This window comes from Haliotis rufescens, unplaced genomic scaffold, assembly GCF_023055435.1.
Source record: "Haliotis rufescens isolate VD_foot unplaced genomic scaffold, xgHalRufe1.0.p SCAF_13, whole genome shotgun sequence".
NCBI lineage: Eukaryota > Metazoa > Mollusca > Gastropoda > Lepetellida > Haliotidae > Haliotis > Haliotis rufescens.
In genome coordinates this window covers 14,539,434-14,683,612 of record NW_025963813.1, presented here as the reverse complement: position 1 = coordinate 14,683,612, position 144,179 = coordinate 14,539,434, and the positions used below count along the sequence as shown (strand labels likewise).

At 41.2% G+C, this 144,179-nt stretch overlaps 2 protein-coding genes across 3 annotated transcripts; both read right to left on the bottom strand.

Moving 5' to 3' along the window:
- Positions 1-16,814: 16,814 nt before the first annotated feature.
- On the bottom strand, positions 16,815-18,077 carry LOC124111179 (carbohydrate sulfotransferase 4-like). The gene has a single exon (XM_046470794.2). The coding sequence runs from the start codon at positions 18,011-18,013 to the stop codon at positions 17,267-17,269; it is 747 nt and encodes a 248-aa protein (XP_046326750.2). The 5' UTR covers positions 18,014-18,077; the 3' UTR covers positions 16,815-17,266.
- A 17,619-nt stretch (positions 18,078-35,696) lies between these two features.
- LOC124111212 (neuroglobin-like) lies at positions 35,697-139,211 on the bottom strand. 2 transcript variants are annotated; one of them, XM_048394221.1, is made up of 5 exons: positions 138,858-139,211; positions 138,063-138,298; positions 42,811-43,036; positions 37,305-39,098; positions 35,697-36,179 (listed from the first exon to the last, which is right to left on the bottom strand). In XM_048394221.1, the coding sequence occupies exons 2-4, from the start codon at positions 138,200-138,202 to the stop codon at positions 38,958-38,960; spliced, it is 507 nt and encodes a 168-aa protein (XP_048250178.1). In that variant the 5' UTR covers positions 138,203-138,298; positions 138,858-139,211; the 3' UTR covers positions 35,697-36,179; positions 37,305-38,957. The 2 variants fall into 2 exon arrangements, with proteins under 2 accessions (XP_048250178.1, XP_046326807.2); XM_046470851.2 differs by lacking the exons at positions 138,063-138,298; positions 138,858-139,211 and adding an exon at positions 75,232-76,858.
- Positions 139,212-144,179: the final 4,968 nt, after the last annotated feature.

Here is a 144,179-nt window from a genome sequence, read left to right as displayed (position 1 = left end):
GAAGACCCGGGTTCGATTCCCGACATGGGTTCAATGTGTGAAGCCCATTTCAGGTGTCCCCCGCCGTGATATTGCTTGAATATTGCTGAAAGCGGCGTAAAACCACACCCACTCACTCACTCTTCAGGTAAACAATTGACTTACCTTTGCATGTGTTTGCGACGGTGCAACCGGTTTTCGCGAACACCTGGTATCATCACTATATGATAGTGATTTATAAGCACATGCTCTGATAAAGTCGAAATCGCACACAGGGATCTGCTTTTGGCAAAAATTTCTTATAAATATGGAAAGGTTTTTGTCGCTTTTATTCCAAGCTCCTTATCGCAGTGCCGCAGAGAAATGCATTTTGTCACTGGAATATGATGAATTTGATATAGATTGAGAGGTTTCCTAGTATAGTTATTATTCGTAATACACTTTGACAGATAGTCTATTTGCTGCGTGCATATCCCGCTAAGCCCCAATATTACAGCTTGAAGTCAACGATCGCGAGCCCTCCCTGATAAGCCGTTATAAGTCGGAGTTCAAAGTAAGTAATGTGCTGACATGATGCATTGGGCTGTGGGACGATAACTTATTGTTTTATTGATTATATGTCCTCTGGAATTATCTTCCGTTAGAATTACAGGACCAGTCTGACATTGTCATCATATTTTCTATAAAGAAATATCACGATGCGGAAGAGAAGAAGAAGCAATATTCGGTTCATTGCAGTTCATTCATAACTTCACTAAATAGTTCAGCGGCGAATGCGCTGCTATAACGACGCCCTAAAACCACTTGCAGCCATTATATCGATTTCTGAAAGGAAAAAAAAGTTATACAATCACAAACACTCAGGGAAGAAAATTCCAGTTAACATCCCTACAGCTGAAGGATTTCATGACAATAGCGTTGGGCCGTTGCCTTGTAATTGCACCCAGTTGGTTCTACGAGTGTGAGAGGTTTCACGGTTACCGCCCACATACTTACACTGTCACTTAAACACGTGCGTCAAAATTAACGCAAAACTGTAGACCTCGGTCTGAGATGAACCAGTGTTGGATGCCCTGATGACTATGGAATATATAATCGAATTATCCATAACTGAACACATGCGAAGTTATACGGATTCCGGCGCGACCTTAAAGACTATTCTTAAAATATTTTATCCCATGTCCCTGTCGCTTAGAAAAAGGACAAAGGAGGGCGCTTATTAAAAATATACGTAACGAGTTAAATTTGTTTCAGCTATCGAGCAAATGTGAATAAACTCAATTCAAATGTCGATGGAACTAAATCGTTTTTGGTAATAGTTACCACGAGGGTGGATCCAGCATTTTTGCAAAGGTGGTGTGGGGTGTGGGGGTGTGGGAATATCCAAATCCTGTCTGCCAACAACATACTACATTTAGTTTACAAAAGGGGACCCTCCCCCAACCCCCCCCCCCCCCCCATCCCCCCCCCATCCCCCCCCCCCCACCCCCACCCCCACCCCCACCCCCACCCCACCCTCTCTGTATCCGCCTTCTGCTTTTTGTCAAAACAAATCTGTAATATATGCAAGATAACTATGAATTGCCATGTAAATTTTCAGTATTGATAGAGGGCGTTGATAAAGATTACTTATATTATTGGTCTTGAAGTTGGTCAGGAACCATGTAATACAATTTCACCGCGATACTTTATCTTAAGTTTCAGTGAAACCCCTTTAATAAGGGCGGTAGGGTTCTACGTCTTGATGTCAGCTATTCTGATTAACGAAATAGTGTATTGTAATACCCCTTTGTATTACAGATGCTGTTGATGTTTCCAACATCAGTTGTCCGGAAAACAGGGTTATGCGAAATGAAAGGGTTTCACTGTAGCTGTGTTTCAGTTGAACCTTTTGTTGTCCTTAATTACGACCTTGACCGTGGTGTTATAGCGTCTAGGAGTAGCGGTTGATATCATTGCACAACAGCAGAACTATAATTATTTTATATTATCGGATTTTTTCTGACATGATACCCAGCGATTTGATCACCTCAAAACTGTGTCAGAATAACTTTTGACGTCATCTGAAGCTGTGTAATTGTATTTCAAACGCACATAACGACGTCGACCCTCTTCCTTTCAAAGTCGACGTTAAATGCAGATTACACATTTGCAGGTTTTGTGAACTTGTGAGCTTCTGTAAAAAGGTTGTCTGGCACATTTACCGTTAACGATAAAGAACATAACAGTATCCTCTCTTTGATCCAATCTATTTCAGACACCGACGATATATGTTGACGTAAACCTTCTGACACTGTAAAAATAATACATTCAAACGAGCTATTTTACTTACATAACCACTTAGCTTCCGAAACCATCTTAAAGTCTGCCAACAACCTTAAAGATTTTCTCTGAGCCTTGTCAAAGATTTCTTGGCCCTCCACGTCAAACACACCCATGAGAGAAACGAGATAACCAAATAATTAAACTCGTATATATTTTCTTCTCCCATTTCCGTCGACGTTTTCGTATATGATTCTCCAGTAACGAGCAATTTAGGATGGTTCCTTAGTGATGCCAGGCCAACGGTCACCGTCGACGATGTTGCAACCACGGCTAGCCCTACAGCGACCACCACTGGGAGTTCAGTACCGTGATCTATTGCATGGGCCTATCACCAGTAGGATCTCTAGGATGCCATTATGGGGTCGGACATTGTTCTTGCTTTAGCGTCTATTGCTTGATGTCTGGTGCGGGGGAACTATTTCAAGTGCTGATGTAAAGTTTCTGTGGAAAGTACTTACATGAACGGACCAATAGACTAGGTTTTGCTAAGATGTTTCCGTGTCCGTGACCCTTGAATACACCAAGTAGACCACGTGCACACTCTGTCTTGACATGATCGAGGATGTCTAGACACCTTGTATACACTCTGTAGATATCCTCATATACATCATCTAGACACATTGTATACACGCAGTAGATATCACATTGTATATACTATCTAGATATCGATATATACATCATATAGACACCGTGTATACACTCTGTAGATATCCTCATATACATCATCTAGACACATTGTATACACGCAGTAGATATCACATTGTATATACTATCTAGATATCGATATATACATCATATAGACACCGTGTATACACTCTGTAGATATCCTCATATACATCATCTAGACACATTGTATACACGCAGTAGATATCACATTGTATATACTATCTAGATATCGATATATACATCATATAGACACCGTGTATACACTCTGTAGATATCCTCATATACATCATCTAGACACATTGTATACACGCAGTAGATATCACATTGTATATACTATCTAGATATCGATATATACATCATATAGACACCGTGTATACACTCTGTAGATCTCCTCATATACATCGTCTAGACACATTGTATACACGCAGTAGATATCACATTGTATATACTATCTAGATATCGATATATACATCACATAGACACCGTGTATACACTCTGTAGATATCCTCATATACATCATCTAGACACATTGTATACACGCAGTAGATATCACATTGTATATACTATCTAGATATCGATATATACATCATATAGACACCGTGTATACACTCTGTAGATATCCTCATATACATCATCTAGACACATTGTATACACGCAGTAGATATCACATTGTATATACTATCTAGATATCGATATATACATCATATAGACACCGTGTATACACTCTGTAGATATCCTCATATACATCATCTAGACACATTGTATACACGCAGTAGATATCACATTGTATATACTATCTAGATATCGATATATACATCATATAGACACCGTGTATACACTCTGTAGATATCCTCATATACATCATCTAGACACATTGTATACACGCAGTAGATATCACATTGTATATACTATCTAGATATCGATATATACATCATATAGACACCGTGTATACACTCTGTAGATATCCTCATATACATCATCTAGACACATTGTATACACGCAGTAGATATCACATTGTATATACTATCTAGATATCGATATATACATCATATAGACACCGTGTATACACTCTGTAGATATCCTCATATACATCGTCTAGACACATTGTATACACGCAGTAGATATCACATTGTATATACTATCTAGATATCGATATATACATCACATAGACACCGTGTATACACTCTGTAGATATCCTCATATACATCATCTAGACACATTGTATACACGCAGTAGATATCACATTGTATATACTATCTAGATATCGATATATACATCATATAGACACCGTGTATACACTCTGTAGATATCCTCATATACATCATCTAGACACATTGTATACACGCAGTAGATATCACATTGTATATACTATCTAGATATCGATATATACATCATATAGACACCGTGTATACACTCTGTAGATATCCTCATATACATCATCTAGACACATTGTATACACGCAGTAGATATCACATTGTATATACTATCTAGATATCGATATATACATCATATAGACACCGTGTATACACTCTGTAGATATCCTCATATACATCATCTAGACACATTGTATACACGCAGTAGATATCACATTGTATATACTATCTAGATATCGATATATACATCATATAGACACCGTGTATACACTCTGTAGATATCCTCATATACATCATCTAGACACATTGTATACACGCAGTAGATATCACATTGTATATACTATCTAGATATCGATATATACATCATATAGACACCGTGTATACACTCTGTAGATATCCTCATATACATCGTCTAGACACATTGTATACACGCAGTAGATATCACATTGTATATACTATCTAGATATCGATATATACATCACATAGACACCGTGTATACACTCTGTAGATATCCTCATATACATCATCTAGACACATTGTATACACGCAGTAGATATCACATTGTATATACTATCTAGATATCGATATATACATCATATAGACACCGTGTATACACTCTGTAGATATCCTCATATACATCATCTAGACACATTGTATACACGCAGTAGATATCACATTGTATATACTATCTAGATATCGATATATACATCATATAGACACCGTGTATACACTCTGTAGATATCCTCATATACATCATCTAGACACATTGTATACACGCAGTAGATATCACATTGTATATACTATCTAGATATCGATATATACATCATATAGACACCGTGTATACACTCTGTAGATATCCTCATATACATCATCTAGACACATTGTATACACGCAGTAGATATCACATTGTATATACTATCTAGATATCGATATATACATCACATAGACACCGTGTATACACTCTGTAGATATCCTCATATACATCATCTAGACACATTGTATACACGCAGTAGATATCACATTGTATATACTATCTAGATATCGATATATACATCATATAGACACCGTGTATACACTCTGTAGATATCCTCATATACATCGTCTAGACACATTGTATACACGCAGTAGATATCACATTGTATATACTATCTAGATATCGATATATACATCACATAGACACCGTGTATACACTCTGTAGATATCCTCATATACATCGTCTAGACACTTTGTATATACTATCTAGATATCGATATATACATCATATAGACACCGTGAATATACTCTGTAGATATCCTCATATACATCATCTAGACACATTGTATACACGCAGTAGATATCACATTGTATATACTATCTAGATATCGATATATACATCATATAGACACCGTGTATACACTCTGTAGATATCCTCATATACATCGTCTAGACACATTGTATACACGCAGTAGATATCACATTGTATATACTATCTAGATATCGATATATACATCATATAGACACCGTGAATATACTCTGTAGATATCCTCATATACATCATCTAGACACATTGTATACACGCAGTAGATATCACATTGTATATACTATCTAGATATCGATATATACATCATATAGACACCGTGAATATACTCTGTAGATATCCTCATATACATCATCTAGACACATTGTATACACGCAGTAGATATCACATTGTATATACTATCTAGATATCGATATATACATCATATAGACACCGTGAATATACTCTGTAGATATCCTCATATACATCATCTAGACACATTGTATACACGCAGTAGATATCACATTGTATATACTATCTAGATATCGATATATACATCATATAGACACCGTGAATATACTCTGTAGATATCCTCATATACATCATCTAGACACATTGTATACACGCAGTAGATATCACATTGTATATACTATCTAGATATCGATATATACATCATATAGACACCGTGTATACACGCAGTAGTTATCCTCATATACATCGTCTAGACACATTGTATATACTATCTAGATATCCTAATATACTCCATCTAGACACCATGTATACACTCTGTAGATATCCTCATATACATCATCTAGACACATTGTATACACGCAGTAGATATCACATTGTATATACTATCTAGATATCGATATATACATCATCTAGACACCGTGTATACACTCTGTAGATATCCTCATATACATCGTCTAGACAGATTGTATATACTCTGTAGATATCGATATATACATCATCTAGACACACTGTATACACGCAGTAGATATCACATTGTATATACTATCTAGATATCGATATATACATCATATAGACACCGTGTATACACTCTGTCGATATCCTCATATACATCATCTAGACACATTGTATACACGCAGTAGATATCACATTGTATATACTATCTAGATATCGATATATACATCATATAGACACCGTGTATACACTCTGTCGATATCCTCATATACATCATCTAGACACATTGTATACACGCAGTAGATATCACATTGTATATACTATCTAGATATCGATATATACATCATATAGACACCGTGTATACACTCTGTAGATATCCTCATATACATCATCTAGACACATTGTATACACGCAGTAGATATCACATTGTATATACTATCTAGATATCGATATATACATCATATAGACACCGTGTATACACTCTGTAGATATCCTCATATACATCATCTAGACACATTGTATACACGCAGTAGATATCACATTGTATATACTATCTAGATATCGATATATACATCATATAGACACCGTGTATACACTCTGTAGATATCCTCATATACATCATCTAGACACATTGTATACACGCAGTAGATATCACATTGTATATACTATCTAGATATCGATATATACATCATATAGACACCGTGTATACACTCTGTAGATATCCTCATATACATCATCTAGACACATTGTATACACGCAGTAGATATCACATTGTATATACTATCTAGATATCGATATATACATCATATAGACACCGTGTATACACTCTGTAGATATCCTCATATACATCGTCTAGACACATTGTATACACGCAGTAGATATCACATTGTATATACTATCTAGATATCGATATATACATCACATAGACACCGTGTATACACTCTGTAGATATCCTCATATACATCATCTAGACACATTGTATACACGCAGTAGATATCACATTGTATATACTATCTAGATATCGATATATACATCATATAGACACCGTGTATACACTCTGTAGATATCCTCATATACATCATCTAGACACATTGTATACACGCAGTAGATATCACATTGTATATACTATCTAGATATCGATATATACATCATATAGACACCGTGTATACACTCTGTAGATATCCTCATATACATCATCTAGACACATTGTATACACGCAGTAGATATCACATTGTATATACTATCTAGATATCGATATATACATCATATAGACACCGTGTATACACTCTGTAGATATCCTCATATACATCATCTAGACACATTGTATACACGCAGTAGATATCACATTGTATATACTATCTAGATATCGATATATACATCACATAGACACCGTGTATACACTCTGTAGATATCCTCATATACATCATCTAGACACATTGTATACACGCAGTAGATATCACATTGTATATACTATCTAGATATCGATATATACATCATATAGACACCGTGTATACACTCTGTAGATATCCTCATATACATCGTCTAGACACATTGTATACACGCAGTAGATATCACATTGTATATACTATCTAGATATCGATATATACATCACATAGACACCGTGTATACACTCTGTAGATATCCTCATATACATCGTCTAGACACTTTGTATATACTATCTAGATATCGATATATACATCATATAGACACCGTGAATATACTCTGTAGATATCCTCATATACATCATCTAGACACATTGTATACACGCAGTAGATATCACATTGTATATACTATCTAGATATCGATATATACATCATATAGACACCGTGTATACACTCTGTCGATATCCTCATATACATCATCTAGACACATTGTATACACGCAGTAGATATCACATTGTATATACTATCTAGATATCGATATATACATCATATAGACACCGTGTATACACTCTGTCGATATCCTCATATACATCATCTAGACACATTGTATACACGCAGTAGATATCACATTGTATATACTATCTAGATATCGATATATACATCATCTAGACACCGTGTATACACTCTGTAGATATCCTCATATACATCATCTAGACACATTGTATACACGCAGTAGATATCACATTGTATATACTATCTAGATATCGATATATACATCATCTAGACACCGTGTATACACTCTGTCGATATCCTCATATACATCATTTGGACACATTGTATACACGCAGTAGATATCACATTGTATATACTATCTAGATATCGATATATACATCATCTAGACACCGTGTATACACTCTGTAGATATCCTCATATACATCGTCTAGACACATTGTATACACGCAGTAGATATCACATTGTATATACTATCTAGATATCGATATATACATCATCTAGACACACTGTATACACGCAGTAGATATCACATTGTATATACTATCTAGATATCGATATATACATCATATAGACACCGTGTATACACTCTGTCGATATCCTCATATACATCATCTAGACACATTGTATACACGCAGTAGATATCACATTGTATATACTATCTAGATATCGATATATACATCATATAGACACCGTGTATACACTCTGTCGATATCCTCATATACATCATCTAGACACATTGTATACACGCAGTAGATATCACATTGTATATACTATCTAGATATCGATATATACATCATATAGACACCTTGTATACACTCTGTCGATATCCTCATATACATCATCTAGACACATTGTATACACGCAGTAGATATCACATTGTATATACTATCTAGATATCGATATATACATCATATAGACACCGTGTATACACTCTGTCGATATCCTCATATACATCATCTAGACACATTGTATACACGCAGTAGATATCACATTGTATATACTATCTAGATATCGATATATACATCATATAGACACCGTGTATACACTCTGTCGATATCCTCATATACATCATCTAGACACATTGTATACACGCAGTAGATATCACATTGTATATACTATCTAGATATCGATATATACATCATATAGACAACGTGTATACACTCTGTCGATATCCTCATATACATCATCTAGACACATTGTATACACGCAGTAGATATCACATTGTATATACTATCTAGATATCGATATATACATCATCTAGACACCGTGTATACACTCTGTAGATATCCTCATATACATCGTCTAGACACATTGTATATACTCTGTAGATATCGATATATACATCATCTAGACACACTGTATACACGCAGTAGATATCACATTGTATATACTATCTAGATATCGATATATACATCATATAGACACCGTGTATACACTCTGTCGATATCCTCATATACATCATCTAGACACATTGTATACACGCAGTAGATATCACATTGTATATACTATCTAGATATCGATATATACATCATATAGACACCGTGTATACACTCTGTAGATATCCTCATATACATCGTCTAGACACATTGTATACACGCAGTAGATATCACATTGTATATACTATCTAGATATCGATATATACATCATATAGACACCGTGTATACACTCTGTAGATATCCTCATATACATCATCTAGAAACATTGTATACACGCAGTAGATATCACATTGTATATACTATCTAGATATCGATATATACATCATATAGACACCGTGTATACACTCTGTAGATATCCTCATATACATCGTCTAGACACATTGTATACACTCTGTAGATATCCTCATATACATCGTCTAGACACATTGTATATACTATCTAGATATCGATATATACATCATATAGACACCTTGTATACACTCTGTCGATATCCTCATATACATCATCTAGACACATTGTATACACGCAGTAGATATCACATTGTATATACTATCTAGATATCGATATATACATCATATAGACACCGTGTATACACTCTGTCGATATCCTCATATACATCATCTAGACACATTGTATACACGCAGTAGATATCACATTGTATATACTATCTAGATATCGATATATACATCATATAGACACCGTGTATACACTCTGTCGATATCCTCATATACATCATCTAGACACATTGTATACACGCAGTAGATATCACATTGTATATACTATCTAGATATCGATATATACATCATATAGACAACGTGTATACACTCTGTCGATATCCTCATATACATCATCTAGACACATTGTATACACGCAGTAGATATCACATTGTATATACTATCTAGATATCGATATATACATCATCTAGACACCGTGTATACACTCTGTAGATATCCTCATATACATCGTCTAGACACATTGTATATACTCTGTAGATATCGATATATACATCATCTAGACACACTGTATACACGCAGTAGATATCACATTGTATATACTATCTAGATATCGATATATACATCATATAGACACCGTGTATACACTCTGTCGATATCCTCATATACATCATCTAGACACATTGTATACACGCAGTAGATATCACATTGTATATACTATCTAGATATCGATATATACATCATATAGACACCGTGTATACACTCTGTAGATATCCTCATATACATCGTCTAGACACATTGTATACACGCAGTAGATATCACATTGTATATACTATCTAGATATCGATATATACATCATATAGACACCGTGTATACACTCTGTAGATATCCTCATATACATCATCTAGAAACATTGTATACACGCAGTAGATATCACATTGTATATACTATCTAGATATCGATATATACATCATATAGACACCGTGTATACACTCTGTAGATATCCTCATATACATCGTCTAGACACATTGTATACACTCTGTAGATATCCTCATATACATCGTCTAGACACATTGTATATACTATCTAGATATCGATATATACATCATATAGACACCGTGTATACACTCTGTAGATATCCTCATATACATCGTCTAGACACATTGTATACACGCAGTAGATATCCTTTTATACATCGTCTAGACACATTGTATATACTTTTTAGATACCAAAATATACATCATGTAGACACATTGTATACACGCAGTAGATATCCTTTTATACATCGCCTAGACACATTGTATATACTATCTAGATATCGATATATACATCATCTAGACACCATGTATACACACTGTAGATATCCTCATATACATCATCTAGACACATTGTATACACGCAGTAGATATCACATTGTATATACTATCTAGATATCGATATATACATCATCTAGACACCGTGTATACACTCTGTAGATATCCTCATATACATCGTCTAGACACATTGTATATACTATCTAGATATCGATATATACATCATATAGACACCGTGTATACACTCTGTAGATATCCTCATATACATCGTCTAGACACATTGTATACACGCAGTAGATATCACATTGTATATACTATCTAGATATCGATATATACATCATCTAGACACCGTGTATACACTCTGTAGATATCCTCATATACATCGTCTAGACACATTGTATATACTATCTAGATATCGATATATACATCATATAGACACCGTGTATACACTCTGTAGATATCCTCATATACATCGTCTAGACACATTGTATACACGCAGTAGATATCACATTGTATATACTATCTAGATATCGATATATACATCATATAGACACCGTGTATACACTCTGTAGATATCCTCATATACATCATCTAGACACATTGTATACACGCAGTAGATATCACATTGTATATACTATCTAGATATCGATATATACATCATCTAGACACCATGTATACACACTGTAGATATCCTCATATACATCATCTAGACACATTGTATACACGCAGTAGATATCACATTGTATATACTATCTAGATATCGATATATACATCATCTAGACACCGTGTATACACTCTGTAGATATCCTCATATACATCGTCTAGACACATTGTATATACTATCTAGATATCGATATATACATCATATAGACACCGTGTATACACTCTGTAGATATCCTCATATACATCGTCTAGACACATTGTATACACGCAGTAGATATCACATTGTATATACTATCTAGATATCGATATATACATCATCTAGACACCGTGTATACACTCTGTAGATATCCTCATATACATCGTCTAGACACATTGTATATACTATCTAGATATCGATATATACATCATATAGACACCGTGTATACACTCTGTAGATATCCTCATATACATCGTCTAGACACATTGTATACACGCAGTAGATATCCTTTTATACATCGTCTAGACACATTGTATATACTTTTTAGATACCAAAATATACATCATGTAGACACATTGTATACACGCAGTAGATATCCTTTTATACATCGCCTAGACACATTGTATATACTATCTAGATATCGATATATACATCATCTAGACACCATGTATACACACTGTAGATATCCTCATATACATCGTCTAGACACATTGTATATACTACCTAGATATCGATATATACATCATCTAGACACCATGTATACACACTGTAGATATCCTCATGTACATCGTCTAGACACATTGTATATACTTTTTAGATACCAAAATATACATCATGTAGACACATTGTATACACGCAGTAGATATCCTTTTATACATCGTCTAGACACATTGTATATACTATCTAGATATCGATATATACATCATCTAGACACCATGTATACACTCTGTAGATATCCTAATATGCATCGTCTAGACACATTGTATATACTATCTGGATATCGATATATACATCATCGAGACACCGCGTATACACTCTGAAGATATCCTCATACACATCGTCTAAACACCCCTGTACACACCGTCAACACATGAAGATGATCACCGATGTACTATTCTATATAGAATCTTGTATATACTACAAAGGCACAGTTGATGACACCCAAGATAATACCGCTACAATACAACGTAAAGCCAGCGTACTACAGGCTGTTCTGTGAGGAAAGGTTTACGATGCATCGAAAACAAAACAAATTTCCCCACCATACAGCATATAGATACGTGCTTGAACTTGACGCTACACACAAATATAGTGTCAGTCATCGGATAAGACCACAAGGGAAGATTAAAAGCCCACAGGTGATGTAGCCTGTTGGTATATCTCTTTCGTCAGATGAGCCCGCTAGATGGCGCGGTGTCACGTTACTGCCACCGTGACCGTGACCCTCGTTCTGGTGACCTTGGAAAGGGAAGTGTGACATATCAGTTCGTGAGTACTAACGGCAAGCCGTGTGAGTGTGTGCATACCAGCCTTTTGTTTGTTTGTTTGTTTGTTGTTTAACGCCGCACTCATAAATATTCCAGCTGTATGGCGGCGGTCTGTAAACAATCGAGTCTGGACCAGACAATCCAGTGATTGACATCATGAACACCAATTCATGCAATTGGGATACGATGACATGCATCAACCAAGTCAGCGAGCCTGACCACCCAATCCCGTTAGTCGACTCTTACGACAAGCATAGTCGCCTTTTATGGCAAGCATGGGTTGCTGAAGACCTATTCTACCCCGGATCTTCACGGGTCGCACACCAACCTAACTTGGTGTACATGGTTAATAGAATAGAGCCGGTCAATACAATACACGATGTAGATGGAACTGTCAAAATCGTGGTATCCAAAGATCGTTAGCCACTGAAATGGACATTTATTATAGTTCCTTTAGGGGAGAATTAGGTTCGCGACCTTTGCCTGACTGCGTTGTAAGAGTAGATATATAGCTTTGTGAAGATATTATTTGCAGATAAACCTTCCCGCCTTCATATGGGTTCAAAGAACTCATTTATAGACCTTAACAATGAGATCGTTATGTCTGATGCTTGGTTTTTAAGCCACTTTGAACATTAGTTGATCAGGGCCATCTACCCCAAGGCAAGGGAGTTATCTGACTTTAAAAGTCGAGTTTCCACCCTTGCCAAACTAGGCTCGAATTATGGAGTTACATTTTGGCTGGACTAACGAGTCTATGCATAGTCCAATCAAAATTGCGTAACCAAATCGACATCCGGTTCGTAAACTGTCGTGTCGATTTCGGTCGACTGCAGGATTTCCGAAAAATGTGCTCCACAACTTCGGCGTCAACAGATATTTTCCAAAACTTTTCATGTTCTTAATAACGGTCCTCACGTGATTTGATGCCCTTCGACCCGTTTTATTACAATATAGATCATGAATATCGATCAGACCGTCTTGACTCGGCGCATACGTTTCGTTTGAAGCGTATCCGATTGATCAATAGGAGGGGCATAGAAGGGACATAACTCGTGATAGCCACTGGTGGCGCTACGATCGAGCCCAGAAATTCCAGCGTAGTTCGGCAAGGGTGTAAACTTGACTTTTATAGTTATGAAAGACCCGTGAAGATTCGGGGTAGAATAGGTCTTCAGCAACCCATGCTTGCCGTAAAAGGCGACTATGCTTGTCGTAAGAGGCCTAGGCGATTAACGGGATCGGGTGGTCAGGCTCGCTTACTTGGTTGATGCATGATATCGTATCCCAAATGCGTGGATCGATGCTCATGACATCAATCACTGGTTTATCTGATCCAGACTCGCTTATTTACAAACCGCCATCACGTGGTTGGAATATTGCTGAGTGCGGCGCTAAACAACAACAACAACAACAACAAAAGGCTTGTATGCATAAAAGCATGATAAAATATATTTGGATGTTTATATGGGAGGGTGCAACCCCAACATCCTACCATACAAATACAAAAAGCACGTGTAGTTTATGATGATTTTAATAAACGCATCACGGTGACCTTTTTTGTTAACCCGATTTAAATGTTTGGAGCAGGGATCAACTTTTTTGTGATCACTTCCACAAATACAGTTAATTCCAGATCCTGGGGACAATAAAATTGTGTCGACATATCCATAATTCGAGACAAGCGGTGTGACGGTAATGAACCATTGTACCGAAAAAGATTCTGACTGAACAGAGATAACATTCGTCATTGTTATTGCAGTAACCCCGGCGATAACTCTCGCTACTGCCTTATTGAATGTCCATATGTCAACATTCACATGCATCGTCACGCCAATGTTCAGGTGGAAAAACACGCCAGAAACCTATGATTGTGGGTTCGAATCCCAGTTCCCGGTTATGTTTCTAGGTTTGTCAGCACCATACCAGTGCTCGTGGGTTTCACCGAAGCGGTAAGTATCTGAGACTGCATCACTTCGGGCTTTCCTCTCACATTAAACTGACACGCCGCGATATGACTGGAATACTTTAAAAGCGGCGTTAAACCCAACTCACTCACTCACTGAGTTAAAAAAACATCGAGCGATACCCAAAGGTTGGAAGACTTACAGCAACACGTGACAGAATTCCGTCAGAATGAAATTCCTTTTTGTTTTACGTGGCTGTTATAACTTACGTTAACAACTTTGTGTCTGAGGTTACCACAAACATATTTCTTCTTCTTCTTTTTCTTTTCTTTTCTTTTTAGTGTTCATGAGGCAATACTGTGTAGTGTTCATGAGGCAAAACTGTGTAGTGTTCATGAGGCAAAACTGTGTAGTGTTCATGAGGCAATACTGTATAGTGTTCATGAGGCAAAACTGTGTAGTGTTCATGAGGCAATACTGTGTAGTGTTCATGAGGCAAAAACTGTGTAGTGTTCATGGGGCAAAACTATGTAGTGTTCATGAGGCAATAATGTGTAGTGTTCATGGGGCAAAACTGTGTAGAGTTCATGGGGCAAAACTGTGTAGAGTTCATGGGGCAATACTGTGTCGTGTTCATGGGGCAATACTGTGTGGTGTTCATGAGGCAAAACTATGTAGTGTTCATGGGGCAAAGCTGTGTAGAGTTCATGGGGCAAAACTGTGTAGAGTTCATGGGGCAATACTGTGTTGTGTTCATGGGGCAATACTGTGTAGTGTTCATGGGGCAATACTGTGTTGTGTTCATGGGGCAAAACTGTAGCGTTCATGGGGCAATACTGTGTTGTGTTCATGGGGCAAAACTGTAGCGTTCATGAGGCAATACTGTGTTGTGTTCATGGGGCAAAACTGTAGCGTTCATGAGGCAATACTGTGTTGTGTTCATGAGGCAAAACTATGTAGTGTTCATGGGGCAATACTGTGTCGTGTTCATTAGGAAATACTGTGTTGTGTTCATGGGGCAATACTGTGTAGTGTTCATGGGGCAATACTGTGTTGTGTTCATGGGGCAAAACTGTAGCGTTCATGAGGCAATACTGTGTTGTGTTCATGAGGCAATACTGGTTTGTGTTCATGAGGCAATACTGTGTAGTGTTCATGGGGCAATACTGTGTTGTGTTCATGGGGCAAAACTGTAGCGTTCATGAGGCAATACTGTGTTGTGTTCATGGGGCAAAACTGTAGCGTTCATGAGGCAATACTGTGTAGTCATCGGTATTGAAGTTCAGGCGTATCTCACAACATAACCGTTGATGGATAATGGGAGTATCGATTCACAGGTATCTATCATTCCTCTCTGAATCAGCCAGGTGAGTGACCTTCCAATCTGTGTTATTATGTCTTATCAACATTCACATTAAGTGAGTAAGTACATTTAATGCCGCATCGGTATTCTTTACAAAGGCGACATGTTCTGGCGTTGACGTTATAGATTATATTGATAATTGTTATAGCGCTGTTGCATCTTGAAGAATTAATCTTTCTTTAAATCAAACAATTCTCAGAAGCGGAAGATATAATACATGATCCATAGATTCATTTTTTGGACAATACTGGAATTCTACTGTGATGTGTAGCTTTCCTTAACGACTGGTTTGTATCCCTGAGTTGTTTTTCGGTCTTGAGAGGCAGATATCCCAATTTTTCGTACACCTCACCACACAAACTGTCTATCAGAATTGCTGTATAATAGTCTATACCCTTCCGCCATTTTTGCGATTCATACACCGAGTCAGACTTATAAATACACAGCAGGCACGACGTATTTATCTCCCCGGAAGTAATACTTTTCACGTACTTTTCCACCTCCGCTGTAAAACGTAGTCCTGCAAATGCATACATCTCCTTGGTAACGCGGAGCGGTTCCTTTGCCAGGTCTTCATAAAAAATAACCTTTATCCTCCCCGGATACTTTTTTTCTAGCTGTTCTCGAATTTTTATATCCTTCAAAACATCTTTACACGTCTTTTTGGCGTAAGGATACACTATAGGTGTTGGACTATTGCCGTACATCATTTGTGAGCGAATGGCGGCTCGAGGGTCGCGGAGCAGATGTATCATCTTCGCTGATTGGCTAGCTCGGAGGATTGTATCCATGGCTTCCATTGGTAGGCGGATTTCCTTGACAACGCGCACTTTTGAAGCTGAGCATGGTTTTTGGACAAGGTGTAGGCATCGGTATATGTCCACCTTTGTAACGTTGGTTCGGTGGGGTTTGATGCAATCGAAATAAGGCTTTGTATCTCGACTTCGTTTCAAATGATACTGTGTTAAGGATTCCATATCAAGGTCCGTTAATCGACATTCGAGTTTTGAACTTATGATGTTCGACACTTCGCTTATATAATTTCGTTTCAACCTGAAATAAAAAGAAGAATTTCATAAGATTTGATAATATCAACCACAAGCATTTAGTTCATGTAAAAACTTATAACTGAATACTGGTTAAAGCGATGTTAGGGGTGCACGGGTGGCCCAGTCGTCTAAGGCGCCGCGATTCGCTGTGCAGAGTTGCGTCCCTTGGGCACGCCAGGAATCTATGATTGTGGGTTCGAATCCCGGTTCGCCCCGATTATGTATCTAGGTTTGTCAGCACCATACCCATGCTCGTGGGTTTCACCGAAGTGGTAAACGTCTGTGACCTGCATCACTTCGGGCTTTCCTCCCACATTAAGCTGACACGCCGTGATATAACTGGAATACTGTTAAAAGCGGCGTTAAACCCAACTCACTCACTCACTCACTAAAGCGATGTTGAACCTTCCTCACTGGAATATATTGCTTTAATATTGGTAGGAGAGGCCCAAGCCCCTTCTCACTAACATTTATATAACGAACCCAGCAATTAAAGTGTTGCTGCGTCAAACCAGGCTCTTTAAACATTGCCTGGATCCTACTGTTTGTGTTCCACTGCGGTGGAGTGGGGTGGAGTGGTTAAATCGTTCGCTCGTCACACCGAAGGCCCGGGTTCGATTCCTCACATGTGGGGAGCCCATTTCTGGTGTCCCCTGGTGTGATATTGCTGGAATAGTGCAAAAAGCGACGTAAACACACACTCACTCACTCACTCACTCACTCACTCACTCACTCACTCACTCACTCACTCACTCACACACGTTGATGCCATAATGGTTGGAATATTTCCGAAAACGGCGTAAAACAGCATAAACACAGATACACACAAGTTCAATTAACAGGTTTGTCGACATTTATATTGACTTTCTTATACTTGCCGTGTTGGTTTTTCGAGAAAATTCATTTCTTGGCTCTCCGAGTCATAGATGCCTTTAAGTGACTCAAACTCATAGAATACATCCGGGCTAGTCTCAAACAAACTTCCGGCAAACGTAGACCCACTGCGCATGTACGTAAGGATGACGACACCGGAGGCTGCTTGATGGTTTAGGATGCTGTAGACTTTGTTTCCTGCAACACAGAGCTGGGTTACATCGCATGTCTCTTTTTCTTTACTTAGCTGAGGATTATATGAATGTAAGATGAAAACAAATTTCGCATCTTTCGTTTTTTCCATGCTCTGTTAAAGCGCAAAATTCGAGACATTGCTAGTGATCTAGTACAGGAAAGGACAATATACTCTGGGTTTAGTTTCTGAGACCATTACATTTGTGACCAGATCCCCGTGGTTATTAATTCAGTTTTGTTAATGTTCCCCGAATAGACATTTACGAACGCGCTTTATCATTTCTACATGTTGACAATAGGTTACACCAACATTAAGTCTAGAATTTTAATAATAGATTTTGTTAAAAAAGAATTTTTCAGATTTAAAAAAGGAGTTCATGATCATTTGAAACTGAAGAAACTTAGCCAAATATATATATTTATATATATATATATATATATATATATATATATATATATATATGTGTGTGTGTGTGTGTGTGTGTGTGTGTGTGTGTGTGTGTGTGTGTGTGTGTGTGTGTGTGTGTGTGTATGTGTGTGTGTGTTCAACTAAGGATGTGTAAGTCTTCTCTTCGTTACATACCGCAAAACCACAGCAACCCGAAAAGGGACAGGCCTACCATCAGGGGCAGGGGCCTACGGTAGTGCAACATCCTGCAAACAGTTCACGAGTGCGTTTGAACAAGAGTGAGTGAGTAAATGAGTATGGTTTTACGCCGCCTTTAGCGCTATTCCAGCAATATCACGGCGGGGGACACCAGAAATGGGCTTCACACATTGTACCCGGGAATCGAACCCGGGTCAGCGGCGTGACGAGCGAACGCTTTAACCACTAGGCTACCCGACCGCCCCTACCAAGATTAAGAGGTGGACGGAGGGCGGGCGAATGGGTGTAATTACCTTCTCACTCACATGCTGATCACATAAGGATAACTATAAAATACGAAGCTTTTAGCAACAGTCCAGTTATACCCACATGCATATAATAAGGGGCGGTCGGGTAGCCTAGTGGTCAAAGCGTTCGCTCGTCACGCCGAAGACCCGGGTTTGATTCCCGACATGGGTACAATGTGTGAAGCCCATTTCTGGTGTCCCCCGCCGTGATATTGCTGGAATATTGCTAAAAGCGGCGTAAAACCATACTCACTCACTCACACACATGCATATAATGTTCCCAATGTGGGATTCGAACCAGTGTGTATACGCTTTGATCGGAAAACAACGCTAGGGTGGAGTCATGTTGAATGAATACGAAAACAAAGACCGGAGTAAGAAAAACAGAAAACAAACTTGCAGAAAGTGCAGACATAAATGAAAACCTAAATTGTACCATAACTTCTGCACAACATGCAACTTTTAACAGATGCAAACAGGGCCTACCTGAAAGATCCTCTCGCCCAATGATCCAGTCACACAATGCCCGCACCGAGGGTGAAAGCACACAAGAGACCAGATCCGATAAGTTTTAATAATGTAGAACGAAACAACGTCACGACTGCTCCTGTTTACTCACTATGAAAAAAGGCGTACTGTTGTAAGTGGATTACACGTCGTACCAAAACACGTTACAAGATGACGGACTTGTCGGCTCGGTGTCAGTAAATATTGTTTTGTGTTTCTCATCTCCAGCCTCAACCACCAAGAGAGCGGACGGGTGAAATAAATAACCCCAAAAATATGCTTTCACGAATTGTGTACCTTATTTTATATCCTAAAACTTAAAACCAGTCTTTAAATTAATTAATGACGTACATCGACTCGCTTTGCTTCGGATACGAATTAATAATAAATTAGATATTATTATAATTAAAAGCAATAAATATATATCTGAAGAAATATCAAGCTGACCTGCGTATTATATGAGTGTGCAAGTATTTGTTATCACATCGGGGCATTATTGTCCACGGCGGCGGGGAAAATTGAGATACGAAAACGTCTTATTATTTCACAGGGGCGGTCGGGTAGCCTAGTGGTTAAAGCGTTCGCTCGTCACGCCGAAGATCCGGGTTCGATTCCCGACATGGGTACAATGTGTGAAGCCCATTTCTGGTGTCCCCCGCTGTGAAATTGCTGGAATATTGCTAAACGCGGCGTAAAACCGAACTCACCCACTCACTCACGTAGGAATGAAAATTCAGGGCGGTCGGGAGTTGGAAAACACCGAACAAAAATCGGACAGCCTAATGTGTCTGTGTTTATCCATCTTAAAACTGCGGCATGGTATCTCAGTGGACCACCACCGGTTTAAGTCAGGAACTGTACAAGCAGCCACACACACATGCATGTTCACAAGGGAGGTACATTTGTACATGTAAAGCGACAAAAAATGTCCATAATCATAAGAAGCCGCTGCTAAATGACGAGTTTACTGTCCGACTCTGACGGTATCATACCCGTGAAGATCCGGGGTAGAATAGGTCTTCATTAACCCATGTTTGCCGTAAAAGGTGACTATACTTGTCGTAAGAGGCGACTAACGGGATCGGGTGGTCAGGCTCGCTGACTTGGTTGATGCATGTCATCGTATCCCAATTGGGTAGATCGATGCTCTTGATGTCCATCACTGGATTGTCTGGTCCAGAGTCGACAATTTACAGACCGCCGTCATATAGCTGGAATATTGCTGAGTGCGGCGTTAAACAACAATCAATCAATCAATCAATCAATATCATAAGCATGTGTTTATGAAGTTTAAGTTTAAGTTATTCGGTGCCAACAATTATGCAACATAAAACTTTCGATGAAAATCTAGTATCTAAACTTTCTCGATCAAGTCGCCACTGGGGGAATAACTTCAGTTTTAAGAGTCCGTAAATCGTCAGTTGATGTTAATACCCGAATCTCATTGCTAGATCTTGAGGTTAAATGCATAAGACTCCACTGGGACCGTTAGGAGAGTTAAAAGGATTGTTGGAGCAATATTTATCACTTATCACTCCTGTGATCACGGTAAACACGAGGCTCGGGTGTTTCTGCTCTTTATTTAATGCACTGGGCTGAATATGATTTTCAGGAATTATTTATATCTATCAGCTGATTATTCCTATCAGCATTGCAGTTCTAGTGAAAAGCAAATATCCCCTAAGCTTTGTAAATGCCCACCAATCATGTGAATTGCTTTTATCTTTTCAGCGCATTCCTTTGTGTGCATTCTTTTTTGGCATTTAATGCGTTCCTTTGAGTGAATCCCTTTATGGCATCTCGTGCATTCCTTTGTATGAATCCCTTTATGGCATCTCGTACATTCCTTTATGTGAATCCCTTTATGGCATCTCGTTCATTCCCATATGTGAATCCCTTTATGGCAACTCGTACATTCCTTTATGTGAATCCCTTTATGGCATCTCGTGCATTCCTTTGTGTGAATCCCTTTATGGCATCTCGTACATTCCTTTATGTGAATCCCTTTATGGCATCTCGTACATTCCTTTATGTGAATCCCTTTATGGCATCTCGTGCATTCCTATATGTGAATCCCTTTATGGCATCTCGTACATTCCTTTATGTGAATCCCTTTATGACATCTCGTGCATTCCTTTGTGTGAATCCCTTTATGGCATCTCGTACATTCCTTTATGTGAATCCCTTTATGGCATCTCGTACATTCCTTTGTGTGAATCCCTTTATGGCATCTCGTACATTCCTTTATGTGAATCCCTTTATGGCATCTCGTACATTCCTTTATGTGAATCCCTTTATGGCATCTCGTACATTCCTTTATGTGAATCCCTTTATGACATCTCGTACATTCCTTTATGTGAATCCCTTTATGGCATCTCGTGCATTCCTCTATGTGAATCCCTTTATGACATCTCGTGCATTCCTTTATGTGAATCCCTTTATGGCATCTCGTACATTCCTGTATGTGAATCCCTTTATGGCATCTCGTACATTCCTTTGTGTGAATCCCTTTATGGCATCTCGTGCATTCCTTTATGTGAATCCCTTTATGGCATCTCGTACATTCCTTTATGTGAATCCCTTTATGGCATCTCGTACATTCCTTGGTGTGAATACCTTTATGGCATCTCGAAATTTTCTGTTTAAGTGAATAGACGTTGTTGTAGCAGAAAACAGTATCTGTCTGACACCCCTCCAAGATTCTAGCCCTAAAACAAGAAGTGGGAATACACGTGTTTCTCAGTGAAAAACATAGCTTCGCGACACTCGAACTGTATACACTACATAAAAGGTTCACCAACATCAAAGAATGCTTCATCGTCGTGTGATGTACCAAAGCAGACACAAACATAAGTCAGGTTCAAACGGCTCATGGTGAAGCGTAATTATATCTAAGAAGGGTGGCTGAAAAGTTCTTAGCCGAACTACGATATATGCTTACAGACTACATTTGAGTGAGTGAGTGAGTGAGTGAGTTTGGTTTAACGCCGCTTTTAACAGTTTTCCAGTTATATCACGGCGTGTCAGCTTAATGTGGGAGGAAAGCCCGAAGTGTTGCAGGTCACAGACGTTTACCACTTCGGTGAAACCCACGAGCACGGGTATGGTGCTGACAAACCTAGAAACAAAATCGGGGCGAACCGGTATTCGAGCCCACAATCATAGGTTTCTGGCGTGCCCAAGGGACGCAACTCTGCACCGCGATTCGCGCCGTCTTAGACCACTGGGCCATCCGTGCCCTTCCAAGGCTTGTGAGTCCTGATGAGAAGCGCTCCAGGTTCATCTCTCGTGAGACTGTAAGTCGTTTTGAAGTAGACCCATCTGAGCCAGATACAAAACAACAGTCAATTCAGTTGAAACACCTAACATCGCCTCAGGGGCGGTCGGGTAGCCTAGTGGTTTAAGCGTTCGCTCGTCACGCCGAAGACCCGGGTTCGATTCCCGACATGGGTACAATGCGTGAAGCCCATTTCTGGTGTCCCCCGCCGTGATATTGCTGGAATATTGCTAAAAGCGGCGTAAAACAATACTCACTCACTCACTTACATCGCCTCATCATAAGAAGGCAAAGTCTGATTCGTCAGGTGGCAAGAAAAGGTCTGGGCTCATTGCTGGCCATGGCATTCTACGGACGTCGTGCTGCCGATTCGCGCACGGTGAGCACGGGCGTTGTCGTCCTCAAAGACAAAACGTCGACCCACACGCCTTGCAAACGGGACACCAAAGGGTGTCAATAGCGTGTCCCGATAGTACTGTCCCGTACCCTTCCTTGCACAATCTGGAGTGGGGTTCACTCGGTCATAGTGATGCCACCCACACCAAAACCGATCCACCGCCACATGTGTCATGAGGTCACAGAATGACATTGGCTTGACGTTCATTTCGACGTCGCCAGACACGAGCAGGCTTATCAAGGAAGAGCAAAGCGTATCGGGACTCATTTGTACACATGGCCTGGGACCGGCTAAGATTACCCCAGCTTTGATGTGTACACCATTGGCGTCTGTTGGCAATATGACGACTTGTACAACACGTGGTCGTCGAGCCTGGAGATGAGCTGCAAGTAGACGATTTCTAATCGCCTGACTCGTAACTCGTACTCCAATAGCTGATGAAAGTTTGCAGCAGTTTGATTCGCCGTTTGAGTTCAATTTCGTTGAGCCTGGTTTAGGATCAATCGATCCTGCACTCTTGTCGTTGACCTGGGACGCCCTGAACGAGATCGATTGTTAACATTTTGGGTAGTCACTGACCGTGAAACATTGAACGTATTGGCCACTGCAGCTGTAAGTCTCCAGCATCCTAATAGCCCGTAGACGCTCCGCGCGATGCAGACGCCGCACCGCTAGTTCATGCACAAACAATGAATAAAATCAAGTAAATCACAACTGTATGATACGCAGAATCAATAAGATTGATAGAAATAATGGTCCAAGGAGATTAATCGACCTTCATGGAAGTTTCAAAACAAGGAATGACACCCGACGCACGTGCGTGGCTACTGCGTGAGGAACGTGCAAAGTGTCGGATGTGTTTGGTGTCATGTTTTACAGTCGAAACGTTCTTGCAGGGGATATTTGTGGTCAACACTTATTTTTGTTCCAATAATGGTATTGACATATATATTTCATGATCCCCTTCCTTTTATCATGAAGGGTGGCACAGTCGTCTAAGGCTCTGCGATTCGCTGTGCAGAGTTACATCCCTTGAGCACGCCAGAAACCTATGGTTGTGGGTTCGAATCCCGGTTCGCCCCGATTATGTTTCTAGGTTTGTCAGCACCATACCCGTGCTCGTGGGTTTCATCGAAGTGGTAAACGTCTGAGACCTGCATCACTTCGGGCTTTCCTCCCACATCAAGCTGACACGCCGCGATATGACTGGAATACTGTTAAAAGCGGCGTTAAACCAAACTCACTCACACTCACTTTTTGAAAAGTGTATTTTCAGATGGCCTAAGACTGCAGAACATATTCTGCAACGGTTAGCAATAATATTCCAACAAATATAAATTCCAAATATTGCGTGTATTCATTTCATTTCGGGAGAAACACGTAGAAGTAGAATATGATCATCGGGCCATTTAGATATCCGATATTATGCATCATTTTGAAAACGATTGCCGCAGTTGAATAGAATCACGAGATGAATTCACTCTTTCAATGTATCTCAATTAAGCAAGGAAATACACAGTGCAATTACATTTGTCATTGCTGGATATCTGCACAAATCAATATTGATGAGACTTTTTCTGTGCTGATTCATACAAATAATACATCTGAATATTGGGAATCGGCGTGGTAGAGTAGAGGTTAAAACATTCGAGGACACTGGGTTCGATTCCCAGTTGGGTTTCGGCGGATAATCTGAGCTGGTTATTCTCTTGCATCGACAATTTATATTTATATTTAATAAGTGCAGCACATTCTTTGTGACATTGCTGATATTGACAAAACAATACTCCACAATAATACCGTATTCTGCATCAACTCAGATATACAGTAAAGTACGGTTATAACGAACTACGGTTATAACGAACTCAAGGGGACTACTAATTTTAGTTCGTTATAACCGTAGTTCGTTATAAGCATGTATACAGCATAACTACAGCAAATAGTCGGGACCAAAAAGTAAGTTCGTTATATCCGTCAGTTCGTTATAAGCGTGTTCGTTATAACCGTAGTTTACTGTAATCATATCCCCGTGTTAATGTACTCACTCACTAGTGTACACACGTTTCAGTAACCGCTGACCTACTTTCCGTATCCGGCAATGACAGATACAGAACGGTGAGTGAGTGAGTTGGGTTTAACGCCGCTTTTAACGGTATTCCGGTTATATCACGGCGTGTCAGCTTAATGTGGGAGGAAAGCCCGAAGTGATGCAGGTCTCAGACGTTTACCACTTCGGTGAAACCCACGAGCACGGGTGTGGTGCTGACAAACCTAGAAACCTTATCGGGGCGAACCGGGATTCGAACCCACAATCATAGGTTTCTGGCGTGCCCAAGGAACGCAACTCTGCACAGCGAATCGCGGCGCCTTAGACGACTGGGCCACCCGGTGTATCAGAGAACAACGATCATGTACAGTTTAACCCCGTTTATTGGTGTGCCTCATAATGGCGCGCATTTTGATTGGTTTTAGACAGCGTTAATGCAGAGTTGCTTCTCAAAATATTTGAGTCTCGTTTGTTTGTTGTTGTTGTTTAACGCAGCACTCAGCAATATTCCAGCTTTATGACATCGGTTTGTAGCAATCGAATCTGGACCAGACAATCCAGTGATTGACATCATGAGCATCGATCTACGCAATTGGGATACGATGACATGCATCAACCAAGTCAGCGAGCCTGACCACCTGATCCCGTTAGTCGACTCTTACGACAAGCATAGTCGCTTCTGACGGGCTCTAAGACCTGTATCCCTTCAGATTTCCCTCATCATACATTAAGTTGACCTGCTGAAAATTGAACGGAATGTTTTAAATTTAAAGTGGCGTTTAAACACAACTCCCTAATATACGTATTTTTAAACGAAACTATTTTGTTAGTTTTAGTGACAGTACCTCATGTCATACCTCATTCATTTGATAAGATTGGAAATATGAAATAAAAGTGAATGACTTGTGTTATCCACCGCTTCAGCAAGTCGCCAGCAATTTCACAGCAGAGGACAGCAAGGCACGGGCTTCAAGCATTGAACCAGGCCTTCGGCGTGAAGAACGAACTCTTTAACGTTCAGTAAAGACGCTGAAGAAATTTTCATACATGTTCATGTTATCTGTACAGTTATGAAGCGTGCTGTAAACCTCTCCCCGTGGATACTCATCATTACTTAGTCAGTATAACGGTATAACCAGTACGTTTCCTGTTTACACTGAGTCGACATCCAACTCGAACCTGACACCTGTTTACACTGAGTCGACATGCAAGTCGTACCTGACACCTGTTTACACTGAGTCGACATGGAACTCGTACCTGACACCTGTTTACACTGAGTCGACATGCAACTCGTACCTGACACCTGTTTACTCTGAGTCGACATGCAAGTCGTACCTGACACGTGTTTACACTGAGTCGACATGCAAGTCGTACCTGACACCTGTTTACTCTGAGTCGACATGCGAGTCGTACCTGACACCTGTTTACACTGAGTCGACATGCAACTCAAGAAAGAAACGTGTTCACAGTGAGTCGACATGCGACACGCTCCTAACACTAGTTTTCACCGTGTCGATAACTGGCACCTGGTACTTATGACATCCATAACCGTAAATTGATTATTGCGGACGATTTCTATCAGAAAATGGTGACCGTAGCGAGTTCGGCCTCTGTGATCATGATTTCAGTTATACTGCTGCGTACAAGCTCTATGTGGGGAAAACTAAAATTGGTCATAGGCCTTTGACATTTTGGTGAAATCCTGGTGGAATCCTGGAAGGAACACTGACACGTTGTCGCATTGTCGCCGTCACAAAAACAAGCAAAAAGTGTCAAAATTAACCAAAGCGCGACCACGCGACAATGCGACATTTTGCCTATTTGACGTATTTTTGCGTTGCCGCGCTTTAAATCGTCTTTTTTATTTTACCAAAGGGCGACGAAGGGACATTTTTCAAGGTCAAAATATATTGCATTGTCGCCCCATAAAAGAATGTGTATTATAAAGGAGTTACAATGCCCGAAACGCGACAAGGTCCCTTCTAGGAATCTAGAAACAAATGAGCACGGGCGAGGTGCTGACAAGAAATGTGTCCTAACCCGATTGAATTCAAGATCACCGGATTCTGACACGAATAAGGGATGCAACTCTGCACAGGAAATTGCCGAGCCTTCGACCACTGGGCAAACCGTGTCCTCGAATGCACAATAGTAACATAATCATTTATATATCAGTCTTTTCGGACAATTGTGATACACGACTCAACAACTAAATTATATTAACGTCCGATAACTCAACCTGGCATAAATAAAAGAAATTGAAATTGTCATTGTAGTTGTTTTAATAATGATGGTACAAACATGAGGTGTTACATAGGTAATATAGTTCTGTCTAACATAACCCTAAGATTTGTTAATGAGTAGTAGGGGCAGTCGGATAGCCTAGTGGTTAAAGCGTTCGCTCGTCACGCCGAAGATCCGGGTTCGATTCCCGACATGGGTACAATGTGTTAAGCCCATTTCTGGTGTCCCCCGCTGTGATATTGCTGGAATATTGCTAAAAGCGGCGTAAATCAAACTCACTCACTCACTAATGAGTGATAGTTGTTTTAATCCGGCTTGTTTCTTGCTTCAGGTCATTATTTCCTTGATCATTAACGAGAGACCCACAGACTTGATCCGATCAACGCTCCCCGTCCACGTTAACATACAGACACCACCAGGAAGTCGGTGAAGCTACGTGCGTAGCAAGAGCAAGACAATTTAAGGCTGGATTTTACGATATTTCATTGGATATTTTGGGGGAAAATAGTGGAATAACATTTTTGTTTACTGGGTACCCTGAAATATTTTTGTTTGACTTCTCCTCAGAGTAATGTTTATGCCTTTAAGAAGTGTTAGGAAAATATATAAAAATAACCGGTATCAAAGTGATATGTACTTAGCTATGGAATCCTAGAGGGGACATTGTCGCATTGTCGCCCTCACAAAAACAAGCCAAAAGTAACCAAAATAACCAAAGCGCGACAATGCGACAACGCGACATTTTGGCCATTTGTTGCATTGTAGCCCTTAAGTGAAATGAAAAAGATTAATCAAAGCGCGGCAATGCGACAACGCGACAATGACCCTTCTAGGATCCAATACGCAGCCAACACCCATCGGAAAACCACACATGATGAAGAAATTCACAACCAGTTTGACATGTTTGTCAGGCAATGGATAATTGCATCTGTTGTTTTTTCCAACACAGGAAATACACTTCTGAGTGTTGCCAACCCTTGAACATTGGACGGCAGCTGGGGCACATGAGCGTCAGGGCTGTTGAGCTGACCCGATCAAATCTCTGGAGGATGGAGTGAGTGAGTTGGGTTTAACGCGGCTTTTAACATTATTCCAGTTATATCGCGGCGTGTCAGCTTAATGTGGGAGGAAAGCCCGAAGTGATGCAGGTCTCAGATGTTTATCACTTCGGTGAAACCAACGAGCACAGGTATGGTGCTGACAAACCTAGAAACATAATCGGGGCGAACCGGGATTCGAACCCACAGTCATAGGTTTCTGGCGTGCCCAAGGGACGCAACTCTGCATAGCGAATCGCGGCGCCTAGACGACTGGACCACCTTTCACCTCACTTCACCTTGTCTTATGCTTCTCCTGTACTATGTTGCATTTATGTTCATTTGTGTTGACATGTCTGACGCTGAGGTCGTATTCTTGTTACAAGTACCCCTGACCTATCGTAGGTTGTTTACGGTAACAGTCTTTGTAACATATCGGTCGTAGGCTTTCCTGAAACGGGAGCCAGGAACCCCGAAATATATAATGATATGTCCCTGAAAGAAAAATAAGAACACCATCACCATACAGAGTTGCGTCCCTTACTCGCGCCAGGATGCGATGGTTGTTGGGTCGAAATACAAGGTTCACCCCGATTATGATACTCGGTCAATCAGTACCACACCCGTGATCGTCAGTTTCACCAAAGTGCTACACGTTTAACACCTGCGTCATTTCGAGCTTTTCATCAACGGCACGTGACCACAGCGATGTACACATGTGACTGAAATATCGTTCAAAGCCCAACTCACTAACTGAATAGAAATGTTCACTACCACCGCTATCAACAGAACATTTAGGCTGTGTATGCTTTCAAAATAAAATATCTAAAAAGACAAATACGTCCTCAATGAGAGACCATACGCACTCGTGGTGATGCCGGAACAGAATTTGTCTCCTTATTGAACAAATTTGTATTGCATGGTCAGAAAGGTTGTCTTGTACTGCCTGTATGGATTGTTTGAGGTCCCAGTAACATGGCCTTGTGTACTTCCACCGAAACGATTGATGTTCAGCTCATCGACCACTAGTTAGCCTTGCTTTATGACTTAAATCTAACCCGGATTTCAACTGGGCTTTTATGACATATATATCTGCATTTATGAAGCTTATGTACGACGGAAGCGAAATGGTGTCTCTCCTTATATAATGTCCTAGTGGTTAAAGTGTTCGCTCGTCACGCCGAAGACCCGGGTTCGAATCCCGACATGGGTACAATGTGTGAAGCCCATTTCTGGTGTCCCCCGCCGTGATATTGCTGGAATATTGCTAAAAGCGGCGTAAAACCAAACTCACTCACTCACTCATTATATCATGTCAAATCGAAACGATCTGGAATATATCGTTGTTCACGTATTGAACTCACTGTTATTCTCGGCACGATATTATAACGGTAATGACTATGTCTTATAACACCAAGCACTTTCCTCACTGTCAAATTCATTTTTGTATATTGACGAAGTGAATGGATGTTGTTTAGCGCCGCAGTCAGTTATGTTCCAAGCTAAGGGATTGACTAGAAACTCTATATCGATGAAGACAGGATACACGTGGAAACTGTTTATCAATGATGACGGGATTGACAGCGAAGCTGCAGCATCCATGGAGGCGGAATTGGCGTCGAAGTTGTATAGTTGTGATGTCCTTTTAACTACATGTGCGAATCTCTGTGATACTTTTCAAGTTTTATCTGATGTTGATAAGTTCTCTTTTATTATGTTCAATGATGATTTGTTGTTTCTAACGGCCAAAACCTGCAAACTTTTACTTGAAAAACGCAAGAATATTTTATATAATGCTTAGATTTTCCTTCGTGATATATTTTACCACTTATATATTCTACTTGTATTTATTTTTATGTGACCTCGTCTCTCATAACTCATATTGAGTGGTTCGGTACTTTTATCTATGTTCTATGTATATATGTATGTAGTATGTTGTACAGAAGTGAGACGTTAATAAACAATTGTCTGTCTGTCTGTGATATCATTTACCGTTAATGTTTCACTGGGGTGTTCCGGTGCAGTTAGAATAGTACCGTTAGTAAGCATGTGACGGGATGTTAATTGTATGTCAGTCATGTCTTGACTGATACAAGTTTCTAAGTATAACTGATCTAAAGACCTTTGTGCACGTTTGAGGGAAAAGAAATGACAAAATAGAAGCAATATACATTAGGTTTAATCATGATTGAGGCACAGTGACTGATAATGATTGACAATGATTGATCACGCATCGATGAGTCCTTAACTAGATAGATTCTGTTCATGGCAATCTTTACCAACAGCAAATGAGAGGGTTTCAAAAACGGAAACCAAATCTCACACAGAGCTCTATTACCTCTTGCTCCGTAGACAGAATTAATCCATTCGTCTATTTTGAAAAATGAAAACAATAATAATAATTATAACATTCTTCACATATCGTTAACATTGTTCACATACACACAGACAATAAAGACAAGTCAATTATATACACTTTATATACGAAATGCATATGCTTGAGAATACAGACATGCATTTGATGTGTCTACATTGCATTTCAGATACATATAAACGTCGATCTGTTCTCTAGATTTAATACATGTAATAGAACGAGGTTTTCTAGATTCTAAATGCTGCCACTGCTGCCGTATTTCATTGCAATGACCTAACTTCCAGCGAAAGTGATCAGTCTGGCACTTTCGGTAACTACTTCTCAAAACTAAACACACGAAAGCACATCCTAGTTCAAATATAAAATAATATTTAAAATCTCCCGGGGGCACGGGTGGCCCAGTCGTCTAAGGCGCCGCGATTCGCTGTGCAGAGTTGCGTCCCTTGAGCACGCCAGAAACCTATGATTGTGGGTTCGAATCCCGGTTCGCCCCGATTATGTTTCTAGGTTTGTCAGCACGATACCCGTGCTCGTGGGTTTCACCGAAGTGGTAAACGTCTGAGACCTGCACCACTTTTGGCTTTCCCCCCACATTAAGCTGACACGCCGCGATATAACTGGAATACTGTTAAAAGCGGCGTTAAACCCAACTCACTAACTCCTACTTGTCTCTCATAATCTACGGAGGGAAAAGAGGTTCTACATGGGAAATAAGACATAAGATAAGATAAGGGCTTTTCAGTTAGTACAGTTTTCCCAATTTATAATGTCACAACTGGTTCCCTTTGTGGTCAGACAAGGTTGGTATTGAAATGAGGTTCACGGTTAAACTTTAGTCAGGGTCCCACCATTCGATAGATATTCTTGGCGGGGTTGGGGATGGGGTTGGGGATGGGGGTGGTGTGGTGGCTGGGATTTATCGAAAACATTAAAGTGTCCCCGAAAATTCTTGAAACACATTATTTTGTTTCAGTATGTCGACAAAAACAAAATGCCTGCCACAAAAATTAATTGTTTTCTTAAAATTAAATCAGACTCGTAGTTCTAAATATAATAACATCTGGTTTTGTAGCTGTAGTTGATAATATATTTAATCTCGATACAAAGTCCCACCCCAACCCCACCCCACCCCCCACGAATATCATATGGTTGGAACCTAAGGTACCCCCACCCCATTCTGGAGACATTGGTGTTGCCATTTTGGCATTATGAACAGGGTATACAGTAAAATATAGTATGCAGGTTGTAGCTCTCAGAACAAAACAGCAACGATAAATAAAACACATATTAAAAAACAATTATATACTAAGAGTGTGTCTCAATATTCATCATGTTTATATTCCTGATTCCACCACCCAGTAATACGTGTACGCTCTTGACACACATGCTTTACTTTACTATAATATCCAACGCACTTCACTATGTAAACTTGTACCATTCTTGCTTTTCAGGTGAACACTTGACTTGCCTTTGCATGTGTTTGTGACGTTTGCAATGCCTCCGGTGGGACAGGATCTGCTTACTTTTTCGCAAGCACCTGGTGTGACTCAGAGATATCGTATGATAGTGGAAATGGTTTGGCTGTTTTCATTCCATTTTGACGGTGCTGCCAACTATTCAAAAGCAAATTAAAACCAATTACACTCGGACGTGCAATTTTCGCTTCTTTGACAGAATTCGGTCCACAGCGTGACTCCCAGTCAGCATAAACGTACTACATTGTTACACATTCGCCACGCGGAGGGAAGCTGGGGAAATCAGCGTGCTCTCAAAATTATATCGCTATCAGTGGTGCTCGTCAACGAATGAGTCTCTCTTCATGGGATCACCCATTGAAATACTTCTCAAAGGAAGTCAAAGGCATGACGGATTAACTGTAGCAATCTGACAAATCGGTCTTCTTTGATTTCCTTTGAGTAACATATAAAAAGCACTCGCACAAAATGAAATGCATTAATATGGATTTTATGTAATACAATATGGCAATAATCTCGATAACTGCTAACCTTTGAGCACACCCCAGTGTGTATCAAATGACGTTTTAGAGCGCGTTGTTATGGACAGGGTAAAATATACAGTTTCATGAGATGCCAGGACGTCGCAATTTGCTATGCAGAGTTGCGCCCCTTAGAAGTGCCAGGATCCACTGGACCAGATTCTCCCTGATTAGAATCCCTGGTTAGCATCATACCACTCGTGGTAAACATCTTAGACCTGCATCACTTCAGCATTTTTCCGACATCAAGTTGACACGTCATGATATAATTGAAATACTGAGACAGTAATAAGCAGATCAAAGCAACGTTAAACAAAACTCACTCACTCACTCAAGCAGTAAATTCAACATTCATTCAGGTTACGTATTATTTCAGAAGCATAATAAGTAATACAACATTTCAGTTAGAATAATAATGTCAATGAGGATATTGCCCAGTTTGCAAGGATACCTTATCAAAGTAACACTCTGTCTAATGAACAAACAAATCGTTTCAAAGTTTAGCTCCGAGTGGCGACGAATACCGTGTGTATGAGTTAAGATAACCATGCGACAACTATTTGATGTATCAAACGGTTATACAGTAAACTACGGTTATAACGAACTCAAAGGGGCTACTAATTTTAGTTCGTTATAACCGTAATTCGTTATAAGCATATATACAGTATAACTACACCAAATAGTCGGGACTAAAAAGTTAGTTCGTTATATCCGTTAGTTCGTTATAAGCGTGTTCGTTATAACCGTAGTTTACTGTACTTCTCCAAGAGCCAGTTTGTGGTATCCGCTGACCTGTCATGTGACCTGTCAAGTTGATTATCACGCCCACTGGACTGAGAATGGTTCGTTATACCAGACTTCGTAATATCAGTAGTAATGATGTTGGTAACTTCCCTCACACCATACAACCAGTCGTGCCAGCTGACAATGTTCCTGTAGCATGGAAAAATACAAAAGAGAGCACACCAGTCCGCAATCAAACTCATCCCCAACTTTCGGTCTCGTTGTCATTGTTTCTCTGGTTAAACGGTGTAAACATCAGGGATCACCGATTAACATGCTTTATCTTGAGAAAAAACACACAGAAACAACAATACCTTTATTTGGTACAGAAAGATTATGGGGTACTTCAATCGGACTTAGTATGCGGTTCTGTGCAGGTTTGTGATTACGTCATGGTATGTGGTTACGTCATGGTATGTGGTTACGTCCTAGTGTGTGGTTACGTCCTGGTATGTGGTTACGTCCTGGTATGTGGTTACGTCATGATATGTGGTTACGTCATGGTATGTGGTTACGTCCTTGTATGTGGTTACGTCCTGGTATGGGGTTACGTCCTGGTATTTTGTTACGTCATGATATGTGGTTACGTCCTGGTATGTGGTTACGTCCTGGTATGTGGTTATGTCATGGTATGTGGTTTCGTCATGGTATGTGGTTACGTCATGGTATGTGGTTACGTCATGGTATGTGGTTACGTCATGGTATGTGGTTACGCCATGGTATGTGGTTACGTCATGGTATGTGGTTTCGTCATGGTATGTGGTTACGTCATGGTATGTGGTTACGTCATGGTATGTGGTTACGTCCTGGTATTGGGTTACGTCCTGGTATTTTGTTACGTAATGATGTGTGGTTACGTCCTGGTATGTGGTTACGTCATGGAATGTGGTTACGTCCTGGTATGTGGTAACGTCCTGGTATGTGGTTACGTCCTGGCATGTGGTTACGTCATGGTATGTGGTTACGTCCTGGTATTATGTTACGTCATGATATGTGGTTACGTCCTGGTATGTGGTTACGTCCTGGTATGTGGTTACGTCCTGGTATGTGGTTACGTCCTGGCATGTGGTTACGTCCTGGTATGTGGTTACGTCATGGTATTATGTTACGTCATGATATGTGGTTACGTCATGGTATGTGGTTACGTCATGGTATGTGGTTACGTCATGGTATGTGGTTACGTCCTGGTATGTGGTTACGTCATGGTATGTGGTTACGTCCTGGTATGTGGTCACGTCACGGATATAGACTACCTCCTCGGTTGTAACGAAGTCAATAGTTTGCTCGCTCATAGTACTGACAGTAAAGCTGTCTCCAATTCGAGGCTGTGGAGGACGAATCAAGTTAAAACTTTCTGGAGCTGTACATATGGCAGGCAGTACATCCCAACTAGTTTGCTCTGATCCTCCGTACACATCACAACAAGATGACGGTCAGCCTTATTGTTGCTGTTGCTGTTGCTGTTGCCACCTGCAACGTTCAGATAGCCAAGGAATAGAAATCTAAACTGATGAGACAGCACAATACATAGTCAATAAGGCATGAAATGCGTATTTTGCTTCATACTCCACATCTATATCAACGTGCATACGGGTTTAACACATATAAAACTAATCTGAGCAAACAGACATACTTACATGTACGGAAGCCTTTTAGGGCCATTTGGTTTTTTGTGTGTTTTTCTTGAACTTTCAAGATACTTAGTTGAAATTTCAAGATACTGGCTTGAAATTCCAAGATAAATAAATTGAAACTTCAAGATTTCAAGATGTTATGTTGAAATTTCAAGATACATACTAAGTTGAAATTACAAGATATTAATAAGTTGAAATTTCAAGTTATTTTCTTAACTCAGTATGTAACTTTAATTTTCAACTTAGTTTCTTGAAGTTTCCATATAACATCTTGAAATTTGAAATTTGAAAATTGAAAGTGAGTTTCTTGAAATTTCAAGAAAAAAATATTAAAACAAATGGCCCTAAAAGGCTTCCGTACGTACTAATATTGACGCACTTTTCAACTAATGGCTTACCTACTGCTCTGAGAACACCCATGATCGACCGTTACGGTATGATCAGCTGTAACTTGTTTGTGTTTTGTTTAACACCGCATGACAATATTCTAGCCATATGACGGCGGTCTGTAAACATCGAGTCTGGACCAGACAGTCCAGTGATTGACATCATGAGCATCGATCTACGCAAATGGGATACGATGACATGCATCAACCAAGTCAGGGAGTCTGACCATCCGATCCCGTCAGTCGCCGAACATGGGTTGCTGAAGACCAGTTGTAACCCAATCTTCACGGCTAACAGTGAGTGAGTGAGTGAGTGAATATGGTTTTACGCCGCTTTTAGCAATATTCCAGCAATAGCACGGCGGGGGACACCGGAAATGGGCTTCACACATTGTACCCATGTCGGGAATTTGAACCCGGGTCTTCGGCGTGACGAGCGAACGCTTTAACCACTAGCTGGCTACCTGACCGCCCCTACCAAGAGTAAGAGGTTTGTCGCTTAACCTAACGGCTAACAGATGACAAAAAAGGGGATGCGTTTTGCTGTCTCGTTCGCCTTGCTGTCTCATACTTACATGTGCATTCCTGACGCAGACCCAACTGTCGTACATGTTGACACATCAACGGGGTCCTTTCCAAGTATTCACTGGGAATCTGCTGTGTCCTCTATTTCTTGGAATCCTTTGTTTTTATTGTTCTTTCGATAGATTCTGTGTCATCAACGTCTACGAATTGGGTAAAAACGTCCTCACATCAGTCCCCAAACTAAATCCTGCTTCATGGACATCCTCTCCGAAAATGACAGAAAAGGTGATGCCCATTGTCAATTTAAACATCCTTAATAGGGCTTAGCGAATAACATATTGAGCCCTTTACGCGCATATTTACATATTTACTTATAAGTGCTCGGCTTGACACGAGAGAAATAGTTTTGAGGGTCTTAACTAGTGGGTGTAATTATCAAATCATAAAGGAGGACGATGACGTCGAAACACGACTAATCTCTGTGTAAAGGAATAAAACAGACATGAGTAAAACCCACACTTCCTCCGTGTATTGGTCTATACCGTGAAGCCACACCCCACGTCCATGAGTGGAGGTGTATTGGCCGTGAAATCCCACGTCACATCCATGAGTGGAGGTGTATTGGCCGTGAAATCCCACGTCACGTCAAGAGTGGAGGTGTATAGACCGTGAAATCCCACGTCACGTCCAAGAGTGGAGGTGTATTGGCCGTGAAATCCCACGTAACGTCAAGAGTGGAGGTGTATTGACCGTGAAATCCCACGTCACGTCCAAGAGTGGAGGTGTATTGACCGTGAAATCCCACGTCACGTCCAAGAGTGGAGGTGTATTGACCGTGAAATCCCACGTCACGTCCAAAAGTGGAGGTGTATTGGCCGTGAAATCCCACGTCACGTCCAAGAGTGGAGGTGTATTGGCCGTGAAATCCCATGTCAAGTCCAAGCCTGGAGGTGTATTGACCGTGAAATCCCACGTCACGTCCAAGAGTGGGGGTGTATAGACCGTGAAATCCCACGTCACGTCCAAGAGTGGAGGTGTATTGACCGTGAAATCCCACGTCACGTCCAGGACTGGAGGGGTTTTGACCGATACACCGAGGAAGGGGAGGGTACGACTCTTACAAGTCACATTTATTTAGCATTTAATTTACAACGATTTACCTATGTGTAGTCATGACAACGGGGTACAAGAATTAGGTATTTATTAATGACCGACGAGCATCCGGCATCCATTGTGTCGTGAAAAGTAGAAACTGAATTTTTCCTAATGTCTTTCGAACTACAACGCAAATATAACAATATATATATACTGTATATGTACACACACGCTGAAAGTGTTTCTGGCTAAAAAGACGCATTAAGAAAGCTGCATATTTTTAGCTTTTCTCTCCCCAAACACACGAATTATCACAGGGCATAGCAGTTTTCGAGGTAGCTTTGAATGCACAAAAAACTGTTGTTATCCGCCACTGATTCACATCAACAATCTGCTACATACACCAGTGTTGGTGATATCCATCACATCAAACATGTTCCGTCACAGCTTGCGCTTTCCGTACATGCGTACAAGGCAAAACGACGCTTTCACAGAATGTCACAGCTCAGCTCATTCTCAAAACCTTTTCACATATATTGTTACATGATCCACGCAAGTAATTACACTGAAAGGTCCCCCGCTTCTGTTCGGCCTACATGTATGCGCCTTCACTTTTGTTTCTCTGTCAGACCTCGTCTCATGTAAAACTTCATCATGTTGAACAACGCAATCCACGCCTTCTCCAGCTCGGGGCTCCAGCGGTCATCCAGGTTGGATCTCAGTGCATATATAAACTGTTCGCCCATCATCTGAAATGTACAACGCCAACATATACACGTCGAAGAACACAATACAACCATATTAAAGAACAAGCTCTATATCCCATGAAAACATTCAAAAGTAAGAACATATTACAACTTATATCAAATGTAAGAAATGCGACGACCACCTCTCACTACCAGTACACAACTACTACTGCTTCTGCTGTTGCAACCACTGCTACTACAACGTTTACTTCTACTACGACTACAACGTTTACTTCTACTACTACTACTACTACTACAACGTTTACTTCTACTACTACTACTACTACTACCACTTCTACAACTACTACAACGTTTACTTCTACTACTACCACGACTTCGACTTCTACTACTGCTAATACTATTACAACTACTACTACTATTACAACTGCTACCACTACCACGACTTCGACTACTACTACTACTACTACTACTACTACTACTACAACCACGACTTCGACGCGACCACAACTTCTGCTGCTAGTACTACTACGGACACTACTGCTTCTCTCATTAGGTTTATCAATTTGAAATTTCATGTTTTAACAACTTTTTTTTTTTAAAATATCCCAAAACCTAGAAACATTAACGTCACGTTAGACGAAACACCACTCCGTCCTGAAAGGTTAAATCATAAATACTTTTACGACCGGTGATCGTTGATACATAATGATGAATGTTTGTATGTATCAGTTTACAGCAAGCCGCATGACCTCTGAGTCTCCGGGATGCCCATTAATGTAACTAACTCCGATGGAAGCAGGCTGATAGGGTACATGCGTAATCGACTGGTATATGTATTTTGTAACCTCTATGGATTTAGAGCGACGGTGTGGCTGGAATCGTCGACCAGCTGAGACCGCGTCTGTTATTTAACACGGAACTCTGACACGTGTTTATGGTTTGGAACAGCATAGTGAATTATTCACTAAATCAATACTCTATGGCTTCACGCAACATTATAACGTAGAAGCAGGTCTAACTGTTCGTGTCCCCGATGATCATCTAGCCGATCGCGTTGTGTTATGAATACATATACACATAGATACTAATGCACGTGAAACAAAGGATACAAAACCATCGGTAATTACGGAGTAAAACGGGATCCTCGTGGGAAATAGTACATGCATCCCCGGTATGTCGTTAGTAGCGATCAAACAGGTCCGCACAGGGTTTAGTAGTCTCACAGACGGCTAACATGGTGAGGTGAGGTGAAATTGGGTTTAACGTCGCGTCCAAGATTATTGCACTTATATAGCGACGTGCATGCACGTGTATGTGTGTGTGTGGCTGCTTGTACCAGTCCGGACTGATGCCGATTTATAGTGCTACCTCACTGAGATACCATGCCGCAGTTTAACATGAATACCCCACTCAGACACAGTATACTGACTCCGAGCCGACCAGTCCTTGTTTTAGCCCCTTAATGCCGAGCGCCATACAGGGTAACAACAAGTACAATCTTTTAACGTCTTTTTGTATGACGCGGCCCGGGATCGAACCCTGAACCTTCCGCTCTCCGGGCGGACGCTCTACCACAAGACCACGGAGGCGGTCCGGCTAACATGGGATTTGTGTGGTTTCCGTACGGTATGGAGTAAGTAAAAATCTGAAAACCGAGGTATCAAATACCTGGCCGAACAAAGTCATCTTGGTACCGAAACGATATATTTTCTGCGACAGTGCTTTTAAATGCATTACATCTAGTTAGACCGTTTTCACAAGCCAGTGTTAATAGCAGATGAGTGAGTAGGGTTTTACGCCGCTTTTAGTAATATTCCGGCAATATCACGGCGGGGAACACCAGAAATGGGCTTCACACATTGTAGCCATGTCGGGAATCGAACCTGGGTTTTCGGCGTGACGAGCGAACGCTTTAACCACTAGGCTAACCCACAGGCCCCAGTGTTAATTTATAACCACACTAAGCCTATGATAATGCGAGCATACTACTCAAAAGAACTTAAAGAACACTCGATTTTGTTCATATGAATTTTGTTGACGTCATGCCATGAGAGATTAACTATACTATTAGTCATATGAAAAAATCGGGTGTTCTTTAACTTCTTTTGAGTAGTATATATAATCTTGATCAGGCCGATGAAAACAATTGGTCAAGTAACATAAACAAGTAACTTAATCTGACAGAACCTTTCATTGGTCCTATAATCTTTTAGCTTGACTCTGAAGCATGCATGCATGTCCTTTCCTCTTTATACTGGAGCTCCTTAAAATCTACAAGCTCCATCCCTTCTTGCTGGTCTGTTTCCTAACGGGTCGTGAATTTTTTCTCTGAACGGCAAGGTCAGAACAAGGACATGTAGCCAAGAAGCTTAACGTAAGCTTCAGGGCCATCGATGATCTGATATGGCCCAATTATGGTCTGTTTTCCAATTCCCTTCCACTTATATACCGACCCGTGAAGATTCGGGGTAGAATAGGTCTTCAGCAACCCACGCTTGCCGTATGAGACGACTAACGGGATCGGGTGGTCAGGCTCGCTGACTTAAAAGCTTGGTAGCTGCTTGTCATCGATCCCAATTGCGTGGATCGATGCTCATGATATTAATCACTGGACTGTCTGGTCCAGACTCGATTATTTACAGACCGCCGTCATATAACTGGAATATTGCTAAGTGCGGCGTAAAACAACAAACCAAATCTACCACTTATTTACCTACCCGAACAAGTAATAAATAAGACCAACGAAACCGACTCATCTGTTTCATATTTAGATATTTGCAAAAATATGCAAAAGTAGCAAAAACTATCCACAGACTGTATGACAAGGGGGATGTCCAGTAGTCAACTATCCCTTTTTTTTAAGCAATAAATACAATCGAGCGCCACACGACCCTTGCTCAAACGTTCTTTGATCAGGGTTACTGGATTCAAGGTTAATTGTTCAAACGTTTTTATGGTTCTACTACTACTACTACTACTACTACTACTACTACTACTACTACTGGGGCGGTCGGGTAGCCTAGTGGTTAAAGCGTTCGCTCGTTACGCCGAAGACCCGGGTTCGATTCTCGACATGGGTACAATGTGTGAAGCCCATTTCTGGTGTCCCCCGCCGTGATATTGCTGGAATATTGCTAAAAGCGGCGTAAAACCATACTCACTCACTCACTCACTACTACTACTACCACTATTAGGGGCGTGGGGTAGCCTAGTAGTTTCAGCGTTCGCCCGTCACGCCTAAGACCCGGGTTCGATTCCCCACGGGGGCACGGGTGGCCCAGTCGTCTGAGGTGCCGCGATTCGCTGTGCAGAGTTGCGTCCCTTGGGCACGCCAGAAACCTATGATTGTGGGTTCGAATCCCGGTTCACCCCGATTATGTTTCTAGGTTTGTCAGCACCATACCCGTGCTCGTGGGTTTCACCGAAGTGGTAAACGTCTGAGACCTGCATCACTTTGGGCTTTCCTCCCACATTAAGCTGACACGCCGTGATATAACTGGAATACTGTTAAAAGCGACGTTAAACCCAACTCACTCACTCACTCGATTCCCCACATTGCTATAATGTGTGAAGCCCATTATTGGTGTCCTCCGCGATACATTGCTGGAATATTGCTAAACGCGACGCAAAACCATACTTACAATTACCCATTACAACCATTATCATTCCACACCCTCATCAAAGTATTTGTGTAGGTGGTGAATTTATTTATTATTTTTTATGAGTAGTTATTGTAGTATAGCGTTGGACTCACGTCTATATACTCTGGCTTGATATTGTAGTTTAAATGTCTCCGGCCGAGTTCCCCCATAAGTCCCTCCACCTTGGAAGGACTGTCAATCCTGTTCAGACACTTGTCTACCGTCATCATCACTCGCAGCGCATGCGCACGCAAGATGGCACTTTGTTCCATGTCTGTCGTGGATAGACCGCGGAATGGAAGGAAAGCATCTTGAACATCCGGGTGTGTCTCGAATAACCTGAAAAAAAACCAGGAAGAGCTATGAGGGTATCTCTATCATACTTACTAAGGTTGCCAATTGACCCGAGTGATTAAATGCAAATTGTATCAGAGGCGGTGCTATCGATGGGTCAAGACATGCTTACCCTAGTGTCATCACTGATTTTCAGTGATCCATTCATTGTAATTATCGCCGCCATTTTGCTCTTTACGCCCAGTGGGTGAGGTGAGGTGAAATAGGGTTTAACGTCGCGTCCAAGATTATTGCACTTATATAGCGACGTGCATGCACGTGTGTGTGTGTGTGGCTGCTTGTACTTGTCCGGACTGATGCCGATTTATAGTGCTAGCACACTGAGATACCATGCCGCAGTTTAACATGAATACCCAACTCAGACACAGTATACTGACTCCGAGCCGACCAGTCCTTGTTTTAGCCCCTTAATGCCGAGCGTAAAGCCAGGGTAACAATTAGTACCATCTTTTAACGTCTTTTGGTATGACGCGGTCGGGGATCTAACCCCGGACCTTCCGCTCTCCGGGCGGACGCTCTACCACTAGACCACGGAGGCGGTCTTACGCCCAATGGAATTTGTCTCGGTGAATAATCGAGACTGGGCGACATTTTATAGAGGGGCGGTCGGGTAGCCTAGTGGTTAAAGCTTTCGCTCGTCACGCCGGAGACCCGGGTTCGATTCCCGACATGGGTACTAAGTTTGAAGCCCATTTCTGGTGTCCCCTGTCGTGATATTGCTGGAATATTGCTGAAAGCGGCGTAAAACCAAACTCACTCACTCGACGCTTCAAGAGACGCTAGGTACCAAATCAAACTGACCTTCTAGCGTTGATGCGCACAAAGATAGATCCGGTTTGTGTAAAGATAAGAATCTTTCCCCAGATGATGCACATTAAGTACTCAACGTGCATCGATCAATTTCAGTTATGATACCAACTGCAGGCAAGTGCCTTTCAGAACACTTTTGGAATTCATTGGTATTGATTATTGTCGTCATCGTGTGGAAATTATGGTATTCATGGAATTATTTAACTGTAATTGTTCATATCAATAAAATGTAGAAACTGTTAATTGCCATCATTTAATCCGATTTTCATAAATATTGAGTCACTGTGGTATTTGTGCGATGTTGCACACCGTAATCACCAGGTCACACACCGATCTCATTTCCTGGTGACGGCTTTATGAGGTTAGGCTAATACTATCACCTAAACGTAAAATTGCTTTACGACATATAATTCTCCAAAAGGAAATCTGTAGCAGATATTTTCTTTTGTGAGTATCACGAAGTGATTGAAGGATATGTGTATGATGAATATATTGATCAATAAAAACCCTCGCTTTGAGCAATATTCCAGCAACATCACGGCAGGGGACACCAGAAATGAGCTTCACACATTGTATTGTACCCATATGGGGAACAGAACCCGGGCCTTCGGCGTGACGAGCAAACGCTTTACCCACTGGCCCCGCAGAAACAGATTTCATCGGGTATAAAAGACAAAATTGAGGGGAACATGATATGAACGGATCATTGAAAATAGTGACGAAACCAGGTGTTCGCGAAAGGGCAAACATGTCCTGCTCCACCTGAAGCGACCGCCTCCGTGGTCTAGTGGTAGTGCGTCCTCCCGGAGAGCGGAAGATCCGGGGTTCAATCCCCGGCCGCGTCATACCAAAAGACGTTAAAAGATGGTACTTGTTGTTACCCTGTCTGGCGCTCGGCATTATGGGGCTAAAACAAGGACTGCTCGGCTCGGAGTTAGTATACTGTGTCTGAGTGGGGTTTCCATCTTAAACTGCGGCATGGTATCTCAGTGGGCTAGCACTCTAAATCGGCATCTGTCCGGAGTAGTACAAGCAGCCACACAAACACACACACACGTGCATGCACGTCGCTATATAAGTGCAATAATCTTGGACGCAACGTTAAACCCCACCTCACCTCACCTCACCTCACCTCACCTCACCTCACCTCCATCTGAAGCCATCAACCCCGACATAATTTACGTAAACAGATATGCAGTATTTCCGTGTGCAATTCATTTAGAGTTTAGGTCTTTGACCAAATAGTTTGGATTTCAAAATCACCATAAAACCAAGTTGCATCAATAAGCGGCATGGATGTCATCTGACACAGAATATATTCGTTCAGGAATAAAACCCCTGCGGTCTGTTTTAGCTTCAACAATAATTATATAAGAAGCATAGATGAATTTGAAGTTATGCCTACACTAAATGTGGTTCAGCAAAATAATGCAGTTGGGTATTTAAAGAGTGGTGAGTCACTGTCGACGTTTCAACGTGCCTGATGGCTGATTATCATTGCTTATGCTGCTAACCACGGGTTTCTCTTTCCGAGACCCAATTATTTACAGGCTGCTGTTACATCGAATATATCAACGTATAACGACAAAATAGCTTTACAACATTGTATAAATCGACGTAAAGCAACACCCGCTCTAATTATTATTAATGTTGTTGTTGTTGTTATTATTATTATTATTATTATTATTATTATTATTATTATTATTGTTGTTATTATTATTATTATGATGATGATGATGATGATGATGATGATGATGATGATGATGATGATTACATACAGATTTTTTAAAAATGCAGCAAAGAGGGTTTGGATGACCCTGGCACAGTCAGGCTGGTTAGTCTCATCATCAGCTCAGGGCCCTTGCTCCCTCTACAGGCAGCCCAGACAGCGCTGCCTAGTCGAACCCACCCGGAACTTTCCGGAGAATGTGAAGACTCCCCAACACTGCCGCCTTCTGCATTACCAAAACTGCCAGAAGGGCTGTTTTCCTGGCAGCAAACCCGGGTACTCTCCCAAAGGCAGTCAACAGATTGGGAGGTACCAAACCTAAGGCACCGAGAACAATGGAGAGTCGGACAACTTGGTTCTTGGGATGCAAGCGTGATATTTTGAAAGCGAGGTCCGCATATTTACAATGTTTTTGTTTTTTTCTATTAGTGTCAAAAGGGACAGAAAATTCAATGATATAAATGATTTCATTGGCTTTATAAAAAAATAAGATCAGGTTTGTTGGCCTGGATAGGTCTGAGGCTGTCTAAGGGCCTATTCCAAAGAATTTTGTATTTGTCATTTTCCATGACGCCCCCTGCATATTCTTGGTTGTGCCAGGGATGAACCTCTTGAGTCAAAACCACAGTAATAAAGAGATGGAAGGTACCAAACAGCAATGGAGTATCGAATAACTTTGTACTTGGGAGGCAAGCGTAACATTTCGAAAGCGAGGGCTGTATATTTGGCATGTTTTCCGTGAATCCTGTCAAGAGGGACAGAGAACTCGATGACATAAATGATTTCATTGGATTTATCAAAAAGGACAAGATTAGGTTTGTTGGCTTGGATACGTCCGAGGCTGTCTACGGGCCGATTCCAAAGAATTTTGTATTTGTCATTTTCCATGACGCCCCCTACATATTCTGGTCTGTGTCAGGGATGAACCTCTTGAGTCAAACCCACAAGCATGGCGAAGACGATAAAAAAAGAATGATATTATAATAATAATTATTTTTATGTGATCAGGAGCCGCTGTCGGAACCCCTTGTGTTTCACATCAACCAACATAATGTACTTGCTGCTACCAAGGTCACAGACACACAATATATTCGACCCGTGAAGATTCCGGGGTAGAATAGGTCTTCAGCAACCCATGCTGGCCGTAAAAGGTGACTATTCTTGTCGTAAAAGGCGACAAACGGGATCGGGTGGTCAGGCTCGCTGACTTGGTTGGTGCATGTCATCGTATCCCAATTGCGTGGATCGATGCTCATGATATCAATCACTGGATTGTCTCGTCCAAACTCGATTATTTACAGACCGCCGTCATATAGCTGGAATATTGCTGAGTGCGGCGTTAAACAACAAACCAACCAAGCAACCACAATATCTTCACTTACACCATCAGTAACACCATTTTGGGATTTGCAAGCACCTGTGTGTCTTTGGGCCAACAGCCGGAGCAGAACGTACCAAAATCTGACATGAATTTATCGAATGGAACATCTGTTGCTTCTCCACGTTGTAGTGGGCCTTATGTGTATATTCCACACAACATAGGAAGCCATTTCTCAGAACCAAATCGATAAATAAATCTGAAATATGTCGACATCGAGAAAGATTTCACTATTTTCCAGTGTTTTTTGTAGCTAAAGTATACATTATTGTCCCCCTAAACCCGTTGAATATACGTATCGGTATCTCATTTTGTGCATTTAATGTTGGTACGTATATTGAGCACTTTCCGCATTTGAATAATTATAGAAAACAAACATGACATTTTAGGTTGTCTTTCGTGATCGATACCTATTTACAGTACCGTGAAGATCCGGGGTAGAATAGGTCTTCAGCAACCAATATGCTTGCTGGAAAAGGTGACTATGCTTGTCGTGAGTGGCGACTAACGGGATCGAGTGGTCAGACTCGCTGACTTGGTTGATGTGTGTTTTCTTAATCCGGAAAATCCGGAAATGGTTTCAATTAGATTTATTAATCCTCCTTCCCTTTCACTGCTCATTTCTTAACTGCTTTTCTGCAAGTGATTTAGTGCGTAACTAGGTATGTGTGGTGGGTGGTTGGTTGATGGTTGGTTGGTTACAGAGTGAGTGAGTGAGTCGCCGTTGGGACACGAGCAACACATATATTATATTGAATTCATTTAAGAATCAATATGTGGTCTTCGTCGTGAAGAGCGAACACTAGCAGCTGGGCCGTTGAACCTGCAGCTAGCAGCAATCAACGTTCGATGTTCCCAACGCAGCCTATTCCAGTCAACAACTGCCACGTCTCTCATTTGAACGCCTAAGAAAAGGTGACGTTTGTCACGAAAATCACAATTGAAAATTAGTCACGGATGCTTTTGAACAATTTTGTTCACCACTTTGATGAAATGTCGGCTTTGATCATGATCAGCTTTTAGCTCTGATGTGAAAGACATTTTGATCATATTAGGATGAGAGGTTTAACAACTAAACAATTCCTTTTTCAGTGTAATCGTTTGTTCATTTTGACACACGATCTGCAATACAGATAAATAAATCTGGTTACTTCAAAGGTTTTTTCCTTTCATCAAAGTCGAAGTGGGTTGGTTTAAAAGATAGCTAATTCTTAAATATGTTTTATACATTTTGTGTGTCACTTTGATCGTGTCAACTTATCTAAAACACGAATAAAACGTTCTACTTAGGCGTCCAAGGGAATTGTAATGCTGTTGCACATACTTACACTCAATCGCGCTGTTTGACTAGTAACATTTAGAAATATCAGTTTACAATAATATCATCAACAACAACAATACTACTAACAATATCAATATTTGTTGTTTAACGCAGAACTCAGGAATAGCCTATTTTAATGACGGCGGTTTGCACATAAACAAGTCTGGACGAGACAATCCAGTGATTGACATCATGAGCATCGACTTCGCAATTGGGATACGATCACATGCATCAACCAAGTCAGCGAGCCTGACCACCCGATCCCGTTAGTCGCCTTTTACGACAAGAACGACTATACCTTTTACGGCCAGCATGGGTTGCTGAAGACCTATTCTACCCCGGAATCTTCAAGGGTCCGTTAACCTAAGTAACACTCTAAGACGAAAACCAATTTCCCTCGTACCATTGGAGAAGCTCATGGTCTCAATTCCACTACTTGCGGATGCCAATACTCACCATACGGCTACAAATTGAGATTACAATTTTAAAATCATCATGGATGCTGTCGAAGCATATGCCCGAAAATAGACCAGTAACAAAGATGAATCCTGGTAATGTTTTTCTCTTTAGACCCGTGAAGATCCGGGGAGGAATTGGTCTTCAGCAACCCATGCTTGCTGTAAAAGGTGACTATGCATGTCGTAAAAGGCGACTAACGGGATCGGGTGGTCAGGCTCGCTGACTTGGTTGATGTATGTCATCAGTCCCAACTGAGTTGATCGATGCTCATGATGTCAATCACTGGATTGTCTGGTCCAGACTCGATTATTTACAGACCGCCGTCATGTAGCTGGAATATTGCTGAGTGCGGCGTTAAACAACCAACCAACCAACCAACCAACCAACAGACGTACAGTATATTTCCTGTACTACAGCGGATTTCTTGTTCGCTTCAATGAAACCCCTTCTCACACACAGGCTATAAGCAACAAATAGACTGTGACACTTGTGACAACGTAGACACCTTATCTCAGTATAAGTACGCTTGAAAAATATCAAAGAGAACTAGGATAAAATAATAAAAAGGGTTTGAATAGACGTCTTTCAAAAGATACAAGGCTTCATACATTGTTCGAATTAATATATTCTTCAACAGAAATATCCTTACAAGAAGAGAGATTTCGATATTTTCGGTTTCGAAACTGTAATGTCAGTTCGTTTTTATATTAAGCGAAAAAATAATTGTTGGAAAAGGTCACCATCGTACTTAAGCTTCCAAACTGACAATTCCTTTAGTTCTGTAGTCAATGTCTGCGGCAATGTGACAGTAAACGACTTAAAGGAGTTATGGGAAGTATTGTAGATCTCATGACTTCTAGAATTCCAAATTATGGGTATTTGAGACAAGTCGGTTTGATGGTAACAAGATCGGTACAAAGAAACGGACAAGGAACGGTCAAGTCAAGCCAATTAAGTTTTCACAAGATAACATAGATTTGGTGGGTCTGGTCAATGACTTCAATGACACGCAGACAGATCAACGTCTGTATTGATTCGTGCCTTCAAGATCGGAAGGATGGTGGTAAATACGGGAGATTCAGAAAATGACTCATAACTTGTGTGTTTTACAATGGCAATGCAATAACCATGATGTGTTTTCGAACTTTTCGGGCTTTATTGAGTATCCGATGCTCGGAATTACATTTAGAATCGACGGCTTTACCCAATAAAACTCGATAACCTCACCAACGTGAATGAATGCCGTGGCTCCTCTCCAAGAATAACAAACCGTGCGCTTAATTAAGCTACGTGTCTTATGTAAAATGTTGGTTCAGTCTAGCAATATACCAATCACATGAAACTGAATTAACTGATATTTGTTGGGTTCGAGAGTTCACGATATGATGTTTGTGCCTCCGACAGTTTGTTTTCCTGTTAACGGTAAATGTATGGATGGGCGCTAAACATGTTTCTAACTGTAATGGTTTGAGCTGGGAGGTCATTACTACTTCCCGGAAGCACCTTGATCAAAGGGACATGGATAGCATTTACCTCTAGTCCAACAGTTTACTGGATCACCGCATGGTGTATGTGTGCTTGATGAAGTTTGTTTTGTTTGTTCTTTCACTCAGCACTATTCCAGCTATAAGACGACGGTCTGTAAATAATCAAGTCTGGACCAGGCGATCCAGAGATTGAAATCATGAGCATCGATCCACGCAATTGGGGTGCGATTACATGCATCAACCAAGGAAGCTAGTCTGACAACCCGATCCCGTTTGTCGCCTCTTACGACAACCATAGTCGCCTTTTACGACAAGCATGGGTTGCTGAAGACCTATTCTACCCCGGATCTTCACGGGTAATTAAGAGGACAAGAATCAGGCTAACTGGCACATCAAGGCTGATTCTGAAATTCAAAACAAAGTATTCTGCTTACAAATTCAAATGTTAAGATGTTCATCAATTCAGCAATAACAATGTTTCAGTTGGAGTGAGTTCGGTTTCACGCCAGTTTTACCATTATTCCATATCACGACGAGGGCCGCAAAAAAGGGCTTCACACATTGAACCCTTTAAGGGAATCGAACCTGGGATTCCGGCGTGACGAATGAACGTTTGAGCCTCTAGGCTAACATCCGGCCTTTCTCAGTTGGATATAGCTGACAAATGTCAATGTCAGGACCGTCATGGAGAATAGCACTTTGAACCAAGGGCTGTAGCAATCAGCGACACGACGTTAAACCCCATTTCACCTCATCTCACCTGCTAAAAGCGGCGTAAACCCAATTAGATAATATCGATTTAGTCTAAATATATCACCTTTTTATCTCAAAATTGCATGAAATGGTACATTTTTCATAATTATTTATTTCTATTTTATGATCTTATTAATGTCCAGGGTTATCTGTCCTACTCAAACCCTACAAACAGTTTTTATTTGTTTTCTGTGCCGCATAAATGCATTGTGAAGGAAAGTCTGGTACATTCATAACATTTCCGTGGAGATTCCGGGTTAGAATAGGTCTTCAGCAACCCATGTTTGTCGTAAGAGGCGAGTAACGGGATCGGGTGTTGAGGCTAGCTGACTTGCTTGATGCATGTCATCGTATCCACATTGCGTAGATCGATGCTCAGGATGACCACCTTATACCCTTTGGGATCCACAGGGTAGAGTACATGTTGGTATACTCGATTAAGGGAATATCGTGTTAAGTTATTGACAGCAATTATCACTGGTACTGTGGAGTTGACCCGTGAAATCCGGGGTAGAATAGGTCTTCAGCAACCCACGCTTGCCATAAAAGGCGACTATGCTTGTCGGAAGAGGCGACTAACGGGATCGGGTGGTCAGGCTCGCTGACTTGGTTGATGCATGTCATCGTATCCCAATTGCGTGGATCGATGCTCATGATGTCAATCGCTGGATTGTTTGGTCCAGATTCGATTATTTACGGACCGTCGTAATTTAACGTGAATATTCCTCAGTGCGGCGTTAAAGAACAAACAAACAAACAAACATGCCAGCTGTAAAGGATAATATATTGAATTATTTATCCATTCTGAAACAGCAGGCGATCAATGTATTGGGCACGTAAATAACGTGCTAAAAGTTGCAGCAGGTGTGGATCAACACATTGTCCGTGACGCGGATGGAGTGGTATCCGTTCATGGCAAGGCTCTTGTCTCAATACGATGACAAATCACTGGTCAATTTCCGATACTTGAACGGTCAACAAACCCGACATGACATTTGCGACGTGGACAGATTGGCTACATAATCTGGACAATCGCCTCAGTCGGCCCCTGAAAATGGTCAAGTTATATTTGAGAAGGCAGATGTTCACATCAATTAATTTTATTAATTGATCTAAATGGACTGTTTCAATTTATCAGCGTGATTTTGTTCAGTGAGTTGGTCATGTGAGCGACATGAATTGGTTAACTTTGAAATTCAATAATTCGGATATATCACGGTGTGTCAACTTGTGGGTGGAAATCCCAAGCGAATGAAGCGGTTAGCAGCAACCTCTTTGGTGAAACCCAAGAACACCAAGATCAATATCGTAGAGATTCTCGAATTCAAACCCGCGACCAACGGATCCTGGTATGATTAAGGGCAGCAACAAAGCCCATGTGACCATTAAGAAACCATTACTGTAACCTAGTCCACAACATTCAGCAATGAAACGGGAATTGGGCTGCACACTAAAGTGGCAATCACTAGATTACATTCAGAACTTAAGTGAGTGGGTGAGTGAGTTGGGGTTTACACCGCTTTTAACAGTATTCCAGTTATATCGCGGCGAGTCAGCTTCATGTGGGAGGAAAGCCCGAAGTGATGCAGGTCTAATACGTTTACCACATAGGTGAAACCCACGAGCACGGGTATGGTGCTGACAAACCTAGAAACATAATCGGGGCGAACCGGGATTCGAACCAACAGTCATAGTTTTCTGGCGTGCCCAAGGGACGCAACTCTGCACAGTGAATCGCGGCGCCTTAGACGACTAGCAGTTTAGATACGTCACAATGTTCTCGTCTGGAACAGTTATTATATAGGACATGAAGTAACGGTCAGAGGGGCCAGAGGGGCTGAACGTCCGTTGAGGAAAACTTCGGACCACAATGTCAAAATAGCGCCAGTGCTACGTGTAATTGTTAACTTCACTGCCTACAATTAGTTTTCTTTCCCAAAATGTAAGTCTAGCTTATCTCTGTCACATTACGTGACTCTTTACCGGTGGTTTTCACCATCACAGTGCAATATTAGCTTTCTTTCACTTCCTTTTCGGAATCAAGTGATCTCACATCTGCCCATGTTCTTCGTGGACGACAGATTTACTTGAGGAAGAAATAACGCTTCCGCCCCGAGGATAGCCTTTCAAAGCAATGTAAAAAAGACATCCATCATAGGCGTTGGCAAACAGAAACATCTCTTATATGACAACGTGCACAGTTTCTAAAAAGTGAATACAGTAAACTACGGTTATAACGAACACGCCTATAACGAACTAACGGATATAACGAACTAACTTTTAAGTCCCGACTTTATGCTGTAGTTATGCTGTATATATGCTTATAACGAATTACGGTTATAACGAACTAAAATTAGTAGTCCCTTTGAGTTCGTTATAACCGTAGTTTATTGTAGAAACTTTGCAGAAACTTTGCAGAACGTTGCAGAAACTACGCAGAACTTTGAAGAAACTCTGCAGAACTTTGCAGAACTGCGTTTGTGGGTTCCAACCCCCTACTCATCCCCAACTGTATCCATGGTTTGTCAGCATCAAATCCAAACTCGTGGGTTTTGCCAAAATGCTAAACATATCCGACCTGCGTCACTTCAAATCAAACGCATAACCATGCAATAACCATTTATTGTTCGTTTTATATTTATCAAGCATTAAACATGGGTGTATACTTGTTTTTGCACGGCTGTTTATCAAGACTTTTCAGTTTAATATGGGAGGAAGCTCAAAGCGATGCAGCTTGGCAACGGTTGTGGTTCAAAACAGTGATCAGGGTGAATCTGAGAATCGAATTTATGACCATCCGGTTTTTTACAGGAAAAGAGACGCAGCTAGACGGATGTATACTGTAACTTAATAACTCTTGAAGAAATGGACAACCGATTGTTTTAAGAAAATGTAATGTTTTTATTCTCAAGGATGTTTGGTGCAAACAGGTAAGTTTAAACAAGATACTTCACTGACCTTTCTAAGGCTGATGTTTATGAAATGACCATGACACAAATACATTTAATCTACCCTTGTAAGTTACATCAATTTTAATTTTCAAGGTTTTGAGACGACCCCTGGTAACCTAACACGACCGGTTCATATAAACAGAGAAGTCTAACATAGGGAAAGGTCAAGTCAAGCAATTAATTGTTCACAAGATAACACAGAATTGATGTGGATGGACAATGGCTTGTAATGACAACACACGCAGACGGCCTAACAGGTGTATCGATTTGTGCGTTTGCGATCAAAAGGATTGGAGGTAAATGCGATATTGATATTAACGTTTGTCCAAGGTAATGGTCCTGCAAAAAGATATAACTATTTACTGCATTTTCGCGGACAAATGGACGGATACATTTATGATGTTGACAGTTCATGGTCACATCTATCTCTCTTTGAATAAACGTTTTACACACGTTTTAATCTATAACATAATAGAACAATTGAAACCTATTGGTAAATTTTTCATACGTTTTGACACTGACTCAACCCACTCAAAGACATTCAAAATACCAACAATGACTTATTATTGTGTCGTTAAATCAAGGTCTAAAGCATTATATTTAAGCAGCGTCAACTACGACACAGATAATCATCAAATTGACAGGATCCTAAACAGCAAATAGCAGATGGTTTGGTTCATTGAGTTATGGTTTCAAACTGATCTATCAGGCAAGTCACAGGGTGCGATCTAGCGATTGACATTTTAGTCCCCTATTAAGAAAAGCATGACGTACTGGGAACCTATTTATCCCTGCCGCAAAGTCCACAGGAATTCTCCATCACTTCCGGTACCCAGATTCACATAAAGCTATTTGCATATGTCGATTACAAAGCGTAGTTTCTGGAAAATGTCACTGTACACCTGTATGTGTGGATATACATGCGATAAAAGCCCACCCAGAGAGTGTGTTTTCAGGACACTCGGGAGCTGGACGTTAGGCGGTACCCAATGTCTATGTTCAAATGTTGTGTTGTCTCTGGTGGCGTAACGACCGCCTCCATTGTCTAGTGGAGAGACCCGTGAAGATTCCGGGGTAGAATAGGTCTTCAGCAACCCATGCTTGCCGGAAAAGGTGACTATGCTTGTCGTAAAAGGCGACTAACGGGATCGGGTGGTCAGGTTCGCTGACTTGGTTGATGCATGTCATCGATCCCAATTGCGTGGGTCGATGCTCATGATATTAATCACTGGATTGTCTGGTCCAGACTCGATTATTTACAGACCGCCGTCATATAGCTGGAATATTGCCGAGTGCGGCGTTAAACAACAACAACAACAAAATAAATACAAATGAATGTCTAGTGGAGAGCAGAAGGTTCGGGGTTCGATCCCCGGCCGCGTCTTATCAAAAGACGTTAAAAGATGGTACTTGTTCTTACCCTGCCTGGTGCTCGGCATTTAGGGGCTAAAACAAGGACTGGTCGGCTCGGAGTTAGTATACTGTGTCTGAGTGGGGTATTCATGTTAAACTGCGGCATGGTATCTCAGTGGGCTTGCACTATAAAATTGGCATCAGTCCGGACCAGTACAAGCAGCTACACGCACACGTGCATGCACGTCGCTATATAAGTGCAATAATCTTGGACGCGACGTTAAACTCCATTTCACCTCACCTCGCCATGTGGCGTCATAACGACTGTAAAACTTTGCCTCGCTCATTTCGTGTGCGTTTTTTGCTTCCACTTCACTTGATCTCCATCAAAAAGTATATTGCAGGCAATTTATCTCCTTTATTTGTGATATTATCTCCTAATTTCATTTCGTGGGTCTCACTGATCAATTTATGCATGCGCATCTGTTCATCATTTATGTAATAAAGCAGAGGATGTTACCATCAGTGCTGTTGATGAATCACACTAATGCACAGTTACCGTTTATAAATATCGATTACCTTTCCATGCGATACCGATATCACAATACGTAAAGAGATCATCAAAGCTCGTATCCTAACTATCATATTTCCAAAGCATGACTGTGTAATCAAATATGGATGAGAAATACCATGGCTGTCCCAGCTCTTGTTTGATTTGATTTTTTTTGGACAGGACGTTCAATTGTTACATTGATGTTATTGCATTATGATTTATTAACAGATAGATGACAATAAGAGAACTTGGGATCGAGAGGGTAAAGACACTGAACGAGTTGCGTCCCTTAGCTACCAGGATCCGCTGATCGTATTATTTTCCAAGCAGTAATTTCATGTAAAACATCACATCCGAGAATAACCAGTCTCGGTTATCCGCCGAAATCGACTTCATTGGGCGTAAAAGGTGAAAGGAGAGGTTCAAATTATAAACATGGATCACAGAAAAATCAGTGTTGACACCAGGTGTTCGCTAAAAATGGTAAGTATGCCCTGTCTACCGGTAGCACCTGCCACAATTTGCATAAAAATGTAAGTTTGTTTTTTTAACCCGCATCACACTGGGTTTTCATTTCGTAATAAGCTGACACGCCAAGCAGCTGAGAATCTGCTATCAGACCCGTGAAGATCCGGGGTAGAAGAGGTCTTCAGCAACCAATTCTTGCCGTAAAAGGTGACTACGCTTGTCGTAAGAGGCGACTAACGGGATCGGGTGGTCAGGCTCGCTGACTTGGTTGATGCATGTCATCGATCCCAATTGCGTGGATCGATGCTCATGATATAAATCACTGGATTGTCCTGTCCAGACTCAATTATTTACAGACCGCCGTCATATCGCTGGAATATTGCTGAGTGCGGCGTTAAACAACAAACCAAGCTAAACATCATCAAAGATTTCTTAAAGACTTACAATGTCCACTGACGTATTGGTACATACAAATATTGAAATATACTAATACATGCTGAATGGATGCTTGACCACGGCAATGTACCATTGATGCCTGTGAGGTAATTTGTCCGACCTGCAGATACATTGTACTCGGGCGTTGGGATTATTTTGAAACCTGGAGACTCTATCGATTCAGTTTTTCTCCTGCAAACTGCGTTGACGTTGTGTAGCGTTCCATGTGTTCAACATCATCAACACGTCTAACGCCCCATTACCCAATCATCCTATCCCCTATCACAATCAACCAATAAACGTCTGAAAAAAATTACGTTTACTTTTAATCTGTAAGATCTTTTAAAACTGAGTTGCTATTCTTGCATGGAGGTTTTTGTGAAACAAGTCATGTCGGTGCATTCTCGGGCGAAATAACCCATTAGCCAAGCTCTAGCAAGCCACCATACAACGAAGATCGTCGAAATAACGAGAAGACCTACCCATCTGATAATATTGATGAAAATCGATGTCACTTTATCAACTATCTTTCGCGAATGATCAGTCAGCTTTGCCTTGGCATCCCCAGGGGAGAGGGAGTGAAAAGGGTGGGGATCGGTGGGTGCAGGCGGAATGTATATAAGAGAGTGAGTGAGTATGGTTTTACGCCGCTTTCAGCAATATCCCAGCAATATCACGGCGGGGGGACACCAGAAATGGACTTCACTCAACGTACCCATGTCGGGAATGGAACCAGGGTCTTCGGTGTGATGAGCGAACGCTTTAACCACGAGGCTACCCGAACGCCCTGGGATGTATATGAAATATAAACGCCATATCCACTCTTGGTCAAGTGGTTTAAGGTTTAAAGTTGTTGAATAGCTGACTCGGGCCAACGAAATCCTATCTGAAGACGTAATTCGCCATACTGAGTTACGTCCCTTAGCGGTACCAGGATCCGATGACAGATGAGTTAAATCCCAGATTCTCTGGATTATCCAGCTTGGTCTGTAATCACCATAGCCATGATCATTCAATCATCATCATGACCATCTACGACCTGAGTTTTTTATTCTGGAGATCCATTTTAATATGACACGTCGTGATGCAAAAAATATTTCGTCCTACGCATCGTAACCTAACCTGACTGACATTCACCTCGCCTACCTATGTCAATACGACTTCATCGAGTACAATTTAAAAGCCCTACTTTGTCACTTGGGCGTTATGGCTTCCAGCTCCGGTAATACTGGCATTCCTACTTGACATTTCAAGGGGCACTTGGCTTCAGGAGACGTCCAGGCCCAGTGGTTGTAACAATAGGAAGATGTTAGTGAGAACTACTATACCACATCTGGAAATGTGTTTTTACGTTTCCCCGCTACAAGGGTTGTGCTTTGGGAAATGAGTCAAGGGCGTTGCTTCGGGACCTGTTGAGATATTTAATTATCTAAAATATATTTCACATTGAAATAAAAGTGGATTTAATTGAATTAACGGTATTATGTTGAATTACCAGTTTAAGTTTAGGTCGGCGGCCCCTTAAGCCAAGAATTGAAATCCCCGCTTTACAAAACTAAAGATCAGGTTTAGTTTTTTAGCGTTCTGTTTTCTCAATGATTCAATTATCGACATCAAAGATAGTTATCTTAAAATGCGTTCATCTCGGAGAAGAGGGATGCGATCAAACGTAATGGAAATATCTTATGGATGTACTCCACATACTTAACGACGCTCAGAATAATTCAGCCTCCAAATCAGATTTTGAGAGTGTCCGTGTTTTTATTTTCTAACATTTTATATTGTGAATGAGAATCAAAAGAGTTAGCATAACATCAAATACTACAAGTAACAGCTGAATTGTGATCAAAATCATAATTGATTGAGTGGTGAATACTCTTAATGATATGATACGTTATACGAACGGAAAAAAGTAACTGTTCTTCATAAATATTAAGTTCAATTAAAAAAAAATTATTCTGAAATTTAAAAATATATTTTTCAATACAAAATCATGAAGACATCTCCCCGACTTTCGGTCGCGATTCACATTTTGCACGTGCATGTCAACGCATTGCGCACAATTTTGATATTTGCGTGTTTGTTAGAAGCATTATTCTCAATGTAGTGGTTATTAGATGGGAACATCAAGCAATGATTGATTAGCTATCAGGTGCTCACACAAACACGTTTGTTTAACTATAAATAAAGCTAAATGCTACGGCTTGAAGAAAATCAACGTCTGCAATGTACGCACCGCGCGTATACTGCAAACAGGAATACGAAAGAACATGTATGGAAGGAGATGGATCGACGCCTACGACAGGACCAGAATCAGTCGTCAATCATTTGGTGTCTTCAATGCGCCACCGCTGCGTCGCCTGCATCAACGCAAATGGTGGTCACACCCGATATTGACATGGTTAATTGACGTGTTATCCACCCCTCGTTTAGGCTCTGTCTCCTGATACCAGGTATATAGTTAGTCAATGAATTTTTTATGATAAAACATTGACCAGACGAATGACCAAATGTTATGTTGTTATACTTAATAACATAGCATTTATGCCACTTTATATGAAGCACAGTTACATTCCTCCCGCTAGTATATTTATATAAATGTATGCGATAATACTGAGAGAATGCTTCCTGTCAGTCAGTTTATAATGTACATGAACAGGGCCTTTGGAGGTACGTTCATTTAGGAATTTCTTATTCCGGACGATTATGCCGAGAACGGTTAGGAATTCGGAATGAAACTTTGTTACCGGACGGTACAAGAGCGAATGGATGTCCATATTAACGATATCCGGATAAAATAAGGCCTGATCTGGACGTCCGATTGCTTGATTGGAACAACTTTCGATTGGACACGTGGCATTGTGGCAGGACTTCGTTTTTTACCCTTTAGTTATGCCAATCCTTTGGACACCCAAGAAGCCGCGACCGCCTCTGTGACGTAATGGATAGAATGTCTGCCCGAGGAGCGCTCGGATTTAAAGGATAAAAAAGGAGGCAGTACACTTAATACTGAGTGTGGCATCCATGTTAAAACTGCGACTTGGTATTACAATAGGCTACTGGACTTACCCATACGTCTATGGGATTTTGGGTTAACTGAAATATGGTCTTATGGGAAACTCAATAGAAAGTACAATGTCATGCATTTCTACTTTTTTTGTGACATCTCGTAATGGGTCTTAAAATTATCGATATTGTGTAAGTTGTTCAGATTTAGATATATGTAAAGCCTTAAATGAATGCCAATTGTTAGAAAGTTTACTGTAATAATGAATAGTGGTTAATCACAAGCGGAATACGACTAGACCTAGAGCGGCCTGAACAGGCTACCGCGCTCATTTGTCGTAGACATTTAAAGTCAGTATGTAAGGCGAATGATCGTCGAGTAGTCTAGAACATCTTGTTAATTATTGTTTGATTCAAGCTTAACGCCGTACTCAGCAATATTCAAGTTATATGACGGCGGTATGTAAATAATCGAGTCTGAACCAGACAATCCAGTGATTGACATCATGAGCATCGATCTACGCAGTTGGGATACGATGACATGCATCAACCAAGCTCGCTTACCACCCGATCCCGTTAATCCCCTTTTTACGACAAAGATGGGTTTCTTGTTAGTTAAACTGGATTAAGCTGACAAATAGTTTATCCCTTTTATCCCTTCATAAACCCATCTTAGGCTGTAAACGCCCCAGGTAGATGATGAAAAAGAATCAAGTTTATTCAAAGAACGGTTGTGATATTTGCGGTTTGATCACAGCCTCAGCTACCGAGATGCTGGGTTTGTGTAAGGTTCATTTTCAACACGACGAGAGAACTCCTTTAAGGCAATGTTTTTTTTTCACGGGCATGAGTGTTCTTTTACACCACAATCAATACTATTTACAGCTACATCGCGATTGCGAGGGTTTCACCAAATTAGTACACGTATAACCCCTGCTAGACTTGCTCCAAGGTTGTAGTGAAAGAAAACTACATGGATATGTAGTAATTCTTTCCTCCTAATAGTCAAGTCTAGACATATGGGCATCAAGGACGCCAGTCTCTTATAGGGGCAACTTGTTCTTATTACTTGCATAATCTAGAACTTATGATTAAAACTAACAATTATTGCCTTAGAGACTTGTGCAAGTCTGCATCACATCGCACATTCCTCCTACATTGTGCAAGTCTAATCACCTGCATCACATCTCACATTCCTCCCACGTCCAGCTTGCACGCCGTTATATAACTAGAATACTGTTCAAATCGCCGAGAAATAAAACTCATTCACTTGGGAACTTTTCCCGGAATGTCATTCAGCAAGATGATGTCTTCATAATTCTTCAATCTGCAGAACCGTTTCGTATATCAAAAAGCATTTGAAAGTTTCAGGAACCGTGCCTCTTCGAACCCCACGGTGAGTTCCTGAGACGTAATGATTAACAGAGACCCACCCAAACCCCGCTCAGAAGCGGATAGAGACCGCCTCCGTGGTCTAGTGGTAGGGCGTCCGCCCGGAGAGCGGAAGGTCCGGGGTTCGATCCCCGGCCGCGTCATACCAAAAGACGTTAAAAGATGGTACTTGTTGTTGTACGTCGCTATATAAGTGCAATAATCTTGGACGCGACGTTAAACCCCATTTCACCTCACCGCAGAAGCGGATAGTGTGTTTCAAGGTCAAGGATGTGCAAGCTCCAGGCTCACTCATCAATATGTTGATCGGGCGATATGTTGCCCCGTTTTTGTTTTTGTTTTATCATGAGACAATTGCGCATAAATGAACCGGAATGAATCGAGCGAAATACAGGTAGTGCCTTCGGGTTCTTGTCAACGCGATGAAGGTCATGAAAACATAGACTTTGGTCACATTCCTGAATTAAAGTGTGCTGACATAGAAGAAATACGTCACGTCATGCGAGTCTTTTCTTTCTTGCTCTAGACGTTAAGGTAATCACAAGGCTACTTGGTATATGTTTCATGACCCGTTTGCTTAAATATTATGTAGATCCTTCAAACGATAAAATTTATTGCATGTATTTCGATCGATAGAGAGTGAGAGAGAGAGAGAGAGAGAGAGAGAGAGAGAGAGAGAGAGAGAGAGAGAGAGAGAGAGAGATGTAAAAGTCATTCCGATGCATGATTCTCAGATGAATTGCCGCATAATCATATTTATTTAAATCTTAAATCATTTCGAGTTGGAAGAACATGAATACGTGGCACTTTTAATGGTTAACAAGGTCTTTTATTCCATAAATAAAAGAAGTTATCTGCCATAAAAAAGTGCCATCTATTCATTCCATGTTATTCCCACATATTGTCATTATTGGAATCGTGTATATTTCTTTAGGCATATATATATGTTTATATCGCTGTTTACAGAAGGTTAAGTTGTTTACATCACTGCATTGGTCTTTTAATGTAGCGTGCATGCCATTCCTTAGCAGAAAAAAACGAAAGATTGACTTTCATCACCACGACCAAGTAACCTTTAAATGCGTTCGTCTCACAGAGCAATACTATCCTTTATACTTGAATAAGTGGGCTAGCAAGTCACGAGAGAGAGAGAGAGAGAGAGAGAGAGAGAGAGAGAGAGATTAACACACAGTGAGATAGACGTCGACAGAGAGACACACACACACAGATAGGCGTTGAGAGAGAGAGAGAGAGAAAGTGGGGAGAGAGAGAGAGGCAACTCGTATGTTTCATGACATGTTTGCTTAAAGATTATGTTGATCCTTCAAACGATCAAGTTAAGTGCATGTATTTCGAGAGAGAGAAAGAGAGAGAGACACACACACACACACACACACACACACACACACACACACACAGACTGAGAGAGAGAAACGTCGACAGAGAGAGAGAGGCGTCGACACAGAGACGTCGACAGAGAGGGGGAGAGGGGGAGGGGGGGGGGGGGGGTACAGCCGCTTTGAACAGTATTTCAGCTGGATCACGGCATGTCAGTTCTCATCAAGGCATGTCAGTTCTCATCACGGCATGTCAGTTCTCATCACGGCATGTCAGTTCTCATCAAGGCATGTCAGTTCTCATCACGACAAGTCAGTTCTCATCAAGGCATGTCAGTTCTCATCAAGGCATGTCAGTTCTCATCAAGGCATGTCAGTTCTCATCAAGGCATGTCAGTATCATCACGGCATGTCAGTTCTCATCAAGGCATGTCAGTTCTCATCACGGCATGTCAGTTCTCATCACGGCATGTCAGTTCTCATCACGGCATGTCAGTTCTCATCACGGCATGTCAGTTCTCATCAAGGCATGTCAGTTCTCATCACGACAAGTCAGTTCTCATCAAGGCATGTCAGTTCTCATCACGGCATGTCAGTTCTCATCAAGGCATGTCAGTTCTCATCAAGGCATGTCAGTTCTCATCACGGCATGTCAGTTCTCATCACGGCATGTCAGTTCTCATCAAGGCATGTCAGTTCTCATCACGGCATGTCAGTTCTCATCACAGCATGTCAGTTCTCATCACGGCATGTCAGTTCTCATCACGACAAGTCAGTTCTCATCAAGCTATGTCAGTTCTCATCACGGCATGTCAGTTCTCATCACGACAAGTCAGTTCTCATCACGGCAAGTCAGTTCTCATCACGGCAAGTCAGTTCTCATCACGGCATGTCAGTTCTCATCACGACAAGTCAGTTCTCATCACGACATGTCAGTTCTCATCACGGCATGTCAGTTCTCATATCACGACATGTCAGTTCTCATCACGGCATGTCATTTTTCACCACGACATGTCAGTTCTCATCACAACATGTCAGTTCTCATCACGACATGTCAGTTCTCATCACGGCATGTCAGTTCTTATCACGACATGTCAATTCTCACCATGACATGTCAGTTCTCATCACAGCATGTCAGTTCTCACCACGACAAGTCAGTTCTCATCACAGCATGTCAGTTCTCATCACAGCATGTCAGTTCTCATCACGGCATGTCAGTTCTCATCACAGAATGTGAGTTCTCATCACGGCATGTCAGTTCTCATCACAGAATGTGAGTTCTCACCGCGGCATGTCAGTTCTCATCACGACATGTGATGTTCCAGCTCAACCCAGTTCTGAATACGCGTGCTTCGAATACTTTCCCAGCAACGTGTAATTTCCACTGCCTGTTTTTTTATGATTTATGCAAGCGAATTTTACTTTTGAAGTGTATTTTCAATTTAGATTTGAATGACAGATTTCTTACAAAGCTAAAAGTACACCGTAATAGGCAATACATTATGAATGCATCACACGCCCAGTTACAAAACCTGGCTATGAGCGTGTTAAGTATAACATACCAGATGTCTAGATGTCTGATTGATTGCAGCGCGCAGCAACACGTTCCGGAAATGTGCTTGTTTTCGATTGGACAAATGGCATAATGGCAGGGCTTCGTCTTTTTTACCTCATGGGTATTCCAAACCTTGGGACACACAAGATGCTACGATTGCCTCAGTGGTGTAATGGATAGAATATCTGCCCGGAGAGCGGAAGGTCGGGGGTCGATCTCCGGCCGCGTCATACCAAAATACGTTAAAAGATGGTAATTGTTGTTTCTCTGCCTGGCGCTAGGTATAAAGGAGATAAAACAAGGACTGGTCGGCTCGGAGTCTGAGTGGGGTATTCATGTTAGAATGTAGCATGGCATCTCAGTGGGTCAGAATTATAAGCTGACATTAGTCCCGACAAGAACAAACAGACACACAAACACACACACACACACACACACGCACGCACGCACACACGCACGCACGCACACACACAAACAAACACACACAAAACACACACACAAAAAACCACACACACAAAAACACACACACAAAAACACACACACACACACACACACACACACACACACACACACACACACACACACACACACACACACACACACACACACACACACACACACACAACACACACACACACACACACACACACATGCGTGCATGCACGTCGCAATATAAGTGCAATAATCTTGATCGCGACGTTCAACCCAATTTCTCTCACCACCTAAAACAGAGAGAAGTTCCTGACTGCGACCAGTCAAGTCCTCATCGTAACATTACCCTTTCGTACTCTAACAAACTGGCATATTTCTCAATTCCTTGTCCAACCGGAGTCGTCATGAAGCACGAGCCCGAACTCAGTATCAGCACTTCAGAAACTCCTTGCACCTACTTGGCGGTTCCTTTTTAACGAAACTTTCAAGAAATGACTAATGTCCAAACTGACATACACAGCCCAGATCTGCGCGCTTCATCTATCAACACAAACATGGTGGTGAGGCTATCTGCTCAAATTAATCTCAAACGTCACGAGGTGTAAACAAAGCTTCGGCGTGATAAACCGCCTGCAGCAGTCGATTATTGCTTTAGACAGTCGCCGAAAAACGCCCTTTATATCTTGAATCAATGGACGCTGTATTCCGTAAGTGATAATAATGACGTAGATGTCTTTTTGGATGACGTGGACGTCTCTTGGTTGTTACTACCTTGAAAAACAGAGATGGCTGCTGATTTTGTGGCTTTTAATCGGTAGAAGCAGCTACCACCAGAGGCAATAATTATAGACTATTACCTGGTCTCTGCTACCACCATATTATAATACATATAATCTTAAATATATTGAGTTACATAACTGAAGATGACGAATTCCAATATCTTTCACAACATCCAAGGTGTCAGCGGTTTATCGGTTGTAATCATGGACGATTTCGTCATTATTTATTAAATATATGAAAAATTATTCAATTAGGATGTCATATTGCCTAACTGACCATTATCTCTTTCGGACTGACAATGTGTGCCGACTCAGTGACGTGGAGTTAACACACTAATCACTGGTTCCTTGAGGGATTGACCCTTTGTGTCAGCCTGGCTGGGCAGACTTGCATGATGGGCCACTGTCTCGCAGCTGGAGTGATCGTGAGTTTAGCCACATATGTGAAACAATAATTATCTTGTTTGCGGCGGTCAGTTAATGCATTATCTGCATTGAATTTACTTTAAAAATATTCATGCTAATTTACAGATATAAGTTGCTTAAGATATATTTCCTAAAAAGAAATTGCTGTTATATGAAAGCTATGACAATAATACTTCCCTTCGCTTTCATTTGATGTTTTAACAGAAAGTGTTAACCGATATTACATTGTAGGTCACATGGTCACGACAGTGTAAAACTATGGGTTATGAAACTCTTTTTGCATTAGAATATTGTTTGTTTGTTTGTTTGTTCTTTAACGCCACACTCAGCAATATTCCAGCTGTATGACGGCGGTCTGGACTAGACAATCCAGTGATTGACATCATGAGCATCGATCAACGTAATTGGGATACGATGACATGCATCAACAAAGTCAGCGAGCATTAGAGTACCTAGTGATAATTGCTGTCAATAACTTAACACGATATTCCCTTAATCGCGTATACCAACATGTACTCTACCCTGTGGATCCCAAAGGGTATTGGGTGGTCATAATGGCGTCTTCAATTCTTAAATCTTCATTCAGATCAGTTTCGTTTTAGCAGTCCTTTACAAACAAACCTTCCTTAATGTTGAAACTTATTAATAATACCTGTTAAAACATAAATACGTAAAATCTATACAATGCGAACATGATGGCGTATGGAATTCCCTTTCGCGAGCACTAGGGCCCACTTGCACAAAGGGATCTTAGCGCTAAGATGATCGTAACTACCATACTTTAACATAGGCTTACACTAGTCGTAGCACTAAGATCGCTTTGTGCACGTGGGCCCAGGTGTCATCACTCCTTTCTCCGTGATCCATTCATATTATGTTCACCTATATTTTGCCTTTAACGCCCCATGGAATATGTTTCGTCGGATAAGCGAGCCTGGTTATGTTCTGGCATTGACGTTATATAGTATACATCTTAAATCAAATCGGAGGCCCCGCGATTGTGCAGAGTTGCGTCAGACACCTATGATTGTGTTCGAATCCCGGTTCGCCCCGATTATGTTTCTAGGTTTGTCAGCACCATACCTGTGCTCGTTGGTTTCACCGAAGTGGTAAACGTCTGAGACCTGCATCACTTCGGGCTTTCCTCCCACATTAAGCTGACACGCTGAGATATGACTGGAATACTGTCAAAAGCGGCGCTAAACCCAACTCACTCACTCACTTTAACCAAATCAACTTTGGCCGACAAGCACTGGTTTTCTAGTGTAACCGTGATCACGCCATATGATCCACATCTAACAGTACTGACTGCATCAGAAAAAAACGCTCCTACTCAATTAACCAGCACATAATAAAGGCGGTTCAGGGTCCGGCAAAATGTACAAGAATAACGGCTTCACATACAAAAAAAAACATTCTAGAAATATATGCCCGGAAGCACATTTCCCCGTAGATCCTAAACCCTGCCGACATTTTCACTCTCTCAGTAAATAATATTCTCGGTCATTTGTCAATCGATTTCCAGAGGACAGTTGCACCTGTTGAGGAAGAAATGTGTGTTTTACATCAAGACGTTCTGTAATTACCTATTGATATCTTTTTGGTGTCTATTCCCCAATTCAACAATGCCGTGAGAACAAACTGTTAAATCTGCATATATTTCAAATATAATCACCAAAGAATCTGGACAATATCTTCAAGACAAAAGTGGTTTGGTCGTTATAACGGTAAATATAAAACATCAACGCCGGAAAATAACCAAATTCGTCACTTAAATTGCACCGAAAAATAGTTATTTCGGAACATAATTCTATATGATTGCCCGCGCATACGACGCAGTTATGGATTATTCCTATTTGTCGGATATTCTCTCTTTATCTCTATCTCTCATATCGTGAAACATACAAGTAGCCCCGTGATTACCTCCCTCTCTCTCTCCCCTCCCTCTCTCTCTCTCTCCCCCTCTCTCTCTCTCTCCTCTCTCTCTCCCCTCTCTCTCTCTCTCCCTCTCTCTCTCCCTCTCTCTCCCTCTCTCTCTCTCTCCTCTCTCTCCCTCCCTCTCTCTCTCTCTCTCCTCTCTCTCTCCCCCTCTCTCCCTCTCTCTCTCTCTCTCCCTCTCTCTCTCCCTCTCTCTCTCTCTCCCCCTCTCTCTCCCTCTCTCTCTCCCTCTCTCTCTCCTCTCTCTCCCCCTCTCTCTCTCTCTCCCTCTCTCTCTCCCTCTCTCTCCTCTCTCTCTCCCCCTCTCTCTCTCTCTCCCTCTCTCTCTCCTCTCTCTCCCCCTCTCTCTCTCCCTCTCTCTCTCTCTCTCCCTCTCTCTCTCTCTCTCTCCCTCTCTCTCTCTCTCTCTCCCTCTCTCCCTCTCTCTCTCTCTCTCTCTCTTGCAAGCTCACTTATTCAAATATATATTATGTATAGTATTGCTATTTCCCATTTCATTTGATTTATATGTGCTCTGTGAGACGAACGCATTTAAAGGTTACTTGGTCGTGGTGATGAAAGTCAATCTTTCGTTTTTTTCTGCTAAGGAATGGCATGCACGCTACATTGAAAGACCAATGCAGTGGTGTAAACAAACTTAACCTTCTGAAAACAGCGATATAAACATATATATACCTAAAGAAATATACACGATTCCAATAATGACAACATGTTGAAATAACATGGAATGTATAGATGGCACTTCTTATGGCAGATAACTTCTTTTATTTATGGAATAAAAGACCTTGTTAACTATTAAAAGTGCCACGTACACATGTATCATGTTCTTCCAACTCGAAAATGCCTATCAAAGTCAACATGGAAATGATTTAAGATGTAAATAAATATGAATATGCGGCAATTCATCTGAGAATCATGCATCGGAATGACTTTTACATCTAACAGACTTGTGAAGATCCGGGTTAGAAGAGGTCTTCAGCAACACGTGCTTGCCTTAAGAGGCGACTAAGCCTATAAAAGGCAACTAACGGGAGTGGGTGGTCAGGATCGCTGACTTGGTTGGTGCATGTCAATTGATAGAAACTCTTTGCGTTTGAAGGTATGATTACGGAAAAACATCAACATTTTACGTCTGAATGGACATGCATGGCTATATTAAATTTAAAAACTCTTTGCACTAGATGGTACATAGTTACATGAAACATCAATATTTTGCGTCGGAAGGTATTGCTGTATTAGATATAAAATTTCTTTGCGTCTAATGGTCTGGTAATATAAAACATCTTTGCACTTGATGGTATGTCGTAACCAGAAACATAATGTCTTTGCACAAGAGTGAGTTTAACGCCGCTTTTAACAGTATTCCAGTTATATCGCGGCGTGTCAGCTTAATGTGTGAGGAAAGCCCGAAGTGATGCAGGTCTCAGACGTTTACCACTTCGGTAAAACCCACGAGCACAGGTATGGTGCTGACAAACCTATAAACATTATAGGGACGAACCGGGATTCGAACCTACAATCAAAGGCTTCGGGCCTGCCCAACTCTGCACAGCGAATCGCGGAGCCTTAGACGGCTGGGCCACCGGTGCCCCCTCTTTGCACTAGAAGGTATATAGTTCTATGAAGCATAAATGTTTTGCGGTACATGTACGAGACTCATTATCTCTTTGGGGGCGGTCGGGTAGCTTTGTTGTTAAAGCGTTCGCTCGTCACGCCGAAGACCCGGGTTCGATTCCCGACATGGGTACAATGTGGGAAGCCCATTTCTGGTGTCCCCCGCCGTGATATCGCTGGAATATTGCTAAAAGCGGCGTAAATCCATACTCACTCACTCACTCATTAACACTTTGCGTCTGACGGTCTGGCTATATCAAAACACGAAAGCACCAACACTTTGCGATTGACGGTCTGGCTATATCAAAACACGAAAGCACCAACACTTTGCGATTGACGGTCTGGCTATATCAAAACACGAAAGCACCAACACTTTGCGATTGACGGTCTGGCTATATCAAAACACGAAAGCACCAACACTTTGCGATTGACGGTCTGGCTATATCAAAACACGAAAGCACCAACACTTTGCGATTGACGGTCTGGCTATATCAAAACACGAAAGCACCAACACTTTGCGATTGACGGTCTGGCTATATCAAAACACGAAAGCATCACCACTTTGCGTCTGAAGGTGTGGCTATATCAAAACACGAAAGCATCAACACTTTGCGTCTGACGGTTTGGCTATATCAAAACACGAAAGCATCAACACTTTGCGTCTGACGGTTTGGCTATATCAAAACACGAAAGCACCAACACTTTGCGATTGACGGTCTGGCTATATCAAAACACGAAAGCATCACCACTTTGCGTCTGAAGGTGTGGCTATATCAAAACACGAAAGCACCAACACTTTGCGATTGACGGTCTGGCTATATCAAAACACGAAAGCATCACCACTTTGCGTCTGACGGTTTGGCTATATCAAAACATGAAAGCATCAACATTTTGCGTCTGACGGTCTGGCTATATCAAAACACGAAAGCATCACCACTTTGCGTCTGAAGGTGTGGCTATATCAAAACACGAAAGCACCAACACTTTGCGATTGACGGTCTGGCTATATCAAAACACGAAAGCATCACCACTTTGCGTCTGACGGTTTGGCTATATCAAAACATGAAAGCATCAACATTTTGCGTCTGACGGTCTGGCTATATCAAAACACGAAAGCATCACCACTTTGCGTCTGAAGGTGTGGCTATATCAAAACACGAAAGCACCAACACTTTGCGATTGACGGTCTGGCTATATCAAAACACGAAAGCATCACCACTTTGCGTCTGACGGTTTGGCTATATCAAAACATGAAAGCATCAACATTTTGCGTCTGACGGTCTGGCTATATCAAAACGTGAAAGCATCAACACTTTGCGTCTGACGGTCTGGCTATATCAAAACGTGAAAGCATCACCACTCTGCGTCTGACGGTTTGGCTATATCAAAACGTGAAAGCATCACCACTTTGCGTCTGACGGTCTGGCTGTATCAAAACATGAAAGCATCACCACTTTGCGATTGACGGTCTGGCTGTATCAAAACATGAAAGCATCACCACTTTGCGTCTGACGGTCTGGCTATACCAAAACACGAAAGCATCAACACTTTGCGTGTGACGGTCTGGCTATATCAAAACATGAAAGCATCAACACTTTGCGTGTGACGGTCTGGCTATACCAAAACATGAAAGCATCAACACTTTGCGTGTGACGGTCTGGCTATACCAAAACAAGAAAGCATCACCCCTTTGCGTGTGACGGTCTGGCTATATCAAAACATGAAAGCATCACCACTTTGCGTCTGACGGTCTGGCTATACCAAAACACGAAAGCATCACCACTTTGCGTCTAAAGGTCCGGCTATATCAAAACTTGAAAGCATCACCACTTTGCGTGTGACGGTCTGGCTATATCAAAACACGAAAGCATCAACACTTTGCGTCTGACTGTACCAAAACGTGAAAGCATCACCACTTTGCGTGTGACGGTCTGGCTATATCAAAACACGAAAGCATCAACACTTTGCGTCTGAATGTGTGGCGATGTTAGCTTACTATTTCCGCCTGATGGTGTACTGTTTGTCCTAGGAGGTATCGTTATATAAGAAATATAGACAGAAGAAGCGGAATGCCACATCTGACTGAGTTGGTGCCAAATCTGTGAAATGTCGTTCAACCAAATGCCAGAAAAGATGCACCGAACACGGGGGTTCAGCTAGTATTGCTGTCGAACCCCGGGAGACAAACAGATGATTTGGCATACCAGGTGATGAGGGCGGCATGTGTAGACTGATATGTGAGAGAAGCAACCCGACAAAGTAAGTTTCCACAGCAACAACTGTCGATATTTTACATGTTTGAAAATGTGAGCTTGGGGAATGATATAAGAAGACAGAAGCAAATAACCATGATACTGTGAGTGAGTGAGTGAGTATGGTTTTACGCCGCTTTTAGCAATATTCCAGCAATATCACGGCGGGGGACACCGGAAATGGGCTTCACACATTGTACCCATGTCGGGAATCGAACCCGGGTCTTCTGCGTGACGAGCGAACGCTTTAACCACTAGGCTACCCGACTGCCCCCATGATACTGTGTCTGAGTGAGGTATCCATGTCAAACTGCGGCATGGTATCTCAGTGGGCTAGCACTACAAACCCGGTATAAGTCTGGACAAGTACCAGCGGTCCAGAAACGCACATGCACGCACGCAAAATCATGCACGTGGTGATGTAAGTACAATGATCTTGAACTTAACGTCAAACCCTATTTCACCTCACCACCTCACTGGGGGCGGTCGGGTAGCCTAGTGGTTAAAGCGTTCGCTCGTCACGCCAAAGACCCGGGTTCGATTCCCGACATGGGTACAATGTGTGAAGCCCATTTCTGGTGTCCCCCGCCGTGATATTGCTGGAATATTGCTAAAAGCGGCGTAAAAAACCATACTCACTCACTTACTCACTGATGTATGCATATCGGGAACATCCACCTAAGACCTGTTTTGGCCCCTCCCGACTGTTGAATCAAGATACAATGTTAGACAAGATTTGATGCATCAGTGAGGAAAAGGATTTTTGATAAAATTCCCCATTTTGACAATATGCTACAGTCCTTTTTCAGGTGAACAACTGACATGCCTTTGCATGTGTTTGTGATGGGTGCCACCAGTGGGTCAGGATACGCTTTCCTTTTCGCGAACACCTGTTGTCATTATTCTAGAGTGATTCATAAACACATGATATAGTCGGAATCGGACACTGGACTTTCTTTCTTGGACTAACGCCGTGATATAACTGGAATACTGTTAAAAGCGGCGTTAAACCCAACACACTCACTCACTTTCTTGGACTAAGGGTTCTGTCGTTTTTCTTAAAATGTAATTATAAACTGTCTCCTAGAAATTCAACGCATTCAAACTTTCTTCTCTTGAGGTGAGGTGAGGTGAAATTGGGTTTAACGTCGCGTCCAAGATTATTGCACTTATATAGCGACGTGCATGCACGTGTGTGTCTGTGGCTGCTTGTACTAGTCCGGACTGATGCCGATTTATAGTGCAAGCTCACTGAGATACCATGCCGCAGTTTAACATGAATACCCCACTCAGACACAGTATACTGACTCCGAGCCGACCAGTCCTTGTTTTAGCCCCTTAATGTCGAGCGCCAGACAGGGTAACAACAAGTACCATCTTTTAACGTCTTTTGGTATGACGCGGCCGGGGATCGAACCCCGGACCTTCCGCTCTCCGGGCGGATGCTCTACCACTAGACCACGGAGGCGGCCCTTCTTCTCTTGTAGGGAAAGGGTAAGACATTAAAGGCTGTGAGATTAATATGCTTATAAAAGTTTTGTCGGTCATATTTTTCCAAGCCATCACTCGCGTCACTTTAAAATAATCTGAATAATCTGATTTTAATTAATTCTGCTATGGGAGGAATTTCATATTATGAAAGAAAGCTGTAGGGGTATTGGAAACAATAAACGAACTTGTTCCCGCTGGGTTCGCGAATAATGCAACGCTGTGCCGAGCAAAATTCACTTTTTCACTCATCATCTCTGACGTTTGAAGCGGGCGAGCATGTGCACAGCGCTTCCCTTCTGGCTGGTTTCAGCATGCTCTTTATTAGTTAAGTCAGACATGGTGCAATCTCTACTGACCCGAGATAAGGAGACTTTACACTGCGGGAAGGAAACCCGTTCACAAGGAAGATGAATGAGTTGGTTGGGCTTAAGGATGGCTGGGTAGGTGAACAATTGACATGCCATTGCATGTGTTTGTGACATGTGCCGCCTGTGAGACAGGATATGCTAAAATTATCGCGAACACCTGGTTAAGTCACAATTTGACAGGGATTCACAAACACATACAATCATGATATTGTCGGAATCGTAAAATAGACCCTGTTTTTAACATAGATTGTTTATGATTAATTAATTGTTTTTGTCGTTTGTATTAACTACGCTTCGAACATTAAGTTCTATTACCAAAATGTCGCAGGTTGTAGATGTTCTATTGCGACTTTTGCGATACCCAGGACCACGGGTATGGCACCAACCAAGCTATGGTCATAATTGGGGAGAGTCTGAAATTCAAATTAGTACAAGCGGATCCTTGTAGCCAAGGGAAACAACTGTTGTGACGTTTCAAATAGATTTATCATCCGCGCACACTACTGAATGGCGAAGGGGGCACGGGTGGCCCAGTCGTCTAAGGCGCCGCGATTCGCTGTGCAGAGTTGCGTCCCTTGGGCACGCCAGGAACCTATGATTGTTGGTTCGAATCCCGGTTCGCCCCGATTATGTTTCTAGGTTTGTCAGCACCATACCCATGCTCGTGGGTTTCATCTATGTGGCAAACGTTTGAGACCTGCATCACTTCGGGCTTTCCTCCCACATTCAGCGGACTCGCCGCAATAAAACTGGAATACTGTTACAAGCGGCTTTAAACCCAACTCACTCACAGAAGGGCGATAGTGTTCACAGGAGAACGGACATGCTATTGATCAAACGATTTGAGGCTGATGAATACCAATATTAAAATGTGTTGTGACATTAATATTGAAATTGATACGATACTGTGATGGATTAATGAAAGCTTGACGGACAGATTGTGAAATTAATCTGTAGCCTTTACGTCGTGACAAGTCTAGTGGAAAAAGGGGGCGGTCGGGTAGCCTAGTGGTTAAAGCGTTCGCTCGTCACGCCGAAGACCCGGGTTCGATTCCCGACATGGGTACAATGTGTGAAGCCCATTTCTGGTGTCCCCCGCCGTGATATTGCTGGAATATTGCTAAAAGCGGCGTAAAACCATACTCACTCACTCACTCACTCTAGTGGATAAAGCACTGGGTTGTCACAATGAATACAGACCCAGGGTCGATCTAGTCAGAAGGGTGTCAAACAATTTTTCAACCATATCATGACCCACTGTACTCATGTGGGGAATCGAACCCCGATCTTCGGCGTGACGAGCGTCGCTTGAACCACTAGTTCACTAATGCATTATATACATTGAACTTACTTTAAGAATATTCATATTAATTTACAGATATAAGTTGATTAAGATATATTTCCTTAAAGGAAATAGCTGTGATATGAAAGCTATGACTATACCACTTCCGTTCTCTTTCCTTTGATGTATTAACAGAGAGTATTAACCGAAAGGAGACTCGTATGAAATCGTGTTTTACGTCACATCGACACGACAGTGTAAAACGATAGCTAAAGAAACTTGTTGCATTAGATTATTTTGTTTGTTTGTTGTTTAACGCCGCACTCAGCAATATTCCAGCTATATGACGGCGGTCTGTACACAATCGAGTCTGGACCAGACAATCCAGTGATTGACATCATGATGATCGATGGCATAAAACGATGACATGCATCAGCCAAGACAGCGAGCCTGACCGCCGGATCCCGTTAGTCGCCTCTTACGACAAGCATAGTCGCCTTGTACGGCAAGCATGGGTTGCTGAAGATGAAGCAATAACGTCAACAAGAAATGCACCTTATAAGTTAGAGTTCAACCCGATCCAAAACACAAGGAAATGAAATAGTACTTACTTCATAAAAGTGATAACCCCAACCTTCGAGATATCTCCTTTAAGAGTTACCCACGCCTCCTTCAGGAGTTCCTTGTGCTCCTCACTAAGATTCAAGACGGGCTCGTCTTCAATAGAGTTTCTCATCCTGCCACTGCTGATCGCCTTGTTGGAATGCTGGCCGCCATTCTGTTTGACGTTGTTAGCGCCCATGGCGTCTCAAGATCGGGCGGAGAGCCGCTTTAAATCGCAGAAATCGATTCGAAACTATCACCTCAGTAACAACAGACGTTCAGCTTCAGCAGATGTTCGGCTGAGCAGTACACTTCCTTAAGTTGTCAGTGTTGTCTGTTGAACATAGCGATGGGACAACCTTTGCCGAGAACAGGCTTGGTTATAAATGGATTCCTGTTTATGATCCCGGGTGTATATAGCCTTGAAGAAAAATCGATGATAAAACAAAAATCCTTGAAGTTGCGTGAACAGTCGAATATTTCAGTGAGTAATGTTAGTTTCACGTTGCATAAATACTGATTAATGGCACTGTTTCAACTTCCGTTGAGATTACCATTTTTTCAATATAATTATGACAATTAACAATATTTTAAGCATTAACGTCCCATGTTACGCGATGTTTTTTCAAAAGTAGTAGCGTAGCCATATGCTGTAAGAAGTCTGAAAAAAATCACATTTGTTTCAAAATATTTTTTTAAACTGGCATCAAACTGCATGTTTTGTGGACTGTGTTCGTGTCGTGGACAATGTGGAGAACACCGACAATTAACTGCGTCTTCCTCTGTAAAACTTCCAGAAACTTTCTTCCAACTGATAAATGACTCAGATCCACACAGACCTTGAAAATCACTCAATATTCACGAACAATATCCAAAACCGGCAGTGACTTGAACAAGTTATCTGTTATGAATCATCCCTTCAAGTATTGAATTCGGAAGGAGTATTGGTACATCATCATCTCAATCTGTGGAGCCCGAAACAGCAGCAGCAGCTGTTGATGTGGATGCGAATATCAGGCTCTTCCGTATCAGCAGCTGTATAAAAGTGGCATCGAGGTGATGTGTACGACAGAATACGCGGAATCGGTGTGTTGGATATAAAACAGAACAGTACTCCGGTTCCGTACGAAGAAGTCAATGGGATGGGTCCAAATCACTGTGATCTTGATCGATCTGAACTGTAGATCATATCAATGTTTATCAAGTACTTATAAATTCCCGATTGTACATGATATATTTTACCACTAAGTGACCTCGCTGGTTTGTTGGAGGAAGTCACGCACATATATATATATATCCTGTTTCGTTCGTGGTTTCCACCCACATCTATTAAATAATCCTCCACTTTCTAAAATTCAAACAGTTCTGGAATTTTCATTAACACAGAGATGGTAATTATCCCGAATTAAAAAAAAATATATTCAACTCCCGTGAAGATTATGTGCAAACAGCGTCTTCATTGATGCAACGTGTGTTTACTGACAGAGCACCCGCGTTTACAGTCCTCTTTCCTGTAGACGCTGAATATACAGCACTTCACCTTCGACACGTGCTCAGGCTACGTGGAACACTGCCTGTTTGTGAGCCCTTCGAACGAATGCTCAGTGAAAGCCAGCTTCTCTGCCGCTAAACGCAACGCGGTGTTATATTGATCTAGGGTTGGCCACTGGTTTGGGTGAAACAGACACTGGGGCTATAGTTGATATGACTACAGTATGATGATTATGAAAATGTCAGGTTGACGCTTGCGCTGTGTAACGACTAACTAGACCTGACGACGTGATGGGGTGCAACATATGCCACTCCGGCAGCACAGCTGGTGCATGTTGGCGCCAAGGTGAGGTGAGGTGAAATGGGGTTTAACGTCGCGTCCAAGATTATTGCACTTATATAGCGACGTGCATGTACGTGTGTGTGTGTGTGTGTGTGTGTGTGGCTGCTTGTACTAGTCCGGACTGATGCCGATTTATAGTGCAAGCTCACTGAGATACCATGCCGCAGTTTAACATGAATACCCCACTCAGACACAGTATACTGACTCCGAGCCGACCAGTCCTTGTTTTAGCCCCTTAATGCCGACAGGGTAACAACAAGTACCATCTTTTAACGTCTTTTGGTATGACGCGGCCGGGGATCGAACCCCGGACCTTCTGCTCTCCGGGCGGACGCTCTACCACTAGACCACGGAGGCGGTCATGCGACGAGGTGGTCACAACGGAAGCTTTTATAAGTGTGCTTCATGTGGGACGTAGATTTTGAATTTTAACTATTTTTTTAAAAAAGCCACAAAACCATTTCCATAATCATAAGAAGTCCCACTTGCATGGATCGATGCTCATGATGTCGATCACTGGATTCTCTGGATTATATTAATTTCTATATTTATGTAATTATTATGAAACAAACGTAAATACCAAATATGTTGGTTAATATATGAATAATTACTCATATTCAAGATATATTAAATAGGTCCGATGCACTAACGAACAGATTGGTATGTTATCTGAACTCATGAACGCCCATGAACGCATCACATGTGACGTCATAGATCCATGACTCGAGATGCAACATTTGTCTCGTGCAGGATTAGCGTGTAAAGTTTGTAAATCACGTGCAGCATATCGTGATAAGAAAAAAGGCACGCTGTGGTAACACTTGACTGATTGATAGTTTTCTCATTCATTGGTTCACATTGGAAACATCTCTTCTTAACGTACATACCGTATTCGACGCCCCGCGCCACGGCGATATATGTTAATATACTGGCTAGTGAACAATCCTATATTAATAAGCACCCCTTCCGATTGATAAATGTACACAAGGCTATTTATTCGTGCATAATACGTTTGTTATATGCACCCTTAATTATGGGCAATTAAATTCTGGAAAAATATATCTGTCGTTTATAAAGATTTCAGCATAAACCCCGAAATTTACGCTCTTTGAACTCTGTTGTTTTACACCAAAAAAATATTCTAATAAGAGCCCCCATTTATTATGTCGAATACGGTACTCCTTCCTCTATGTTTCGCGTTTCTTTTGATGGTGGGTATATAACATTACCATAAAATCGTTTGATTTACAGCATGTCCGTTCTCCCGTGAACACTATCGCCCTTCGGTAGGGTGCGCGGACGATAAAGCTCCCGAAAACGCCACAAATGGCTATACAGAGTTGTGTCCCTTAGCTACAAGGATCCGCTATTCCGAATTCGATATCCAGATTCCCCCGAATCATGGCTTAATCATCGCTTTAATTCCATCATTTTAAAGCATTAGTTCTGTTACAGTAGCGCGTTGATACCGCATCTGTATTGTGTAAGTTCCGTTACAGTAACGCGTTGATACCGCATCTGTATTACGTAAGTTCCGTTTAAGTAACGCGTTGATACCGCATCTGTATTGCTAAGTTCCGTTACAGTAACGCGTTGATACCGCATCTGTATTGCGTAAGTTCCGTTACAGTAACGCGTTGATACCGCATCTGTATTGCTAAGTTCCGTTACAGTAACGCGTTGATACCGCATCTGCATTACGTAAGTTCCGTTTAAGTAACGCGTTGATACCGCATCTGTATTGCGTAAGTTCCGTTACAGTAACGCGTTGATACCGCATCTGTATTACGTAAGTTCCGTTACAGTAACGCGTTGATACCGCATCTGTATTACGTAAGTTCCGTTTAAGTAACGCGTTGATACCGCATCTGTATTGCGTAAGTTCCGTTACAGTAACGCGTTGATACCGCATCTGTATTGCGTAAGTTCCTTTACAGTAACGCGTTGATACCGCATCTGTATTGCTAAGTTCCGTTACAGTAACGCGTTGATACCGCATCTGTATTGCGTAAGTTCCGTTACAGTAACGCGTTGATACCGCATCTGTATTGCGTAAGTTCCGTTACTTTAACGCGTTGATACCGCATCTGTATTGCTAAGTTCCGTTACAGTAACGCGTTGATACCGCATCTGTATTGCGTAAGTTAGGTTACAGTAACGCGTTGATACCGCATCTGTATTGCGTAAGTTCCGTTACAGTAACGCGTTGATACTGCATCTGAGTTGCGTAAGTTCTGCGGCATGAGCACAGCATTATCCCATCTGTGTCCCCGGCGTTGTCATGGCTGCAGGGAAGCCGGACTATGGACTATTACAATAAATAATATGGTAACACCACATGCTATCATATTCAGTTTAGTTGACAACAAAAACACTTGAACAAGGCGGAAAGTCTTAGTGGGTAAGCTGATCCACATTCCCGGGAATCTTGAAACATGTCCGCATATGGGAAGACTTGTTTGTTTGTTTGTTTTATGTCGATTACTTTATCATTGTTTGTACAAATCAAGAACGATGCATTTCATGTTGAGAAAAAAATACATTTATTTTTGTTATGAAAAAGGAACAAAATACTTTACTCTATGTCCCACCCCCCACCCCACTTAGACTTTCTATTACCTTGTCCATATTCTTGTTTTCGGGTCCATAACAACAGGTTTTGACCTTATTTAAAGTCTTAAGTCTTTTAAATATATAATAAAGGGACAAAAGCAGATTCAGCAATTCAAACTATGTTAACTACAAAAACTGTAGGAATACAAGTTCCGAATAATTCCCATTCAGTTTTAAGTAGAATATATTTACTAAACTTAGAACACAGGACTTGACGTCAAAGTGCGGCTCTGTCAAATTGCATTACGTAAGGGACATTCGGAGACATTCGGAGTAGGGGGTGTTCGTTTTTATATCGAAATAAATAAATAGTCCCCGAAAATACTTGCAAAAGATATTTATTTTTCAAAATGTTGAAAAAGAAGAATTTTCATCTGACAAAAATAACTTTGTGTAAATGGCCGGTCCCATATTATATGACAGAAATAAACATACACCACGAGATGGGTAAATTTCGCTGTAATATTATCCAACCGTGACACGATGGGCAATTTTCTTGAAAGTAAATACAACTGGCACGCCCTTTCCATATAGAGGAGCCATATAGATTTCGAACCTAATGGCAAAACTTTCCTTGACACGCATGACACATGTGTGGATTGCTGGTTAGTGAAGGTTTTCCTTATTCTCAAGTTTCCTTCTTGGTCCAACTTTTCCCCGTCAACAGATAAAACCGAGGCATCAGGTTTGCATCCTGAATTAAACATATGCTTGTGTGCAGTGTTTATCCGGATAGCTCGGGTCATCCTGTCTTGTTGGTTGGTTGGCTTGTTGTTTAACGCCGCACTCAGCAATATTCCAGCTATATGACGGCGGTCTGTAAATAATCGAGTCTGGACCAGACAGTCCAGTGATCGACATCATGAGCATCGATTCACGTAATTGGGATCGATGACATGTATCAACCAAGTCAGCGAGCCTGACCACCCGATCCCGTTAGTCGCTTTTTACGACTAGCATAGTCGCCTTTTACGACAAGCATGGGTTGCTGAAGACCTATTCTACCCCGGAATCTTCACGGGTTTCCTGTCTTGTAATTCGGTTGGATGAGATGTTTATGTTTACCATGTGCCTCACAGGCAGATTGGGTTGCATATTCACTGGCTAAGAATGAAAATGAAGAGCACACTGATCCATTGATAGATGTAATTATGTAGCGCATTGTGCATGTTTTACTGTGTGGGTTATGCATGCACATAATGGATAATGTTGGCATTAAGTATACACATTATGCATTATATTTCGATAATAAATAGTTATGCATTGCATTTATATTATAAATCATTATGCAATACATTTCTATTATAAACCATTCATGTCATGGCTTTAAGCTCTCATTGACTTTCTGAACACGTCAATATGACTTGGAGTCATTCTTGGCTCTGTGTATGTGTCAGTGTGGTGTAAGACCCCCTTTAACTCCCGTCACATTTCCAGTACTGATAAGCATGTCCCTGTGTGGCCTGGAAATACAACTCAATATGTATTATGACTTCTTTAATGCGGATGTTTGATGATCCGGGCGATTTCAATAGGACGGTACTGTCCGGTTTAATAAGGTTTTGGATCGCCTCCGTGGTCTAGTGGTAGAGCGTCCGCCCAGAGAGCGGAAGGTCCGGGGTTCGATCCCCGGCCGCGTCATACCAAAAGACGTTAAAAGATGGTACTTGTTGTTACCCTGTCTGGCGTTGGCATTAAGGGACTAAAACAAGGACTGGTCGGCTCGGAGTCAGTATGCTGTGTCTGAGTGGGGTATTCATGTTAAACTGCGGCATGGTATCTCAGTGAGCTAGCACTATAAATCGGCATCAGTCCGGACTAGTACAAGCAGCCACACAAACACTCACACGTACATGCACGTCGCTATAGTAGTGCAATAATCTTGGACGCGACGTTAAACCCCATTTCACCTCACCTCACCTCACCTCACCTCGACTCACCTCACCTCACCTCACCTAATAAGGTTTTGCAGTTCAAGAATATGGGTTCGCAAAGCAACACTTCCAGTTATGTTTAAAAAACAGGTTTGGTCAATAAACACGATACGTACGTACGTACGTGCGTGCGTGCGTGCGTGCGTGCGTGCGTGCGTGTGTGTGTGTCGGTGATAGCGTGTGTCCATCACTGACAAGGACGACGTATCGATCACAAGTCATGTGCATGTCTTTATGACGGTTTCCCGTTGGGGCAGGATTCGCTCACCTTTTCGCGAACACCTTGTATCATCACTATCTGACAGTGATTCATAAACACATGGACCGCCTCCGTGGTCGAGTGGTAGAGCGTCACGCCGGAGAGCGGAAGGTCCAGGGTTCGATCCCGGGCCGCGTCATACAAAAAGACGTTAAAAGATTGTACTTGTTGTTACCCTGTCTGGCGCTCGGCATTAAGGGGCTAAAACAAGGACTGGTCGGCTCGGAGTCAGTATACTGTGTCTGAGTGGGGTATTCATGTTAAACTGCGGCATGGTATCTCAGTGAGCTAGCACTATAAATCGGCATCAGTCCGGACTAGTACAAGCAGCCACACACACACACATACACGTGCATGCACGTCGCTATATAAGTGCAATAATCTTGGACGCGACGTTAAACCAAATTTCACCTCACCTCATAAACACAATCATGATTATAATATAGTCGAAAGTCGTAAAACGGTTCTGCTTTAAGTTGACATGCCTAATGATTATGGAAGGATTTTGTCGCTTTTATTTTATTTTATTATATATAATATTAAATGGCCCACGTGTAGATAGACAATTGATAAATGTAACAAACCCAGCAACTGCAGAATACCATTCGTCTCTATCCAAATTCAGCATTGCTTAGCGGCACATGCTAATTGCCGTGGAGATTCCTGGTCAAAATTGGCCACGAGCAATCCATGCTTGTTGTATGAGGCGACTTAATGGATCGAACTGTGGTCACGCTCGATGACCATTTGCTGAGCGAGTCGTTTAATAACCAAACATAATATTATATTGTATTGTAATCAGACCAACCTTCTTCAACTCACAAACAACATGAACATCAATCATCTGAATTAAGAAGTGAATGAGTGAGTGAGTGAGTAGGGGTTTCAGCCGCTCTGACCAGTGTAACAGGTATATCATTGCATTTCAGTTTAAATTGAGTGAGTGAGTGAGTGAGTTGGGTTTAACGCTGTTCTAACAGTATTCCAGTAAAATCACGGCGTGTCAGCTTGATGTGGGAGGAAAGCCCGAAGTGATGCAGGTCTTAGACGTTTACCACTTCGGCGAAACCCACGAGGACGGGTATGGTGCTGACAAACCTAGAAACATAATCGGGGCGAACCGGGATTCGAACCCACAATCATAGGTTCCTGGCGTGAACAAGGGACGCATAATTCAGCTTAAAGTGGATGGACAGCAAAGTCGATGTGGAACAGGTCTCAGACGTTTGAACTTTGATGAGACCCGTGAAGATTCCGGGGTAGAAAAGATCTTCAGCAACCACTACTTGCCGTAAAAGGCGACTATGCTTGTCGTAAAAGGCTACTAAAGGGATCGGGTGGTCAGGCTCGCTGACTTGGTTGATACATGTCATCGATCCCAATTGCGTGGATCGATGCTCATGATGTCAATCACTGGATTGTCTTGTCCAGACTCGATTATTTTACAGACCGCCGTCATATAGCTGGAATATTGCTGAGTGCGGCGTTAAACAACAAGCAAGCACACAAACAAACAAACACTTTGATGAAAACAGCACGGGTATAGTGCTGACAAACCTTGTATCTTCATGAGTGTGAATGTGGGATTCGAGTCCGGGGTTTCACACGCCTGAGAGATGCAAATTTGCACATGGATTCCAGGTTCTTTAGACGAGTGGGCAAACTGCGTCCTCTCAACACTGACATGGCCCGGAACCTCCTAGAAATCTCCAAGTAAAAGCACGTAGGATAATCTCTTCATAGTAATGCAACAGTGGCACGTCTATTGCAGTTTTTATCATTGGCAATATGGCAATACGCTGCGCGATCGGTTTCAAAGTCAATTTAGGTCGGTTAAATCTCCAGGTAACCTAGTTCTACACTGAAAGCACATCATGCTTGTTTCCGAATTGACCCATAGTTAAGTGGATCTTTTGGGGTTACTGGGCTAACACATAATTGCTTATCGGAAACACCGAGAAAGGTGCCTGGAATATGTCAGCTGATTCAGTGTGGTCATCGTGCTGAGGAGGGTGAGTAGTGGATGATGCTGACACCAGTTTAGCTGGACCACACGTGTTCATAGACTGCTGTGATAGGCCTCGGGCATGGATGTGTGGATCTTTCACTCGACTAGCGTACAGTTATAACATTTTGGTTGGTTGGTTGGTTGGTTGGTTATTTTACGCCGCACTCAGCAATATTACAGCTATATGACGGCGGTCTGTAAATAATCCGGTGATTAATGTCATGAGCATCGATCCACGCCATTGGGAACGATGACATGCATCAACCAAGTCAGCGAGTCTGACCACCCGATCCCGTTAGTCGCATTGTACGACATGTAGCCAGTGTGTGTGTGTGTGTGTTGGGGGGGGGGGGGGGGGGGGGGGGAGAATATAGCAACCTATGCTTGTCGCAAGAGGCGAGTAAATGAATCGGGTGGTCAGGTTCAGTGATGACATCGCATCCGAAATGAGTGGATCGATGTTCATAATATCAATCACTGGGTTGTCTGGTCCAGTTTCCATTATGTACAGACCGCCGTCATACAGCTGGAATATTGCTGAGTGCGGCGTTAAACAACAAACGAACATTCCGTCAATAATATGGATTGGTACCCATATTCCATGACACTAATATACGCGCGGAAAGCGCTTGAGATCTCGATCAACCAAATCACAAGCTGACAACAATACAGACACGTTCAGATTCACTCGAATGAGATCCAGCCCCATGAAAAGCTCCATTTCTTGCCAACGCTGTCAAAAATTTCGTAATATAAAAAACCCGTTCACTAAACATGAACCAATCCGATCTCATCATTCTAACATGGAGGTATGATAAGGCAATATATGTATCTACTAAAAATATGAATTATTAGGAACATGTAATTTACGATTCTGATAAAATAACATATTTTTCAAACCGCCGAACATTAACCACAATAAGAGGGGTTAAAAGATAAACATATTAAACAAACATCTTCACATCATCAGAAAACGCATCTTCATCTCGCCAATCACGACATTTAAACAAAAGTATTTACACAAGCCACTGGATGAAAGAGAGTGAAGTGTAGGTGGCGTCTCACGATGTTTCCAGGTATTGTCAGTTATAAACAATGTACACTTCCTCACATCATCAGATGACACATCTTCATCACCAATCACCACACATAAACAAAACTATTTACATGAGCTATTGGATGAAAGGGATTTAAGTATGGTTGACAAAATGAACGTACCCCAGCATGGGTATGGTGAAATTACAAAGCTAATGATACGGGAGGCAGCTTAGAAATAACGTTATCTTACTTAAATATATCTACAAAATAAAATCCAAATGGAGCCGAGAAGAATGCTTAATTTCAGGCCTAGAGCTAAGGCAATCTAGACTTACCAAACCATTCCAGATTTAAATAAAATCCAGATGGAGCCCAGAAGAATGTTTAATTTCAGGCCTAGAGCTAAGGCAATCTAGACTTACCAAACCATTCCAGATTTAAATAAAATCCAAATGGAGCCCAGAAGAATGCTTCATTTCAGGCCTAGGGCTAAGGCAGTCTAGACTTACCAAACCATTTCAGATTTAAATAAAATCCAAATGGAGCCCAGAAGAATGCTTAATTTCAGGCCTAGAGCTGAGGCATTCTAGACTTACCAAAGCATTCTAGGTTTGAGTTGGATTTCTTTTAATTTATTCTCAAGGGTCTTGGAGAGAGACTAGATTCTGCAAGGCAGCTTCCCGATCCCAAGGCAACTCCTGGTGTAGCTGACAGAACAGCGTTATACAGAGTTTGTGTAGTGTGATTTGTATGTGGATGCATTTGTCTCTCAGCATAATCACAATCACACATATGTGCAACCATATCAGCGCTTACACATGGACTGATTAAGTAGGGCTTAATTGTGGCAATACATTGGATGTAACGAAGCTTCGTGTTCAAATGTTCACATGTGCGCTCATACTTGGTTGGTTGGTTGTTTGTTCTTTAACGCCGCACTCAGCAATATTCCAGCTTTATGACGGCGGTCTGTAAATTATCAAGTCTAGACCAGACAATCCAGTGATTAATATCATGAGCATCGATCCACGCAATTGGGGTCGATCAACCAAGTCAGCGAGCCTGACCACCCGATCCCGTTAGTCGCCTTTTACGACAAACATAGTCGGCTTTTACGGCAAGCAAAGTCGCCTTTTACGGCAAGCATAGTCGCCTCTTACGGCAAGCAAAGTCGCCTTTTACGACAAGCATAGTCGCCTTTTACGGCAAGCACTGTCGCCTTTTACGGCAAGCAAAGTCGCCTTTTACGGCAAGCATAGTCGCCTTTTACGGCAGTATAATCAGTTGAGGGCAGGTATGTAAACGAATATCAAAATACTGCGTGTTGCTATTCTTTTCACAGGTCTTTTTTCAAACTGCCTCTCGCAAGCGTCGCGGCACTCGTTCGGGTCGGTACTTCAATTTAGGCGACAGTAGTTGTGTGCAGTTGTGTTCATTTACAGCAGTTTTAGGGAATTTAATTTTCATTCTTATATAATTGTAATCTTTTAACGTTTTTTTAGTAAACGGTCCAAACATAGGGTCTATGTCACATGACGTAGCAGTCTACTTGCATTAATTATTGTACACTCAACTCAAGCATCGCAGGAAGGGTGTCGTTATATCTCGCGAGGTCACACATTTAGGTCTTTGGAGCATCAAGTTTTGACACTTACACGGAAATTGCCCCTCAACACAGGGTGACAGAGGCTCTTAGTGTGGAACAGTCTGACCCTTGGAAACGCTTTGAAAATCTCGACATGCGGATTCTGTTCATTTTCTCCTCACGTTTAGAACCTGTTGCAACAATGTAGCAGACCGCCGGGGGCGTAGTAGTCCTTGCGGCTCGTACTCCTCAGACTTTCCAGACTCCTAAGGAGTATATCATCCGAAGAGTCAGTCCTTTAGGGTTAGTCTTGCTAGGGTTTGTAGTCATTCTACCGGTTAGTCTTCCTAGGGTTTGTAGTCATCCTAGCGGTAAGTCTTCCTAGGGTTTGTTGTCATCCTAGCGGTAAGTCTTCCAAAGGTTTGTAGTCATTCTAGCGGTAAGTCTTCCTAGGGTTTGTAGTCATTCTACCGGTTAGTCTTCCTAGGGTTTGTAGTCATTCTTGCGGTACGTCTTCCTAGGGTTTGTAGTCATTCTACCGGTTAGTCTTCCTAGGGTTTGTAGTCATTCTAGCGGTAAGTCTTCCTAGGGTTTGTTGTCATCCTAGCGGTAAGTCTTCCAAAGGTTTGTAGTCATTCTAGCGGTAAGTCCTCCTAGGGTTTGTAGTCATTCTACAGGTTAGTCTTCCTAGGGTTTGTAGTCATTCTTGCGGTAAGTCTTCTTAGGGTTTAATGTCATACTAGCGGTAAGTCCTCCTAGGGTTTGTAGTCATTCTGCCGGGTTAGTCTTCCTCAGGTTTGTAGTCATTCTAGCGGTAAGTCTTCTTAGGGTTTAATGTCATACTAGCGGTAAGTCCTCCTAGGGTTTGTAGTCATTCTAACGGTAAGTCTTCCTAGGGTTTAATGTCATTCTATCTTCCCTGGGAATGAATCTTCCCCGGAGTTAGTCTTCCCAGTAAGTGTTTAGTTGGGCGTCCTTGTGTTGAATTATTCTAGGAGTTAGTCGTCCTTGTGTTTAGTTATTCTAGGAGCTAGTCGTTCTTGTGTCGAGTTATTGTAGGAGTTAGTCGTCCCTTGTGATTAGTCCTTATATGAGTTAGTCGTCCCTTTTGTTTAGTTATTCTGGGAGTTAGTCGTTCTTCTGTTTAATCATTCTCGGAGTTAGTCGTCCTTGTGTTTAGTCCTTATAGGAGTTCGTGGTGCTAGCGTTTAGCCTTCAGTGTACTTTTTGAAGTTAGTCGCTCTGGGATTTAGTCTATCTGCATCTAAAAGGTATAACTGAATTTGTAACATGTTTTGTTAAAGCACGTGGCATTCCATGTCAGTGACGCGCTTGTGAAATGTCACTTAAACACAAACATCTGTTGTGTCAGGAAACGTTTTGAGTTACAAGTCTATCACATGGCAAAAGAGGCATGTTTTGAAAATTAATGATACCATCAATTTCTCGTTAACATTTAACACTGACACATGATCCAAGCTGCTGCAACTATGAAAGTTCTAATAGATCGTATTCTTAAAACTCAGTAAAACTATATAACTTTTTTCTTCCATTTTAGATGCGATTAGAGGCATGCATAAATGTAACCATGGATCAGTATCTACTCTCTGCCTCATTGTAATTGATAACCCCCCAGTTGGTTTAGTTCAACGAACTATTTTGAGGATCAGTTATCAGCGTGTGTGTTGAGATATGACGGTAAGCGTTAAAACGTCAGGTTTGCTTTTCTTTTGGGTGAGTGAGTGAGTTTGGTTCTACGCCGCTTTTAGCAATATTCCAGCAATATCAAGGCGTGGAACACAAGAAATGGGCTTCACACATTGTACCCACGTCGGGAATCGAACTCGGGTCTTCGGCGTGACGAGCGAACGCTTTAACAACAAGGCTACCCGACCTCCTCGCTTTTCTTTTGGCTTATCACAACCGAAACTCAAGGGTAACTCTCGAGATTTAAGGCTGTGTAACATGCACGCTACTCTACCTTTCTAAGAAAAGGAGGGGCGGTCGGGTAACCTAGTGGTTAGAGCGTTCGCTCGTCACGCAGAAGACCAGGGTTCGATTCCCGACATGGGTACAATGTGTGAAGCCCGTTTCTGGTGTCCCCTGTCGTGATATTGCTGGAATATTGCTAAAAGCGGCGTAAAACCATACTCACTCACTCACTCTAAGAAAAGGGACGGTGGGATAGTCTAGTGGTTAAAGCTTTCAGTCGTCAAGCCGAAGGCCCGGGTTCTATTCCCCAAATGGGTACAATGTTTGAAGCTCATTTCTGGCAGTGCAAAAGCAGCGTAAAACCTAAGTCACTCACTCACAATGAATGGTATAAATGATTGAAGACCAACTTAATTGTGTGTTGGTGTAATATGTATTGAACAAATTGATGCTCTGTTACGTTGAGCTTGTGTATTTCGTCAAGGGCGGTTAGATTTAATATACTCAACAACAAAAGTTTCTGTGACACCAATATTTTAGTGTATTTTTCAACCAAGTAAAGTTTGGTTTTCAATATTGCAGTACATGTATTGAATCAAGTCACAAAAACGCAACTGCTTCAGAAAAACATGCAATCCATGCAAAAGTTGACTTTTATGCAAGCCACATGCATTTCACTACCCAAGAATGGGTATAAAAGCATGTGCATTAACGGGATTCCATATGCATTGTTTAGCATCGTGCTGACAACAACCACTCAGAAAAACAAAATTACGCAATTATTCAACATTACGAAATGCCACGCCTGTCCGAAAACGAGCGTCTGCGAGCCATTGGTATGCTTGAAGCAGGATCGCGTCAACGTGATGTTGCGAGACAATTTAACGTCCACAGAAACAGCATTTGGTTTTTATGGCAACGTTGGCAACAGACGAATGCAATCAGGGACCATCCTCGGAGTGGCAGGCCACGCGTAACCAATAATCGACAAGACAACATGATTCGAACAACACACCTACGAAATCGATTCCAGCCAGCAACAGTGACTGGAAGAGGCATCCCTGGCCTTCGACGAATATCTTCACAAACCGTACGTCGTCGCCTCAGATGTGCAGGGATTGTCGCCAGAAGACCCGCCTTACGTCCCATTTTGACAGGAAACCACCGTCAAGCACGTCTACAGTGGTGCAGACATCGTCTACGCTGGACGACCATACAGTTGGGACAAGTTCTATTCACTGACGAGTCTCGTGTTCACCTCAGCCACAGCGATGGACGGATTCGAGTGTACCGACGTCGGGGTGAACGTTACGGCAATCATTGTGTCATGGAAGAAGATCGGTTCGGGGGCGGCAGCTTTATGGTATGGGCTGGGATTACAGCAAGACATGGGACCCGTTTGATAGTGGTAGAGGGTAAATCTCAATGGTCAGCGCTACCGCGACGAGATCATCGGCCCTGTTATTCTACCGTTTTTGCGTCGTCATGGCCCAGGCATTACCTTTCAACATGACAACGCCCGGCCTCATATTGCTCGACTTGTTCAGGATTCTCTTCAACATAACAACGTGAATGTCATCCCCTGGCCGGCTCGCTCCCATGATCTCTCACCAATCGAGCACATGTGGGATGAGATGGATCGGCGCCTTCGACGTCAACCACGTGTTCCACAGACACTCCGGGAACTTCGAAACATGCTCAAGCAGATATGGACAGATATCCCACAGAACTTCGTGCGACGCCTGGTCCATTCCATGTGACGAGGATGTGTTGCTTGCATCGCAACCAGAGGTGGACACACACGCTATTGATTCGTAAATTGACATTTTGGCATGTTCATGTTTTTTGTTTTTTATAAAATCACGCATTTTCTGAAGTCAGTATGGCAAATTTAACCATTTGAACACTTACAGGAGTCTTTTATCTGTTGCAAACCGAAATTGTTTCAGATTAGGTAAAAAAAATAACTTTGCATTAAATCTTATTCAATGTCACAGGAACTTTTGTTGTTCAGTATATTTCAATAACTTCTTAATCTCTGAGCACCAAATCATATCCACAGACTACTTCGATGATCAGTTGGACGAAATCCCAGAAAGAAACACAAATTGTAACTTCAGACAAGGCAGTACATTGCACCCACCTATCTTAAACACTCAATGAATTTCTGTTTATGGCCTATTCTAAAACGTCTCCGGAGGGGGATCCAAGTGGAAATAGTTCCCGCTCGTCACGCCAAAGACCCGGGTTCGATTCTCTACAATGTGTGACGCCCATATTTTCCTTGTCCCCAGCTTCAATACCGGACTATAGTAAAAATTCGACCCACTCTGTAACGGGAACCTTAAGAACAAATGCACGTGCGACACTGTAGATACGTTGTATTGCTGTTTATCAAACCACTATTAGAATGATGAGATCTGATTGGTCTACGTGATCTTGATAAGATACTGTGTATCCCACCTGAGAGGGAAATACATTTCTCAGAGGGAGAATAAATCCCTTATACCCCGCCACGAATAAAACAGGCTGCACGTCGATTTCTGAGAGGGAGAATAAATCCCTTATACCCCGCTTCGAAGAAAGTCACGTGAAATGGCACAAGTTAACCTCAGTTGTTTTCTATCAATTTGTAATTGGTTCTAATTCATTCACATAAGCAGATTAAAACATGTCGGTCGGGTAAATTCGGTGAAGCAGCATCACTAGGGGTACATGTGGTTGTATGCGTTCCTCGTTAGGTTTTATAAGCTATATTAACCAGGAGTAGATGAAGTTGCAGGGATATATGTCCAGCTCGTGGTATAAAACGTAACGCCGGATGCATAAAACCCCATGTAGCCCTCGTATTCCTGCTGCAACCTATACTAACTCGGGAGTGAAAGAAGCTGCAGGTTTACATAACACGGCTCTAATATTGCTGGAATATTTCTAAGAGATATAACAATTCGTATCATTATTGGGGGAGTTTTAAAAAAAAGGGGGATAAGAACGGTTGGTTGGTTGGTTTGTTGTTTAACGCCGCACTCAGTAATATTCCAGCTATATGACGGCGGTCTGTAAATAATCGAGTCTGGACCAGACAATCCAGTGATTAATATCATGAGCATCTATCAACGCAATTGGGATCGATGACATGCATCAACCAAGTCAGCGAGCCTGACCACCCGATCCCGTTAGTCGCCTTTTACGACAAGCATAGTCACCTTTTACGGCAAGCATGGGTTGCTGAAGACCTATTCTACCCCGGAATCTTCACGGATAAGAACGGGTTGAGTGGTGATTGGGGTAGGGGAGTTGGAGTAGAATGGGTGAAGGAGATAGGAAGGGGGGACGCGAGGAAGACATGAGAGAGGGGTTACACAAATTAATTCAGAAAAAAGCTTTTTGTACATAACACAAGCTTAAGAGGGGTAATCGATATCCACTGCAATGGTAAATGCCGTGAATACATCAACAAGATATACTGATTGCATGTCAACTGTAATGGATTGTATGGAGCAATTTCCTTCCACAACAACAAAAATAGAAATTAAATATGAAATTTTTTTTTATTATTGATCACAGACCACCTATTTCTAGATCATAGTTCAAAATCTTCATCACCTATGATATTAAAGATATGGATATTATAGATATTAAAGATACAGATATTATATATATCATACATTTTATAGATATAATAGATATTATAGATATTAAAGATATTATAGATTTTAAAGATATAAAGATATAGATATTAAAGATATCATAGATAGTATAGATTTTGTAGATATTAAAGATATTTTAGATATTATAGATTATATATTATATATTTTACTTTTTGTGTTCTGCTTCACCGTTCATACATTCTGTCCCTTCTGTGCTCGCTTTCATTACAGTAAACTACGGTTATAACGAACTCAAATGGACCACTTATTTTAGTTCGTAATAACCGTAGTTCGTTATAAGCATAAATACAGCGCATATACAACAAATGGGCGGGACCAAAATATAGAATTCGTTTTATCCGTCAGTTCGTGATAAGCGTGTTCGTTATAACCGTAGTTTACTGTATTTCTAAACCTCATAACAGTATGTTTCACTGTTCATACATCTCACAATTTAACTAAAATAGTATAGTTTTTCCTGTTTACATGTTTACATTGCTTCTGTACTCGTTTCATTTTCAATAAAATTGCACACAACTCAAACTATCAAAATGCACCAGTTCACCACTAGACCTATCTATGTGCCAAGTGTGGTGTAGAAATTATGCACTGTTTTCATGATCTGCTCCGGCAACGAGCACTTCCGCCATTTTCAAAGTTGTTGCCATGGAAACTCAAATAGAGTCTTTAAAAAATCCCAAACTATCAAAAAGCACCAATTCACCACTAGATCTATCTATGTACCAAGTTTGGTTAAGACATTTAGCACGGTTTTCAAGATCTCTTGCACGGACGGACGGTGTCCATTTAATCCAACTCGCAAAACGCGTTGCAGAGGATAACAATAAAATGTAATTCGCGGGTTATGTTTGCTGTTCCAACCTCGTTCCATTGTTACTATGTGATCTGATCCTTTCACGTTCGATTTTCCGGACATTTTCATTACATTGTATCATTGTAAAATACGTAGAAAAACACAAAACAAATCTTCCTGTCAAAAACATCCGTTCTTTGTACAAATACCCACCTCATGCCAAATTTATGCAGACAGTTTGGTGGCTCAAGAAGCCATGTTATGAATATGATTGACTTTATAACATGGAGCATTTTCATTTTGATGGATATCCTTTCATTCTGACGGATAGCCTTAAGTTGATGGTCCTTTATATATAAATATCCAGTTTCGGTTGGTTGTCCTTTAAAAAGCCATATTCGGGGAAATGGGAAATCAATCAAACACACGAGTCTCCCGCTGCTGAAAAACATCCTGTTTTGTGGAATGATAAAAATGTAAAAGCAAAATGAATATTGTTTTTGTGAATAATGTTCTCAGCACAGCGTGAAGGAAAGTGTAGAGTGCAAAACCAAAAACTTTGAGTGAGTGAGTGAGTTTGGTTTTACGCCGCTTTTAGCAATATTCCAGCGATATCACGGCGGGGGACACCAGAAATGGGCTTCACACATTGTACCCATGTCGGGAATCGAACCCGGGTCTTCAGCGTGACGAGCGAACGCTTTAACCACTAGGCTACCCGACCGCCCAAAAAACTTTGAACCAGTTCAAGAAAAAGGTTAAGTGGGGGTTATCATGCGATAGGCTCGCTAAATACAATGTTTATTCCTAATACAGGATATTTACCACCCCCACCAACACAAGCGTGATAACCTCTTTGTAATAAAATGTCATTCTTCAAATCGAAAAATCTCATCCTAAATCTTCCTAAACACAACTTATAAATTTTCCGTCAGAAGGGAAGTGATGTGACAGTCGGACAGTCAATATAGTTCCAACTGAAACCTGTTTCTTATACAGTGGCGTAACCACATATAGGCAAAACAACAACGGCCTACAGAAATTGTTTCTACTTGCCTTTCGCGGCAATCCATCGGTCTGACCGCTAGAGTAACTGCCCTTTGTCAAAGGGAAGCTACTCAAATCCTAGTCTACGAGACACAGTCAGACGTTGTTCGACTGTCGGCTTGTCCTGTTATAACGTTACGAAGTGCAGATGTACACACAGCGAAACAAGGAAACAATTCAGACATATTTCGGCCAAATCCAACTGTTTTAATATGGGGGAAAGGTTCCAAGCCACAGAGGTCTACAAGCACAGATATGGAAACTAATCCCGCTTGGCTAGTGACCTCGTTAACTTGTTTCGCAATTTGTATATCTAAAGCTGCCAAAATCTAAAGCTACCAGCTGTGTAAATGCCTAACTTACATCACAGCCAGACACTAACTTTCAGTTTATTAGACTATTATTTTAATAATTTTAGCAATTATCCCAGTAGTTTCTCCAGATTCCCGATAGATTTCCTGAATCGCCGACAAGGGCGATGTTTGTTTGTATTTGTAAACACTGAAAGTAGTCCCTAATTGACCTTCTATATGTGCATCTGTGGCGGCATATGACCCCAACGGATATCATTTATATTCGTTTGCTTTATCTTGCCGAGAAACATATCCATTATAATTATGATAAAAAGTGGTTATCACGCAAGTGTGTTTTGGGATGAAAAATATACTGTATTAGGAATAAACGTTATATTTAGCGAGCCTTCTGTGCTTGAAAATTGCTTTCCATCTCTGACAATCATTACCGAAACATTGCAAGTTTTGCTGGAATATGCTCATTAATATATATTACGTAACAGGGTAAGTGATGTGTCAGTCGCAACAACATATATGTATACCCAAAACAACAATTGTCTACACAAATTGTTTTTACTTTCCTGTCGCGGCAATCCATCGGTCTGTCCCCTAAGTTACTGCCCTTTGTCAAAGGGAAGCTTCTCTTACCCTAGTATATGAGACATCACGGCCACGGTCAGACGTTGTTGACAGTCTCTCCTGTCCTGTCATAACGTTACGAAGTGCAGTCAAATGTACACACAGCGACAAAACGAAAAAAGGTAACAATTCGAACATATTTCGAATAATAATTTCTTATTACTACGTCCCATTTTAATTCTGGAAACCCAAAAGTCCAGAAACTCTACGCTCTTTGCCCAGTCTCGGTTAAAGGTATTTACAAAATTAAACATGCCGTTTTCATGGGAACATACCAAGGAAGAAAAAATGAAAAAAAAATTGTTTAAAAACTCAATATTTAGACTATGTCGCCCATGGGCCTGCCCATGGGCGAAGTCTGGCCCATGGGCCTGCCCATGGGCGAAGTCTGGCCCATGGGTAGGCCCATGGGCAGGCCCATGGGCGAGATCATGTTCCTTTACTTAAAACTCATGATTTTGTTTCGCAAATACATTAAATGTAATTATTGAAGTATCATGACACAAAATTTAACTCATTTTAACTTAATTCAACGATTTTATAGCGATATTGAAATATTTCGCCCATGGGCGAGAAAAAGGTTTGGCCCATGGGTAGGCCCATGGGTAGGCCCATGGGCGAGAATATGTTCCTTTACTTAAAACTCATGTTTTTGTTTCGCAAATACATTTAATGTATTCATTCAAGTATCATGACACAAAATTAAACTCATTTTAACTTAATTCAACGATTTTATAGCGATATTGAAATATTTCGGCCATGGGCGAGAAAAAGGTTTGGCCCATGGGCAGGCCCATGGGCGAGAACATGTTTCTTTACTCAAAACTCATGTTTTTCTTTCGCAAATACATTTAATGTATTTATTCAAGTATCATGACACAAAATTTAACTAATTTTTACTTAATTCAACTATTTTACGGCGTTATTAAAATATTTCGCCCATGTTTTCGTCAGTCCCTTTCAAGCATCAACTAACTGTTTGCAAAGTATATTGTATCATGTGAAATATACTTTATATTATATCATTACATTACTATTTAAAAAGGGCTTTTGGTTGGATGTTTCCTTTAGTTCTACAAATTTCACCTGTTTTACATATTGTAGCGATCTTTAATGAACCCGGCCTTACCTCTCAAAACGTTTTGACAGTTTGTCATACGAATTCATGTGCGTGTACTCAAACACGTTATTTTCCACAACATTAAATTTTAGTTAGTTTCTATTTCATTTCCCATTTTATGTCCCGTTGATACATCACAATGGGCAATTACGTGACACTAGGTATGCAATACACAGGTACGCGTGCGCGTATTTTAATGAAAAAAACTATTCGTCTTTTATTGCATAACGTTTGGCTGAATATCTTACATTCTAACGAAATCTCGAAATAATTATTTAATTACAAGCAGTGTCGAACTGACCAGTAGGAATTATGTTTCAATGCCATTGAGGAAAACGTGAGTGAATATTGTGACACTAAAGCAACTTTTAACTGCATTGTCACTTTTGGTATGAAAATGGTAATAGTTAAGAAAAACGTAACAGCCTTCTTATGATAATTCTCATATTCTCATTAGTACGTTGTGTCTAATTACAGTGTCGGCCTTATTTACAGGTGATTCTACAGTACTTGTTGTCGGTCAATTAAAATCTGCCACACCACGCGTGAATAAACAGTTATGCAGGTGTTGCTGTGGGCAAATACCTAGCCTGTACATGTATATTTTTATGGATACATGTATTACATATTTTCGTTGATATGTGGATATATTAAGCACCAAGACACAAAAAGTTTATGAAAGATGAATTTGTGCCTTGATATATATATTCAACGCGAACGAAGCTTGTATTTTCTCCGCGATCCTGATGTGTATCATCGTTTAATTGGTCATTCATTAAAAGTATGTTGTGAGGCGATATCAAAGGAGCCGCTCAATATACACAGTGTCGTCCGTTTCGCGTGAACTACCACCCCACCCTGTCAGTAAGAGTTATGTAATCGGTACACAAATATATTTGGTGCAATGTCAGTGTGGAAGGAGTTTGAATTACGTCCGCCAGTGGCCACAGAAAGTATAGTACCAATCAACAAGGCCAATGCCGTACTAATAACCTAGTGACTCGCGTAACAACGGCTGTCAATATGTCTGCTACATCTACCATACCATCATCCCTGTCACAACTGGCGTATTAACGGCTTATTCAAAATATTAATTGTAGAAATGGCGTTACCAGACTAACGTACGTCGTATTCAGTCCTCAACTGGATGTTACATTCCTTATATCAGTTAACAGCCCTGTTTGTGAAAATAAGATTTAATGACTAATAAAATCAATTGTAAGACCGCATAGACCATAAAACCGAATAAAATATGTCTTGGTATCATCTCTTGTGTATTAGATGATGGCAATGACCGGAAATGTTATAACGTTAGATTAAGAAGGAGAAACATTAAAGTGTTTTACAATACTTGGAAACATGAGCAGTAAGATGTAGCAACATAAACATGCATGGAATAGGGAAAAAGGATGAAAACAAATTCAAAAGGATTTTAATACAAAATTATCGAACTAAATAACTTGCCCGAACAGAAGGGGTACCCAAACTTGTTTGACAGTTATTCGTGTGTTGTAGACTGTCGAATGGGACTCATGTGTGTACGTAGGGTACGCATATATATTGCAAGTTTTAGTACTCATACACTTTCTCTTTTTGTGTTTTGTTTGTTTGTTAGTTGTATAACGCCACACTTAGCAATATTTCAGCTGTATGACGGCGGTCTGTAAATAATCGAGTCTGGACCAGACAATCCAGTGATTGGCATCATGTGCATCGATCCACGCAATTGGGATACGATGACATGCATCAACCAAGTCAGCGAGCCTGACCACCCGATCCCGGTAGTCGCTTCTTACGACAAGCGCTGTCGCCCTTTTACGCCAAGAATGGTTTGTTGAAGATCTTCACGGGTCTATTGAATGCAGGGATTTGTGTAAAGTCATTCAGACAGCACACAATGCCAACTAAAAAATTATACTCAGTGTCTCCGCAAAGTAATATAGTACGGTACTTAGAGATCATGTGAGATTATACTCAGATTAGGGAGATGTTTAATCCATATAACGTGTTATTATTCTACCTAACAATGTATTTAATGAAATGAATGCAAAACAAACTCAAAAGGTTCCATTGAAAAAACTACCCCTAGTCTTGACTTCTAAAACAACTGCAACCCGACACAGATTAAACGCAACTTACAAACACAATCATAATCTGGTTAGTCTGTATCACTCAACGAGGCCGCTTACTCTGCCCACAGTATGGCAGTATTGGGCAGTTCAGTAATTAGGAGCCAAATCCAGGCAGGTACGCTGGTCACACTTGACTGGTCTGACTGATGATTAGGTCGTCTGACAATTGGGAGTGAACCATAGCAAGAAGTATCTGCGAAACTATTTGCTCCTTTTATGGGACCGATTAGTTTTATTACCATGGGCCTCGGCACAAGCGTGGTGTTGGAAGACAAGTTATACATGTACATCCGATATGGTGACTGTTTTTCGCTATTCATATTCTAAATACATTCATAATACCACAACATTTTAGTACTCCTTGAAACTTTACAATCACTTCAATATGTACAATAGATTGAACGAGAACACTGATACGTTTGAATCGTTTGCATTGTACAAAGAAATATTTTATCTGTCCTTTTGCAGATTTAGCCTCAGAATGTGCTCAGTCGAATTAGGAACGAAAATAATTGCTTATCGTGAGTATATATGATACAGTTAAAAGTTACTTGTACACTGTAGACGTATTCACTTTAAAGTCGCATACGACCTTCGCGAGCGAGTTGAATGATCCAGGTTAATTGGAACGAAGTCTAGAAAGGGTTATAAAGTTTTGTATTTGGTAATGTGTAGGTTTGTTAAATATAATTTTTTAAATTCCTTTTATTTCAATATGTAAAAACATAACTATGCGCTTAAAAACAGAGCTGACTTGATGGGAGATAGCCACCTCAGATTGTCTGTTGGACACGGTTTAACCTTACTGTGTCTTCACCCTGGTTGTTGTTACCGTTGTTATAAGGGATTAAGAGCTACGGCTCATTGCATTTTTGGTTACAGTCTGTATCACTAAAGTGGACATGTGCAGGTGAACTCTGTTCAATTAGTATATGAAATGCCCCAAAATGTGAACTCCAGACAATAATAACCTGAGGGTAAATCCACGTGCGTCTGCCTTTCCCCTCGTTCACCTTCGAAATCCTTGATTATTATATCATGCCAGAGTTCTGAAATTCAGTGACAATGTTGCTGAACAGTAGAATCTGATGGACGTTTTGTGCAGAACCTGTTTGACACTATGGGTTCCAGGACCACTAACACTCTGAGCTGAAAAAGTTTGGTCCTAACCGCACCCAACATCTACAAGTTTGTAAGCTTGTAGACATCATTAAGAAGTAATTAACAGTCCCATGCTGAGACCTTTGGGGGGTGGGGGGGTGGGCGTATAATCTACGTATGGTATGTGTGTGCGTAGTGCATGTGTGTGTTGTGTGTGGGGTGGGGGGGGAGCGCGTATAATCTACGTATGGTATATGTGTACGTGTGTGCGTAGTGCGTGTGTGTGTGTGTGTGTGTGTGTGGGGGGGGGGGGGGGGGGTGGGGGCGTGAGAGCGTGTGTGTGTGTGTGTGTGGGGGGGGTTATAATGTACGTAGGGTATGTATGTGTGAGTGCGTGTGTTTATGTGTGCGTGTACGTGTGTGTGTGCATGGTATGGTGTGGTGTGTGTGTGTGTGTACCTACGTGTTTGTGTATGATCGTGTGCGTGACGTTATAAGTAATTTGGCGTGTGAGTGTGCGTGCGTGCGTGCGTGCGTGCGTGCGTGCGTGCGTGCGTGCGTGCGTGTTCATAACCCAACCTTAATTTTAAACATTGTGTTAGTATATGTCTTATTTTACCTTACCCAGATCATGACGTTATAATTTGCTTTTATGTCTAGTGTCTCGTAGGCCATACCTGGTCGGATGTTATATTTTACTGTTCGTGTACGTGTTTTAGTATGAAGTGTATATAACATGTGACACTATAATAAACATTATTCTCTCTCTCTGTCTCTCTGTAAGCATCTTCTAAAATCTTCTAAAAATATAATAAAATACAAAACTCTCTGCCTTAATTTTTTGTGGAAATCATTCGATCAAGTAAAAATGACTGCGTGACAAGACGAATCAACTATTTAAACCCGATAAAAGAAACTGCCGTATTTTAGGAACAGTGCTGTAACAAGACATTTGAAATTTCTAACAAGCAGATACATTAGATACAGTGACTAGACTACAGGTACGTAATCCGTATCAATCAAAGGGGTAAAAAAACTTAAAATAATATCTGTCGGAGACCTACCAAATTACCAAGTTTTATCATTACTATATTTATTACAATGCAAATACTTTAGTGATACATTTTTTAGAGGAGAGGGCATACACACAAGTATATTGCTTCCGTGTGTGAATGCAGGTTGTACTTGGTATCTAAGTTCTCAGTTTCATACCGGTTGTATAACTGAATTTGTATATGGAACCATGCGTACAGCATGACAATTACTTGCTATTCGTCAGTTTACAACACACATAACACGGTCAAACAATTTTAGGCACCGCTTTTGCGAGTTATAGTACAATAATGTTTTATTAAAATCTATTTCAATTTGTTTTCACCATTTTCCCTATTGACAGTCGTTGTTGCGTGCGTCACTAGGTAATTAGTACGGATTGACCTTGTTTATTGTTTCTATACTTTGAGGATTTCTGTGGCAAGTGGCGGACGTAATTCAAACTCCTTCCGCACTGACACCGCATCAAATATATTGGTGTAGCAATTACATAACTCTAATGGACAGGGTGGCGTGGTAGTTCACCGGACGACACTGTGTATATTGGGCGGCTCCTTTGATATCTCCTCCAAACATACGTTTATTGAATGACCCCATTAAACGATGATACATATCTCGATGAATATATCAAGGCACTAATTCATCTTTCATAAACATTTTTTTGTCTTTGTGCTTAATATATCCATATATCAACGAACATTTGTAAAACATGTATCCTAAAAAAATAAACATTTTCAGGCTAGATATTTGCCCACAGCAACACCTGCATAACTGTTTATTCACGCGTGGTGTGGTAGATCGTAATTGACCGAGAGCAGGTATTGTAGAATCACCTGTAAATAAGGCCGACACTGTAATTATACACAACGTACTAATGATAATTATCATAAGAAGGCTGTTACGTTTTTCTTAACTATTACCATTTTCATACCAAAAGTGACAATGCAGTTAAAAGTTGCTTTAGTGTCACAATATTCACTCACGTTTTCCTCAATCGTATTGAAACATAATTCCTACCGGTCAGTTCGAAACCGCATGTAATCAAATAATTAATTCGAGATTTCGTTAGAATGTAAGATATTCAGCCAAACGTTATGCAATAAAAGACGAATAGTTTTTTTCATTAAAATACGCGCACGCGTACCTGTATATTGCATACCTAGTGTCACGTAATTGCCCAGTGTGATGTATCAACGGGACATAAAATGGGAAATGAAATAGAAACTAACTAAAATTTAATGTTGTGGAAAATAACTCCAATGAATTTGAGTACACGCACATGAATTCGTATGACAAACTGTCAAAACGTTTTGAGAGGTAAGGCCGGGTTCATTAAAGATCGCTACAATATGTAAAACAGGTGAAATTTGTAGAACTAAAGGAAACATCCAACCAAAAGCCCTTTTTAAATAGTAATGTAATGATATAATATAAAGTATATTTCACATGATACAATATACTTTGCAAACAGTTAGTTGATGCTTGAAAGGGACTGACGAAAACATGGGCGAAATATTTTAATAACGCCGTAAAATAGTTGAATTAAGTAAAAATTAGTTAAATTTTGTGTCATGATACTTGAATAAATACATTAAATGTATTTGCGAAAGAAAAACATGAGTTTTGAGTAAAGAAACATGTTCTCGCCCATGGGCCTGCCCATGGGCCAAACCTTTTTCTCGCCCATGGCCGAAATATTTCAATATCGCTATAAAATCGTTGAATTAAGTTAAAATGAGTTTAATTTTGTGTCATGATACTTGAATGAATACATTAAATGTATTTGCGAAACAAAAACATGAGTTTTAAGTAAAGGAACATATTCTCGCCCATGGGCCTACCCATGGGCCTACCCATGGGCCAAACCTTTTTCTCGCCCATGGGCGAAATATTTCAATATCGCTATAAAATCGTTGAATTAAGTTAAAATGAGTTAAATTTTGTGTCATGATACTTCAATAATTACATTTAATGTATTTGCGAAACAAAATCATGAGTTTTAAGTAAAGGAACATGATCTCGCCCATGGGCCTGCCCATGGGCCTACCCATGGGCCAGACTTCGCCCATGGGCAGGCCCATGGGCCACACTTCGCCCATGGGCAGGCCCATGGGCGACATAGTCTAAATATTGAGTTTTTAAACAATTTTTTTTTCATTTTTTCTTCCTTGGTATGTTCCCATGAAAACGGCATGTTTAATTTTGTAAATACCTTTAACCGAGACTGGGCAAAGAGCGTAGAGTTTCTGGACTTTTGGGTTTCCAGAATTAAAATGGGACGTGTTTAAATAGTAGTATATGTGCTCTTGGGTTTCACCGAAAGGCAAAACGCGCGCACCGGACATTTTTGCCTTTGCTTTGTGAAAAAAAAGCATTGTTGCGTAATGCCCTTTGTATATGATAAATTGCAATAATTCTGTCAAATATGTGAAATGGGTCTAAACAAGTTTACCCTGGTTTTTTTTCAACACTACTTCAGTTGTAACGTGAGCTCAACGTGTGTTGAAAGCCCATAGTGACGTTTTCATGAAATGTGTGGGGCTGTAGGGTAGCCAGTGGTTAAAGCGTTCGCTCGTCACGCCAAAAACTATTCCCCACATGGGTACATTGTGTAATGCTCATTTCTGATGTCCCCGGCCGTGATATTGCTGGAATATTGCTAAGGGCGGCGTAAAACCATACTCACTCACTCATGAAATTCGCGACAACCTTGTGCACGGGAATGGTTACAAACTGAGGATCGTAATCGCGAATTTCGGAACCAAAACTGGTGACCCGCGGATACTGGCATGGTTAAGGGGTGCTACTTAGCACATCGAAGAACATGGCACCCTTTAAACGGGTCGTTACTGACAAGGCGATACGAATAGATCTTCAATTTATCATCATCTAAATGAATTCATCCTGATATGCATATGGACTCCATAGATCTAAAGTTCAGCCATTAAATTGACGAATAGTAACATTACATTTGAGTGAGCTTGTAAACAAAACTTTTGTTTGTTTGTTTGTTTGTTTGTTTGTTTGTTTAACGCCGCACTCAGCAATATTACAGCTATATGACGGCGGTCTGTAAATAATCGAGTCTGGACCAGACAATCCAGTGATTGACATCATGAGCATCGATCTACGCAATTGAGATACGATGACATACACCAACTAAATCACCGAGCCTGACCACCCGATCCCGTTTGTCGCCGTTTACGGCAAACATGGGTTGCTGAAGACCTGTCTACCCCGGATCTACACGGGTGGAAAACGAAACTATTGAGTGAGAAATAACTCCAAGATCGTATATTTTCCTGCGGAGATGGTGTTCCACCATTGAATATATGAGGTGAGGTAGTGACGTGCATGCACGGGGGTGTGCGTGCGTGCGTGCGTGCGTGCGTGCGTGCGTGTACGAATCCAGGGGTTAAAGTCGATATTATAGTTCTAGTTCTACTGATCATGAGATAACAGTTTACCACAGTTTAACATGGATACCCCACTCAGATACACTACACTGACTAAAAGCCGACCAGACCTTGTCTTATCCCTTTAATGCCGACCGCCAGGCAAGGAAACAACAAGAACTAAGACTATTCACTTAACCACAATGGAATAATCTTCAGATAACATGCTTGACGTATGTATTTCCCTACTTATAACCTCTAGTGGTAGAGCGTCCGCCCGGAGAGCGGAAGGTCCGGGGTTCGATCCCCGACCGCGTCATACAAAAAGACGTTAAAAGATGGTACTTGTTGTTACCCTGTCTGGCGCTCGGCATTAAGGGGCTAAAACAAGGACTGGTCGGCTCGGAGTCAGTATACTGTGTGTGAGTGGGGTATTCATGTTAAACTGCGGCATGGTATCTCAGTGAGCTAGCACTATAAATCGGCATCAGTCCGGACTAGTACAAGCAGCCACACAAACACACACACGTACATGCATGTCGCTATATAAGTGCAATAATCTTGGACGCGACGTTAAACCCCATTTCACCTCACCACTTCACCTCACGCATACCCAAAAGACAGGAAGCTTTCTTACATAACACTGCGCAAAAGTGCTGCAAAGGTATGGCTAATTTTAAACTCCACCGTGTATAAATTACACACTATTTTGCACATGTTAGCACACATTACCGCAGTTTACGTTACACGGGCTCCTTGCCATAAAGGTCGATTTTGAAAATTAGTTTTCTAATCTGAGATTAAACGGCGTGGTTGAGGTCACTCACCTCTATAAACACTTTCCGCCATTAAACATTGTGTGACGTCATCGGCGTGTCGGCCATTTGGTAAAAATGCCTTTTTTACAACAAAAAATGTTGTTGCTCCGCCTAAATATTTGGGAGATGTTTTTTTAGTTATTTCTGTCTCATCATCAATGCGACGTTGACTTCCGGTATCTTGGACACTATAACATGTAAAATTAATAGTAAAAATTACTAACATTTAAATATTCTATATTCCATTAATATTCCATTTACAGAACCGCAGTTTCTTTCCATAATTAACTGATGATTTATGCGTGAAGAATTACCTGATTTTGGTCAAGTCCTTGTGATGTCGCTTCTGAATTTTAGGCATGCTTGGAGGATAAAATACAGATTCATCTATATTCATTCGTCAAGCGAAATCAAATTTATTTTTTAATCAAACGATTAAGTTTTCTAGAACGACGGTTGTTTAAAAATAATTGTTTTCAAAGTTGTGAAACATGATGAACCTCACGTCAAAAGAGACCGGGGATTGTATGTACGGTGACCGTTTAATATTCTTTGTGTGAACAGCGTGATCTCTCCCGTATTGAGGGGATTTGGTAAAATAAGAGGTTGGATAACACCGATCAACTTGTCAATGTTACAAATTGGAAAAGTATGGAATCTTAGAAGGGGCATCTGTCGCTCTGTCGCCCTTGTCATTATGAGGCAGAATACGCTGACCTGGTGACATCATTTTTTAATATTCATTCATAAACACATGATTATGACATAGTCGGAATTGTTCTGTGGACTAAGTTGGAATTGGAATTGGTCTTCTGCATAATTATATAAATTGTCAATGCAAGAGAATAACCATTCCAGAATATTCGAAACAGTTTCCATTTGGCATAGAGGGCAACCAATGCTTGTCCTAAGAGGCGACTAATGGGATCGGACGGTCAGGCTCGCCGACTTGTTTGATGCATGTCATCGTATCCCAATTGCGTGGATCGATGCTCATGATCAGTCACTGGATTGTCTGGTCCAGACTCGATTTTTTTACAGACCGCCGTCAAAAAGCTGGCATATTGCTGAGAGCGTCGTAAAACAACAAACAGTTATCATCGAAGCCGCGTGAATGTTTCGTTTGGTTCGACAAATGTTATCATGAGTGAGTCCAGGGATACTCAACATGTCTGGTAAGTACATCTCATGTTTGGTTTGTTTGTTTGTTTGTTTGCTTGTGTGTTTGTTTGTTTGTTTGTTGTTTAAAGCCACACTCAGCAATATTCACATGTCTCAAGGTCTCAAGTCCTGTTTTATTTCGGAAAATTCCATCACGAATAAAAGAAATATTTTGAATGATAGCGTACAATTATTGCAATGTATTGTAATGTAAATCGAGCACGTTCGTATGAATGTGCCCACCAATATCAGTAATTGAACTTTTTCCCTGCTTAAACGAGTGCAGTGGGAGAAGTTCAAACTCGCTGAAAATTGGCACTAGAGGTTCTCGCCATTACACCACTTGATAAGAACAAGCAGCAGTGCCTCAGACATTCATTGGCAGATCTTTTCACTCGGTAGCATGTGGAAAAATGGGAATATCGATTCCACACGACCGGGTTGAAGAGACTATTTACTGAATTTGCCCGAAACAAAAAGAGATAAAAAAAATACCTCAAAGAAGCCAGATCACTTCTGTGCCAAGGACACACCAAACAGGCGAAGAGTAGGAAGTTGATGCTTCTCCGAGAACACCGAGAGGTGTAATTACTTTGTTTTGAAAAAGTTACATGGCAAACAAGTGAATATTGTTTTATGGTTTAGTCGAGAATGTTGAAGACATATCACTGCAGCCTGACAATTATCCAGTGATGAACATCATGAGCAATGATCTTCGCAGTCGGGGCATGGTGTCCCACACAAACGTTACATATGTGTGCATCTTCCCGAGGCAAGGGCGTTAACTGACTGTAAAAGTCCAGTTTCCACCCTTGCCGAACTTGGCTGGAATTTCCAGGCTCCAATAGTGGCTATTACGGGTTATGTCCCTCATATGTCCGTCCTCTTGACCAATCACATTCCACCTCTCATATCACTTGCAATTGCTTCAAACAAAATGCGCCAAATCATATGAGCACCTTGATTAAAAACATGAAAAAGATTTGCAAAATATCTGTCGACGCCCAGTTGGCTGTATACATGCTTTGCAAATACTTCAGTCCCAAAATATGCACGTTGTTTACGAACCGGATGTCTTGTTCCTTGCGTGATTTTGATTGGACTATGCATAGACTCGTTAGTCCAGCCAAAATGTAACTCCGGAATTCCATCCTAGTTCGACAAGGGTGGAAACTGGACTTTTATTGTCAGTTAACGCCCTTGCCTCTGGAAGATGGATGCGTGATACAATGTTAACCGACCGATCATCATGGGATACTGGGGACCTTTGACCTTCTTCCCTAGAATCAACACGGAGAAAGTCCATTAAAAGACTATTTCTTATTTCTGGGCATTTGATTGGCTCTTTGTGACCTGACCTTGACGGGACTACTTTTGGTATATTCATTCGTTCATATTTCGATCACGAAACGTTTCGTGATGTGACAATTTATAGAAGGCTGACCTTTCCCATATTAGAGTCCAAGACTACCTGACTTGCGTCTCATCTACCATTTTGGGACGGGATAACTATCTGAAGACACCGAGTTAAACAGTATTCCAGTCATATCGCGGAGTGTCAGCTAAATGTGGGAGGAACGCCTGAATTAATGCAGCTCTCAGACGTTTACCACTCACGAGCACGGGTATGGTGCTGACAAACCTAGAAACATAATCGGGGCGAACCAGGATTCGAACTCACAATCATAAGTTTCTGGCGTGCCCAATGGACGCAACTCGCCACTCGAGCCCCCAAATCAAGAACAGAGACAGGTCTGTTTCAAGACATAACAAGGAGAAAAACTGTGGACATTCGGGAGTGCACGGACACGTAATGTAGAACCTGCTACGTACTGCTGATGCCACCTATCTACCAAATTGTTTTTTTTTTGGAAGGGGGGGTTTGTAAAAATTATTGTAAACCTAAAACTGTGTTTTGTATTAATATGCTTTGCTACTTACTCAACTGGTAGAAAGTTGACTATTTCACATCAACTGACAACTGAGTTTGGTTTTACGCCGCTTTTAGCAATATTCCAGCAAAATCACGGCGGGGGACACCATAAATGGGCTTCACACATTGTACCCATGTCGGGCATCGAACCCGGGTCTTCACGAGCGAACGCTATCACCACTAGGCTACCCGACCGCCCCGTCCTGAAAAGAGCAGCAATGATCAACAACTGTTGATGGTCGCTAGCTTCAGATATTGTCCCTCAGGTTCCTAGCTCATATGTTAAGAGGGCTGACATTTTCATCAAGTGTGCTTAATGGAATGTCTGAAGCCGCATTAGAACTGTCTGCCTGCTGTATGTGCGTAAGGTTCTCGTCTACTCCGCACCTGAGCGAGGACGGGTGCTAGTTCATTATGCAAAGATAACAGCGGCTAAATCTAAAAATCTACTGTTATTTTAGTGTTTATGACGAGACATTACTGTTATTTTCCTTTGGAGATGAGCTGTAATTGAAACTCGTGTAATGGTCCATAACAACAAGCTAAGTATGTCTCAGAGTAGGACATTAGTACGAGGTATTCTGTTCGTGTTAGAGGCGAATCTTCAACAATAACGATATTGATCTTGACGAGGACAAGCATGCAATAATATTCTATGTTTAATAAGTTTTGGTCACCTGTCATTTACTATTTTAGAAAATGTAGTGACAAGCCTAATATGTATGCGCAACTTATGTAAAATGCAACAAAAATAATAAATTATTAAAAAAAAATAAAAAATGAATAAATAAATATTCTATGACAGAATTTTTAAAGAGAATGAAATAGAGCAGCGGACAACCCTTAAAAAGAGGCTTATTTTAGGAGTCACCCCTCCCCACAGTAGAATAAAACACAACCACATTTTTCTTCACAAGATGTCATTTATGCATTAGAAAATTATGGTTGTGGTGAGTTCTTTTGGTGGCAAATATTTTTTTTGGTGGTAAAATGCACATTTGTATGACAAAATTAAGTAAATCAAATAAATGGCTCTAAACAAGTCAGGTTGCATATTGCAATGCTCATTTTATAAACAAAACCAGTGTGCTGACTAAGGAACCGTAAAATAGAACAAATAAACAAGTCGCAAAATGGTTTAAGTCGAGTTATCGGCCAAAATGTGTCAAAAACAGGAACAAATCACTTAATTTTCATTTTCAAATTATAACAAAACTAAAGATCATGTAACCTCCATATTGACAACCATGTCGTGTGATATCTCAAACTCTGCCTGAATGCTTTAGGAGCTTATGAAAAAATCCACAATTAATATAGGTATAATATGATGAATGGAAATTTAATAAATGTGAACCCACCCCTATCCTGTTAAAAATACAAACAAAAATAATAGCATACTTAAAACTCCACTAACATTCTTGTACATCAAATTGGGTTTCTTTAACACATGAATCGTTTAAGAATCTATATGAGCTTGAGAAATTTGATTTATCCAATATGGCGGACAAAATGGCCTCCAATACATCAAAATGACAATATTTCGTCTGCACAAAGGAATGTATAAGAAATTTCAATGTCAAAATTTAGGTTTCGACCAGGAACTCCATCTATCGTGTTATTGTCATATATAAGATAGTTTTCGCCTATGTTATGTACTATTATTGCTGATCATATTGACTTACTTTCAAGTGTCAATGTGAAGCACTTTTTTGCAACTGCTTCAATATTGTCAGTAAATCATTAACAAATCCATTATTATTCTCCAATACAGTAAGAAACATTTAGAAGACCTTATCCTTATCATTCTCTCAGCTAATTTGTAGTCACCTAATATGATCTCTGTGTTCATATGAGAGAGGTGAGCACACTCCACCGAACCACCGACCAACCGACCCCTCTCTCTAACCCTCTAACCCTCTAGACCGTTTAAGGGGCGGTCGGGTAGCCTAGGGGTTAAAGCGTTCGCTCGTCACGCCGAAGACCCGGGTTCGAATCCCTACATGGGTACAATGTGTGAAGCCCATTTCTGGTGTCCCCCGCCGTGATATTGCTGGAATATTGCTAAAAGCGGCGTAAAACCAAACTCACTCACTCACTCACTCACTCACTCACTCACTCACTAGACCGTTTACACAGTTTTGGCACTTGGTGTGTCTTCTCTGGGATGCTTACACTATGACAACATCAACACCAAGCAAGATGTTTTTTTGTTCGTCCACTTTCTCCATTTCCAGTCTTTGCTCGACTCTTGCTTGCTGCTGTATTTATCAAAGCAAAGTGATGAAATATTCAGGTAATCAAATATTTAATGTCTAAATGTGTTTCGACTGACATTGCACAACGGTTGACATATCCCTTCTGATTCTTCTTGACTCTTAATATAACGATTGTTACGACAGTAGATATATGTAATTCTACCATGAATTTGGAATTTACTCGATTCTGATTGGTCAATCAGAGGCTATTAAATCACAATAAACCCCATCTGATTGAAACAGATGGTTTGACGGCCGCATCACCGCGGAAGCTAATATTCATAGAATAGTACTATTTTCAGTCATTGTCGGTAGGCATATTTAAATAACTATATCTACAATTACAGGTTACAAAATGCCCAGATGCGGTTACTACAATATTCAAAGGATGTGTGGCAATACATTTCGTGCAGAAAAACACGATAGAAATCAACAAAGGGAATGTATTTACGTTTTGGAGACAACAGAGAGCTTGGAATTTTGGCGCTTTTCTATACACGACTGTGACGTTATATCTTTTGCGTCACAATGAGCGATATGACGTCATAATGGTGACGTGCATGTAGAGCGAAAGCCTTGCAAAACTTGCTTTGTTTTCTTTCGGGATGCAAACCTCATGTTAGCTTACCAAGTTGACGTGCTTATATGCTTTCAATGCCTGTCATATGTTTGAGTGAAGTATTACGGTGTAAACAAACTGCTTGAGTATATACGGCACCATATTTTGTTCGGTGATTCCGTAATTCAGATCGATAACCCACTCAAAACACTGAACTCAACCCATGCCGCTTCACTCAGTATATTTGCTAACACCAAAGAGTTCGCGTTTTATTTGGTCATGGTAGAATGGAGATAAACAATCTGTGTTTTCAATGTAGAGCTAGGTTGCCTGTAGATTTAACCCCGCTAAATTTAACATTTGAAACCTCACGCTGCGCGTTCGGTTCCAAATTCAATTTAGCGGGGTCTACAGGTAACCTAGCTCTACATTGAAAACACAGTATGTTTATCTCCTAAATGTACCTTGTGTTGACTCGCAAGTGGTAGGGGGTAACTACTGAATGACACCAATAACTATATTCCACACTTTTGGGTTACTGAGCCCCTGACATGTGCTACATTTCATTAACGAGAAGAGTTAAAACACACAGACTTTGTTACCTTTAGCGACATAAATCCAAAGCATGTTTACAGCTCAGTATGTTTAAAACTTTTTTTTATACCAAAAACACATTATTACTGTCTACAAATGTGGTAACATGTTATAGACACGACCCTTAAAATTCAATATTGCAGCAGATAACAGCACAAAATATTTTTTGAATAGTTATAAAACATCAACACCAGAGAACAACCAGTCTCGATGCTATATATTGGACGTAACAGCAAAATAGCCGTGAAAATTATATGATTTTTGTTTGTTTGTTTGTTTAACGCAGCACTCAGCAATATTCCAGCTATATGACGGCGGTCTGTAAAATAATCGAGTCTGGACCAGACAATCCAGTGATTGACATCATGAGCATCGATCCACACAATTGGGATCGATGACATAAATCAACCAAGTCAGCGAGCCTGACCACCCGATCCCGTTAGTCGCCTTTTACGACAAGGATAGTCACCTTTTACGGCAAGTATGGGTTGCTGAAGACCAATTCTACCCCGGAATCTTCACGGGTCGAAAATCATATGAATAGATCACTGAAAATCAGTAAGAATGGTCCTGCCCTACCGGTAACACCTGCCACTCACAACATGTGCAAAAACGAAAGCGCTGTATGTTGCCTTCCATGTGACGGTTGTCTTTAAAGAGGCCAGAGAATCAAGTAATGGACCAGACAGAAAGTCCAGTGACACGATAATGCATTTACTGCTTTTTGTGGAAACTAAACACCGATATTATTCATTTTGAATCACGTCTGCTGTGTACAAGTGCAGAATTGTGTTTGGAACGCAGCATGGCTACGTAGCCACACGTTGTTTTTATGCCATGAGAAAAGATGTTTCTCGATAACATCTCGGTCATATTCATTTGACTACATTTGACAGTCTAGTCATACCGAACTGTACGCGGTTTGTGGTTGAAGTGACGTCCTCTTATGAAGAATCATGTAAGTAATTACAAATATAATCATTGGGTATTGAGAGCAATAGTGTATTTATAAATATTCTGATATATGTCAGATGAGGTTTAAGTATTTCTATGTAGTCTTTGAATGACATTTAAAAGTGATACAGTGACCACATTACTTTTAACCAAGAAAACATCAAGTGTTGATCTCAGTTCGATCTTGTTCTCATTTGTGTACAACTTTGGAAATTAACGACTTCAGCGACAAAGAATAATCAGATACCAGTATCTGCCGGAACTGATTCCATGGGACGCCAATGGAGGACAAGAAAAACTTGTGATGACACCCGGTGTTCGCGAAAAGGGTAAACGTGTCTTGCTCCACCGGTCACATCTGTTACTCAAACATTCATATCAGAAAGTAATTATAGACTTAGTGTTACAAACTTGGTTTGTGTTTCCGTATTGCCTATATATAGCCGCACACACCAGGACTCCTGCAATAAGCAACTGGCGTGTAAACAATTAAGTCTGGACGAGACACTCAATTGATTGTTATTGTGAACAATGCACCAAGTCATCTGGATTCGACGCCATGCTGTCGATTAATCAAGTCACCGATTCTGACCACCCAATCCATTCCAGTAAGTGCCAGGTGATGTGAAAATGGGTTTAACGTCGCGTCCAAGATTATTGCACTTATATAGCGACGTGCATGCACGTGTCCGGACTGATGCCGATTTATAGTGCAAGCTCACTGAGATACCATGCCGCAGTTTAACATGAATACCCCACTCAGACACAGTATACTGACTCCGAGCCGACCAGTCCTTGTTTTAGCCCCTTTATGTCGAGCTCACCTTACAACTCACGGTTATTAAACTCTAGCATAACTGCAAGTCGGTTTCGACACGAAACCAACGAGCTCATTCAACCCACAAAACTATGTATTCTGAATATATAAACGTCTTTCACTTTTTTTTCAATTTATCAATCACACTTCAATTCATTTGAATGATTCATACAATGAAACTGAAGGCTTTTGCATTAACCAAAACTGAATGAATATACAACAAATTTATAATTTAACTAACTAACTAAAATAAGTAAGTTAATAAATGTGTATGTAGCCCATGCTTCATTGAACACCTCTGGGTAGGTTGGTAAGAATTTCCTATTTTGAGTGAAAACGTTCAGTATGTTACCATGTTACGCGGCAAGGTTAACTTCTGTGACGATTCGCCATTAGGAAGATAAAAAAAGGGAGATTAAACAATGTGTGTTTTTTGCGCATTTGTTTTAACAACATACTCAGAGTCTGGACCAGATAATCTAGGGGGGTTCACATGAGCATCGACCTGGGATACAAAGACATGCATGGTTGATCCATGTTATCGATCCCAATTGCTTGGATCGATGCTCATGATGTCAATCACTGGATTGTCTGGTCCAGATTCGATTATTTACAGAGCGCGCTCATATAGCTGTAATATTGCTGAGTGCGGCGTTAAACGACAAATAAACAAACATGACCAGTCAGTCAGTCAGTGAGGTCAACTTCCGTATTTTTGTTTCAAATTGCAGATAAAATGGGATTTCGGAGGAAACGTTAAGGACACAGGTTTATCTTCTTTAATTCATTTGTTTTTCATTTTGTTTCATACCCGTGAAGGGGCGGTCAGGTAGCCTAGTGGTTAAAGCGTTCGCTCGTCACGTCGAAGACCCGGGTTCGATTCCCGACATGGGTACAATGTGTGAAGCCCATTTCTGGTGTCCCCCGCCGTGATATTGCTGGAATATTGCTAAAAGCGGCGTAAAACCATACTCACTCACTCACTCACTCACTCATACCCGTGAAGAATTGGGAATATTGTGGAATGCGAATTTGAACAAAGACAAAAAAAATATTGCCTTACGGTCCGTTATTGCATCACAACAGGAGGCTTCATTCTTCATGTGTTCATCAAACCAAACTTTTCCCACAAGGAGCTCACACTGTTGTTGAACCCAAATCAATAAATCAGCAAGGGAAGACACACCTGGCAATCAGGTGACTGCAAGCGGTTATATTCAGCAGTGCGTGCGTTTCGAACAAGGTTAATAGGGTTTTAATAAAACATCTGAACGATTTTTTTTTCTTTTAGTTTTGCTGGCAATGTACGTGCGCTACGTGCGCTGCTAAATATAGCCGCTTGCAGTCTTCTGACTGCCGACGTTCCGGATTGTAACCACGTGATCAAAACTCAACGATGATGCTTTTCGCTTGTAAAATGGATATTTCTTGAAAAGCGCTCTTTGCTTTTTTTGGTCATTACTGTAAGTAATATTTCTTATCGACGGAATGGCTTGTTTGCAGCGCACGTGCCGCTATCGCCGTTAATTAATAATCGCGATATTTCGTGATTCTATTTCAAGTGACCCGTGAAGATCACTGGATTTTTGGCCCAGACTCGATTATTTACAGACCGCCGTCATATAGCTGGAATATTGCTAAATGCGGCGTTAACAAACAAACAAACAAACAAACAAACTATTTCAAGTGGGGAGGACTTCAGTGCTCGTTACATCACAGGAAATGGTTCAAATCGTTCAAAACACCCCCGTGACGATGTTGGATGACGTTACGTCAAGTTCCAAACGTCTGTTTGTTGTTATGATGGAACATGTTCAACAGCTTTCATCAAATACTTTGCTGGAATGCAACGGGGCCTGGGGTTAACTCGTGAGTTATTCGACCCGTGAAGATTCCGGGGTAGAATAGGTCTTCAGCAACCCATGCTTGTCGTAAAAGGCGACTAACGGGATCGGGTGGTTAGGCTCGCTGACTTGGTTGATGCATGTCATCGATCCCAAATGCGTGGATCGATGCTCATGATGTCAATCAATGGTTTGTCTGATCCAGACTCGATTATTTACAGACCGCCGTCATATAGCTGTAATATTGCTGAGTGCGGCGTTAAACAACAAACCAAACCAACTTCGTAGTGTAGATTATTCATATTTTTAACTTTGACCTTTACTTGAAAAGAATATTTCCAGTGCTTTATCCTTTGTTGAGCAAATCCTATAAAATTCTTAAAACGGGTCAAGCATATAATAATCGCCACAGAAGGTCATCCATTGAGAGATGTGACATTCAGTGGCAGTTATCTCCCGTCATGCGAAATAAATAGGCTATTTAACAACATCATGACATTTTTGAACTGGTAGTTTTTGTACAAATCTGGAATTATGTGAAGCCCCCATCTTATCCCTCAGATGAAGATCCGGGGTAGAATAAGTCTTCAGCAACCCATTCTTGCTGTAAAAGGCAATTATGCTTGGCGTAAGAGGCGACTAACGGGATCGGGTGGTCAGGCTCGCTGACTTGCTTGATGCATGTCATCGTATCCAAATTGCGTTGATCGATGCTCATGGTGTCAATCACTGGACTGTCTGGTCCAGACTCGATTATTTACAAACCGCCGCTTCATAGCTGGAATATCGATGATATATACAACAAACAAACTAAAAAACAGATCCCGGTGTTCGATTCCGAATATATGATGGGCATGACGTTGTGTTTTTGAATCATTATAAAAATAGTGATGAAACCATCTGTTCGCGAAAAGGTGGGCGTATCCTGCCCCGCCGGTGGCACTCGTCACAAACACATGCAAAGGCAAGATAATTTTTCAACCAAATAATACACTGGATCATATGGTATAAGTCAAAATAGGTAATCGCATCGGACATCATTTTTGTCATTGATTCGTCAAATTTGGAAATGTCTTCCACATGTCTGCGATAAAACGTTTTGAAAGCTTTACCATATAAGTTTGTTACAGTTTAAGGGGCGGACGGGTAGCCTAGTGGTTAAAGCGTTCGCTCGTCACGCAGAAGACCAGGGTTCGATTCCCGACATGGGTTAAATGTGTGAAGCCCATTTCTGGTGTCCCCCGCCGTGATATTGCTGGAATATTTCTAAAAGCAGCGTAAAACCATACTCACTCACTCACTCACTCTTACAGTTTAAATATATCACATCGCGTGGGCTTGGGTGGAAAGTCGTCAATGATGCATGTCTTAGGCGTTTATGAATTTGGTTCAACAAACGGGCACAAGTATGGTGCTGACAAACCTTAACATCAGTGGGAAATGAGAACTCTGCAGAATTCAGAGGGGTGACTGAAAAGTCCTGAGCCAAGCTATGATAGACAGCGTTGAAAGAGTTGGTTTGCAAATTATGGTTCAACAAATTCCCATCCGAGGTCCACACAGTTGTCAACGATGCTGGAGTGCCAGGTGCTGTACGAATTCCCACACCAGTGCCAAAAAGACGTTTGGACCCTTCCAAAATGTTAGAAAAGTATTTCGCACTTTATTGTTTGAATATACCATCACTTCACTGCACCAATACCTTACATCTCACACGCAAGTACTGCCTGAGTGAGTGAATGAGGTTTTACGCCGCTTTTAGCAATATTCCAGCAATATCACGGCGGGGGACACCAGAAATGGGCTTCACACATTGTACCCATGTCGGGAATCGAACCCGGGTCTTCGGCGTGACGAGCGAACGCTTTAACCACTAGGCTACCCGACCGCCCCAATTACTGCCTGAACGAGTTGGAGTTGAGAGCCAAGCTGGAAATCACTGAAAGTGGCTGCAGTCAACACCTTTTTCAACTAAAAAGCCAGCACTTATCAAAGTATTGTTTTACTGACAAATATGAAAACGTCAGCCGCCAAAAAGGCACAGCTATTTAAATAGACACTAGATCACCTGTCCTAACGGTACAATTAAAGAACGGCTTCTATTCCTATCCATCATTTGGTGTTTAAAAGTTCTTAAAGATAACTGATTGAAAGGCATAACTTAAAAGTTAACGGATGACAAAGTAGATACAATTTATGGAAAACAACAAAATCTATATTTTACTGTAATGGCAACGTTCCGGTATTGATCCTTATACCGTTGTCAATCAAGGTTGAATAATGAACATGGTACAGAATAATTACGGTTCTTTGAGGATTAACAGTAAAAACAATTGCATACATGAGCGAGATTCACGCGATTGGGTTAAATAATAACATAAGTATAATACTGTAACAACATGATGGACAGAGAAAGCTGACGTTGAGTCAAATTATGACGCGATTAAACACACGTTGTTCCAACCATGGCAAAATTCTTTTTAAAAAGCAGGCTATTAATTTGTTCGGTGATGGATTTCATCCGTTCCGTGGCAGGGCTGCGGTGACATCCTTATTGCAAGTGGGGAGTGCTTGATTTATTGTTGAGAGCGACTTGAAAGCCGGCACCAAACACTGTCTGTAATTATTCACGCAAGTGCAAAATGATTAAGTTTGTCGTAAACGCGCACGCGGGTATCAATAATGTAGTGGTACCGGGGACGTAAGTAAAGGCGTCGCTCACAACAGCATCAACGTCTGTCTGCTTCAGTGTCCATAAGAAATGCAGTTGTGTGTGTTTAAAGGGGGCATGACAGCAGTGTATATTCATCACCAACATCATCATAAGTAGTTTGTTGGTAAACGTCTCACGGCGGTCTGTAAATAATCGAGTCTGGACCAGGCAATCCAGTGATTGATATCATGAGCATCGATCCACGCAGTTGGGATGCGATGACGTCTTACCGGGAGTTCGACCTTTGTGATAACAGTATAAATTGCTTTGATGTAGCCTGCAGGCAATGTGACGTAATTATAAGGGATTAAAACACTGGGATAGTTGAAAAAAACGCAACTGTGTTCCGAAAAAAATGATTCAAATAGAGAGATGAGCTCACTCACGACCAATCAGTGAGTTGATCTATGGTATGAGTTCACTCAACAGTGTCACTCAAATATAACTATCAACTATGGCAAATCAACAGATACGTGAGATGTTTATTCCAACTTCACGCAAATAAAACAAATAAAACAAATACTTTTATTACTCACTAATTGATCAAGAGATGCGTCTAATTCGGCTATTTTTCATTCCCATTTCTTTATTTACCCAAATGCTTGTAATCACATTAAACTTCTTTTGTTCTGAAAAGGCAACCAGTAGTAGTAGTAGTAGTAGTAGTAGTAGCAGCAGTAGTAGTTTTGTTTGTTTGTTGTTTAACGCCGCATCTCAGCAATATTAGAGGTATATGACGGCGGTAGGTAAATAATTGAGTCTGGACCAGGCAATCCAGTGATTGACATCATGAGCATCAATCCATGCAATTGGGATCGATGACATGCATCAACCAAGTCAGCGAGCCTGACCACCCGATCCCGTTAGTCGCCTTTTACGACAAGCATAGTCACCTTTTACGGCAATCATGGGTTGCTGAAGACCTATTCAACGCCGGAATCATCACGGGTCGGGTCAGTAGTAGTAGTAGTAGTAGTAGTAGTAGTATATCTTCACGGGTCAGTAGTAGTAGTAGTAGTAGTATAACAACGTTAACGCTGCAATCTTTATTGCATGATAATGATAGGATCATGTGCGCAGATATAGCGTAACAAAACAGTCAGCTATTTCATATTCATTTGATGTTGTTGTTTTTTTTAAATATAGAACATCAATCAGTCTCGATTATCCGCTGAAACAGATTCCCTTGGGCGTAACACGCAAAATGGCGATGGATATTATATGAATGGGTCACTGAAAATCAGTGGTAACAGCAGGTGTTCGCGAAAAGGAGTAAACATGCCCCGCCCTACAAGTTGCTACGTCGCTCACACAAGTTTCATAAAAAAGTATGTGTTTGTTTGTTGCCTGGCGCCGCACAGGGAAAAAACAGTGCGTCATCAATACATCAAAGTTCTATAGCTTCAGCAGTTGGGCAAACGTATTGATATCTGTTTAGAGTGAGTGAGTATGTTTTACGCCGCTTTTAGCAATATTCCAGCAATATCACGGCGGGGGACACCAGAAATGGGCTTCACACATTGTATCCATGTCGGGAATCGAACCCGGATCTTCGGCGTGATGAGCAAACGTTTAACCACTAGGCTACCCGACCGCCCCTATATCTGTTTAGAACACGGGATGGAAATGACAATAGAAAAGGTACTCCCATACTATCTTGTTTATACACATGGATCAATGCTGATGATGTCAATCACTGGATTGTCTAATCCAGACTCGATTATTTACAGATCGCCGTCCTGGAGGTGGAATATTGCTGACTGCGGCGTTAAACAACAAACAAAACATTACTTCATATGTAGGTTATTCATATTTTTAATGTCCATATTTCATACATAATACAAATGTCTGTGCATACATATCTATTATGCACAACAGATTATAAGAAATTTCGAGCAATATGATAAGCATGTGCATTTTGAACAATTTACTGCATTAATTTGTCCAATTGAACAAGTTATTACAGTAGTCGGTAACGGTACATATTCGAGGGTCATGTTACGTCTCTGAAACCATTTATTTGTTGCATTGACAGAACCATCTAACTGGTTTAGGAAACTTGAAACAGAACCTAAAATGAGTTTTTTTGGCAAAGAAAATGCCATATAATGATTAATAATTGTGACGAGTTTTTACCAGGGGTCCGATTGACGTAAAAACCCTAATATAAGCATCTAATGCGTTTAAACAACATTGCCACGTGTGGTTAAAAAATAAGTTTCTTATTCTGTTTTGAAAAATGGAGACAGTTTAATCTTTCATTATTGCGCGTCACAAAACAAGGTTCACGGATTAGTCAAACCGCCACCTGGTGGAGTAGATGGTGCGTCTGCCAGGAGACAAAACGGTTCGATCCCCCTGATCGCGTTATACCAAAAGGCGTTAGAAGATTCATGTGAAGGATAAAGCACTTTATCTCACTTATAAACCATCTAAATGCAAGAAATAGCAGAAAAAAATAAGAAAACATCGAATTTCTTATAGCGAAACAATACAGTATGTCGCGGTATAAAAGGAATGCGATCAAAGCGTGCTAGAGAAAGAAACACGTGCAGCATAGACATAACTAACTCGTGATATCTGAACTTTAACATCTTATTACTTGCCTTGTGGCTCAGTGGGTTACAAAACTTAACACGATAAGGTTGCAGGTTAGATTCCCATCATAATGAAAAAGTTTCACTTCTTATCTTCGATTTTAAAAAATTGGACGTCTGAAACACTAGGCTATCTCCTGAGAGGTTATTTCGAGAGAGAAAGATACCTTGCAATAAACATAGGCAAACCAATCTGTTGGTTTAACATTGTTGTAACTGTCTGGCGCTCGGCATTTAGGGATTAAAAACAAGGACTGGTCGTCTTTGAGTCAGTGTTTTGTGTCCAAACTGGCGCATGGTGTCTCAGTGGGCAAGCACTTTTACATATATACTACTCAAAAGAAGTTAAGGATCACCTGATTCTTTCATATTACTATAGTTAATCTCTCATGTCATGGACCGCCTCCGTGGTCTTGTGGTAGAGCGTCCGCCCGGAGAGCGGAAGGTCCGGGGTTCGATCCCCGCCCGCGTCATACCAAAAGACGTTAAAAGATGGTACTTGTTGTTACCCTGTCTGGCGCTCGACATTAAGGGGCTAAAACAAGGACTGGTCGGCTCGGAGTCAGTATACTGTGTCTGAGTGGGGTATTCATGTTAAACTGCGGTATTGTATCTCAGTGAGCTAGCACTATAAATCGGCATCAGTCCGGACTAGTACAAGCAGCCACACACACACACGTGCATGCACGTCGCTATATAAGTGCAATAATCTTGGACGCGACGTTAAACCCAATTTCACCTCACCTCACCTCTCATGTCATGACAGATTAACTTTACCATTATGAAAGAATCGGATGATCCTTAACTTCTTTTGAGTAATATAATAAGTGCGGACGAGTTCAAGCAGCCACACACATGATTGGGAAGGACTTCCGCCCGTGTACCCCCTCCTATCGTTGTATATGTAAGGGGGCGGTCGGGTAGCCTTGTGGTTAAAGCGTTCGCTCGTCACGCCGAAGACCCGGGTTCGATTCCCAACATGGGTACAATGTGTGAAGCCCATTTCTGGTGTCCCCCGCAGTGATATTGCTGGAATATTGCTAAAAGCGGCGTAAAACCATATTCACTCACTGTACATGTAAGCATTGCTGCTCAATCGTTTTAGCTATACAGTAAACTACGGTTATAACGAACTGATGGATATAACGAACTGTATATTTTTGGCCTCGCCCATTTGTATATGTGCTGTATATATGCTTATAACGAACAACGGTTATTACGAACTAAAATAAGTGGTCCCTTTGAGTTCGTTATAACCGTAGTTTACTATATATATATATATATATATATTTGAAGGGGGTACGGGCGGAAGTCTTGTACATGATTGCACGATAGTCCCAATATGAGTGAAATAATCTTGAACTTGACGTAACACCCCATTTCACCTCACCCATAAGTAATTTATAATATCTCCAGGTAGGGACCCTGACTGAGGCGTGTTGATAGCTGTTCATTTGCAGTGGTCGAGGACGATACGCCAGAGAGCTGTCTACATGACCAATCAAACGTCAAGGGAAAACCATGGCTGGATGTCCCAAATTTCCACAAGTCATGAAGAATCAAATGATCACAACCGACGAACACGACGGGGCCCAATTTTTTACTCTGAACGACGTTTTAATGGATGTGTCTATAGATTTTACTTCCGCTTCAAAACCACACGGTATGAGAATCGTGTGTTCTCTCGCAGCAATAAATTGTTCGGGTTTGGCTAACAGGAATGTGAGGGGAGAGGCTTGGATTTTACCCTATGGGGGTATAAAGGTTCAGGGTAGTGTTTGTTTGTTTGCTTGTTTGTTTGTTTGTTATTTAACGCCACACTCGGCAATATTCCAGCTTTTTGACCGCGGTCTGTCAATTTTCGAGTCTGGATAAGACAATCCAGCGATTGACATCATGAGCAGCGGAGTTCATAAGGGGAAGAGTGAGTATTGTTTTACGCCGCTTTAAGCAATATTCCAGCAATATCACGACGGGGGGCACCAGAAATGGGCTTCACACATTGTACCCATGTGGGGAATCGAACCCAGGTCTACGGCATGACGAGCGAACACTTTAACCACAAGGCTACCCCCACCGCCCCTGATGAGGGGAAGAGAGAGCCTCGATGATTATCCAAGATCAGGAAAACCATTCAACTGCCATCACTGAGGAAAACTGTAGTCACTGTACTGGTAATGGGAGTATTCAATAACGACGAAAGTGAGCAACATGTGGTCCCTACTTATCTGACTGACCCGTAAAGATTCCGGGGTAGAATAGGTCTTCAGCAACCCATGCTTGCCGTAAAAAGGTGACTATGCTTGTCGTAAAAAGGCGACTAACGGGATCGGGTGGTCAGGCTCGCTGACTTGGTTGATGCATGTCATCGATCCCAATTGCGTGGATCGATGCTCATGATGTCAATCACTGGATTGTCTGGTCCAGACTCGATTATTTACAGAGCGCCGTCATATAGCTGTAATATTGCTGAGTGCGGCGTTAAACAACAAATCTTTTCTGACTGTTTACTTGACCAACACAGGGAACACCAAAGTGCGATAAGATTATATAACCTTCATTGATAACAGCTCGATTACTCAGGGCGATGTTATCTCCCTCTGGTTTGATGTGAGTGTAAACACCGTCTGGTAACTTTATCTGTGTGCACGTTTCACCCCGCGTGTGTTAATTCTTTAAGCAAAGTTTTGGTGTTTATGTCTAGACAGGTGTTGAAGACGACGATTCCTGGCGTCTCTCTTCACCTTTACATCTGTGAGCATGTTTGTTTGTTTGTTTGTTGTTTGACGCCGCTCTCAGCAATATTCCAGCTATATTCTAGCGGTCTGTTATTAATCAAGTCTGGACCAGACAATCCAGTGATTGACATCATGATGGTTGGTTTGTTGTTTTACGCCGCACTCGGCAATATTCCAGCTATATGACGGCGGTCTGTAAATAATCGAGTCTGGACCAGACAATCCAGTGATTAATGTCATGAGCATCGATCCACTCAATTTGGATCGATGACGAGCATCAACCAAGTCAGCGAGCCTGACCACCCGATCCCGTTTGTCGACTTTTACGACAAGCATAGTCACCTTTTACGGCAAGCATGGGTTGCTGAAGACCTATTCTACCCCGGATCTTCACGGGTCTTGACATCATGAGCATCGATCCATGTGTATATACAAGACAGTATGGGGGTACCTTTTCTATTGTTATTTCCACCCCGTGTTCTAAGCAGATATCAAAGTATTTCCTAAATACGTTTGCCCAACTGCAGTAACTTTAGAACTCTGATGTTTTGATGACACAGTTTTTTTTCCTGTGCGGCGCCAGGCAACAAATAAATACTTTTTATGAAATTTGTGTGAGTGGTGTAGCTACTTGTAGGGTGGGACATGTTTACTCCTTTTCGCGAACACCTGGTGTTATCACTGATTTTCAGTGACCCATTCATATAATATCCATCGCCATTTTGCCTGATTCCCAAATGCATCACCCGAATCTGCGAGCCTGACCACCCGATCCCGTTTGTCACCTGGCCTTTTACGACAAGCATAGTCGCCTTTTACGGCAAGCATGGTGCGCCGAAGACCTATTCTACCACCAGACTCGATTATGTACAGACCGCCGTCATATGGCTGGAATATTGCTGAGTGCGGCGTTGAACAAAATATCAGTGTGGGCGACAACTGTCTCCCTCAGCATTCATGAGAATGCCATTTTAAAGCGTTCATAAAATGTCAACGAGTATTCGTCTGCAACTTCACCGGCAGCACATGGTATAAAACGTTCTTCAGACGTCAATACACTGGTTCATATCCAGACGGACACGGTGTTGCATAATATACAGAATAATTCATCCGAAGAAACACCCGTATTGCATGGACGTCAGGGCTGTGACGAGTCCAAATTTACTACCCGGGTACCCACCCCCTTATTTCCCGACCCTACCCGGGTACCCACTGTATGTCTCAAGAGATGTCCGATTGGGAATTTATTTTAACCACATCACTTGCAAAACGTATTTAGATAAATGTTTTAAACGATCTGGTCATGCACACACTGAAGTTGACTTAAGTTATATCTTTATTCAACTATATGAAAAGTCAGGAGGAATGGGTGATAAGTCAGAAAGAAATGCGAACATTAGTGACTTGTGGTGTTACCATAGAGTTCTTTATAAGTTTTGTCATTAAACTATATATCACATGACTAACCACGGGTCCGGATAGTCCTGTAGGTACCCGGGTCCTACTCAGTACCCACCCGACCCGGGTACCCGAGTTACCCGTCCCAGCCCTAATGGACGTATTCACAGTTCTCGTGCACTGTACAGAACTACACCTTCAATGTTGCAGGTTGAAGAGGATAAATAAAGAATACCAAACAGAACACTACTGCCACAAACAAAACTGTGAAGAACCGGATTAGAATAGGTCTTCAACAACCCATGCTTGCCGTAAAAGGCGACGATGCTTGTCGAAAGAGGCGACTGACGGGATCGGTGGGTAAATCTTATAGCGTTTCCCATACTTTGTCAGCCCGGACACTATTCCTTAAAGCACCGTGCATGTTCTATTTGTTGGTGACTTTTGAGTCTATCGATAAGCAACGCATTGGTTTTTGTGACGTCATCTGCTACGCAGATCGATTGACGCTGTTTCACTGAACCGCTTCCTGGGCCCACTTGCACAAAGCGATCTTAGCGCTACGACTATCGTAAGTCTATGTTAATGTATGGGAGTTACGATCATCTTAACGCTAAGATCGCTTTGTGCAAGTGGGCCCTGGTCTTAACAATCCTGCGTTTTGACTCCACAGACTTCAGCTTGACCATTATCGGTTTGATGACAGATTTATCAATATGCTCAATTCAGTGAATGGGGACTATATTCTCCCAATCCATGATAACACCCTTTATCTTTCATAACATCAGAGAAGATTTGCAAGAGGTTTCCATCGTTGGTTTTACGGGAGGTCAAATATTTTAACGTTATTTGTTCTAGAAAACTGCTCATTCTGATTTGAAAGTCTCAGGGCTAATTATATAAACTTGACTTGGCAGATAGTTGGTCATATTTTGTACACATATCGAAACTAGAGTTTCTTTATCGTCAAGTCGCGCCGCGAGTTGAGCGTTTTCACGATGCTCCTCAAGAATGTCACTTTTCGGACGATCAACAGACCGCCTCCGTGGTCTAGTGGTAGAGCGTCCGCCCGGAGAGCGGAAGGTCCGGGGTTCGATCCCCGGCCGCGTAAAAGATGGTACTTGTTGTTACCCTGTCTGGTGCTCGGCATTATGGGGCCTTTTACGACAAGCATAGTCGCCTTTTACGGAAAGCATGGATTGCTGAAGACCTATTCTACCCCGGAATTTTCATGTATGCCGCAGTGTAAAATGAATACCCCATTCATTCACGTTACACTCCGAGCCGACCAGTTTTAGTTTCTGCTCGGCATTTAGGGGAGTGCCAACTTTAACCGTCTTTTGGTATGACGCGACCGGGGATGGAACCTTGGACCTTTCGCACTCCGGGTATTGATGTCGGGGCGGGGCGGTCGGGTAGCCTAGTGGTTAAAGGGTTCGCTCGTCACGCCCGAAGACCCGGGTTCGATTCCCGACATGGGTACTAAGTGTGAAGCCCATTTGTGGTGTCCACCGCCGTAAAACCATACTCACTCACTCACTCACTCGCACTCCGGGCGGAAGCTCTACCACTAGGCCACGGAGGAGGTCCCAACGGTGTTAAACTTCGCCTGATGTCGTGTACACAGGACCGCGTGCCACCGATCATTATGTAATTATATTTAGTTAATGTCCTCAGAAATCTACAATGCAGAGTTATTTCAGTTGGTGATTGAATAACTTGACAAAGCATGGCAGTTAGTTATTGATTTAAAGAGAAATAAAAAAACAAATGAATCTTCTTTACTGTTAGAGATTAATTATGTAAAAAGAGATTTCATTTGGAAAGACGTGAATAGAAGCTCCCGTTTTTTCGAATGGCTAAAGAAAATCGATAATTGGAAAATGGATGTTTTATACTACGAGGCAACAGGAACTATCACATAGCGAGATGATTACGCAACTGTTGGTCGAATGTTCATGTTCTGATATTTGAACATCAATCGACATATGAGTGAGCGCTTTTATAATATTCCAGGGTTATTAAGGAAGGAGTCTCCCGGAACACACTTAAAAAGGAAGCAATGGATCGACACCCATGGGCCAGAAGACCTAAAGTAACACGTGACAGCAATACGTCACGATGAAATTCTCCTTGTGCAGATGACACCAATGTTATACTACCACCACAACATTGTACAGCTTACAATTGTTCAATGAAAATTTAACTTGTTTAAGCCAAGTTTGGGCATAAAGTAGCGCTTAGAGTGAGCGCTAAATGACTGCCTCTAATCATACGACTGATACGACTCGGCTGTCGAACCGCCATTAAAGAAATGTCATTATGAATTAATAACGGATCGATGCACATAACAAATCTGTGTGTCTGCTACTCCGGACTGATGCCGACTTATACTACTAACTCTCTGAGATCCCTTGCCGCAGTTGAACCGCCGACCTTCCACTCTCCGGGCGGACGCTCTACAACTTGTACATATCATGTACATCCACGAATTTTAGTACAGTACAGTGACGACATCAGCTATTTGTAAAACTTGTAAACAGGTTCTATGGGTGAGTGAGTGAGTTGGGTTTAACGCCGCTTTTTAACAGTATTCCAGTTATATCGCGGCGTGTCAGCTTAATGTGGGAGGAAAGCCCGAAGTGATGCAGGTCTCAGACGTTTACCACTTTGGTGAAACCAACGAGCACGGGTATGGTGCTGACAAACCTAGAAACATAATCGGGGCGAACCGGGATTCGAACCCACGATCATAGGTTTCTGGCGTGCCCAAGGGACGAAACTCTGAACAGCAAATAATACTTGTATTAGATTACCTGCAGCACCTTTGTGTGCCTGTCAATGCCAGTATAAACGTCTCTCAAGAAATATGTGGATGACGACTTTCGTCAAATATCATGGAAAGTCAATAAAACTCTATTAACTGTGTCACCCTTGACAGCCTTGCATAGAAATAAGTCTTAAACTAAAACCAGGAATTGGCTTCGCACATGTGGAGAATCGCCCCCTGGCCTTCGGCGTGACAGGCGAACACTTAAACTACTTGGCAATTCATGAGTAGTAAATAAGTATAAACATGTGCTGTTTCCAAAATGAATGATTTTGATAACACGACTGAAGCCATGGTTTGTGCCCCCCTTCTTGCTGATCTGTTTCCTTATGCATATGAACCGGAACTTCTTCTCGGATTTGCAAAGTCAAAACAAGGTAAATAGGACAAGAAGCTTAACTTAAGCTTCAGGTATATCGATCTGATATCGTTTAATAACCATCAAAAAGTCAATTCACTCCACTAATTTAACGGAGACTAGTGAGACCGCCTCATTGGATCTATGCGTAAAGATTGACGAACACTCTCCAGAAGACTGTATGACAAGAGGGATGACTTCAAGTTTCCAATAGTCAACATTCCCTTTATTATTTCACCACCACAAAGGCACAATCGAGCATACTCTTTCTACCAAGGAGACTCGTACAACATTCAATGCCCCAGCAAGGCTTTCAGAATGTGTTATGGTAGACATGTGAAGGACATTTCCAAATTTGACACATCAGCGACAAAAATGGTGTCCGATGCAATTCCCAATTTCGACTTAAACCATATGTTTTCTTGGGTTTTTTTCAAGTGAAACTGATTCGCTTTTACATGTGTTTGTGACGTATGTCACCGTCGGGGCAGGATCCGCTCAACTTTTCGCGAACACCTGATATCGTCCCTGTTTGATAGTGATTCATATACACAGGTTTATGATATAGTCGGAATCGTACAATCGACACTGCTTTTAGCAAAGATATCTTGTAAATATGGAAAGGGTTTTGATGCTTTTATGTATCTCAACTTTGAACAGCTTCAGTTATATGACGACGCGTCATGCAAGCCATGGGCTTGGGACTGGTGCTGACAAACGTTAAGGCGAAATCGGATTCGAACCAAGAGTTGAAGATATCTGGCACGCCTGGGGACGACTAGGCCACCCATGCTCTCCCATGGCCATGATAAACACCATTATAAGCAATGGCAATAGGAACCATTGGTGTAGTGAACGTTTTAAGAAGGCAACTTGATCAAAATGTTATGTTTCCACTCAACGGGCGTTCAAGGACTGAATTAATAAAGTATTGACAAACCTAAGATCTTCAAATTGCTTTTGCAGCTCCCCAAAGGAGAGAAGATTCAGAACATTTCAAAAGGAAATCAGTGATTTGTCTAGATGGGTTTGTCGCCACGTAAAGACCAAAACCAGATGGTATTGTCAAAATTGAACCTCAAGATGAAAGAAAATACTCATATCTTTCGTGTTTGTCACTAAAATTGAAAACGTCCAAGCCAGAGAATAATCAGTCCCGATTATCTGCCGAAACAGATGCCATAGGGCGTAAAAGGCAAAATTGTGATGGAAATTAAATGAATGGATCACTGAAAATCGAAAATAACTGAAGCTACGTCTCAAAAGCGCTCATTATCTATTGAGTGTTCTTGCTACGTTCTTTGAAGCAACTGATTGCCCAAGTCTTCGGGGTCAAGCAAAACATATTGGACATTCAAGCATTTTTATGCAATAATGTTCATTGACAGTGTGATTTAAAGTCGACTTTTAATATGGTCGTTCATTAAAGCACTAGACGGAGGAATTAAAGGACCCTTGACTCTCGTCGCAAGACTGAAAGAGAATTGATTGCTAAAATGCTAGGAACTGAGAATTATAGACATGTCCAGCGTTCAAGAACGTTGTGATGATATGACAGCATAAAGAGCATGTACATCTACAAGTCGCTGTGCAGAGTTTGATTCATGTGTTCGAATCCCAGATGCTCTCCGGTTATGAACCTTGCACATCAGCATCATACCCTTCATCATGGGTATTCACCAAGCATCTGCATCACTTGGGCTTCCTCCCATCTGGAGCTCACGCCGTGAAAAAACAGCAATTTCCTTAAAGTAAATTCAATGTATATAATGCATTAGGGAACTAGTGGTTCAAGCGATGCTCGTCACGCCGAAGATCGGGGTTCGATTCCCCACATGAGTACAATGCGTCATGATATGGGCGAAGAATTGTTTGACACCCTTCTGACTAGATCGACCCTGGGTCTTAATTCAGTGTGACAACCCACTACTTTATCCGCTAGACTTGTCACGAGGTTTCTGGCGTGCCAAAGGGACGCAACTCTGCAGAGCGAATCGCGGCGCCTTAGACGACTGGGCCCCCCGTGCCCCCCGTGATATAACTGAAAGCGGAGTACTGTTAGACAGTTTGTCATACAAATATATCCAATACAGCCAATGCAAGTCTATAACATTTGGCAAGTCTAGATTACTGCAGTAATTCGAAAAAGTCCAGATAGATTAATACACATGTGGCTGCCAGATACCATGTATCGTACAACGAGGTAGCAATCTGTTTTGCACACCCTAGAATGACACCGCTTTAGCATCGAATCGATGCATATATTGTCTATTCTGAGTGGCGCATTAATACATAACACAACGGTCACGAGTTGTGTCATCCGGCTTATTGATTATCATTCAAACCTTGTGTGGCCCTCCACCAAAACGTTTCCTCCATATCTGGATTATCAAGGCGATGATAATAAAGAACATTTATTAACTCAAAAGCATAAGGTCTCGACACAGACATGAGTGAATTCGACTGAAACACGAGTAAGTTATCAAAGAATTTCAACCAACCTCAGGTCAGCACCAGCCACGGACCTGGAATTCGATTTTTGATATGTTTGATACCAGTTATCTCTAATGGTTTCTCACCCACATGTCTGTATAAACCTGTATAATCACCACTGTTATATCATCACCGTGCCTACTGCCATTTGACTATCCAGTGTCGGGGCGGTCGGGTAGCCTTGTGGTTGAAGCGTTCGCTCGTCACGCCGAAGACATGGGTTCGATTCTCGACATGGGTACAATGCGTCAAGCCCATTTCTGGTGTCCCCCGCCGTGATGTTGCTGGACTATTGCTTAAAGCGGCGTAAAACCAAACTCACTCACTCACTATCCGGTGTCATCACACGTCACATTATCACCAAGTCAACTGCCATGATTGAACTATTACACTACGTCATGACTGTTATGTAACTTGTAACATCTGTCGACATTATACCACGTTTATTATCAGTCCTGCGTAAATAAATAAATAAATAAATAAATAAATAAATAAATAAATAAATAAATAAATAAATAAATAAATAAAACCAGTAATGCTTCCATGTTTTGCACTTATCTCAGAATTAGTAACGTGTCTGAGAATGTCAGCATGGCCTTTCACGATAATTAAGAATAAAACATATGTCTATGTTTGACTATCCAAAGCTACATTCAACACCATTTAGAAGGCTACTTGAATCCATCTATACGACGCTCTTGCCGATGAAAGTCCTGCTCAAACCAAACAACGTTTGACACTTTGCGACATGGCACGGCTTGCGAACAATCATTGTTTTCAGTGTTTAATATGTCATTTTGTCTTCATGACACCTAGCGATATCGATATTCTGTCGACACGATGAATGCCCTCCTTTTCTTCAATACAAACACGGGTCATGAAATGTTTGTTCAGGTGACATAATAAGATACCAACTGTGTGATATGTAATCCCTGTATCGATCTGAAGCTAGTTTGCAATAACAGGTTGCCGGCGTTACGGCCAAACATACATATTATGTGAAGAGTGTGGCCTCTCGTTACCATGCCCCATAATGATCCATAAAGTGAATTATTCATTGACGCTGGTCTAACCAGATGGACAGACCATGCGGTATTATCTGTCAATACCAATTCATAAAGAATGAGCTTCATCGCAAACATCACAACACCAAGCTTCATCGCCTTCATCATATCACCAAACTTCATCACATTCATCATATCACCATGCTTCATCACATTCATCATATCACCATGCTTCATCGCATTCATCATATCACCATGCTTCATCACATTCATCATATCACCATACTTCATCACATTCATCATATCACCATGCTCCATCACATTCATCATATCACCATGCTTCATCACATTCATCATATCACCATGCTTCATCGCATTTATAATATCACCAAGCTTCATCACATTCAACATATCACCACGCTTCATCACATTCAACATATCACCATGCTTCATCACATTCATCATATCACCATGCTTCATCACATTCATCATATCACCATGCTTCATCGCATTCATCATATCACCATGCTTCATCACATTCGACATATCAGCATGCTTCATCGCATTCATCATATCACCAAACTTCATCACATTCATCATATCACCATGCTTTATCACATTCAACATATCACCATACTTAATCGCTTTCACTATATCACCATGCTGCCAGAAAGCCCAAAGTGACGCTGCTCGTTTTTATACATAACCTGTGGATGCTCGCGCAGCTATGAGATAAAGCTTTGTACGTTGAGTTTCGGCGCCCCAGACCATCTTTATCGGTTGCCATATACGGTTGCAATGAAATAGTCTCACCGCCGGAAACCAACCATTTTCCCAATAACCTTGTGTTAACAATCTTGCTGAACCATAAATTATTCTCGTTGTTTGTGTTCAAATAATGCTTCATCACTGTATGCACTTGAAGCAATTTAACTCTCACCTTCCGGAACTCGTCTTGAAAGCACTGACGGAAACAGTCAAGTTTTTCTTAATGCATAGCGTGTAACTCGTTTTTTAAGATGTATGCACTCTGCGACTGAGTGTTTTATGCGTTATTTAAATGTCATCGCTCATTGAGTGTTTATAAACACACTAAAGCCGAATTTTTTATCAGATGGGCACCAGCGCAGCGATTCTGCGCCATCTGTGCAATTATCACCACACGAAGGTAAGTATTTCTCAAATTAATACATGCTAGGAAATGCACGTCTTAACCGAGGTCCATATGACCAACTTTTGAATTGTACGTATCATTTGGTCGTGTACAGTCAGTTCTTATCGGGAAACATACGCAAATACGGTCATTGCATGTAATTGTATTTGTGTTTGTTTCATAAGTGTAAAATCCTGTTTTTGGCCCCGTGTATTCATAAATCCGTTAAAACGGTTCATTTTGAATAGCTTTGAAACTATCACGCGAACTAGCCAATAGTTGCTACCTTATTCGGCGTTCTATTACAATTACCGTTCTACTAAAGTGGGAAATGACATGAATATTCAACAAAAATACTGTTAACTGGGAATTGGGTATTCTGAAAAATATCCACATATAGTCATTTGCAAATTAGTATGCGCTGAAGCGTTAGCCATGATACAGACTTGTCTGATCATACAAAAAGTAGCCAATGTGTTGATAAAATCTGGAACGATTTACGTGAAGACACTTTAACGATTTGCTCTGTATGCATGTTTTATGCATCTGAAACATAAACTGATCCATAAACGTTTTCCAAAGTATTTAGGTTTGGGTTTCCCATATCAATACCGCGCTAGGCAATCGATTGGTTCGATAAAAGTAGTCATGTAAAAGAGTGGTGATACTCAACATATCTAGTAAGTACATACTTTCATATCATTCTTCAGAGTTACTTCTATTAAATGTATCTGAGGAACATACATTTTGATAGTTTGGGTGGAGGGATGTACACCAAACTGTATATTGTATATATATACATATACCCTCTTTGTATCACGTCATATACCATCATTGTATCAGCTAATATACCCTCATTGTATCACGTAATATACTCTCATTGTATCACGTCATATACCATCATTGTATCCCGTAATATACCCTCATTGTATCACGTCATATATGTTCATTGTATTTCGTCATATACCGTCAATGTATCACGTCATATACCAAAATTGTATCACGTCATATACTTTCATTGTTTACGTCATACACCATCATTGTACTACGTCATATACTTTCATTGTATCACGTCATATACCATCATTTTATCACGTCATATACCATAATTGTATAACGTTATATACCCTCATTGTCTCACTCAATGTGCCCTTATTTAAGCACGTCATATACACTCATTGTATCACGTCATATGCACTCATTGTACCACGTAAAATACCCTCACTGTATCAAGTCATATACCATCATTGTGTCACGTCAAATATCCTCACTGTACCACGCCAAATACCCTTATTGTATCACGTCACAAACCCTCATTGTATTTCGTCAAATATCCTCACTGTACTACTTCAATTGCAATCATTGTATCACGCCAAATACCCTCATTGTACCACGTCAAATATTCTAATTGTATGACGTCAAATATCCCCACTGTAACACGTCAAATACCCTCGTTGTGTCACGTCAAATACCCTCACAGTATCACGTCAAATATCCTCACTTAATCACGTATATGCCCTAATGACAAAAGACTTCATGTTCCGGAACCAGTATGGCGCTGGACGTTAGATCCTAGTATATCCTTGAACATAACGTTTAGAGAAGTAACAATCTGTTGTGGAATCAGTCAACGTCAAGAGCACTTCGAACATATTATTCCTGGCTACCCCGATACTGCGTCTTAGTTTAATATTGGATATGTGACAGGGACTTATAGTTTTGCTGACATTCTGACATTAAAGTAATACTGATATATGCAGAAAGTCAACGAGAGATTAAAGCAATGACAAGAATGGTTTATTGTAATGTATTAATGAATGTGGATACTTATAATGCGGTATATCCAAACCCCTAAGCACGCACAAAGCGCCACATTGTTACCCAGTCAACGGATCAGTGTGCACCTGATTTTTATACTTTTTTTATATACAAATGAGGTACGAGCTTTATGACGAATACATTGAGCCAGGGAGAGTTTAAAGTCATCCTGACATATTCATAGAGCCAAGTGGAGTTTAAAGAAATAATGGTTAATATACAAGAACCAAGGAAGGGTTAAAGTCATACTGCCAAGTGCATGGAGACAAGGAGATCTGAAAGGCATACGGAAATTTGCAGTGTGCCCAAGTCAAATTTCAAAACTATCTGTCGAGCACGGCGACTTTGACAACACGTAAATTTTTTGTGTCCAGCATACACAGAACTGAAATATTGTCGTGAGCTTTAATTGTTTTACAACACAGTCCACTTGCAGTTCAATACACCTGTTCCATCCTTTCGCAAGGTCATTTGTCCCGGTTTTGAAGGTCAAATCCTGGTCATTTTCCCAACACTGAATCCGAACCCGAAATTCCTTCACCCAACGTGAAGTCATATAATTGGTCGGCCTCTCCAGAAAATGAATTCCTTAATATTCTTCAGGGATTGACCTTCTTGGGTAAGCAATAATGATGACGGATTTATACCAAGTGTTTTCTAAGGAGAAGAGTGGGGACCCGAGGTCATATATTAGCAAGTCAATGGACTGAAGCACGAACTATTGGGTACGTTGACTCCCTGCAGGTCAATACTAATATATGTCCCATCAAAGCATACATGTAACAACCTAGATATGCCAGCCTAAAACTGTTCTGATGTCCTCTCGAAGCTTATTATGCCTCTTATCGCTGCTCCCAGGTGCCGCTTCTCTGCCGAAATGGGGTCGAGTGGTTTGTGTACACGTATTTCATATATCTATTCGTTCCACAGACTCAATTACCAGAATTATGGCACTGAAATTTCCACCTATTGTTGTGGGAATTTCAGTGATCAATACTGACTCTAATCTGCCAGCCATATGCTTGGAAAGGCCGATTTCACTTTGTTTGCCGTCCCGCTACGCTAAGACATCACTGATTGCTGAAACCCATTCAATCACATCTTCATCCGCTGGGCATTCTCAGATAAAAATCCATTCGTTTGTTCTTATGAGTCCCGGGAGAAAACGTTCCTCTTCCTTTTCCTTTTATTTGATACTGATCTCTTTTTTGAGATATTGTGTCAACTTGATAAAAAGCGAAATATGATAAGAACCATTTTGACCGACATGATCTGATTTATTTTAGAAATGAGCAAATTTAGACATCCTTGTGTAGTTATCAAATGTATCGCTTTATAGAAGATTTTGACTTGGTTCTTTTCAACACTTACATGTTTTGGACTCAAACAAGGTTATATGCAGGAGGAAGGATGACTTTACATGTTTTCGAGAAGCGTGTTTATTGCAACAAGACTATGACCCATGTTGACCCAAAGTTCATTTTTCTCTTAAAATTTGAAAAGTCAACCTATTTCATTCACTTTCAGAACTTGATCAAACTTGACATAAAAAAAGCTAAAAACGTTATTTGTCCTTATATGATGATGTTCTTTAGTTTCATTTGGTAATTTTCAGTGGACACAAAACGTCATTACCATAGCAACCATTTTCGAATTCATTAAATATAAAACGTCAACGCCCGAGAATAACCAGTCTCGATTATTCTAACGCAACAGATTCCATTGGGCTTAAAATTATGTAAAGTTTATGAAATGGATCACTGAAGATGATACCAGGTGTTCACGAATAGGGTAAGCATGTCCTGCCCCAAAACCGTTTGGAGGTACAGGTTTTCACAATTTAAACAGATATCTTTCGGGGTCTGATGCTTTTGAATAGGGACGTGACGATTCATCGAATGATCGATTTATGAGGTGAAATTGGGTTTAACGTCGCGTCCAAGATATAGCGACGTGCATGCGCGTGTATGTGTGTGTGTGGCTGCTTGTACTAGTCCGGATTGATGCCGATTTATAGTGCTAGCTCACTGAGATACCATGCCGCAGTTTAACATGAATACCCCACTCAGACACAGTATACTGACTCCGAGCCGACCAGTCCTTGTTTTAGCCCCTTAATGCCGAGCGCCAGACAGGGTAACAACAAGTACAATCTTTTAACGTCTTTTTGTATGACGCGGCCCGGGATCGAACCCTGGACCTTCTGCTCTCCGGGCGGACGCTCTACCACTAGACCAGGGAGGCGGTCGATAGATTTATGTTATACCCTGTACCACAATATGTCCGAAGCGAAACGATATAAGTATATTTAAGGGTGAGATGTAAGAAAAGAAGAAGAAGAAATGTAAAATAGTACTTTCTGTCCGTGTGTACTTGAGGTCTCAAGTCACTTTTCATAAGTTAAATACAAAACGCCAACGCCAGAGTATAACCAGTCTCAATTATTCGACGAAACATTTTCCATTGGGTGTGAAGGCAAAAACTACATTATTGCACCACCGATGACCAGTGCTGACACCAGGTGTTCGCGAAAAGGGAACACAGAATAACTCAAATCTACTATATGTGGTTTGGTTGGCCTTCTATCCAGGAGTGAATGAGTGAGTTGGTTTTTACGCCGCTTTTAACAGTATTCCAGTTAATCGCGGCGTGTCAGCTTAATGTGGGAGGAAAGCCAGAAGTGATGCAGGTCTCAGACGTTTATCATTTCGGTGAAACCCACGAGCACGGGTATGGTGCTGACAAACTTAGAAACATAATCGGGGCGAACCGGGATTCGAACCCACAATCATAGGTTTCTGGCGTGTCCAAGGGACGCAACTCTGCCCAGCAAATCGCGGCGCCTTAGACGACTGGGCCACCCGTGCCCCTTCCTTCTATCCAGGACATTGCTTTGGGCTTTAATCACTCATGAAGATGACACGCCTTCATGCAAGTGACATACTGTCAAAAGCGGGGTTAAACCCAACTCACTCACTCTGTCACACACACACTCTATTCTCTCCCTATGGTATGGATATTTTTACCAGTATGTATCATGTATCATCTATCGTACCGTGTATCGTATCGTGACCTCACTATCGATATATGTATCGTGCCAGATTGTATCATTGCAACCCGACTATTGACAATCTGTGAAAGGTTTTTCGTTTCCTTGTTTCGTTTGTTGTTGTTGTTGTTGTTGTTGTTTAACGCCGCACTCAGCAATATTACAGCATAGAGCCATTGGCCCCCATTATATTATATTATTCCAGTCAGCTTTCTATCGAATTGATTGGTAGTAAGACTATATTATAATTCTATGCGCATTTCTTTGATGTTACCCTTCTTGTGTTAAGCTAAGATTGTTTGGTGGAGCGTAACACAGTTTTAGCCAAGTACTAGTATTGATTCATGGAGTCGCGGGTTGCTATGAATCCATACCATGTGGCCCCACTTGAATGGGGGATATTTTCAGCAATAATTCACTGGTGACAGACAGTGACAAACCAATAAAGTTAAGTGAGCGACTGAGTTTGTTTTAACGCCACTTTGAACATTTTTTTATAGTTTTATCATGGCGTGTCAAATTAATGTGGAGTAAAAGTGATGCAGGTCTTAGATGTTTGTTGGGGTTTTTTGTTGGGTTTTTTTTTGGGGGGGTGGGGGGGGGTGGGGGGGTGGGGTGGGGGGGGGGGGGGGGGGTTGAAACCCACGAGTACGGCATGGTGCTAACACACCAATGGGCCATAAGGGGGTGGCGAATCCAGGACTCGAACCGTGAACAATCACTTCTGTATACGTGTAGTACATAACTGTTGACCACTTGGCGAGATTCCATGACTAATTCCATTACATGTATATGTAATTTTACTCTACACAGTGTAATGCCATGCTCATTTGTATTGCTACCATGACATTGATAAATGTTTGATTCTGATTGGTTAAAATGAGGTATTAAATTTCCATTTGATACTTATAAACTGAGCCTTATCACACAAAACACGTGCTTATCAATCCATGGATAACCTATATATGGATCCATACAAAATGGCTGCCGATAGCCCATCAGGACTGTATACGTTCAATGTAGGAACATTATCGGGGGGGGGCTAGACTTTAAATGGTTTATAACATTTAATAACATGGAAAATAACATTTAACGAACCACGTACTAAAGTTTGTCTTAGGCAGCAGAAATACATCAAGTTAAAAAAAAATCAAGATCGCGACTGTAACGCGAATTTTTCGCGCGATCAAGGTGTACGGCATTGTCAAAACAAACAAACCAAGAACCGTAGCGCAAACGAGGATCCGTCTGTTTTGTGAATCCTAAAGCTTTGTAAAAAAAAGTGTACATGTAAAGAATCACTTACTTCATGAATGTGACGACACCAAGGTTGGCTATGTCCTGTTGAAGAAGACGCCAAGAATCTTTTAACACAACTTTCTGTTCCTCCGTAAGACGTTCGTATCCAACGTTGACGTAATCATCCTTTGTGCACACCGCCCCCATCGTCGTGTAGTCGACAATGTCCACTGATGTCACAGATTTCACAGAATCACAGAATCACAGAGAAACAGGCTTCAGTAGATCCCCATTACAACAGGCCTGAAAAACAAGGTGATAATATTCGAAAAGCGGTGCTGGGTATTTCAGTTCAACTCTAATCCAGAAGAGTTATTTAACTATAACGAATCTAAAAGGTGCTTAACATACTTAGTCAATTCAACACATCGTGTCGTAAAAAAATCGAGAATCAAGAATATTTTATACACACTGATACCGACATCATGTAGTCAATGTCCATAAACAAAACTGAATGTATTATATTCTACATATTTCCAAACGTAAGATAGGCAACTCACATACACAATATAACACACAGCAACCAATGTATATCCAAAAGCAATTTTGAAAATTATTAAACTCGATTTTATAATCCGATCACGCCCCGGGTTCCAGTAAGGATTAATTCAAGAATGTTATAATTGAACACACCACAAACGTTCTCCTAATATAAAATACGTGACAGAAAAATCAATTATCTTGTAGTTCTCGAAAGACTCTGTTCCCTAAATCCTTTAGCTGGAACAGTTGATTCTATAGTAAACCTCCTCCATACATCATAAGGATGGGTCCAGTTATTTTCAGCACAAGGAAGGGTTACCTTTCGGTGACAACACTTCAAGTATTCATTCAGCCAAGTTGTTTCTGTGTTTGTGAAAGCAACTGCACAGAACCAAGATGTTGTGGACGTGTTGAGCACTTAGGACTCGTTTGGCGTATTAGATAAACACTGATCCCTTCATGAAAAATTCAGAAACTGGACACTGTCCAGGTTAACTTAATGCTCCAACTGCCTTATTCTGTGGATCAAGTTTCGAGATGTAGACGGTAAATGGCGACGGACATTGATCACTTTCGTATAATAACCACCACAGATCTTCTGTTACAGCAGAATAAAGACACAGTTCCTGTGGAAGAACTTTTACTGTCCATCAGACCTCTACCACAAACGACGTTTTGCCATCAACAAAATCTCTGACAGTGTCTTTTTCATAGGTTGCTGGGGGCGGCTTGGATGGTCGTCTCGATCCAATTGAATGAACAATCCTAGTAGATTAGAGAAATGTCCAGTTTGAGAGAAGATTGATTAAATACTGACCAGATCCGGTGATAGACTCCGTCTCATCAAAATGTCTTCGATCACCGTATATTGACTTGGTACCGTCTACACACTCCGTATAACAGTGTTAGACGAGCGGTGATTATCACAAACCAGTCTGTATCTGCTGTGATGCGCCGAGTGATAATGTCCAAGTCAGGGCGGTTGATACCGAAGCCTGCTCCAGTATTGATGCATGGGTTAGAGCGGATATTATTGCAAGTGCTATGACGGATAATATTGTAAGTTCCATGACGAAGGTCATTAGTGTTGTCACAGGGTACGTACATTGGGGAGGTTTGTCTGTAAAAAATACCGTTGGTGACGATGACGTAATATGCCAGTCTAGACTAATGCATAACCAAGTTTGACATTACCAATTACCTTCGATAAGTGCAGACTAACTATATGTAGTTATGTTCCGTAATAATCCATTATTTGATAATTTTGTGTCGCATGCCACGTGAATGGATCGTTTGTCGTAACACAGATCTGCAGAAAACATTTAGTGGCAGGTGTTTTATCAACATTGAGAGAAATGAACGACCAAACCCATAATTCCTGGATTATTCGAATCTGCAGCAATATCGACGATAGCTATTACGGTTAAAGCTTTATATATTGTGCAGAGAAGTCTCATCCTGTGGAGATCCGGGTTAAAATTGATCTTCAGCAACCCAATGCTTGTCGTAAGAGGCGACAAACGGGATCGGGTGGTCAAGCTCGCTGACTTGGTTGATGCATGTCGTCGTATCCGTAATGCGAAGGTCGGTGCTGGATTGTCTGATCCAGACTCGATTATTTACAAACAAAGAGAGTGATCTGGTCTTGAGAAGGTGTACTTATATCTATCACATTGAGAAAATAACAAACACTTTTCCAATAATTTCAATGCTCACAACATCGCGTTACACCTAATACAATCTTTTGCTGCACCACATGAAACAGTTTATGACAAGGGTAAAACCCAATAAAAGAAATAAATAGCATATGCCCGATACATTACCAAAGTACAGTTATTGATCGTCAGTCCATGATCAACTTCAAACGCTCAAATGATGTGAATACGAACGCCGTAGGGATAATCGCTCGTAATATCCAATACAAAGTGTGATGTTCCTTCTTGTCGCACAGTTCAATGGCAGGCTGTGGACACGTTTAACAATACATTCATCTTGTCTGGAGATTTATGTAGCTGCACCTGAGAACTATGACCTCCATCAGTAACCCATTATCTTCCGGGTTATATGGTCCCTATTATTTCACAGACGCCTTATATGCCCTATTACAAGCCATGCATTTTTCAGCCATACAAACTTTATGTGCCACACCAACCATTTGTTTCTAACCAATTTAACGTACCTGTACATAAAACCTGGTTTATCAGGACTGAATCATAACATTATGAAATTGTTCCGTGTTCAGGAATCATAGGATGGGAGTACAGAATAAGTTGTGAGGTGAGGTGAAATTGGGTTTAACGTCGCGTCCAAGATTATTGCACTTATATAGCGACGTGCATGTACGTGTGTGTGTTTGTGTGGCTGCTTGTACTAGTCCGGACTGATGCCGATTTATAGTGCTAGCTCACTGAGATACCATGCCGCAGTTTGAACATGAATACCCCACTCAGACACAGTATACTGACTCCGAGCCGACCAGTCCTTGTTTAAGCCCCTTAATTCCGAGCGCCAGACAGGGTAACAACAAGTACCATCTTTTAACGTCTTTTGGTATGACGCGGCCGGGGATCGAACCCCGGACCTTCCGCTCTCCGGGCGGACGCTCTACCACAAGACCACAGAATATGTTTTGCAGGATCATGGGGGGAACATTGGCTCGTGGTATAAAACCTAACGCGGGACGCATAAAACCCCATGTACCCTGACTGATCCTGCCCCAACGAATTTATCTTCCGACATGTTTTAATAAGACATTGTTAGTGAATTAAAACAAATTCAAAATAGATAGAAAACAGCTGTTTGATTGAGCGTAGGTTAGCTTTCATTGACTCGGAAAAAGCGTAGGCTTTTTGCTTGGAAGCCGGTAATAAGGGATTTATTCTGCCTCTAAAATCCACGTGCAGCCTGTGTTGCTCGTGGCGGGGTATAAGGAATGTATTCACCCGCTGAGATATTTATTCCCCTCCAAGGCTGGATACATCGTATTTTATCAAGACCACGGGGACCGTTCAGATCTGATCATTCTGACATGGAGGTATGATACATGAATCGTTTTTTATAGTTTTAGATGTTCCTTTAAATACTAATCAGGAAAGCGGGGTGTCCGAATTAACGGAGTCCAGACTCACGGTGTCATGATCAACGGATTTTCACTGTATGTGTCATGTACATTTCAAAATTGAATAGTCAGACAAGAATACAATTTCTTCTTTAATTTAGTTCACCATTTGAAAAGCAAAATAAATGCGAATTGTAAATAGTGTCGATGAATGAGAATATATTCTCATATCCTGAGCATTTTGATGTTCGCCACGTTCGTATGTCACGCATAGGTTTTACAGCTTCCTAAGTTTTCACACTCTGTCGATGTTTGTTGGTATAATAGCATTTGCTTGGCACTGGTATTGATTATTGCCTGGTAGTACGTCCGTGTATGCGGGGGACCCAAGGAGACCGGTAGCTCTTCCATTACACTCCTGCCAGCATCTCCTTACAAACGGCGAAGATTTATTTCGACGCCTCTTGAACTTATTAGTGTATATTCTCATAAAACTAACGCGTGTATTTAGGTGGGCATTTGATAATCTGAGAACAGACATATTTTTATCAAAAGGAGGCAGGCAAGCGTGTATTCATCACTTTGAGGAGGATGCTCGTATTTCATATTAGGATTGACAGGTTCTTTATATGTATAAGGTTAGTCGTTTATTTTGTATACAGATCTATGTGTTCTATCATATACCTAACGCTACCATTACACCAAAGTAGTTCTACCCGGCTCTAAATAAAATACTAGAACGGGCTGTGATCACGGTAGAACGCGTAGTTTGGCGTAAAATACGATGCCAGTTCGTTCATAAGCAGTGTTTAATACGTCTATCTCGTTCTTAGCAAGTCTGCAGTCCGTTTGTAACCAGTTCAGATCGTGTAAAAAGTGCCCGTTCACCTTACCCGACAACGTTTCGAAGCAGTTCGAGCACGTCCGTACCCGTTCTCAACCCGTTCTTTACCAGTTCAACCTCGTTCTACCTCGTTCACAATACGCCCAAGCCAGTTCTAACTAATTCTTAACCCGACCAACTTGTTCGCAGTACGTCCTCATCTCGTCCCAAGTGCGTGTGTATTCGCGTCCTGGCCCGACTCCTATGGAAACCGAGCGCGTTGTAGCCAGTCTTAATTCAAGTTCAGGGCTCCGAGCTGTACACATCATGCCTCCAAAGAGAAGTCGACCCGGTCGGTGTGCACACGTTCTGAAATTTATGTGGGACTGCACCACGTCGTAATACGTCCCTAGTAGGTTCGAAGTACGGCAATTCCGTTCGTAATACGTCTTTCTCGTTTTAAGTACGTTGTCAATCCGACTAATTGCAGAACGGGATGGACGGGATAAAATTTCAAAGTTCTAGCCTCCTCCCCGTCCGAGCCCGTCCATGAAGTTCGTAAAAAGACTGTCAATAGTTGCTACTACGTCCACTACGTTCATACACAGTTGGAGCCCGTTCGACAACATTTTCACGAACGTATTGAGAACTGGTTTGGTGTGATGGGGGTATTACATAACACATATTTATCATTTACGAATTGACGTTTACACATCTGTTAGGTATAGGTTAATCCATGTTATAAAAACAAACATGAATTTATCAAATAGAACAATCGTCTAATTAAATATGAAAGGGACAACATTCATTAAACAATAGTTTGACTTTGTTTTACAGCGACCACCTCCGTGGCCCAGTGGATAGAGCGTCTGTCCGGAGAGCGTAAGCTCGGTGGTTCCATCCCAGGACGCGTCATACAAAACTACGTTAAAAGATGGTACTTGTTGTAACCCTGCCTGGCGTTAAGAGAATAAAAATACTGGTCGGCTCAGTATACTGTGTCTGAGTGGGGTATCCATGTTAAACTGTTGCATGGTATCCTAGTGGGTTGGCACTATAAAACCGTTATAAATCCGGACTAGTTTAAACAGCCATCCACACATGAACAGGAAGTACAAGCACGTCCATGCTTGCCCTATGCTTGTCGTAAGAGGCGACTAACGGGATCGAATGGTCAGGCTCGCTGACTTGGTTGAAGCATGTCATCGATCCCAACTGTGTGGATCGATGCTCATGATGTCAATCACTGGATTGTCTGGTCCAGACTCGATTATTTACAGACCGCCGTCATATAGCTGGAATATTGCTGAGTGCGGCGTTAAACAACATGCAAACAGAACAAACATGCACGTCGCTAATTAAGTGCAATAATCGTGAACGCGACGCCTCGCCTCGCCTCGCCTCGCCTCGCCTTACAGCTTTGGATTATCGGAATATAGCCGAGTATAACTAGACCATCACCATCCATTGCAATGAGTTATCTACGATTATCACAAAGTCATTTAATTACCCAAAGGCCGAGAGGATGATACCCGTTAGTATCAAGTTTTGAAGATGATCCTTGTAAGTTTCAGCAACATCATTCATCATTGGATCCTGCGACATTTCATGGTAATGAAAATGGCTGATGTCTGATCTTGTTTCGTTTGATTGAAATACAAAACTTTCGTGATTCAAAAGAATAGAAACACTCCCGTCGTAATACAAGAGATCAATTTCATGCACGGTATCACCTTCATGTAAATGACGGTTTTGTCAGT

What these genes read in the sequence shown, in the direction of transcription:
- LOC124111212 (XM_046470851.2), bottom strand. Translation starts at nt 75,422, where the DNA reads ATGGGCGCTAACAACGTCAAACAGAATGGCGGCCAGCATTCCAACAAG. An exon ending in GGGGTTATCACTTTTATGAA is followed by an intron (nt 43,037 to 75,231) that starts GTAAGTACTATT and finishes GTTTTTTTTCAG; the next exon opens with GTTATTCGAGACACACCCGG. An exon ending in TCAAGCCAGAGTATATAGAC is followed by an intron (nt 39,099 to 42,810) that starts GTGAGTCCAACG and finishes TGTACATTTCAG; the next exon opens with ATGATGGGCGAACAGTTTAT.
- LOC124111179 (XM_046470794.2), bottom strand. Translation starts at nt 18,013, where the DNA reads ATGGAATCCTTAACACAGTATCATTTGAAACGAAGTCGAGATACAAAG.